The sequence below is a fragment of the Salvelinus fontinalis genome, chromosome 12 (genome assembly GCF_029448725.1).
Source record: "Salvelinus fontinalis isolate EN_2023a chromosome 12, ASM2944872v1, whole genome shotgun sequence".
NCBI lineage: Eukaryota > Metazoa > Chordata > Actinopteri > Salmoniformes > Salmonidae > Salvelinus > Salvelinus fontinalis.
This window is the reverse complement of record NC_074676.1, coordinates 58,734,241-58,878,419: the sequence shown is the minus strand read 5'-3', so window position 1 is coordinate 58,878,419 and position 144,179 is coordinate 58,734,241. Positions and strand designations below refer to the sequence as shown.

Below are 144,179 nucleotides of genomic sequence, written 5' to 3'. Positions count from 1 at the left end.
TTAGTAGGGTTCCAGGTAGCTCTAGGTAGCTAACAGGCCTAGTAGGCCTAGTAGTGTGCCATCACAGCAGCAAGATGTGTGACCTGTTGTCACAAGAAAAGGGCAACCAGTGAAGAACAAACACCATTGTAAATACAACCCATATTTATGCCTATTTATTTTAACCTGTGTGCTTTAACCATTCGTACATTGCTACAACACTGTATATATATACATAATATGACATTTGTAATGTCTTTATTGTTTTGAAACGTCTGTATGTGTAATGTTTACTGTTAATTCGTTTTGTTTGTTTCACTTTTGTGTATTGTCTACCTCACTTGCTTTGGCAATGTTAACACATGTTTCCCATGCCAATAAAGCCCCTTGAATTGAATTGAATTGAAATAATGATATTGATTAGAGTTGTGACCTGTAACTACTCATGGTTATATAATGATGTTCATTAGAGTTGTGACCTGTTAAATGAGATACTTCACAGGCTGTAACTACTCATGGTTACATCATGATGTTCATTAGAGTTGTGACCTGTTAAATGGGATACTTCACAGGCTGTAACTACTCATGGTTATATAATGATGCTCATTAGAGTTGTGACCTGTTAAATGAGATACTTCACAGGCTGTAACTACTCATGGTTACATCATGATGTTCATTAGAGTTGTGACCTGTTAAATGGGATACTTCACAGGCTGTAACTACTCATGGTTACATCATGATGTTCATTAGAGTTGTGACCTGTTAAATGGGATACTTCACGATCACAGGCTGTAACTAATCATGGTTATATAATGATGTTCATTAGAGTTGTGACCTGTTAAATGGGATACTTCACGATCACAGGCTGTAACTACTCATGGTTATATAATGATGTTCATTAGAGTTGTGACCTGTTAAATGAGATACTTCACAGGCTGTAACTAATCAGTGCAAATATGGATCATGGTTCTGTAAACATAATCTCTTGGAATATTTACATTTACATTTCACATTTAAGTCATTTAGCAGACGCTCTTATCCAGAGCGACTTACAAATTGGTGCATTCACCTTATGACATCCAGTGGAACAGCCACTTTACAATAGTGCATCTAGATCTTTTAAGGGGGGGGGGGGGGGGGGGGGGCAGAAGGATTGCTTTATCCTAGGTATTCCTTGAAGAGGTGGGGTTTCAGGTGTCTCCGGAAGGTGGTGATTGACTCCGCTGTCCTGGCGTCGTGAGGGAGTTTGTTCCACCATTGGGGTGCCAGAGCAGCGAACAGTTTTGACTGGGCTGAGCGGGAACTGTACTTCCTCAGTGGTAGGGAGGCGAGCAGGCCAGAGGTGGATGAACGCAGTGCCCTTGTTTGGGTGTAGGGCCTGATCAGAGCCTGAAGGTACTGAGGTGCCGTTCCCCTCACAGCTCCGTAGGCAAGCACCATGGTCTTGTAGCGGATGCGAGCTTCAACTGGAAGCCAGTGGAGAGAGCGGAGGAGCGGGGTGACGTGAGAGAACTTGGGAAGGTTGAACACCAGCCGGGCTGCGGCGTTCTGGATGAGTTGTAGGGGTTTAATGGCACAGGCAGGGAGCCCAGCCAACAGCGAGTTGCAGTAATCCAGACGGGAGATGACAAGTGCCTGGATTAGGACCTGCGCCGCTTCCTGTGTGAGGCAGGGTCGTACTCTGCGGATGTTGTAGAGCATGAACCTACAGGAACGGGCCACCGCCTTGATGTTGGTGGAGAACGACAGGGTGTTGTCCAGGATCACGCCAAGGTTCTTAGCGCTCTGGGAGGAGGACACAATGGAGTTGTCAACCGTGATGGCGAGATCATGGAACGGACAGTCCTTCCCCGGGAGGAAGAGCAGCTCCGTCTTGCCGAGGTTCAGCTTGAGGTGGTGATCCGTCATCCACACTGATATGTCTGCCAGACATGCAGAGATGCGATTCGCCACCTGGTCATCAGAAGGGGGAAAGGAGAAGATTAATTGTGTGTCGTCTGCATAGCAATGATAGGAGAGACCATGTGAGGTTATGACAGAGCCAAGTGACTTGGTGTATAGCGAGAATAGGAGAGGGCCTAGAACAGAGCCCTGGGGGACACCAGTGGTGAGAGCGCGTGGTGAGGAGACAGATTCTCGCCACGCCACCTGGTAGGAGCGACCTGTCAGGTAGGACGCAATCCAAGCGTGGGCCGCGCCGGAGATGCCCAACTCGGAGAGGGTGGAGAGGAGGATCTGATGGTTCACAGTATCGAAGGCAGCCGATAGGTCTAGAAGGATGAGAGCAGAGGAGAGAGAGTTAGCTTTAGCAGTGCGGAGCGCCTCCGTGATACAGAGAAGAGCAGTCTCAGTTGAGTGACTAGTCTTGAAACCTGACTGATTTGGATCAAGAAGGTCATTCTGAGAGAGATAGCAGGAGAGCTGGCCAAGGACGGCACGTTCAAGAGTTTTGGAGAGAAAAGAAAGAAGGGATACTGGTCTGTAGTTGTTGACATCGGAGGGATCGAGTGTAGGTTTTTTCAGAAGGGGTGCAACTCTCGCTCTCTTGAAGACGGAAGGGACGTAGCCAGCGGTCAAGGATGAGTTGATGAGCGAGGTGAGGTAAGGTAGAAGGTCTCCGGAAATGGTCTGGAGGAGAGAGGAGGGGATAGGGTCAAGCGGGCAGGTTGTTGGGCGGCCGGCCGTCACAAGACGCGAGATTTCATCTGGAGAGAGAGGGGAGAAAGAGGTCAAAGCACAGGGTTGGGCAGTGTGAGCAGAACCAGCGGTGTCGTTTGACTTAGCAAACGAGGATCGGATGTCGTCGACCTTCTTTTCAAAATGGTTGACGAAGTCGTCTGCAGAGAGGGAGGAGGGGGGGGGGAGGGGGAGGAGGATTCAGGAGGGAGGAGAAGGTGGCAAAGAGCTTCCTAGGGTTAGAGGCAGATGCTTGGAATTTAGAGTGGTAGAAAGTGGCTTTAGCAGCAGAGACAGAAGAGGAAAATGTAGAGAGAAGGGAGTGAAAGGATGCCAGGTCCGCAGGGAGGCGAGTTTTCCTCCATTTCCGCTCGGCTGCCCGGAGCCCTGTTCTGTGAGCTCGCAATGAGTCGTCGAGCCACGGAGCGGGAGGGGAGGACCGAGCCGGCCTGGAGGATAGGGGACATAGAGAGTCAAAGGATGCAGAAAGGGAGGAGAGGAGGGTTGAGGAGGCAGAATCAGGAGATAGGTTGGAGAAGGTTTGGGCAGAGGGAAGAGATGATAGGATGGAAGAGGAGAGAGTAGCGGGGGAGAGAGAGCGGAGGTTGGGACGGCGCGATACCATCCGAGTAGGGGCAGTGTGGGAAGTGTTGGATGAGAGCGAGAGGGAAAAGGATACAAGGTAGTGGTCGGAGACTTGGAGGGGAGTTGCAATGAGGTTAGTGGAAGAACAGCATCTAGTAAAGATGAGGTCAAGCGTATTGCCAGCCTTGTGAGTAGGGGGGGAAGGTGAGAGGGTGAGGTCAAAAGAGGAGAGGAGTGGGAAGAAGGAGGCAGAGAGGAATGAGTCAAAGGTAGACATGGGGAGGTTAAAGTCACCCAGAACTGTGAGAGGTGAGCCGTCCTCAGGAAAGGAGCTTATCAAGGCATCAAGCTCATTGATGAACTCTCCAAGGGAACCTGGAGGGCGATAAATGATAAGGATGTTAAGCTTGAAAGGGCTGGTAACTGTGACAGCATGGAATTCAAAGGAGGCGATAGACAGATGGGTAAGGGGAGAAAGAGAGAATGACCACTTGGGAGAGATGAGGATCCCGGTGCCACCACCCCGCTGACCAGAAGGTCTCGGGGTGTGCGAGAACACATGGGCAGACGAAGAGAGAGCAGTAGGAGTAGCAGTGTTATCTGTGGTGAGCCATGTTTCCGTCAGTGCCAGGAAGTCGAGGGACTGGAGGGACGCATAGGCTGAGATGAGCTCTGCCTTGTTGGCCGCAGATCGGCAGTTCCAGAGGCCACCGGAGACCTGGAACTCCACGTGGGTCGTGCGGGCTGGGACCACCAGGTTAGGGTGGGCGCGGCCACGCGGTGTGAAGCGTTTGTATGGTCTGTGCAGAGAGGAGAGAACAGGGATAGACAGACACATGGTTGACAGGCTACAGAAGAGGCTACGCTAATGCAATGGAGATTAGAATGACAAGTGGGCTACACGTCTCGAATGTTCAGAAAGTTAAGCTTACGTTGCAAAAAATAAAAATAAAATACAAGATCTTATTGACTAAAATGATATAGTACTGCTGGCTGGTGAAGTAGCCTGGCTAGCAGTGGCTACGTTGTTGAAAGTGAAGCTGGCTAGGTAACCTCGACAATTTCACTAAATTTCTCTAAACTACACAATTATCATGGATACAAGGACAGCAAAGACAACTAGCTAACACTACGCTAATCAAGTCGTCCCGTTGTAGTGTAAGTTTCTACAGTGCTGCTATTCGGTAGAAGTTGGCTAGCTAGCAGTGTTGGCTAGGTAGGAGGACGGCAGCGCGGCAGGCGAAAAATAGCTGGCTAGCTAACCGATAATTACTCAAAGCTACACAATTATCTTAGATAAAAAGATAGCAAAGAAAACTATGTAGCTAGCTAACACTAACACAATATAAATGGTTGTGACGCTTAATAGCCATATTTTGTTACCGTTAGCATTCTCATTAAGACTTAACATTTAAAGGTAGACTCAGTGATATGACAGACGCAGAAAGTAAACAGTAGGTCAATTTCCGCAACAACTAAGAACATTGAAGTGCGAAGTTCAACTTCTCCTCTGTTTTGGTGCCCTGGCTACCACATTGTGAAAAGCGTGAAGAACAAGCGCCGATACTGTGTGTGACTGTGTGAGAGCGAAGTGTTACATCTCTCTCATCTCAGTATCTCCGGTCTACCTTTAAACTGTTGTCGTGTGATAAAACTGTAATTACTTTTAGGCAACATTCTATTAGAGTGTTGTAGTTTTTTGGTTCTTCATCAAATATTTGTCAGCCATCAAATACTTCTTATTTTTGTTTTCAAATAACTTGCATATTTAAAAACAAAAATTCTTTAAATATTTAAATATTCGTTTTTTTCTGAGAGGTATTCTCTATTTAAACTATATTCCCTATATAAACTATATTCTCCATAGAAAGTATATTCTCAATATAAACTCTATATAAACAAAGCATCTTGGAAAAGGTCTTAAGAATCCTGTTAAAACAACAACAAAAACTTCCATCTCAGAGTAGCTTTCAGGATGATGTTAGACACTGCCCAGACAAACTCTGAGCCAGACAAACTCTGAGCCAGACAAACTCTGAGCCAGACAAACTCTGAGCCAGACAAACTCTGAGCCAGACAAACTCTGAGCCAGACAAACTCTGAGCCAGACAAACTCCGAGCCAGACAAACTCCGAGCCAGACAAACTCCGAGCCAGACAAACTCCGAGCCAGACAAACTCCGAGCCAGACAAACTCCGAGCCAGACAAACTCCGAGCCAGACAAACTCCGAGCCAGACAAACTCCGAGCCAGACAAACTCCGAGCCAGACAAACTCCGAGCCAGACAAACTCCGAGCCAGACAAACTCCGAGCCAGACAAACTCCGAGCCAGACAAACTCCGAGCCAGACAAACTCCGAGCCAGACAAATTCCGAGCCAGACAAACTCCGAGCCAGACAAACTCCGAGCCAGACAAACTCCGAGCCAGACAAACTCCGAGCCAGATAAACTCTGAGCCAGGATTAAAATCAACTCATTAAGGTTATCTCAGCTGCTAATCACGACAGTTTCAGGTATCGCAAAGGAAAGATAGTGTTGTCATTGACAATGTTGCAAATGATGGAGAATAACCAATCACAATGAGGCATCGCCAGCTTTGAACTCTACAGGCCGATTCAGACGAATCACGGTGAATGTGACAGGACATCTTAAAGCTGCAATGGTAAAACGTTTGATACAATTTCCACCTGATCACATGATCACTTAGCGTTTAATTATCGTTTGATACAATTTCCACCTGATCACATGATCACTTAGCGTTTAATTATCGTTTGATACAATTTCCACCTGATCACATGATCACTTAGCGTTTAATTCTCGTTTGATACAATTTCCACCTGATCACATGATCACTTAGCGTTTAATTATCGTTTGATACAATTTCCACATGATCACTTAGTTTAATTATCGCCTAATATGTTGGCATTCATAACCATTTCTGATGGTGGTTCAAAACCATAATTTTATACAATATTACGGTTTCATCAACACACTCGTAACTCCCATGTAACAACTATATTGTCACGTGTGTTTCCCTCTCTGGCCTCTAGGTCACCAGGCTGCTCGTTATGGCGCACACCTGTCACCATCGTTACGCGCACCTGTGCGTCATCAGACTCACCTGGACTGCATCACTTCCCTGATTACCTTCCCTATATAAACTCAGCAAAAAAAAAGAAACGTCCCTTTTTCAGGACCCTGTCTTTCAAAGATATTTCGTAAAAATCCAAATAACTTCACAGATCTTCATTGTAAAGGGTTTAAACACTGTTTCCCATGCTTGTTCAATGAATCATAAACAATTAATGAACATGCACCTGTGGAACGGTCGTTAAGACACTAACAGCTTTACAGACGGTAGGCAATTAAGGTCACAGTTATGAAAACTTAGGACACTAAAGAGGCCTTTCTACTGACTGTGAAAAACACCAAAAGAAAGATGCCCAGGGTCCCTGCTCACCTGCGTGAACGTGCCTTAGGCATGCTGCAAGGAGGCATGAGGGCTGCAGATGTGGCCAGGGCAATACATTGCAATGTCCGTACTGTGAGATGCCTAAGACAGTGCTACAGGGAGACAGGACGGACAGCTGATCATCCTCGCAGTGGCAGACCACGTGTAACAACACCTGCACAGGATCGGTACATCTGAACATCACACCTGCGGGACAGGTACAGAATGGCAACAACAACTGCCTGAGTTACACCAGGAACGCACAATCCCCCCATCAGTGCTCAGACTGTCTGCAATAGGCTGGGAGAGGCTGGACTGAGGGCTTGTAGACCTGTTGTAAGGCAGGTCCTCACCAGACATCACCGGCAACAACGTCGCCTATGGGCACAAACCCACCGTCGCTGGGCCAGACAGGACTGGCAAAAAGTGCTCTTCACTGACGAGTCACGGTTTTGTCTCACCAGGGGTGATGGTCGGATTCGCGTTTATCGTCAAACGCCCTCCTGTGGTGAGTTACTGTATTGATACGTGCGATATTGTTTTTCAACAGGAACCGTTACAAAATAGCTGGAGTGCATCATTAATCCCTCTCTAAGAACATTTCTTATGGATAACAAAGGTTCTACAGCTGCACCATCGAGAGCATCCTGACTGGAGATAACATAGGTTCTACAGCTGCACCATCGAGAGCATCCTGACTGAAGATGACATAGTTGGTCAGAAGGACGATCAGAATTATCAGTGTGATCAGTGACCCTGCAGGACACCTGGTGATTCTCTGTCCAAAAGGCAGGAAGAACTGCTTGTGTGTGTGTGTGTGTGTGTGTGTGTGTGTGTGTGTGTGTGTGTGTGTGTGTGTGTGTGTGTGTGTGTGTGTGTGTGTGTGTGTGTGTGTGTGTGTGTGTGTGTGTGTGTGTGTGTTTTACATACCTTCACCATGCCTGAAGCCAATTTGCGTGGTTACCTGGGAAAGGCTGAGCTTGTTCTGTTTTAGTCCATTGCTTTTCAACCACAGCTGAGGATATCATGGTTTCCACTTCCTCATCCATATTTCCAGACCATTACACAACCGCTGGGCTATGCAATGACCCTGCTTTTATGGACAGAGGAAGGGGAGAGAGAGAGATGACAGGGGAGAAAAAGAAAGGAGGGGGAGCGAGAGAGATGACAGGGGAGGAAAATAAAGGAGGGAGAGAGAACAGTTGAAGTCAGAAGTTTACATACACCTTAGCCAAATACATTGAAGCTCAGTTTTTCACAATTCCTGACATTTAATCTTAGTAAAAATTCCCTGTCTTAGGTCAGTTAAGATCACTACTTTTTTTAAGAATGGGAAATGTCAGAATAATAGTTGAAAGAATTGGGCGGCAGGGTAGCCTAGTGGTTAGAGCGTTGGACTAGTAACCGGAAGGTTGCAAGTTCAAATCTCCAAGCTGACAAGGTACAAATCTGTCGTTCTGCCCCTGAACAGGCAGTTAACCCACTGTTCCTAGGCCGTCATTGAAAATAAGAATTTGTTCTTAACTGACTTGCCTAGTTAAATAAAGGTAAAAAAAAAAAAAAAAAAATCTATAATTTCAGCTTTTATTTCTTTCATCACATTCCCAGTGGGTCAGAAGTTTACATACACTCAATTAGTATTTGGTAGCATTGCCTTTAAATTGTTTAACTTGGGTCAAACGTTCCAGGTAGCCTTCCACAAGCTTCCCACAATAAGTTGGGTGAAATTTGGCCCATTCCTCCTGACAGACCTGGTGTAACTGAGGCAGGTTTGTAGGCCTCCTTGCTCGCACACACTTTTTCAGTTCTGCCCACACATTTTCTATAGAATTGAGGTCAGGGCTTTGTGATGGCCACTCCAATACCTTGACTTTGTTGTCCTTAAGCCATTTTGCCACAACTTTGGAAGTATGCTTCGGGTCATTGTCCATTTGGAAGACCCATTTGCGACCAAGCTTTAACTTCCTGACTGATGTCTTGAGAGGTTGCTTCAATATATTCACAGAAATTTCCTCCTCACATATAAAACGTTACAGTATATTCTCTAATCCCCCTTTCCCCTTCTCTCTCTATATATAACGTTACAGTATATTCTCTAATCCCCCTTTCCCCTTCTCTCTCTCTCTATATAACGTTACAGTATATTCTCTAATCCCCCTTCTCTCTCTATATATAACGTTACAGTATATTCTCTAATCCCCTCTCCCCTTCTCTCTATATATAACGTTACAGTATATTCTCTAATCCCCCTCTCCCCCTTCTCTCTATATATATAACGTTACAGTATATTCTCTAATCCCCCTCTCCCCCTTCTCTCTGTCACGTTCCTGACCTATTTATGTTAGTTGTTATGTGTGTTAGTTGGTCAGGACGTGAGGTTGGGTGGGCATTCTATGTTTTCTGTTTCTGTGTTGGTTTTGGGTTACCTGGTATGGCTCTTAATTAGAGGCAGGTGTTTGGCGTTCCTCTAATTAAGAGTCATATTTAGGTAGGCGTTGTCACAGTGTTCGTTGTGGGTGATTGTCTCCTGTGTCAGTATGTATGTTCGTGCCACACGGGACTGTAGCGTTTGTTTGTTTCGTTTCGTTTCGATGTCGTCTGTTTCCTGTACGTAAGTTTATGTTTAGTTATGTAAGTTTATGTTCAGGTTTCGTCAACGTCGTTTTCTTGTTTTGTAGTTTTGAAAGTGTTTTGTTTCGTTTCGTGTTGCCATCGTATTTATAATAAAGATGGCTTATTTCCCAAATGCTGCGTTTTGGTCTGAAGATCCTTCTCTCCTCACCTCATCCGAGGATGAGGAGAGCGACAGCCGTTACAGAATCACCCACCACGCTAAGACCAAGCGGCAAGGGAAAACTAAACGGAGTAAGGGACAGGAGAAGAAGGAGCAATGGACATGGGACGATGTTTTGGACGGAAAGGGTTGCTACACTTGGGAGGAGATCCTGGCTGGGAGGGATCGCCTCCCATGGGAACAGGTGGAGGCACTGAGGAGAGCAGAGGCTACCGGGGAGAGGAACCGGAGCTATGAGGGAACGCGTCTGGCACGGAAGCCAAAAAAGCCCGTAAGTAATTCCCAAAAATTTCTTGGGGGGGGCTAGGAGGTAGTGGGCCAAGGGCAGGTAGGAGACCTGCGCCCACTTCCCAGGCTTACCGTGGAGAGCGGGAGTACGGGCAGGCGCCGTGTTACGCAGTAGAGCGCACGGTGTCTCCTGTACGAGTGCATAGCCCAGTGCGGGTTATTCCACCTCCCCGCACTGGGAGGGCTAGATTGGGTATTGAGCCAGGTGTCATGAGGCCGGCTCAACGCGTCTGGTCTCCAGTGCGTCTCCTCGGGCCGGCATACATGGCACCTGCCTTACGCATGGTTTCTCCGGTTCGCCTACATAGCCCGGTGCGGGTTATTCCACCTCCCCGCACTGGTCGGGCAACCGGGAGTATTCAACCAGGTAAGGTTGGGCAGGCTCAATGCTCAAGAGTGCCAGTACGCCTCCACGGTCCGGTATTTCCGGCACCACCTCCCCGCCCCAGCCTAGTACCTACAGTGTATACACTACGCACTAGGCTACCAGTGCGTATCCTGAGCCCTGTTCCTCCTCCACGCACTCTCCCTGTAGTGCGTGTATCTAGCCCGGTGCCTCCAGTTCCGGCCCCACGCACTAAGCTACCAGTGCGTCTCCAGAGCCCTGTACAAACTGTATCTTCTCCCCCTACTAATCCTGATGTGCTTGTCCTCAGCCCGGCGTCACCAGTGCCGGTACCACGCATCAGTTATAGAGTGGGCTTTGAGAATACAGTGTGCCCTGTCCCTGCTCCCCGCACTAGCCCTGAGATGCATGTCCCCAGCCCGGTGCCACCAGTCCCGGCACCACGCACCAGGCCTACAGTGCGCCTCAGCCGGCAGGAGTCTGCCGTCTGCACAGCGATGACTGAACTGCCCGTATGCCAAGCGCCATCTGAGCCATCCGTCTCCCCAGCGCCATCTGAGCCATCCGTCTCCCCAGCGCCATCTGAGCCACCCGTCTGCCTTGAGCCTGCAAAGCCGCCCGTCTGCCATGAGCCTGCAAAGCCGCCCGTCTGCCATGAGCCCACTGAGCCGTCCGCCAGACAGGAGCCGATAGAGCCGCCAGCCAGACAGGAGCCGCTAGAGCCGTCCGTCAGACAGGATCTGCCAGAGCCGCCAACCAGACAGGATCTGCCAGAGCCGCCAACCAGACAGGATCTGCCAGAGCCGCCAACCAGACAGGAGCAGCCAGATCAGTCAGCCAGCCATGAGCAGCCAGATCCGTCAGCCAGCCATGAGCAGCCAGATCCGTCAGCTAGCCATGAGCAGCCAGATCCGTCAGCTAGCCATGAGCAGCCAGATCCGTCAGCTAGCCATGAGCAGCCAGATCCGTCAGCTAGCCATGAGCAGCCAGATCCGTCAGCTAGCCATGAGCAGCCAGATCCGTCAGCTAGCCATGAGCAGCCAGATCCGTCAGCTAGCCATGAGCAGCCAGATCCGTCAGCCAGCCATGAGCAGTCAGAGCCGTCAGCCTGCCATGAGCGTCGAGAGCCGTCAGCCTGCCATGAGCGTCGAGAGCCGTCAGCCAGCCATGAGCGTCGAGATTCGTCAGTCAGCCATGAGCTGCCCTTCAGCCTGAAAAGGCTAGATACCCAGAACTGCCCATCAGTCCAGAGCTGTCTCTCTGTCCGGAGCTGCCTTTCAGTCCGGAGTTGCCCCTCTATCCTGATCTCCCTCTCTATCTTCATCTACCTCTATATTCTTATCTATCCCTCTGTCTTGATTTATCTCTCTGTCCCGGTGTTGTCCTTATTAGGTATGTTATTAAGAGGATTTTGTGGGGGAAAAAAGAGGGTGGACATTTTTGGAGGGAGGAAGCTAGGATGGATTATGGTGGGGTGGGAACCGCGCCCGGAGCCTGAGCCACCACCGTGGTTAGATGCCCACCCAGACCCTCCCCTAGACTTTGTGCTGGTGCGTCCGGAGTTCGCACCTTGTGGGGGGGGTAATGTCACGTTCCTGACCTATTTATGTTAGTTGTTATGTGTGTTAGTTGGTCAGGACGTGAGGTTGGGTGGGCATTCTATGTTTTCTGTTTCTGTGTTGGTTTTGGGTTACCTGGTATGGCTCTTAATTAGAGGCAGGTGTTTGGCGTTCCTCTAATTAAGAGTCATATTTAGGTAGGCGTTGTCACAGTGTTCGTTGTGGGTGATTGTCTCCTGTGTCAGTATGTATGTTCGTGCCACACGGGACTGTAGCGTTTGTTTGTTTCGTTTCGTTTCGATGTCGTCTGTTTCCTGTACGTAAGTTTATGTTTAGTTATGTAAGTTTATGTTCAGGTTTCGTCAACGTCGTTTTCTTGTTTTGTAGTTTTGAAAGTGTTTTGTTTCGTTTCGTGTTGCCATCGTATTCATAATAAAGATGGCTTATTTCCCAAATGCTGCGTTTTGGTCTGAAGATCCTTCTCTCCTCACCTCATCCGAGGATGAGGAGAGCGACAGCCGTTACACTCTCTCTCTATATAACGTTACAGTATATTCTCTAATCCCCCTCTCCCCCTTCTCTCTCTATATAACGTTACAGTATATTCTCTAATCCCCCTTCTCTCTCTCTCTATATATAACGTTACAGTATATTCTCTAATCCCCCTTCTCTCTCTCTCTATATATAACGTTACAGTATATTCTCTAATCCCCCTTCTCTCTCTCTCTATATATAACGTTACAGTATATTCTCTAATCCCACTTCTCTCTCTCTCTATATATAACGTTACAGTATATTCTCTAATCCCCCTTCTCTCTCTCTCTATATATAACGTTACAGTATATTCTCTAATCCCCCTTCTCTCTCTCTCTATATATAACGTTACAGTATATTCTCTAATCCCCCTTCTCTCTCTCTCTATATATAACGTTACAGTATATTCTCTAATCCCCCTCTCCCCCTTCTCTCTCTCTATATATAACGTTACAGTATATTCTCTAATCCCCCTCTCCCCTTCTCTCTCTCTCTATATATAACGTTACAGTATATTCTCTAATCCCCCTTCTCTCTCTCTCTATATATAACGTTACAGTATATTCTCTAATCCCCCTCTCCCCTTCTCTCTCTATATATAACGTTACAGTATATTCTCTAATCCCCCTCTCCCCTTCTCTCTCTATATATATAACGTTACAGTATATTCTCTAATCCCCCTCTCCCCCTTCTCTCTCTCTCTATATAACGTTACAGTATATTCTCTAATCCCCCTCTCCCCTTCTCTCTCTCTATATATAACGTTACAGTATATTCTCTAATCCCCCTCTCCCCTTCTCTCTCTCTATATATAACGTTACAGTATATTCTCTAATCCCCCTTCTCTCTCTATATATAACGTTACAGTATATTCTCTAATCCCCCTCTCCCCTTCTCTCTCTCTATATATAACGTTACAGTATATTCTCTAATCCCCTCTCCCCCTTCTCTCTCTATATATAACGTTACAGTATATTCTCTAATCCCCCTCTCCCCCTTCTCTCTCTCTATATATAACGTTACAGTATATTCTCTAATCCCCCTTTCCCCTTCTCTCTCTATATATAACGTTACAGTATATTCTCTAATCCCCCTCTCCCCCTTCTCTCTCTCTATATATAACGTTACAGTATATTCTCTAATCCCCCTCTCCCCCTTTTCTCTCTATATATAACGTTACAGTATATTCTCTAATCCCCCTTTCCCCTTCTCTCTCTATATATAACGTTACAGTATATTCTCTAATCCCCCTCTCCCCTTCTCTCTCTATATATAACGTTACAGTATATTCTCTAATCCCCCTCTCCCCCTTTTCTCTCTATATATAACGTTACAGTATATTCTCTAATCCCCCTTTCCCCTTCTCTCTCTATATATAACGTTACAGTATATTCTCTAATCCCCCTCTCCCCCTTCTCTCTCTCTATATATAACGTTACAGTATATTCTCTAATCCCCCTTTCCCCTTCTCTCTCTATATATAACGTTACAGTATATTCTCTAATCCCCCTCTGCCCCTTCTCTCTCTCTATATATAACGTTACAGTATATTCTCTAATCCCCCTCTCCCCCTTTTCTCTCTATATATAACGTTACAGTATATTCTCTAATCCCCCTTTCCCCTTCTCTCTCTATATATAACGTTACAGTATATTCTCTAATCCCCCTCTCCCCCTTCTCTCTCTCTATATATAACGTTACAGTATATTCTCTAATCCCCCTTTCCCCTTCTCTCTCTATATATAACGTTACAGTATATTCTCTAATCCCCCTCTCCCCCTTCTCTCTCTCTATATATAACGTTACAGTATATTCTCTAATCCCCCTCTCCCCCTTCTCTCTCTATATATAACGTTACAGTATATTCTCTAATCCCCCTCTCCCCCTTCTCTCTCTCTCTCTATATAACGTTACAGTATATTCTCTAATCCCCCTCTCCCCCTTCTCTCTCTATATATAACGTTACAGTATATTCTCTAATCCCCTCTCCCCCTTCTCTCTATATATATAACGTTACAGTATATTCTCTAATCCCCCTCTCCCCTTCTCTCTCTATATAAAACGTTACAGTATATTCTCTAATCCCCCTCTCCCCCTTCTGTCTCTATATATAACGTTACAGTATATTCTCTAATCCCCCTCTCCCCCTTCTGTCTCTATATATAACGTTACAGTATATTCTCTAATCCCCCTCTCCCCCTTCTGTCTCTATATATAACGTTACAGTATATTCTCTAATCCCCCTCTCCCCCTTCTGTCTCTATATAACGTTACAGTATATTCTCTAATCCCCCTCTCCCCCTTCTCTCTCTCTCTCTATATAACGTTACAGTATATTCTCTAATCCCCCTCTCCCCCTTCTCTCTCTATATAAAACGTTACAGTATATTCTCTAATCCCCCTCTCCCCTTCTCTCTCTCTATATATAACGTTACAGTATATTCTCTAATCCCCCTCTCCCCCTTCTCTCTCTCTATATATAACGTTACAGTATATTCTCTAATCCCCCTTCTCTCTCTATATATAACGTTACAGTATATTCTCTAATCCCCCTCTCCCCCTTCTCTCTCTCTATATATAACGTTACAGTATATTCTCTAATCCCCCTCTCCCCCTTCTCTCTGTATATATAACGTTACAGTATATTCTCTAATCCCCCTCTCCCCTTCTCTCTCTCTATATATAACGTTACAGTATATTCTCTAATCCCCCTCTCCCCTTCTCTCTCTATATATAACGTTACAGTATATTCTCTAATCCCCCTCTCCCCCTTCTCTCTCTATATATAACGTTACAGTATATTCTCTAATCCCCTCTCCCCCTTCTCTCTATATATATAACGTTACAGTATATTCTCTAATCCCCCTCTCCCCTTCTCTCTCTATATAAAACGTTACAGTATATTCTCTAATCCCCCTCTCCCCCTTCTGTCTCTATATATAACGTTACAGTATATTCTCTAATCCCCCTCTCCCCCTTCTCTCTCTCTATATATAACGTTACAGTATATTCTCTAATCCCCCTCTCCCCCTTCTCTCTCTCTATATATAACGTTACAGTATATTCTCTAATCCCCTCTCCCCCTTCTCTCTATATATATAACGTTACAGTATATTCTCTAATCCCCCTCTCCCCTTCTCTCTCTATATAAAACGTTACAGTATATTCTCTAATCCCCCTCTCCCCCTTCTGTCTCTATATATAACGTTACAGTATATTCTCTAATCCCCCTCTCCCCCTTCTCTCTCTCTATATATAACGTTACAGTATATTCTCTAATCCCCTCTCCCCCTTCTCTCTCTCTATATATAACGTTACAGTATATTCTCTAATCCCCTCTCCCCCTTCTCTCTCTATATATAACGTTACAGTATATTCTCTAATCCCCTCTCCCCCTTCTCTCTCTCTATATATAACGTTACAGTATATTCTCTAATCCCCTCTCCCCCTTCTCTCTCTATATATAACGTTACAGTATATTCTCTAATCCCCCTCTCCCCCTTCTCTCTCTCTATATATAACGTTACAGTATATTCTCTAATCCCCCTCTCCCCCTCTCTCTCTCTCTCTATATAACGTTACAGTATATTCTCTAATCCCCCTCTCCCCCTTCTCTCTCTATATATAACGTTACAGTATATTCTCTAATCCCCTCTCCCCCTTCTCTCTATATATATAACGTTACAGTATATTCTCTAATCCCCCTCTCCCCTTCTCTCTCTATATAAAACGTTACAGTATATTCTCTAATCCCCCTCTCCCCCTTCTGTCTCTATATATAACGTTACAGTATATTCTCTAATCCCCCTCTCCCCCTTCTGTCTCTATATATAACGTTACAGTATATTCTCTAATCCCCCTCTCCCCCTTCTGTCTCTATATATAACGTTACAGTATATTCTCTAATCCCCCTCTCCCCCTTCTGTCTCTATATAACGTTACAGTATATTCTCTAATCCCCCTCTCCCCCTTCTCTCTCTCTCTCTATATAACGTTACAGTATATTCTCTAATCCCCCTCTCCCCCTTCTCTCTCTATATAAAACGTTACAGTATATTCTCTAATCCCCCTCTCCCCTTCTCTCTCTATATATAACGTTACAGTATATTCTCTAATCCCCCTCTAATCCCGCTCTCCCCCTTCTCTCTCTATATATATAACGTTACAGTATATTCTCTAATCCCCCTCTCCCCTTCTCTCTCTAAATAACGTTACAGTATATTCTCTAATCCCCCTCTCCCCCTTCTCTCTCTATATATAACGTTACAGTATATTCTCTAATCCCCCTCTCCCCCTTCTCTCTCTCTCTCTATATAACGTTACAGTATATTCTCTAATCCCCCTCTCCCCCTTCTCTCTCTATATAAATAACGTTACAGTATATTCTCTAATCCCCCTTCTCTCTCTCTATATAACGTTACAGTATATTCTCTAATCCCCCTCTCCCCCTTCTCTCTCTCTATATATAACGTTACAGTATATTCTCTAATCCCCCTTCTCTCTCTCTCTATATAACGTTACAGTATATTCTCTAATCCCCCTCTCCCCCTTCTCTCTCTCTATATAACGTTACAGTATATTCTCTAATCCCCCTTCTCTCTCTCTATAAAACGTTACAGTATATTCTCTAATCCCCCTCTCCCCCTTCTCTCTCTCTATATATAACGTTACAGTATATTCTCTAATCCCCCTCTCCCCCTTCTCTCTCTCTATATATAACGTTACAGTATATTCTCTAATCCCCCTCTAATCCCCCTCTCCCCCTTCTCTCTCTCTATATATAACGTTACAGTATATTCTCTAATCCCCCTTCTCTCTATATAAATAACGTTACAGTATATTCTCTAATCCCCCTCTCCCCTTCTCTCTCTCTATATATAACGTTACAGTATATTCTCTAATCCCCCTCTAATCCCCCTCTCCCCCTTCTCTCTCTCTATATATAACGTTACAGTATATTCTCTAATCCCCCTTCTCTCTATATAAATAACGTTACAGTATATTCTCTAATCCCCCTCTCCCCTTCTCTCTCTCTATATATAACGTTACAGTATATTCTCTAATCCCCCTCTCCCCTTCTCTCTCTCTATATACAACGTTACAGTATATTCTCTAATCCCCCTCTCCCCCTCCTCTCTCTCTCTATATATAACGTTACAGTATATTCTCTAATCCCCCTCTCCTCCTTCTCTCTCTCTATATATAACGTTACAGTATATTCTCTAATCCCCCTCTCCTCCTTCTCTGTCTCTATATATAACGTTACAGTATATTCTCTAATCCCCCTCTCCCCCTTCTCTCTCTCTATATATAACGTTACAGTATATTCTCTAATCCCCCTCTCCCCCTTCTCTCTCTCTATATATAACGTTACAGTATATTCTCTAATCCCCCTCTCCCCCTCCTCTCTCTCTCTATATATAACGTTACAGTATATTCTCTAATCCCCCTCTCCTCCTTCTCTCTCTCTATATATAACGTTACAGTATATTCTCTAATCCCCCTCTCCCCCTTCTCTCTCTCTATATATAACGTTACAGTATATTCTCTAATCCCCCTCTCCCCTTCTCTCTCTAAATAACGTTACAGTATATTCTCTAATCCCCCTCTCCCCCTTCTCTCTCTATATATAACGTTACAGTATATTCTCTAATCCCCCTCTCCCCCTTCTCTCTCTCTATATATAACGTTACAGTATATTCTCTAATCCCCCTCTCCCCCTTCTCTCTCTCTATATATAACGTTACAGTATATTCTCTAATCCCCCTCTCCCCCTTCTCTCTCTCTATATATAACGTTACAGTATATTCTCTAATCCCCCTCTCCCCCTTCTCTCTCTCTCTCTATATAACGTTACAGTATATTCTCTAATCCCCCTCTCCCCCTTCTCTCTCTATATAATAACGTTACAGTATATTCTCTAATCCCCCTTCTCTCTCTCTATATAACGTTACAGTATATTCTCTAATCCCCCTCTCCCCCTTCTCTCTCTCTATATATAACGTTACAGTATATTCTCTAATCCCCCTTCTCTCTCTCTCTATATAACGTTACAGTATATTCTCTAATCCCCCTCTCCCCCTTCTCTCTCTCTATATAACGTTACAGTATATTCTCTAATCCCCCTTCTCTCTCTCTATAAAACGTTACAGTATATTCTCTAATCCCCCTCTCCCCCTTCTCTCTCTCTATATATAACGTTACAGTATATTCTCTAATCCCCCTCTCCCCTTCTCTCTCTCTATATATAACGTTACAGTATATTCTCTAATCCCCCTCTAATCCCCCTCTCCCCCTTCTCTCTCTCTATATATAACGTTACAGTATATTCTCTAATCCCCCTTCTCTCTATATAAATAACGTTACAGTATATTCTCTAATCCCCCTCTCCCCTTCTCTCTCTCTATATATAACGTTACAGTATATTCTCTAATCCCCCTCTCCCCTTCTCTCTCTCTATATATAACGTTACAGTATATTCTCTAATCCCCCTCTCCCCCTCCTCTCTCTCTCTATATATAACGTTACAGTATATTCTCTAATCCCCCTCTCCTCCTTCTCTCTCTCTATATATAACGTTACAGTATATTCTCTAATCCCCCTCTCCCCCTTCTCTCTCTCTATATATAACGTTACAGTATATTCTCTAATCCCCCTCTCCCCCTTCTCTCTCTCTATATATAACGTTACAGTATATTCTCTAATCCCCCTCTCCCCCTCCTCTCTCTCTCTATATATAACGTTACAGTATATTCTCTAATCCCCCTCTCCTCCTTCTCTCTCTCTATATATAACGTTACAGTATATTCTCTAATCCCCCTCTCCCCCTTCTGTCTCTATATATAACGTTACAGTATATTCTCTAATCCCCCTCTCCCCCTTCTGTCTCTATATATAACGTTACAGTATATTCTCTAATCCCCCTCTCCCCCTTCTGTCTCTATATAACGTTACAGTATATTCTCTAATCCCCCTCTCCCCCTTCTCTCTCTCTCTCTATATAACGTTACAGTATATTCTATAATCCCCCTCTCCCCCTTCTCTCTCTATATATAACGTTACAGTATATTCTCTAATCCCCCTCTAATCCCCCTCTCCCCCTTCTCTCTCTATATATATAACGTTACAGTATATTCTCTAATCCCCCTCTAATTCCCCTCTCCCCCTTCTCTCTCTATATAAATAACGTTACAGTATATTCTCTAATCCCCCTTCTCTCTCTCTATATAACGTTACAGTATATTCTCTAATCCCCCTTCTCTCTCTCTCTATATAACGTTACAGTATATTCTCTAATCCCCCTCTCCCCCTTCTCTCTCTCTATATAACGTTACAGTATATTCTCTAATCCCCCTTCTCTCTCTCTATATATAACGTTACAGTATATTCTCTAATCCCCTCTCCCCCTTCTCTCTCTCTATATATAACGTTACAGTATATTCTCTAATCCCCCTTCTCTCTCTCTCTATATAACGTTACAGTATATTCTCTAATCCCCCTCTCCCCCTTCTCTCTCTCTATATAACCTTACAGTATATTCTCTAATCCCCCTTCTCTCTCTCTATAAAACGTTACAGTATATTCTCTAATCCCCCTCTCCCCTTCTCTCTCTATATATATAACGTTACAGTATATTCTCTAATCCCCCTCTCCCCTTCTCTCTCTCTATATATAACATTACAGTATATTCTCTAATCCCCCTCTCCCCTTCTCTCTCTCTATATATAACGTTACAGTATATTCTCTAATCCCCCTCTAATCCCCCTCTCCCCCTTCTCTCTCTCTATATATAACGTTACAGTATATTCTCTAATCCCCCCTTCTCTCTATATAAATAACGTTACAGTATATTCTCTAATCCCCCTCTCCCCTTCTCTCTCTCTATATATAACGTTACAGTATATTCTCTAATCCCCCTCTAATCCCCCTCTCCCCCTTCTCTCTCTCTATATATAACGTTACAGTATATTCTCTAATCCCCCTTCTCTCTATATAAATAACGTTACAGTATATTCTCTAATCCCCCTCTCCCCTTCTCTCTCTCTATATATAACGTTACAGTATATTCTCTAATCCCCCTCTCCCCTTCTCTCTCTCTATATATAACGTTACAGTATATTCTCTAATCCCCCTCTCCCCCTCCTCTCTCTCTCTATATATAACGTTACAGTATATTCTCTAATCCCCCTCTCCTCCTTCTCTCTCTCTATATATAACGTTACAGTATATTCTCTAATCCCCCTCTCCTCCTTCTCTGTCTCTATATATAACGTTACAGTATATTCTCTAATCCCCCTCTCCCCCTTTTCTCTCTCTATATATGACGTTACAGTATATTCTCTAATCCCCCTCTCCCCCTCCTCTCTCTCTCTATATATAACGTTACAGTATATTCTCTAATCCCCCTCTCCTCCTTCTCTCTCTCTATATATAACGTTACAGTATATTCTCTAATCCCCCTCTCCTCCTTCTCTCTCTCTATATATAACGTTACAGTATATTCTCTAATCCCCCTCTCCCCTTCTCTCTCTATATATAACGTTACAGTATATTCTCTAATCCCCCTCTCCCCCTTCTCTCTCTCTATATAACGTTACAGTATATTCTCTAATCCCCCTCTCCCCTTCTCTCTATATATATAACGTTACAGTATATTCTCTAATCCCCCTCTCCCCTTCTCTCTCTCTATATATAACGTTACAGTATATTCTCTAATCCCCCTCTACCCCTTCTCTCTATATATATATAACGTTACAGTATATTCTCTAATCCCCCTCTCCCCTTCTCTCTATATATATATAACGTTACAGTATATTCTCTAATCCCCCTCTCCCCCTTCTCTCTCTCTATATAACGTTACAGTATATTCTCTAATCCCCCTCTCCCCCTTCTCTCTCTCTATATAACGTTACAGTATATTCTCTAATCCCCCTCTCCCCTTCTCTCTCTATATATAACGTTACAGTATATTCTCTAATCCCCCTCTCCCCTTCTCTCTCTCTATATATAACGTTACAGTATATTCTCTAATCCCCCTCTACTCCTTCTCTCTCTCTATATAACGTTACAGTATATTCTCTAATCCCCCTCTCCCCCTTCTCTCTCTCTATATATAACGTTACAGTATATTCTCTAATCCCCCTCTCCCCTTCTCTCTCTATATATAACGTTACAGTATATTCTCTAATCCCCCTCTCCCCTTCTCTCTCTCTATATAAAACGTTACAGTATATTCTCTAATCCCCCTCTCCCCCTTCTCTCTCTCTCTCTATATATAACGTTACAGTATATTCTCTAATTCCCCTTCTCTCTCTATATAACGTTACAGTATATTCTCTAATCCCCCTCTACCCTTCTCTCTATATATAAAACGTTACAGTATATTCTCTAATCCCCCTCTCCCCCTTCTCTCTCTCTATATATAACGTTACAATATATTCTCTAATCCCCCTCTCCCCTTCTCTCTCTATAAATAACGTTACAGTATATTCTCTAATCCCCCTCTCCCCCTCCTCTCTCTTTCTATATATAACGTTACAGTATATTCTCTAATCCCCCTTCTCTCTCTATATATAACGTTACAGTATATTCTCTAATCCCCCTCTCCCCCTCCTCTCTCTCTATATATAACGTTACAGTATATTCTCTAATCCCCCTCTCCCCCTTCTCTCTCTCTATATATAACGTTACAGTATATTCTCTAATCCCCCTCTCCCCCTCCTCTCTCTCTATATATAACGTTACAGTATATTCTCTAATCCCCCTCTCCCCCTTCTCTCTCTCTATATAACGTTACAGTATATTCTCTAATCCCCCTCTCCCCCTTCTCTCTCTCTATATAACGTTACAGTATATTCTCTAATCCCCCTCTCCCCTTCTCTCTCTATATATAACGTTACAGTATATTCTCTAATCCCCCTCTCCCCTTCTCTCTCTCTATATATAACGTTACAGTATATTCTCTAATCCCCCTCTACTCCTTCTCTCTCTCTATATAACGTTACAGTATATTCTCTAATCCCCCTCTCCCCCTTCTCTCTCTCTATATATAACGTTACAGTATATTCTCTAATCCCCCTCTCCCCTTCTCTCTCTATATATAACGTTACAGTATATTCTCTAATCCCCCTCTCCCCTTCTCTCTCTCTATATAAAACGTTACAGTATATTCTCTAATCCCCCTCTCCCCCTTCTCTCTCTCTCTCTATATATAACGTTACAGTATATTCTCTAATTCCCCTTCTCTCTCTATATAACGTTACAGTATATTCTCTAATCCCCCTCTCCCCTTCTCTCTATATATAAAACGTTACAGTATATTCTCTAATCCCCCTCTCCCCCTTCTCTCTCTCTATATATAACGTTACAATATATTCTCTAATCCCCCTCTCCCCTTCTCTCTCTATAAATAACGTTACAGTATATTCTCTAATCCCCCTCTCCCCCTCCTCTCTCTTTCTATATATAACGTTACAGTATATTCTCTAATCCCCCTTCTCTCTCTATATATAACGTTACAGTATATTCTCTAATCCCCCTCTCCCCCTCCTCTCTCTCTATATATAACGTTACAGTATATTCTCTAATCCCCCTCTCCCCCTTCTCTCTCTCTATATATAACGTTACAGTATATTCTCTAATCCCCCTCTCCCCCTCCTCTCTCTCTATATATAACGTTACAGTATATTCTCTAATCCCCCTCTCCCCCTTCTCTCTCTCTATATATAACGTTACAGTATATTCTCTAATCCCCCTCTCCCCTTCTCTCTCTCTATATATAACGTTACAGTATATTCTCTAATCCCCCTCTCCCCTTCTCTCTCTCTATATATAACGTTACAGTATATTCTCTAATCCCCCTCTCCCCTTCTCTCTCTCTCTATATAACGTTACAGTATATTCTCTAATCCCCCTCTCCCCCTTCTCTCTCTCTATATAACGTTACAGTATATTCTCTAATCCCCCTTTCCCCTTCTCTCTCTCTCTATATATAACGTTACAGTATATTCTCTAATCCCCCTCTCCCCCTTGTCTCTCTCTATATAAATAACGTTACAGTATATTCTCTAATCCCCCTCTCCCCCTTCTCTCTCTCTATATAACGTTACAGTATATTCTCTAATCCCCCTCTCCCCTTCTCTCTATATATAAAGCGTTACAGTATATTCTCTAATCCCCCTCTCCCCCTTCTCTCTCTCTCTCTCTATATAACGTTACAGTATATTCTCTAATTCCCCTTCTCTCTCTATATAACGTTACAGTATATTCTCTAATCCCCCTCTCCCCTTCTCTCTATATATAAAACGTTACAGTATATTCTCTAATCCCCCTCTCCCCCTTCTCTCTCTCTATAAATAACGTTACAGTATATTCTCTAATCCCCCTCTCCCCTTCTCTCTCTATATATATAACGTTACAGTATATTCTCTAATCCCCCTTCTCTCTCTATATATAACGTTACAGTATATTCTCTAATCCCCCTTCTCTCTATATATATAACGTTACAGTATATTCTCTAATCCCCCTCTCCCCTTCTCTCTCTATATATAACGTTACAGTATATTCTCTAATCCCCCTCCCCCCCTTCTCTCTCTATATAACGTTACAGTATATTCTCTAATCCCCCTCTCCCCTTCTCTCTCTCTATATATAACGTTACAGTATATTCTCTAATCCCCCTCTCCCCCTCCTCTCTCTCTATATATAACGTTACAGTATATTCTCTAATCCCCCTCTCCCCCTTCTCTCTCTCTATATATAACGTTACAGTATATTCTCTAATCCCCCTCTCCCCCTCCTCTCTCTCTATATATAACGTTACAGTATATTCTCTAATCCCCCTCTCCCCCTTCTCTCTCTCTATATATAACGTTACAGTATATTCTCTAATCCCCCTCTCCCCTTCTCTCTCTCTATATATAACGTTACAGTATATTCTCTAATCCCCCTCTCCCCTTCTCTCTCTCTATATATAACGTTACAGTATATTCTCTAATCCCCCTCTCCCCTTCTCTCTCTCTCTATATAACGTTACAGTATATTCTCTAATCCCCCTCTCCCCCTTCTCTCTCTCTATATAACGTTACAGTATATTCTCTAATCCCCCTTTCCCCTTCTCTCTCTCTCTATATATAACGTTACAGTATATTCTCTAATCCCCCTCTCCCCTTCTCTCTATATATAATGTTACAGTATATTCTCTAATCCCCCTCTCCCCCTTCTCTCTCTCTATATAAATAACGTTACAGTATATTCTCTAATCCCCCTCCATTCTCTCTCCCTCCTTTCTTTTTCTCCTCTGTTGTCTCTCTCTCCCCCTCCTTTATTTTTCTCCCCTGTCATCTCTCTCTCTCCCCTTCCTCTGTCCATAAAAACAGGGTCATTGCATAGCCCAGCGGTTGTGTAATGGTCTGGAAATATGGATGAGGAAGTGGAAACCATGATATCCTCAGCTGTGGTTGAAAAGCAATGGACTAAAACAGAACAAGCTCAGCCTTTCCCAGGTAACCACGCAAATTGGCTTCAGGCATGGTGAAGGTATGTAAAACACACACACACACATAGACACACACGTGAGCAAACACGCATACTGTATGCACACACACACACCAACACATAAGCAGTTCTTCCTGCCTTTTGGACAGAGAATCACCAGATGTCCTGCAGTGTCACTGATCACACTGATAATTCTGATCGTCCTTCTGACCAACTATGTCATCTCCAGTCAGGATGCTCTCGATGGTGCAGCTGTAGAACCTATGTTATCTCCAGTCAGGATGCTCTCGATGGTGCAGCTGTAGAACCTTTGGAGGATCTGAGGACCCATGCCAAAACTTTTCAGTCTCCTGAGGGTGAATAGGTGTTGTCGTGCCCTCTTCACGACTGTCTTGGTGTGTTTGGACCATGATAGTTCGTTGGTGATGTGGACACCAAGGAACTTGAAACTCTCGACCCGCTCCACTACAGGCCCGTCGATGTTAATGGGGGCCTGTTCGGCTCTCTTTTTCCTGTAGTCCACGATCAGCTCCTTTGTCTTGCTCACATTGAGGGAGAGGCTGTTGTCCTGGCACCACATGGCCAGGTCTCTGACCTCCTCCCTATAGGCTGGCTCATCATTTTCAGTAATCAGGCCTATCACTGTTGTGTCGTCGGCAAACTTAATGATGGTGTCGGAGTCGTGTTTGGCCATGCAGTCATGAGTGAACAGGGAATACAGGAGGGGACTGAGCACGCACCCCTGAGGGGCCCCAGTGTTGAGAATCAGCGTGGCAGATGTGTTGTTACCTATCCTTATCAACTGGGAACGGCCCGTCAGGAAGTCCAGGATCCAGTTGCAGAGGGAGGTGTTCAGTCCCAGGGTCCTTAGCTTAGTGATGAGCTTTGTGGGTACTATGGTGTTGAACGCTGAGCTGTAGTCAATGAACAGCATTCTCACATAGGTGTTAATTTTGTCCAGGTGGGAAAGGGCAGTGTGGAGTGCGATTGAGATTGCATCATCTGTGGATCTGTTGGGGCGGTATGCAAATTGGAGTGGGTCTAGGGTTTCCGGGATGATGGTGTTGATGTGAGCCATGACCAGCCTTTCAAAGCACTTCATGGCTACTGACATGAGTGCTACTGGGCAGTAATCATTTAGGCAGGTTACCTTATTGTTCTTGGGCACAGGGATTATGGTGGTCTGTTTGAAACATTTAGGTATTACAGACTCGGTCAGGTTGAGGTTGAAAATTTCAGTGAAGACACTTGGTCCACGCATCCTTTGAGTACACGTACTGGTAATCTGTCTGGCCCCGCGGCTTTGTGAATGTTGACCTATTTGAAGGCTTTGCTCCCATCGGCTATGGAGAACGTGATCACACAGTTGTCTGGAACAGCTGGTTCTCTCATGCATGCTTCAGTGTTGCTTGCCTCGAAGCGAGCATGAAAGCCATTTAGCTCGTCTGGCAGACTTGCGTCACTGGGAAGCTCGCGACTGGGTTTCCCATTGTAGTACATATGACGTGTAAAGGCAGTCATTGTTGTTCTCCCCCTTAGACGAGGAGGAGCATGGATAGGACCAAGATGCGGATTGAGGGAAATAAGCCATCTTTTAATGACAACAGCAAACAAGACACTACAAAACTACAAAACAACAAATGTGACTAACCTTCAACCGTCCTGTGAAGACACAGGAACAAACACCCACAAAACCCCAGTGAAACCCTGGCTGCCTTAGTATGACTCTCAATTAGAGACAAACGATACACACCTGTCTCTAATTGAGAATCACACCAGGCCGAACACAAAACCCAACCTAGAAATACAAAACATAGACTGCCCACCCAAAACACACGCCCTGACCATAAACACATACCAAAACAACATAAAACAGGTCAGGACCGTTACAGAACCCCCCCCTCAAGGTGCGAACGCCGGGCGCACCAGCACAAAGTCCAGGGGAGGGTCTGGGTGGGCAGTTGACCACGGTGGTGGCTCAGGCTCTGGACGCTGTCCCCACACCACCATAGTCACTCCCCGCTTCTGTCTTCCCCTCCCAATGACCACCCTAAAACTAACATCCCCTAAATGAGCGGCCAGCACCGGGAGAAGGGGCAGGACCGGGACAAGGGGCAGCACCGGGACAAGGGGCAGCACCGGGACAAGGGGCAGCACCGGGACAAGGGGCAGCACCGGGACAAGGGGCAGCACCGGGACAAGGGGCAGCACCGGGACAAGGGGCAGCACCGGGACAAGGGGCAGCACCGGGACAAGGGGCAGCACCGGGACAAGGGGCGGCAGGTCCTGGCTGAGGGACTCCGGCAGGTCCTGGCTGAGGGACTCCGGCTGGTCCTGGCTGAGGGACTCAGGCAGGTCCTGGTTTAGGGACTCCGGCAGGTCCTGGCTGGACGGCTCTGGCAGGTCCTGGCTGGACGGCTCTGGCAGGTCCTGGCTGGACGGCTCTGGCAGGTCCTGGCTGGACGGCTCTGGCAGGTCCTGGCTGGACGGCTCTGGCAGGTCCTGGCTGGACGGCTCTGGCAGGTCCTGGCTGGACGGCTCTGGCAGGTCATGGCAGGACGGCTCTGGCAGGTCATGGCAGGACGGCTTTGGCTGGTCATGGCAGGACGGCCCTGGCTGGTCATGGCAGGACGGCTCTGGCGCTAGGCAGACGGCAGACTCTGGCCGGCTGAGACGCACTATAGGCCTGGTGCGTGGTACCGGAACTGGAGGTACCGGGCTGAGGGCACGCACCTCAGGGCGAGTGCGGGGAACAGGAACTGGGCACACTGGACTCTCGTGGCGCACTCTAGGCCTGGTGCGTGGTACCGGAACTGGAGGTACCGGGCTGGAGACACGCACCATAGGGAGAGTGCGTGGAAGAGGAACAGGGCTCTGGAGATGCACTGGAAGCCTGGTGCGTGGTGTAGGCACTGGTGGTACTGAGCTGGGGTGGGAAGGTGGCGCCGGATATACCGGACTGTGAAGGAGGACACGTGCTCTTGAGCACCGAGCCTCCCCAACCTTACCAGGTTGAATGGTCCCTGTAACCCTGCCAGTGCGGCGAGGTGGAATAGCCCGCACTGGCCTCTGCAGGTGAACCGGGGACACCACCTGTAAGGCTGGTGCCATGTACGCCGGCCCGAGGAGACGTACTGGAGACCAGATACGTTGGGCCGGCTTCATGGCACTCGGCTCGATGCCCAACCTAGCCCTCCCAGTGCGGCAAGGTGGAATAGCCCGCACTGGGCTAAGCACGCGTACTGGGGACACCGTGCGCTTTATCGCATAACACGGTGTCTGACCAGTACGACGCCCTCTTACTCCACGGCAAGCCCGGGGAGTTGGCTCAGGTATCCAACCCGGCTTCGCCACACTCCCCTTTAGCCCCCCCCCAAGAAATTTTTGGGTGAGCCTCTCGGGCTTCCGGCCTCTCCTATGTGCTGCCTCCTCATACCAGCGCTCCTGGGCTGTGGCTGCCTTCCTCTCCTCCCGAGAGCGGCGATTCTCTCCAACCCTTCCCCAGGGTCCCTTTCCGTCCATGATCTCCCAAGACCATTCCTCCTGTGTCCAGTGCTTTAGTTCCTTTTCTCTCTCCTCAATCCGCTTGGTCCTGTTATGGTGGGTGTTTCTGTAAAGGCAGTCATTGTTGTTCTCCCCCTTAGACGAGGAGGAGCATGGATAGGACCAAGATGCGGATTGAGGGAAATAAGCCATCTTTTAATGACAACAGCAAACAAGACACTACAAAACTACAAAACAACAAATGTGACTAACCTTCAACCGTCCTGTGAAGACACAGGAACAAACACCCACAAAACCCCAGTGAAACCCTGGCTGCCTTAGTATGACTCTCAATTAGAGACAAACGATACACACCTGTCTCTAATTGAGAATCACACCAGGCCGAACACAAAACCCAACCTAGAAATACAAAACATAGACTGCCCACCCAAAACACACGCCCTGACCATAAACACATACCAAAACAACATAAAACAGGTCAGGACCGTTACATGACGAGCGTCAGAGCCGGTGTAGTAGGATTCCATCTTAGTCCTGTATTGATGCTTTGCCTGTTTGATGGTTTGAGGGCATAGCGGAATTTCTTATAAGCGTCCGGATTAGTGTGTCCCTCCTTGAAAGCGGCAGCTCTAGCCTTTAGCTCGATGTGGATGTTGCCTGTAATCCATGGGTTCTGGTTGGGGTATGTACGTACGGTCACTGTGGGGACGACGTCGTTGATGCACTTATTGATGAAGCCGGTGACCGGCATGCCAGTGAATGTACTCCTCAATGCCATTGGATGAATCCCGGAAAATATTCCAGTTTGTTCTAGCAAAACAGTCCTGTAGCTTAGCATCTGCTTCATCTGACCACTTCCGTATTGAGCGAGTCACTTTGTACGTGTCTCTGTGTGTGGAGTAAAGGTGGTCTAGAGTTTTTTTCCCCTCTGGTTGCACATTTAACATGCTGGTAGAAATGAGGTTAAATGGATTTAAGTTTGCCTGCATTAAAGTCCCCGTCCACTAGGAGTGCTGCCTCTGGATGAGTAGTTTGTTTGCTTATGGCCATATAGAGTTGGTTGAATGCGGTCTTCGTCCCAGTATCGGTTTGTGGTGGTAAATAAATGGCTACGAATAATATAGATGAGAACTCTCTTGGTAGATAGTGTGGTCTACAGCTTATCATGAGGTACTCTACCTCAGGTAAACAATACCTCAAGACTTCTTTAATGTTATCGCGCACCAGCAGTTATTGACAAATAGACACACACCCCCGCGTCTCGTCTTACCAGACGTAGCTGCTCTGTCCTGCCGATGCACCGATAAGCCAGCCAGCTCTATATTATCCGTGTCGTCGTTCGGCCACGTCTCGGTGAAACATAAGATAATACAGTTTTTAATGCCCCGTTAGTAGGCTAGTCTTGAATCGTAGATCGTCCAGTTTGATTACCAATGATTGCACGTTGGCCAATAATACGGAGGGAAGTGGTGGTTTACCTATTTAGCTTATTTGTTGTTGTATGTGTCGAACTGCTTTGCTTTATCTTGGCCAGGTCGCAATTGTAAATGAGAACGTGTTCTCAACTAGCCTACCTGGTTAAATAAAGGTGAAATAAAATAAATAAAATTTTTAGACATCTTGGTTGTAACAACATCCTCCTCCAACAGATCACATTACCAGAGATCTCTGGTACCTTTGGAGACAGGACCCATGTTATACATTGAAACTGACGTCACTGGTCATTAACCAATCACATCCCACTTTTAGGATTGTATCAAATCACCAATAGAGGGAGTTCCCTTTTTAATCAATTTTCCCATTCACTGTGTTGTTGGTGGTCATACAATGTATCATAATGGTAGTTGTAGAGTTTATTGTCCAAATGTATAAGGTTGTAAGACAATGAAGGACAGGACAACTTCGGAACTTCTACACTGAAGCAGTGTAGCCGTGTTCCTAACTCTGAACCAGTCTGAACCAGTCTGAACCAGTCTGAACCAGTCTGAGTTGTCCTCAGGTGTTCCTAACTCTGAACCAGTCTGAACCAGTCTGAACCAGTCTGAACCGGTCTGAGTTGTCCTCAGGTGTTCCTAACTCTGAACCAGTCTGAACCAGTCTGAACCAGTCCGAGTTGTCCTCAGGTGTTCCTAACTCTGAACCAGTCTGAACCAGTCTGAACCAGTCTGAGTTGTCCTCAGGTGTTCCTAACTCTGAACCAGTCTGAACCAGTCTGAACCGGTCTGAGTTGTCCTCAGGTGTTCCTAACGCTGAACCAGTCTGAGATGTCCTCAGGTGTTCCTAACTCTGAACCAGTCTGAACCAGTCTGAGTTGTCCTCAGGTGTTCCTAACTCTGAACCAGTCTGAGATGTCCTCAGGTGTTCCTAACGCTGAACCAGTCCGAGTTGTCCTCAGGTGTTCCTAACTCTGAACCAGTCTGAACCAGTCCGAGTTGTCCTCAGGTGTTCCTAACGCTGAACCAGTCCGAGTTGTCCTCAGGTGTTCCTAACTCTGAACCAGTCTGAACCAGTCCGAGTTGCCAGTGTTGTAGTGGAGGGTAAACACTAAGGGCCAGTGGTGCAGGCCTCCCGGGTGGCGCAGTGTTATACGGCTGCGCCACCAGAGTCTCTGGGTTCGCGCCCAGGCTGGGCTGGGTTCTCGCCCAGGCTCTGTCGCAGCCGGCCGCAACCGGGAGGTCCGTGGGGCGACGCACAATTGGCATAGCGTCGTCCGGGTTAGGGAGGGTTTGGCCAGTAGGGATATCCTTGTCTCAGTATGTAAAAATGTAATAAAATGTATGCACTCTACTGTAAGTTGCTCTGGATAAGAGCGTCTGCTAAATGACTAAAATCTAAAATCTAAAGTTGGTTTTGTAGCATAAACTGGGAATGTGATATTTTTGACTGATATTATGATTGTCTTTTTGTTTCATATCTGCAAAGTAATTAAAACGCTGTCAGTTCCACTTGAAACTTTAGGTCAGCGGTTACTTTGTGTGCTAAACGTGAAATGTGTTTTTTGTATTCTTATGATTGGGACGTACTGGCGTATTATTTCAACTCTTAACCTGATGATGATAGGGGACGCTGTTTACACTCTGGGGGAAAATCGTTCCCAATTTAAACAGCCTCGTACTCAATTCTTGCTCGTACAATATGCATATTGTTATTACTGTTGGATAGAAAACACTCTCTAGTTTCTTGGTAGTCCAAAACATATTGCTATCAGGTTGTAAATCACAGCTGGTCTGCTACTTTGTTTTCTGCCTCCATTTCATCCCTCTCGCTCTGCCTCTTTCTCTTCCTCTCACAGCTGGCGTGCTACTGTGTTTTCTGCCTCCATTCGGGGTTTCTGCCTCCATTTCTGCCTCCATTCATGCACTGTTTCAGTTTCTATGACTCAATATACTAGACAAAAATGGACGAATGTAACGTTAACTAAGGCTGGGAACGTCAATACAATCAAACTAGCAATGATCACAGTCAGTCATAACGTGGCTTATAGGCGTATCTATTTATGTAGCAAGCTAAAAACACGGACCCTAACGTTAGCTAGCTAGCTGCTAGGAGGATGTCTTGTCATTGGAGGAGAGGGTGAGAGACTGACTTTTCCCTCGTATCGTTTTCCAGTGGCTGTACACAGCTGGAGATATAGGTGTCATTTGGTCAGCTAGGAAGAACTTAAACGACAACCAGTTAGCCAGAGGGAATTTGCAAATGCAAAAGGTATGCTATCCACTCCGAGAGCGCTGTCGGCTGAGTGTGCCAGAGTGCAGAACAACTGATGAATTTATAAAACGCCCAACACCCACTGTGTCAGAAAACATAGATTTCAAAAAAGTAATAGTTAGTCAAGAACTCTCTAGATAACATGTAACCAGCCTAACCAGCTCCGCTAACGGCTAGTAAAATGGTCAGAGTGAGGTGTTGTCTCATTTGTGTCTGGAAGTAGCTAGCTAGCTAGCTAGCCAACTTTAGCCGGTTAGCTTGGGTGCTTGGTTGGGACAAGCATGCATTGGCAGGCAAGCGGCAGAAGGAAGAGGAGGCTACAATTCCCCATTGTTTATCAGTGCAATTTTGACTGCCAACTTGCTGGAAAAGTTTGAGAGGGTTTATCTAGGTCACCTTGCTCTGGCTAGCATTAGTTGTTGATCTTGTTGTTGTTGATGTGTATAACTGAGGGAGAGAGAGAGCCTTCCTTTTCATGGTTGTTGATGTGTATAACTGAGGGAGAGAGAGACTACCTTTTCATGGTTGTTGATGTGTATAACTGAGGGAGAGAGAGACTACCTTTTCATGGTTGTTGATGTGTATAACTGAGGGAGAGAGAGACTACCTTTTCATGGTTGTTGATGTGTATAACTGAGGGAGAGAGAGTCTACCTTTTCATGGTTGTTGATGTGTATAACTGAGGGAGAGAGAGCCTACCTTTTCATGGTTGTTGATGTGTATAACTGAGGGAGAGAGAGACTACCTTTTCATGGTTGTTGATGTGTATAACTGAGAGAGAGAGAGAGCCTTCCTTTTCATGGTTGTTGATGTGTATAACTGAGGGAGAGAGAGACTACCTTTTCATGGTTGTTGATGTGTATAACTGAGGGAGAGAGAGTCTACCTTTTCATGGTTGTTGATGTGTATAACTGAGGGAGAGAGAGCCTACCTTTTCATGGTTGTTGATGTGTATAACTGAGGGAGAGAGAGACTACCTTTTCATGGTTGTTGATGTGTATAACTGAGGGAGAGAGAGCCTACCTTTTCATGGTTGTTGATGTGTATAACTGAGGGAGAGAGAGCCTACCTTTTCATGGTTGTTGATGTGTATAACTGAGGGAGAGAGAGACTACCTTTTCATGGCTGTTGATGTGTATAACTGAGGGAGAGAGAGCCTACCTTTTCATGGTTGTTGATGTGTATAACTGAGGGAGAGAGAGCCTACCTTTTCATGGTTGTTGATGTGTATAACTGAGAGAGAGAGAGAGAGACTACCTTTTCATGGTTGTTGATGTGTATAACTGAGGGAGAGAGAGACTACCTTTTCATGGTTGTTGATGTGTATAACTGAGGGAGAGAGAGACTACCTTTTCATGGTTGTTGATGTGTATAACTGAGGGAGAGAGAGCCTACCTTTTCATGGTTGTTGATGTGTATAACTGAGAGAGAGAGAGAGACTACCTTTTCATGGTTGTTGATGTGTATAACTGAGAGAGAGAGAGAGAGAGAGACTACCTTTTCATGGTTGGACTGTAAAGTTCTCAAATGTAAGAGGACTCCCAAGGTGTTTACATATTTGTAGAAATCCATTCAGTGTATTTTGTGGCTTTAGGCGAATGAGTTCTAATGATTTAAAGTCGCGTTGTTGCTACTTCCTGTAAACACACAGTCCAGTTCATAGTGAATGATGACAGGCCCTACTGCCTGTAAACACACAGTCCAGTTCATAGTGAATGATGACAGGCCCTACTGCCTGTAAACACACAGTCCAGTTCATAGTGAATGATGACAGGCCCTACTGCCTGTAAACACACAGTCCAGTTCATAGTGAATGATGACAGGCCCTACTGCCTGTAAACACACAGTCCAGTTCATAGTGAATGATGACAGGCCCTACTGTCTGTAAACACACAGTCCAGTTCATAGTGAATGATGGCAGGCCCGTGTGGCAAATGTCTTGTTTGTATAAAGGTCTACTGTATCTCTGATTGGCCATAGCGCATCTGTCTGTGTAGACTCGGGTCCTGGACAAGACAAATGGTTTTATTCAGGTTTATTTACTGCAGTGTCTAATAACTGTCCAAACGCACAGCCGCTTTCTCACTGTATATTGCGATAGAATTTATTATAGGTAATTTTCAAACATTTTCAGAATTTAAGAAAATGTGAAAATGACCGTATATAAGTGTTCAACTGCCATATTTTTCTTTTTTTTTAAGTGTCATTCTTCCTGGGGTGTAAATGAACAGATTTTAATAAGATTTCATACTGCTAAATTGCTGTCTGTTCCCCTTCAAACGAAACAATGTTTCACACACAAGTTATTTTCAAAGAGATGGTTAACAGCAGCACTGCAGTAAAAAAACACAGTTCCATTCACCAGATGATGCTCATTTGAAACTTAACTTCTTGTTGAAAGTTATTCTTGAAAAGGGAGAAGTTAACAAATTAGCAACAACATCCTCTTTGATAACACCTGCTGCAAACCAGCCGGTCCCACCCATTTAAGTCAAAATGTGATTGGTTGATTCCACTGTCACTCCAAAATGTTGCCCTAATTCAGTTGAATGGCAGATGCCTTTATCTAGCTTCTGATGGCCTAGCCAATGGCTGACTTAGCTAGCTCGGTTTATCTGCCCAGAGACCAGCAAAGAAAAATCCTGATTGGATCTTTTTTCCCCCTCTTCAGTGTTAACCCTTTCCTTTCCAACAAAAACCGAAGAGATTAAATTAGAACATAATTGAAAAGAATTGTTCATTATCATTATTATAATATTATTATGATAATTATTGTATAAATCCTTCGCCCTTCTCTGAAGGTGTAGAAGGCCCAGTGTCTCTATTTTCGCCCAGAATGCATTATTTCACTATTCGTAATATCTAAAGAACCCAGATATTATTCTGAAATATGAACCCAGAAATACTGGACATTTAGAACTCTTATTATGGTGCTGATTTGACAAAATTACAATCATGAATTGGACTCGCGGTCTCGGACCCCTTGTCCCCCATCTGGTCTTGGTCTTGACTCGGTCTCACTTTAAGTGATCTCTAACACAACACTGTTCACCATAGTGCCCTCAAAGCTCATCACTAAGCTAAGGACCCTGGGACTAAACACCTTCCTCTGCAACTGGATCCTGGACTTCCTGATGGGCTGTCCCCAGGTGGTGAGGGTAGGAAGCAACACATCTGCCACGCTGATCCTCAACACTGGGGCCCCTCAGGGTGGTACTCAGTCCCCTCCTGTACTCCCTGTTCACCCACGACTGCGTGGCCAAGCACGACTCCAACACCATCATTAAGTTTGCCGACGACACAACAGTGGTAGGCCTGATCACCGACAATGATGAGCCAGCCTATAGGGAGGAGGTCAGAGACCTGACAACGATGAGACAGCCTATAGGGAGGAGGTCAGAGACCTGACAACGATGAGACAGCCTATAGGGAGGAGGTCAGAGACCTGACAACGATGAGACAGCCTATAGGGAGGAGGTCAGAGACCTGACAACGATGAGACAGCCTATAGGGAGGAGGTCAGAGACCTGACAACGATAAGACAGCCTATAGGGAGGAGGTCAGAGACCTGACAACGATAAGACAGCCTATAGGGAGGAGGTCAGAGACCTGACAGTGTGGTGCCAGGATAACAACCTCTCCCTCAACGTGATCAAGACAAAGGTGATGATCGTGGACTACAGGAAAAGGAGGGCTGAACACGCCCCCATTCTCATCGACGGGGCTTTAGTGGAGCAGGTTGAGAGTTTCAAATTCCTTGGTGTCCACATCACCAACAAACTATCATGGTCCAAAGGCACTACAGAGGGTAGTGTGTACAGCCCAGTACATCACTGGGGCCAAGCGTTCTGCCATCCAGGACCTCTATACCAGGCGGTGTCAGAGGAAGGCCCTAAAAATTGTCAAAGACTCCAGCCACCCTAGTCATAGACAATTTTCTCTGCTACCGCAAGTGGTACCGGAGTGCCAAGTCTAGGTCCAAAAGGCAGCTTATTCTAACAGCTTCTATCCCCCAGGCCATAAGACTGCTGAACAGTTAATCAAATAGCCACCCGGACTATTTGCATTGACCCCCCCCCCCCCCCCCCTTTTTTTTTTTACGCTGCTGCAACTCGCTGTTTATTATCTATGCAAAGTCACTTTACCCCTACCTACATAGTGCCCTCAAAGCTCATCACTAAGTTAAGGACCTTAGGACTAAACACCCCCCCCCTCTGCAAATGGATCCTGGACTTCCTGGACATCCCCCTATTCACATCGACGGAACAGTAGTGGAGAAGGTTGAAAGTTTTAAGTTCCTCGGCGTACACATCACGGAAAAACTGAAATGGTTCACCCACACAGACAGTGTGGTGAAGAAGGTGCAAGAGCGCCTCTTCAACCTCAGGAGGTTGAAGAAATTTGGTTTGTCACCTAAAACCCTCACAAACTTTTACAGATGCACAATTGAATGTGCAACAGTTTAACTTTAATCCGTCCCCTCGCCCCGACCCGGGCGCGAACCAGGGACCCTCTGCCCACACAGACAGTGTCACCCACATCGTTACCCATCGCTCCACAAAAGCCGTGGCTCTTGCAGAGCAAGGGGAACCACTACTTCAAGGTCTCAGAGCAAGTGACGTCACCGATTGAAAGGCTATTAGCGCGCACCACCGCTAACTAGCTAGCCATTTCACATCCGTTACAAATGCATCCTGTCGGGCTGTATCACCGCCTGGAAAACTACCTGCCCTCCAGGACACCTACACCACCCGATGTCACAGGAAGGACATAAAGATCATCAAGGACAACAACCACCCGAGCCACTGTCTGTTCACCCCGCTATCACCCAGAAGGCGAGGTCAGTACAGGTGCATCAAAGCTGGGACCGAGAGACTGAAAAACAGCTTCTATCTCAAGGCCATCAGACTGTTAAACAGCCATCACTAACACAGAGGCGGCTGCCTACATACAGACTCAAAATCATTGGCCACTTTAATAAATGGATCACTAGTCACTTTAATAATGCCACTTTAATACTGTTTACATATCTTACATTTCTCATCCCATACAGTGGGGCAAAAAAGTATTTAGTCAGCCACCAATTGTGCAAGTTCTCCCACTTAAAAAGATGAGAGAGGCCTGTAATTTTCATCATAGGTACACTTCAACTATGACAGACAAAATGAGAAACAAAAATCCAGAAAATCACATTGTAGGATTTTTTATGAATTTATTTGCAAATTATGGTGAAAAATAAGTAATTGGTCAATAACAAAAGTTTATCTCAATACTTTGTTATATACCCTTTGTTGGCAATGATGTTATGTTGTCGTCTTAGGTCTCTGTTTATGTGGTGTTGTGGTGTCTCTCTTGTCATGTGTGTTTTCTCCTATATTTTTAATACAATAAAAAAAAAAATCCCAGCCCCCATCCCCGCACAAGTCCTTTTTGCATTCTGGTATGCCGTCATTGTAAATAAGAATTTGTTGACTTGCCTAGTTAAATAAAGTAAAAAAAAATAATTATGTTTTGAAATGCGGGCTTTTATTATGAAGGTTTTCTCATTACCATAGGACAGTGACGTCATCGTTAGTGTTGCTAGTAGTCGAGAAGTTGTTGCATGAAGACAGCTAACTCAGCTCTCAAAATAAACATTAACGGCGGAGAGATGAAACAAATGAATTCATTGCAACGTGTTCTGATGCATAAATAATGAATGCAACGATTTCATTTCTCTAGTTTAGTATCATAACATCAAGGAACGTGTCTTTAGATATCCCTTGCTGGAGGTCTTGTCTCGTTGCTAACGCGTAGCTAGCTCGCTACCACTGTTTCCACCGAATTACATTTCAACGTTACGGCCAGCTAGTAAGCTGGCTAGCTAATTGAAAAGATTTAGCTATCACTATCCGACGATACAGCATCAAGTATCCAGCTATCAATATATGTAGTTTCGTCGATGGTGAATGTACAGCACAGTGAATGTTTTTAGCTTGCTAACTAGCTAACGCTAGCCAAATTAGCCACAACGATGTCACAGGCGCACTGGACCAAATTCGAAAAGGAGACCGAGGAAGAGGTGAAGAACCTGGTCAAACAGATCACTGGCATTCAAGATGAAGAAGAGCAGAACTTTCAACTGGCACTGAAATTTACCTGGTCCAATTTCAGGTAAGGATGCCACATTTGAATTATGATTACACAGCTTTGAAAAGGCGATAAAGTCAAAGACTGACCGTTATGATGTTCATCGTGGGTTTGTCTCTGTGTTGGCAGGTTTCACCGTTTCCTAGATGCCAATAGTCATAAAGTTCAACGCAGTGTGAATGGGTGAGTTGGCAAACAGGTTATATGATTTGTGTATGTAGAAGTAACGTTACCTGTTCATTGTGAGTATGATGAAATACCACTGTTTCAGGATCTATGAGAAACTGATGGTACATTCAGACCTGAGTAAAGCAGAGAGCTGGGTCAGACTGACAGAAGAGTTCCTCAACTCACCTCTACCGAACACAGATGGAACTAAGGTATGGTTGGACAAGAAACATACTTCAACCAGACTGTATAATTACAAGTGGGGGGGCAGGAAACTTACAAGTGGGGGGGCAGGAAGCAGAGCGTTACGCCAGTAACTGAAAGGTCAATGTAAATAGTCCGGGTGGTCATTTGATAAGTTTAGTTGTTCAGCAGTTGTATGGCACGGGGGTAGAAGCTGTTCAGGAGCATTTTGGTCCTAGACTTGGCGCTCCTGTACCACTTGCCGTGCGGTAGTAGAGAGAACAGTCTGTGACAATTTTTGGGGCCTTCCTCTGACACCGCCTGGTATAGAGGTCCTGGGTGTCAGGAATCTTGGCCCCAGTTGATGTACTGGGCCGTTCTCACTACCCTCTGTAGCGCCTTACGGTCAGATGCCGAGCAGTTGCCATACCAGGCGGTGCTGCAACCGGTCAGGATGCTCTCGATGGTGCAGCTGTAGAACTTTTTGAGGATCTGAGGACCCATGCCAAATCTTTTCAGCCTCTTGAGGGGGAATAGGTGTTGTCGTGCCCTCTTCACGACTGTCTTAGTGTGTTTGGAACATGATAGTTTGTTTGTGGTGTAATAATGTCAGTGAAGACAGCGGTTGGTCCGCGCACACTTTGAGTACACGTCCTGGTAATCCGTCTGGCCCCGCAGCTTTGTGAATGTTGACCTGTTTAAAGGTCTTGCTCACATCGGCTACGGCGAGCGTGATCACACAGTCGTCTGGAACAGCTGATGCTCTCATGCGTGCTTCAGTGTTGCTTGCCTCAAAGCGAGCATAAAAGGCATTTAGCTCGTCTGGCAGGCTCGCATATCATCAACATAATGCACACAGCCTGTATCATAAAATGAACCTGTACTCTTAGTTTGCAGTGCAGTGAATGACCCCTACCTTGAGTCCCCTCTATGTTTTTGTTACAGACTGACGTTCATCACAGTCTCCTGGACCTTCTCCTGCACCTCTCAGACTCTCCCCTTAACTCCAACTACAGCGAGACACCCAGACTGAAGGAGACGAGTGAGTACATAACACATTCATTCCTCTGACGGTTCTCTTACGCCTGATGTGTTCTCGGTCTGGACTACATGATCCCCCCCTGTGTCTGTGTAGAGAAAGAAGACGACTTTGACTGGTGTGGATATTTACAGGAAGGAGAGCTAGACACAGGCCCTTATCCAGACACCCCAGTGAGTAAAACCCTTCTTCTGTTTATTTTCCATTTCAAACATGTTCCGTGATGTTTACCCCTTCATTATATCATTACCAGAATCTACTGTACTGTTTTGAAGCCGTGGTGCCGTCCCCATTGACCAGAGCCATCTCTCTCCAAGCCCTCTCTCTCTCCAAGCCCTCTCTCTCTCCAAGCCCTCTCTCTCTCCAAGCCCTCTCTCTCTCCAAGCCCTCTCTCTCTCCAAGCCCTCTCTCTCCAAGCCCTCTCTCTCTCCAAGCCCTCTCTCTCCAAGCCCTCTCTCTCCAAGCCCTCTCTCTCCAAGCCCTCTCTCTCCAAGCCCTCTCTCTCCCTATCTCTCCAAGCCCTCTCTCTCCAAGCCCTCTCTCTCCAAGCCCTCTCTCTCCAAGCCCTCTCTCTCCAAGCCCTCTCTCTCCCTCTCTCCAAGCCCCCTCTCTCCCTCTCTCTCCAAGCCCTCTCTCTCCCTCTCTCTCCAAGCCCTCTCCCTCCCTCTCTCTCCAAGCCCTCTCTCTCCCTCTCTCCAAGCCCTCTCTCTCCCTCTCTCTCCAAGCCCTCTCTCTCCCTCTCTCAAGCCCTCTCTCTCCCTCTCTCTCCAAGCCCTCTCTCTCCCTCTCTCCAAGCCCTCTCTCTCCAAGCCCTCTCTCTCCAAGCCCTCTCTCTCCAAGCCCTCTCTCTCCCTCTCTCTCCAAGCCCTCTCTCTCCCTCTTTCTCCAAGCCCTCTCTCTCCCTCTCTCTCCAAGCCCTCTCTCTCCAAGCCCTCTCTCTCCAAGCCCTCTCTCTCCAAGCCCTCTCTCTCCCTCTCTCTCCAAGCCCTCTCTCTCCCTCTTTCTCCAAGCCCTCTCTCTCCCTCTCTCTCCAAGCCCTCTCTCTCCCTCTCTCTCCAGCGGCTTGGAAGAGAGACGGCTTGGAGAGAGAGGGTCCAAGCCAGCCAGACCATCTAACGTTATCTCTGTTAAGGCAGTACCAGCCAGACCATCTAACGTTATCTCTGTTAAGGCAGTACCAGCCAGACCATCTAACGTTATCTCTGTTACGGCAGTACCAGCCAGACCATCTAACGTTATCTCTGTTAAGGCAGTACCAGCCAGACCATCTAACGTTATCTCTGTTACGGCAGTACCAGCCAGACCATCTAACGTTATCTCTGTTAAGGCAGTACCAGCCAGACCATCTAACGTTATCTCTGTTAAGGCAGTACCAGCCAGACCATCTAACGTTATCTCTGTTAAGGCAGTACCAGCCAGACCATCTAACGTTATCTCTGTTACAGCAGTACCAGCCAGCCAGACCATCTAACGTCATCTCTGTTCTCCCCGTCTTATTTGGCTAGCCTGCCTAAGTATGCTTCAGAGCTGTCTGACCAAATCATTTCACTAGTTCTTCAAAGTAGATGAGGCTTTACTTCCACGAACTGTCTCTATCCCTCGTCCTTGTGTACATTCCTCTCTCATGCAGTCTGTGTGTATCTACCTCTCTACCGTAGGAACGGTCTGTTAAACATCTCTCTACCGTAGGTCTGTTAAACATCTCTCTACCGTAGGTCTGTTAAACATCTCTCTACCGTAGGTCTGTTAAACATCTCTCTACCGTAGGAGCGGTCTGTTAAACATCTCTCTACCGTAGGTCTGTTAAACATCTCTCTACCGTAGGAGCGGTCTGTTAAACATCTCTCTACCGTAGGTCTGTTAAACATCTCTCTACCGTAGGTCTGTTAAACATCTCTCTACCGTAGGTCTGTTAAACATCTCTCTACCGTAGGTCTGTTAAACATCTCTCTACCGTAGGTCTGTTAAACATCTCTCTACCGTAGGTCTGTTAAACATCTCTCTACCGTAGGTCTGTTAAACATCTCTCTACCGTAGGTCTGTTAAACATCTCTCTACCGTAGGTCTGTTAAACATCTCTCTACCGTAGGTCTGTTAAACATCTCTCTACCGTAGGTCTGTTAAACATCTCTCTACCGTAGGTCTGTTAAACATCTCTCTACCGTAGGTCTGTTAAACATCTCTCTACCGTAGGTCTGTTAAACATCTCTCTACCGTAGGTCTGTTAAACATCTCTCTACCGTAGGTCTGTTAAACATCTCTCTACCGTAGGTCTGTTAAACATCTCTACCGTAGGTCTGTTAAACATCTCTCTACCGTAGGTCTGTTAAACATCTCTACCGTAGGAGAGGTCTGTTAAACATCTCTACCGTAGGAGAGGTCTGTTAAACATCTCTACCGTAGGAGCGGTCTGTTAAACATCTCTCTACCGTAGGAGCGGTCTGTTAAACATCTCTACCGTAGGTCTGTTAAACATCTCTCTACCGTAGGAGCGGTCTGTTAAACATCTCTCTACCGTAGGAGCGGTCTGTTAAACATCTCTCTACCGTAGGAGCGGTCTGTTAAACATCTCTCTACCGTAGGAGTGGTCTGAGGAGGAGAGCGAGGACGAGGACAGTCAGCAGCCGCTCAGCAGAGAGGATTCTGGGATACAGGTGGACCGTACCCCCCAGGAGGACCAGGAGAAGACAGTCCCTGTTACCTGGACAGGTACAGATCATATACTCTCAATAGCTGAAGTCCAAATGGCACCCGATTCCCTGTATCGTGCACCCATAGGGCTCTGGTCAAATGTAGTGCACTATGTAGGGAATTAGGGTGTCATTGGGAACTCAAGACGTAAAATATTTCAAACAAAAAATTCCTCAAAGACATTTCTTGATGGAAAATATACATTTCTGTGATTACAGTGGGTTTATTGTTTTGTGGGTTTTTTGTCTTGTGATTACAGTGGGTTTATTGTGATTACAGTGGGTTTATTGTGATAACAGTGGGTTTATTGTCTTGTGATTACAGTGGGTTTATTGTCTTGTGATTACAGTGGGTTTATTGTCTTGTGGGTTTATTGTGATTACAGTGGGTTTATTGTCTTGTGATTACAGTGGGTTTATTGTCTTGTGATTACAGTGGGTTTATTGTCTTGTGATTACAGTGGGTTTATTGTCTTGTGGGTTTATTGTGATTACAGTGGGTTTATTGTCTTGTGATTACAGTGGGTTTATTGTCTTGTGATTACAGTGGGTTTATTGTCTTGTGATTACAGTGGGTTTATTGTCTTGTGATTACAGTGGGTTTATTGTCTTGTGATTACAGTGGGTTTATTGTCTTGTGATTACAGTGGGTTTATTGTGGTTACAGTGGGTTTATTGTGATTACAGTGGGTTTATTGTGATTACAGTGGGTTTATTGTGATTACAGTGGGTTTATTGTGGTTACAGTGGGTTTATTGTCTTGTGGTTACAGTGGGTTTATTGTGATTACAGTGGGTTTATTGTGGTTACAGTGGGTTTATTGTCTTGTGATTACAGTGGGTTTATTGTCTTGTGATTACAGTGGGTTTATTGTGATTACAGTGGGTTTATTGTCTTGTGATTACAGTTGGTTTATTGTCTTGTGATTACAGTGGGTTTATTGTCTTGTGATTACAGTGGGTTTATTGTCTTGTGATTACAGTGGGTTTATTGTCTTGTGATTACAGTGGGTTTATTGTGATTACAGTGGGTTTATTGTGATTACAGTGGGTTTATTGTGGTTACAGTGGGTTTATTGTGGTTACAGTGGGTTTATTGTGGTTACAGTGGGTTTATTGTGGTTACAGTGGGTTTATTGTCTTGTGGGTTTATTGTGGTTACAGTGGGTTTATTGTCTTGTGGGTTTATTGTCTTGTGGGTTTATTGTGATTACAGTGGGTTTATTGTCTTGTGATTACAGTGGGTTTATTGTCTTGTGATTACAGCGGGTTTATTGTGATTACAGTGGGTTTATTGTGGTTACAGTGGGTTTATTGTGGTTACAGTGGGTTTATTGTGGTTACAGTGGGTTTATTGTGGTTACAGTGGGTTTATTGTGGTTACAGTGGGTTTATTGTCTTGTGGGTTTATTGTGATTACAGTGGGTTTATTGTGATAACAGTGGGTTTATTGTCTTGTGATTACAGTGGGTTTATTGTCTTGTGATTACAGTGGGTTTATTGTGATTACAGTGGGTTTATTGTCTTGTGATTACAGTGGGTTTATTGTCTTGTGATTACAGTGGGTTTATTGTCTTGTGATTACAGTGGGTTTATTGTGATTACAGTGGGTTTATTGTGATTACAGTGGGTTTATTGTGATTACAGTGGGTTTATTGTCTTGTGGGTTTATTGTGGTTACAGTGGGTTTATTGTCTTGTGATTACAGTGGGTTTATTGTGATTACAGTGGGTTTATTGTCTTGTGATTACAGTGGGTTTATTGTGATTACAGTGGGTTTATTGTCTTGTGGGTTTATTGTGATTACAGTGGGTTTATTGTCTTGTGGGTTTATTGTGGTTACAGTGGGTTTATTGTGGTTACAGTGGGTTTATTGTGATTACAGTGGGTTTATTGTCTTGTGGTTACAGTGGGTTTATTGTCTTGTGATTACAGTGGGTTTATTGTCTTGTGGTTACAGTGGGTTTATTGTGGTTACAGTGGGTTTATTGTGGTTACAGTGGGTTTATTGTGGTTACAGTGGGTTTATTGTCTTGTGGTTACAGTGGGTTTATTGTGATTACAGTGGGTTTATTGTCTTGTGATTACAGTGGGTTTATTGTCTTGTGATTGCAGTGGGTTTATTGTCTTGTGATTACAGTGGGTTTATTGTGATTACAGTGGGTTTATTGTGGTTACAGTGGGTTTATTGTGATTGCAGTGGGTTTATTGTGGTTACAGTGGGTTTATTGTGATTACAGTGGGTTTATTGTCTTGTGGTTACAGTGGGTTTATTGTGATTACAGTGGGTTTATTGTGATTACAGTGGGTTTATTGTCTTGTGATTACAGTGGGTTTATTGTGATTACAGTGGGTTTATTGTGGTTACAGTGGGTTTATTGTCTTGTGATTACAGTGGGTTTATTGTGATTACAGTGGGTTTATTGTGATTACAGTGGGTTTATTGTGATTACAGTGGGTTTATTGTCTTGTGATTACAGTGGGTTTATTGTGATTACAGTGGGTTTATTGTGGTTACAGTGGGTTTATTGTCTTGTGGGTTTATTGTGATTACAGTGGGTTTATTGTGATTACAGTGGGTTTATTGTGGTTACAGTGGGTTTATTGTGGGTTTATTGTGGGTTTATTGTGGTTACAGTGGGTTTATTGTGATTACAGTGGGTTTATTGTGATTACAGTGGGTTTATTGTGATTACAGTGGGTTTATTGTCTTGTGATTACAGTGGGTTTATTGTGATTACAGTGGGTTTATTGTGGTTACAGTGGGTTTATTGTCTTGTGGGTTTATTGTGATTACAGTGGGTTTATTGTGATCACAGTGGGTTTATTGTGGTTACAGTGGGTTTATTGTGGGTTTATTGTGGGTTTATTGTGGTTACAGTGGGTTTATTGTGGTTACAGTGGGTTTATTGTGGTTACAGTGGGTTTATTGTCTTGTGATTACAGTGGGTTTATTGTGATTACAGTGGGTTTATTGTGGTTACAGTGGGTTTATTGTCTTGTGATTGCAGTGGGTTTATTGTGGTTACAGTGGGTTTATTGTCTTGTGATTACAGTGGGTTTATTGTCTTGTGGTTACAGTGGGTTTATTGTGGTTACAGTGGGTTTATTGTGGTTACAGTGGGTTTATTGTGGTTACAGTGGGTTTATTGTGGTTACAGTGGGTTTATTGTGGTTACAGTGGGTTTATTGTCTTGTGATTACAGTGGGTTTATTGTCTTGTGGTTACAGTGGGTTTATTGTGGTTACAGTGGGTTTATTGTGATTACAGTGGGTTTATTGTGGTTACAGTGGGTTTATTGTCTTGTGGTTACAGTGGGTTTATTGTGGTTACAGTGGGTTTATTGTGGTTACAGTGGGTTTATTGTGGTTACAGTGGGTTTATTGTCCTGTGGTTACAGTGGGTTTATTGTGGTTACAGTGGGTTTATTGTGATTACAGTGGGTTTATTGTGATTACAGTGGGTTTATTGTGGTTACAGTGGGTTTATTGTCTTGTGGTTACAGTGGGTTTATTGTGGTTACAGTGGGTTTATTGTGGTTACAGTGGGTTTATTGTCTTGTGGTTACAGTGGGTTTATTGTGGTTACAGTGGGTTTATTGTGGTTACAGTGGGTTTATTGTGGTTACAGTGGGTTTATTGTCTTGTGGTTACAGTGGGTTTATTGTGGTTACAGTGGGTTTATTGTCTTGTGGTTACAGTGGGTTTATTGTGGTTACAGTGGGTTTATTGTGGTTACAGTGGGTTTATTGTGGTTACAGTGGGTTTATTGTGGTTACAGTGGGTTTATTGTCTTGTGGTTACAGTGGGTTTATTGTGATTACAGTGGGTTTATTGTCTTGTGGTTACAGTGGGTTTATTGTGGTTACAGTGGGTTTATTGTGGTTACAGTGGGTTTATTGTCTTGTGGTTACAGTGGGTTTATTGTGGTTACAGTGGGTTTATTGTGGTTACAGTGGGTTTATTGTCTTGTGATTACAGTGGGTTTATTGTCTTGTGATTACAGTGGGTTTATTGTGGTTACAGTGGGTTTATTGTGATTACAGTGGGTTTATTGTGATTACAGTGGGTTTATTGTCTTGTGGTTACAGTGGGTTTATTGTGGTTACAGTGGGTTTATTGTGATTACAGTGGGTTTATTGTCTTGTGATTACAGTGGGTTTATTGTGGTTACAGTGGGTTTATTGTGGTTACAGTGGGTTTATTGTCTTGTGGGTTTATTGTGATTACAGTGGGTTTATTGTGGGTTTATTGTGGTTACAGCGGGTTCGTTGTCTTGTGATTACAGTGGGTTTATTGTCTTGTGATTACAGTGGGTTTATTGTCTTGTGATTACAGTGGGTTTATTGTGGTTACAGCGGGTTCGTTGTCTTGTGATTACAGTGGGTTTATTGTCTTGTGATTACAGTGGGTTTATTGTGGTTACAGTGGGTTTATTGTCTTGTGGTTACAGTGGGTTTATTGTGATTACAGTGGGTTTATTGTCTTGTGATTACAGTGGGTTTATTGTGGTTACAGTGGGTTTATTGTGGTTACAGTGGGTTTATTGTCTTGTGATTACAGTGGGTTTATTGTCTTGTGGTTACAGTGGGTTTATTGTGGTTACAGTGGGTTTATTGTGGTTACAGTGGGTTTATTGTGGTTACAGCGGGTTCGTTGTCTTGTGATTACAGTGGGTTTATTGTCTTGTGGTTACAGTGGGTTTATTGTCTTGTGATTACAGTGGGTTTATTGTGGTTACAGTGGGTTTATTGTCTTGTGGTTACAGTGGGTTTATTGTGGTTACAGTGGGTTTATTGTCTTGTGATTACAGTGGGTTTATTGTCTTGTGATTACAGTGGGTTTATTGTGGTTACAGCGGGTTCGTTGTCTTGTGATTACAGTGGGTTTATTGTCTTGTGGTTACAGTGGGTTTATTGTCTTGTGATTACAGTGGGTTTATTGTGGTTACAGTGGGTTTATTGTCTTGTGGTTACAGTGGGTTTATTGTGGTTACAGTGGGTTTATTGTCTTGTGATTACAGTGGGTTTATTGTCTTGTGATTACAGTGGGTTTATTGTGGTTACAGCGGGTTCGTTGTCTTGTGATTACAGTGGGTGAGCCTGATGCCAGGTCCTGGTTAGAGCAACATGTGGTTACGCCGTACTGGCAGGGCCACACTCCCCGCTTCCCTCACAGTCTCCATCTACACTCCAACCTGCTCAACATCTGGTATGACCCCTGAACCCAGAATGCAACCTGGGTTAAGTCCCAAATAGAACACTATTCCCTAATATAGTACACTACTTTTGACCTGGCCCAGAGGGCTCTGGGCAGACATGGTTATCTGTGCATGCTGTGTTGATGTTTGAAGAGATTATAATTGAAAGCCTTTTTGCGTTTTGTTTTTCTCCACAGGGACCAACACGTGTACAACACTGACCCGTTGTATCTGCCTGAAGAGAAAGCTTTTGTCACCGAGACCCAAGTGATCCGGGAGACACTGTGGTAAGATGGGACGGTTCTCTTGGTAGCGACTGTCGACATTTCTGTGTTGGGCAGGTTGTGTAATTCCACTGAGACCTTTTTGTTGTCCTCGTGGTCCTATTTCCATGCTGATGCTAGCAGGGATGACTCAGTCTTTACCACGGTAACCTTCTTAGACAATGAGTTGTGGACTTCTCCTCCTTCAGCCTTTATACTGGATAGTATCTTTTCCTTCTGGACTTTATGAGCGGGAAAAAACACATGGTCTGGTGATTGGTCTATATAGTGGGGTCTGGTGATTGGTCTATTGGTCTATATAGTGGGGTCTGGTGATTGGTCTATATAGTGGGGTCTGGTGATTGGTCTATATAGTGGGGTCTGGTGATTGGTCTATTGGTCTATATAGTGGGGTCTGGTGATTGGTCTATATAGTGGGGTCTGGTGATTGGTCTATATAGTGGGGTCTGGTGATTGGTCTATATAGTGGGGTCTGGTGATTGGTCTATATAGTGGGGTCTGGTGATTGGTCTATATAGTGGGGTCTGGTGATTGGTCTATATAGTGGGGTCTGGTGATTGGTCTATATAGTGGGGTCTGGTGATTGGTCTATATAGTGGGGTCTGGTGATTGGTCTATTGGTCTATATAGTGGGGTCTGGTGATTGGTCTATATAGTGGGGTCTGGTGATTGGTCTATATAGTGGGGTCTGGTGATTGGTCTATATAGTGGGGTCTGGTGATATTGGTCTATATAGTGGGGTCTGGTGATATTGGTCTATATAGTGGGGTCTGGTGATATTGGTCTATATAGTGGGGTCTGGTGATTGGTCTATATAGTGGGGTCTGGTGATTGGTCTATTGGTCTATATAGTGGGGTCTGGTGATTGGTCTATATAGTGGGGTCTGGTGATTGGTCTATATAGTGGGGTCTGGTGATTGGTCTATATAGTGGGGTCTGGTGATTGGTCTATATAGTGGGGTCTGGTGATTGGTCTATATAGTGGGGTCTGGTGATTGGTCTATATAGTGGGGTCTGGTGATTGGTCTATATAGTGGGGTCTGGTGATTGGTCTATTGGTCTATATAGTGGGGTCTGGTGATTGGTCTATATAGTGGGGTCTGGTGATTGGTCTATTGGTCTATATAGTGGGGTCTGGTGATTGGTCTATATAGTGGGGTCTGGTGATTGGTCTATATAGTGGGGTCTGGTGATTGGTCTATATAGTGGGGTCTGGTGATTGGTCTATTGGTCTATATAGTGGGGTCTGGTGATTGGTCTATATAGTGGGGTCTGGTGATTGGTCTATATAGTGGGGTCTGGTGATTGGTCTATATAGTGGGGTCTGGTGATTGGTCTATATAGTGGGGTCTGGTGATTGGTCTATATAGTGGGGTCTGGTGATTGGTCTATATAGTGGGGTCTGGTGATTGGTCTATATAGTGGGGTCTGGTGATTGGTCTATATAGTGGGGTCTGGTGATTGGTCTATATAGTGGGGTCTGGTGATTGGTCTATATAGTGGGGTCTGGTGATTGGTCTATATAGTGGGGTCTGGTGATTGGTCTATATAGTGGGGTCTGGTGATTGGTCTATATAGTGGGGTCTGGTGATTGGTCTATATAGTGGGGTCTGGTGATTGGTCTATATAGTGGGGTCTGGTGATTGGTCTATATAGTGGGGTCTGGTGATTGGTCTATATAGTGGGGTCTGGTGATTGGTCTATATAGTGGGGTCTGGTGATTGGTCTATATAGTGGGGTCTGGTGATTGGTCTATTGGTCTATATAGTGGGGTCTGGTGATTGGTCTATATAGTGGGGTCTGGTGATTGGTCTATATAGTGGGGTCTGGTGATTGGTCTATATAGTGGGGTCTGGTGATTGGTCTATATAGTGGGGTCTGGTGATTGGTCTATATAGTGGGGTCTGGTGATATTGGTCTATATAGTGGGGTCTGGTGATTGGTCTATATAGTGGGGTCTGGTGATATTGGTCTATATAGTGGGGTCTGGTGATTGGTCTATATAGTGGGGTCTGGTGATTGGTCTATATAGTGGGGTCTGGTGATTGGTCTATATAGTGGGGTCTGGTGATTGGTCTATATAGTGGGGTCTGGTGATTGGTCTATTGGTCTATATAGTGGGGTCTGGTGATTGGTCTATATAGTGGGGTCTGGTGATTGGTCTATATAGTGGGGTCTGGTGATTGGTCTATATAGTGGGGTCTGGTGATTGGTCTATATAGTGGGGTCTGGTGATTGGTCTATATAGTGGGGTCTGGTGATTGGTCTATATAGTGGGGTCTGGTGATTGGTCTATATAGTGGGGTCTGGTGATTGGTCTATATAGTGGGGTCTGGTGATTGGTCTATATAGTGGGGTCTGGTGATTGGTCTATATAGTGGGGTCTGGTGATTGGTCTATATAGTGGGGTCTGGTGATTGGTCTATATAGTGGGGTCTGGTGATTGGTCTATATAGTGGGGTCTGGTGATTGGTCTATATAGTGGGGTCTGGTGATTGGTCTATATAGTGGGGTCTGGTGATTGGTCTATATAGTGGGGTCTGGTGATTGGTCTATATAGTGGGGTCTGGTGATTGGTCTATATAGTGGGGTCTGGTGATTGGTCTATATAGTGGGGTCTGGTGATTGGTCTATATAGTGGGGTCTGGTGATTGGTCTATATAGTGGGGTCTGGTGATTGGTCTATATAGTGGGGTCTGGTGATTGGTCTATATAGTGGGGTCTGGTGATTGGTCTATATAGTGGGGTCTGGTGATTGGTCTATATAGTGGGGTCTGGTGATTGGTCTATATAGTGGGGTCTGGTGTTGGGTCTATATAGTGGGGTCTGGTGATTGGTCTATATAGTGGGGTCTGGTGATTGGTCTATATAGTGGGGTCTGGTGATTGGTCTATATAGTGGGGTCTGGTGATTGGTCTATATAGTGGGGTCTGGTGATTGGTCTATTGGTCTATATAGTGGGGTCTGGTGATTGGTCTATATAGTGGGGTCTGGTGATTGGTCTATATAGTGGGGTCTGGTGATTGGTCTATATAGTGGGGTCTGGTGATTGGTCTATATAGTGGGGTCTGGTGATTGGTCTATATAGTGGGGTCTGGTGATTGGTCTATATAGTGGGGTCTGGTGATTGGTCTATATAGTGGGGTCTATATAGTGGGGTCTGGTGATTGGTCTATTGGTCTATATAGTGGGGTCTGGTGATTGGTCTATATAGTGGGGTCTGGTGATTGGTCTATATAGTGGGGTCTGGTGATTGGTCTATATAGTGGGGTCTGGTGATTGGTCTATTGGTCTATATAGTGGGGTCTGGTGATTGGTCTATTGGTCTATATAGTGGGGTCTGGTGATTGGTCTATATAGTGGGGTCTGGTGATTGGTCTATATAGTGGGGTCTGGTGATTGGTCTATTGGTCTATATAGTGGGGTCTGGTGATTGGTCTATATAGTGGGGTCTGGTGATTGGTCTATATAGTGGGGTCTGGTGATTGGTCTATTGGTCTATATAGTGGGGTCTGGTGATTGGTCTATATAGTGGGGTCTGGTGATTGGTCTATATAGTGGGGTCTGGTGATTGGTCTATATAGTTTGGTCTGGTGATTGGTCTATATAGTGGGGTCTGGTGATTGGTCTATATAGTGGGGTCTGGTGATTGCTCTATATAGTGGGGTCTGGTGGTTGGTCTATTTAGTGGGGTCTGGTGATTGGTCTATATAGTGGGGTCTGGTGATTGGTCTATATAGTGGGGTCTGGTGATTGGTCTATTGGTCTATATAGTGGGGTCTGGTGAATGGTCTATATAGTGGGGTCTGGTGATTGGTCTATATAGTGGGGTCTATATAGTGGGGTCTGGTGATTGGTCTATGTAGTGGGGTCTATATATTGGGGTCTGGTGATTGGTCTATATAGTGGGGTCTATATAGTGGGGTCTGGTGATTTTTCTATATAGTGGGGTCTGGTGATTGGTCTATATAGTGGGGTCTGGTGATTGGTCTATATAGTGGGGTCTGGTGATTGGTCTATATAGTCGGTCTGGTGATTGGTCTATATAGTGGGGTCTGGTGATTGGTCTATATAGTGGGGTCTGGTGATTGGTCTATATAGTGGGGTCTGGTGATTGGTCTATATAGTGGGGTCTGGTGATTGGTCTATTGGTCTATATAGTGGGGTCTGGTGATTGGTCTATTTGTCTATATAGTGGGGTCTGGTGATTGGTCTATATAGTGGGGTCTGGTGATTGGTCTATATAGTGGGGTCTGGTGATTGGTCTATATAGTGGGGTCTGGTGATTGGTCTATATAGTGGGGTCTGGTGATTGGTCTATATAGTGGGGTCTGGTGATTGGTCTATATAGTGGGGTCTGGTGATTGGTCTATTTAGTGGGGTCTGGTGATTGGTCTATATAGTGGGGTCTGGTGATTGGTCAATATAGTGGGGTCTGGTGATTGGTCTATATAGTGGGGTCTGGTGATTGGTCTATATAGTGGGGTCTGGTGATTGGTCTATATAGTGGGGTCTGGTGATTGGTCTATATAGTGGGGTCTGGTGATTGGTCTATATAGTGGGGTCTGGTGATTGGTCTATATAGTGGGGTCTGGTGATTGGTCTATATAGTGGGGTCTGGTGATTGGTCTATTGGTCTATATAGTGGGGTCTGGTGATTGGTCTATATAGTGGGGTCTGGTGATTGGTCTATATAGTGGGGTCTGGTGATTGGTCTATTGGTCTATATAGTGGGGTCTGGTGATTGGTCTATATAGTGGGGTCTGGTGATTGGTCTATATAGTGGGGTCTGGTGATTGGTCTATATAGTGGGGTCTGGTGATTGGTCTATATAGTGAAGTCTGGTAATTGGTCTATATAGTGGGGTCTGGTGATTGGTCTATATAGTGGGGTCTGGTGATTGGTCTATTGGTCTATATAGTGGGGTCTGGTGATTGGTCTATTGGTCTATATAGTGGGGTCTGGTGATTGGTCTATATAGTGGGGTCTGGTGATTGGTCTATATAGTGGGGTCTGGTGATTGGTCTATTGGTCTATATAGTGGGGTCTGGTGATTGGTCTATTGGTCTATATAGTGGGGTGTGGTGATTGGTCTATATAGTGGGGTCTGGTGATTGGTCTATTGGTCTATATAGTGGGGTCTGGTGATTGGTCTATATAGTGGGGTCTGGTGATTGGTCTATATAGTGGGGTCTGGTGATTGGTCTATATAGTGGGGTCTGGTGATTGGTCTATATAGTGGGGTCTGGTGATTGGTCTATATAGTGGGGTCTGGTGATTGGTCTATTGGTCTATATAGTGGGGTCTGGTGATTGGTCTATTGGTCTATATAGTGGGGTCTGGTGAATGGTCTATATAGTGGGGTCTGGTGATTGGTCTATATAGTGGGGTCTATATAGTGGGGTCTGGTGATTGGTCTATGTAGTGGGGTCTATATAGTGGGGTCTGGTGATTGGTCTATATAGTGGGGTCTGGTGATTGGTCTATATAGTGGGGTCTGGTGATTGGTCTATATAGTGGGGTCTGGTGATTGGTCTATATAGTCGGTCTGGTGATTGGTCTATATAGTCGGGTCTGGTGATTGGTCTATATAGTGGGGTCTGGTGATTGGTCTATATAGTGGGGTCTGGTGATTGGTCTATATAGTGGGGTCTGGTGATTGGTCTATATAGTGGGGTCTGGTGATTGGTCTATATAGTGGGGTCTGGTGATTGGTCTATTGGTCTATATAGTGGGGTCTGGTGATTGGTCTATTGGTCTATATAGTGGGGTCTGGTGATTGGTCTATATAGTGGGGTCTGGTGATTGGTCTATATAGTGGGGTCTGGTGATTGGTCTATTGGTCTATATAGTGGGGTCTGGTGATTGGTCTATATAGTGGGGTCTGGTGATTGGTCTATATAGTGGGGTCTGGTGATTGGTCTATATAGTGGGGTCTGGTGATTGGTCTATATAGTGGAGTCTGGTGATTGGTCTATATAGTGGGGTCTGGTGATTGGTCTATATAGTGGGGTCTGGTGATTGGTCTATTGGTCTATATAGTGGGGTCTGGTGATTGGTCTATTGGTCTATATAGTGGGGTCTGGTGATTGGTCTATATAGTGGGGTCTGGTGATTGGTCTATATAGTGGGGTCTGGTGATTGGTCTATTGGTCTATATAGTGGGGTCTGGTGAATGGTCTATATAGTGGGGTCTGGTGATTGGTCTATATAGTGGGGTCTATATAGTGGGGTCTGGTGATTGGTCTATGTAGTGGGGTCTATATAGTGGGGTCTGGTGATTGGTCTATATAGTGGGGTCTATATAGTGGGGTCTGGTGATTTTTCTATATAGTCGGTCTGGTGATTGGTCTATATAGTCGGGTCTGGTGATTGGTCTATATAGTGGGGTCTGGTGATTGGTCTATATAGTGGGGTCTGGTGATTGGTCTATATAGTGGGGTCTGGTGATTGGTCTATATAGTGGGGTCTGGTGATTGGTCTATTGGTCTATATAGTGGGGTCTGGTGATTGGTCTATTGGTCTATATAGTGGGGTCTGGTGATTGGTCTATATAGTGGGGTCTGGTGATTGGTCTATATAGTGGGGTCTGGTGATTGGTCTATTGGTCTATATAGTGGGGTCTGGTGATTGGTCTATATAGTGGGGTCTGGTGATTGGTCTATATAGTGGGGTCTGGTGATTGGTCTATATAGTGGGGTCTGGTGATTGGTCTATATAGTGGGGTCTGGTGATTGGTCTATATAGTGGGGTCTGGTGATTGGTCTATATAGTGGGGTCTGGTGATTGGTCTATTGGTCTATATAGTGGGGTCTGGTGATTGGTCTATTGGTCTATATAGTGGGGTCTGGTGATTGGTCTATATAGTGGGGTCTGGTGATTGGTCTATATAGTGGGGTCTGGTGATTGGTCTATTGGTCTATATAGTGGGGTCTGGTGAATGGTCTATATAGTGGGGTCTGGTGATTGGTCTATATAGTGGGGTCTATATAGTGGGGTCTGGTGATTGGTCTATGTAGTGGGGTCTATATAGTGGGGTCTGGTGATTGGTCTATATAGTGGGGTCTATATAGTGGGGTCTGGTGATTTTTCTATATAGTCGGTCTGGTGATTGGTCTATATATTCGGGTCTGGTGATTGGTCTATATAGTGGGGTCTGGTGATTGGTCTATATAGTGGGGTCTGGTGATTGGTCTATATAGTGGGGTCTGGTGATTGGTCTATATAGTGGGGTCTGGTGATTGGTCTATATAGTGGGGTCTGGTGATTGGTCTATTGGTCTATATAGTGGGGTCTGGTGATTGGTCTATATAGTGGGGTCTGGTGATTGGTCTATATAGTGGGGTCTGGTGATTGGTCTATATAGTGGGGTCTGGTGATTGGTCTATATAGTGGGGTCTGGTGATTGGTCTATTGGTCTATATAGTGGGGTCTGGTGATTGGTCTATTGGTCTATATAGTGGGGTCTGGTGATTGGTCTATATAGTGGGGTCTGGTGATTGGTCTATATAGTGGGGTCTGGTGATTGGTCTATATAGTGGGGTCTGGTGATTGGTCTATTGGTCTATATAGTGGGGTGTGGTGATTGGTCTATATAGTGGGGTCTGGTGATTGGTCTATTGGTCTATATAGTGGGGTCTGGTGATTGGTCTATATAGTGGGGTCTGGTGATTGGTCTATATAGTGGGGTCTGGTGATTGGTCTATATAGTGGGGTCTGGTGATTGGTCTATATAGTGGGGTCTGGTGATTGGTCTATATAGTGGGGTCTGGTGATTGGTCTATATAGTGGGGTCTGGTGATTGGTCTATATAGTGGGGTCTGGTGATTGGTCTATATAGTGGGGTCTGGTGATTGGTCTATTGGTCTATATAGTGGGGTCTGGTGAATGGTCTATATAGTGGGGTCTGGTGATTGGTCTATATAGTGGGGTCTATATAGTGGGGTCTGGTGATTGGTCTATGTAGTGGGGTCTATATAGTGGGGTCTGGTGATTGGTCTATATAGTGGGGTCTATATAGTGGGGTCTGGTGATTTTTCTATATAGTCGGGTCTGGTGATTGGTCTATATAGTGGGGTCTGGTGATTGGTCTATATAGTGGGGTCTGGTGATTGGTCTATATAGTGGGGTCTGGTGATTGGTCTATATAGTGGGGTCTGGTGATTGGTCTATATAGTGGGGTCTGGTGATTGGTCTATTGGTCTATATAGTGGGGTCTGGTGATTGGTCTATTGGTCTATATAGTGGGGTCTGGTGATTGGTCTATATAGTGGGGTCTGGTGATTGGTCTATATAGTGGGGTCTGGTGATTGGTCTATTGGTCTATATAGTGGGGTCTGGTGATTGGTCTATTGGTCTATATAGTGGGGTCTGGTGATTGGTCTATATAGTGGGGTCTGGTGATTGGTCTATATAGTGGGGTCTGGTGATTGGTCTATATAGTGGGGTCTGGTGATTGGTCTATATAGTGGGGTCTGGTGATTGGTCTATATAGTGGGGTCTGGTGATTGGTCTATTGGTCTATATAGTGGGGTCTGGTGATTGGTCTATTGGTCTATATAGTGGGGTCTGGTGATTGGTCTATATAGTGGGGTCTGGTGATTGGTCTATATAGTGGGGTCTGGTGATTGGTCTATTGGTCTATATAGTGGGGTCTGGTGATTGGTCTATTGGTCTATATAGTGGGGTCTGGTGATTGGTCTATTGGTCTATATAGTGGGGTCTGGTGATTGGTCTATATAGTGGGGTCTGGTGATTGGTCTATTGGTCTATATAGTGGGGTCTGGTGATTGGTCTATATAGTGGGGTCTGGTGATTGGTCTATATAGTGGGGTCTGGTGATTGGTCTATATAGTGGGGTCTGGTGATTGGTCTATATAGTGGGGTCTGGTGATTGGTCTATATAGTGGGGTCTGGTGTATTGGTCTATATAGTGGGGTCTGGTGATTGGTCTATTGGTCTATATAGTGGGGTCTGGTGAATGGTCTATATAGTGGGGTCTGGTGATTGGTCTATATAGTGGGGTCTATATAGTGGGGTCTGGTGATTGGTCTATGTAGTGGGGTCTATATAGTGGGGTCTGGTGATTGGTCTATATAGTGGGGTCTATATAGTGGGGTCTGGTGATTTTTCTATATAGTGGGGTCTGGTGATTGGTCTATATAGTGGGGTCTGGTGATTGGTCTATATAGTGGGGTCTGGTGATTGGTCTATATAGTCGGGTCTGGTGATTGGTCTATATAGTGGGGTCTGGTGATTGGTCTATATAGTGGGGTCTGGTGATTGGTCTATATAGTGGGGTCTGGTGATTGGTCTATATAGTGGGGTCTGGTGATTGGTCTATATAGTGGGGTCTGGTGATTGGTCTATTGGTCTATATAGTGGGGTCTGGTGATTGGTCTATTGGTCTATATAGTGGGGTCTGGTGATTGGTCTATATAGTGGGGTCTGGTGATTGGTCTATATAGTGGGGTCTGGTGATTGGTCTATTGGTCTATATAGTGGGGTCTGGTGATTGGTCTATATAGTGGGGTCTGGTGATTGGTCTATATAGTGGGGTCTGGTGATTGGTCTATATAGTGGGGTCTGGTGATTGGTCTATATAGTGGAGTCTGGTGATTGGTCTATATAGTGGGGTCTGGTGATTGGTCTATATATTGGGGTCTGGTGATTGGTCTATTGGTCTATATAGTGGGGTCTTGTGATTGGTCTATTGGTCTATATAGTGGGGTCTGGTGATTGGTCTATATAGTGGGGTCTGGTGATTGGTCTATATAGTGGGGTCTGGTGATTGGTCTATTGGTCTATATAGTGGGGTCTGGTGATTGGTCTATTGGTCTATATAGTGGGGTGTGGTGATTGGTCTATATAGTGGGGTCTGGTGATTGGTCTATTGGTCTATATAGTGGGGTCTGGTGATTGGTCTATATAGTGGGGTCTGGTGATTGGTCTATATAGTGGGGTCTGGTGATTGGTCTATATAGTGGGGTCTGGTGATTGGTCTATATAGTGGGGTCTGGTGATTGGTCTATATAGTGGGGTCTGGTGATTGGTCTATTGGTCTATATAGTGGGGTCTGGTGATTGGTCTATTGGTCTATATAGTGGGGTCTGGTGAATGGTCTATATAGTGGGGTCTGGTGATTGGTCTATATAGTGGGGTCTATATAGCGGGGTCTGGTGATTGGTCTATATAGTGGGGTCTGGTGATTGGTCTATATAGTGGGGTCTATATAGTGGGGTCTGGTGATTGGTCTATATAGTGGGGTCTGGTGATTGGTCTATATAGTGGGGTCTGGTGATTGGTCTATATAGTGGGGTCTGGTGATTGGTCTATATAGTGGGGTCTGGTGATTGGTCTATATAGTGGGGTCTATATAGTGGGGTCTGGTGATTGGTCTATATAGTGGGGTCTATATAGTGGGGTCTGGTGATTGGTCTATATAGTGGGGTCTATATAGTGGGGTCTGGTGATTGGTCTATATAGTGGGGTCTGGTGATTGGTCTATATAGTGGGGTCTGGTGATTGGTCTATATAGTGGGGTCTGGTGATTGGTCTATATAGTGGGGTCTGGTGATTGGTCTATATAGTGGGGTCTGGTGATTGGTCTATATAGTGGGGTCTGGTGATTGGTCTATATAGTGGGGTCTGGTGATTGGTCTATATAGTGGGGTCTGGTGATTGGTCTATATAGTGGGGTCTGGTGATTGGTCTATTGGTCTATATAGTGGGGTCTGGTGATTGGTCTATTGGTCTATATAGTGGGGTCTGGTGATTGGTCTATATAGTGGGGTCTGGTGATTGGTCTATATAGTGGGGTCTGGTGATTGGTCTATATAGTGGGGTCTGGTGATTGGTCTATTGGTCTATATAGTGGGGTCTGGTGATTGGTCTATTGGTCTATATAGTGGGGTCTGGTGATTGGTCTATATAGTGGGGTCTGGTGATTTGTCTATTGGTCTATATAGTGGGGTCTGGTGATTGGTCTATATAGTGGGGTCTGGTGATTGGTCTATATAGTGGGGTCTGGTGATTGGTCTATTGGTCTATATAGTGGGGTCTGGTGATTGGTCTATATAGTGGCGTCTATATAGTGGGGTCTGGTGATTGGTCTATATAGTGGGGTCTATATAGTGGGGTCTGGTGATTGGTCTATATAGTGGGGTCTGGTGATTGGTCTATATAGTGGGGTCTGGTGATTGGTCTATATAGTGGGGTCTGGTGATTGGTCTATATAGTGGGGTCTGGTGATTGGTCTATATAGTGGGGTCTGGTGATTGGTCTATATAGTGGGGTCTGGTGATTGGTCTATATAGTGGGGTCTGGTGATTGGTCTATATAGTGGGGTCTGGTGATTGGTCTATATAGTGGGGTCTGGTGATTGGTCTATATAGTGGGGTCTGGTGATTGGTCTATATAGTGGGGTCTGGTGATTGGTCTATATAGTGGGGTCTGGTGATTGGTCTATATAGTGGGGTCTGGTGATTGGTCTATATAGTGGGGTCTATATAGTGGGGTCTGGTGATTGGTCTATATAGTGGGGTCTGGTGATTGGTCTATTGGTCTATATAGTGGGGTCTGGTGATTGGTCTATATAGTGGGGTCTGGTGATTGGTCTATATAGTGGGGTCTGGTGATTGGTCTATTGGTCTATATAGTGGGGTCTGGTGATGGTCTATTGGTCTATATAGTGGGGTCTGGTGATTGGTCTATATAGTGGGGTCTGGTGATTGGTCTATATAGTGGGGTCTGGTGATTGGTCTATTGGTCTATATAGTGGGGTCTGGTGATTGGTCTATATAGTGGGGTCTGGTGATTGGTCTATTGGTCTATATAGTGGGGTCTGGTGATTGGTCTATATAGTGGGGTCTGGTGATTGGTCTATATAGTGGGGTCTGGTGATTGGTCTATATAGTGGGGTCTGGTGATTGGTCTATATAGTGGGGTCTGGTGATTGGTCTATATAGTGGGGTCTGGTGATTGGTCTATATAGTGGGGTCTATATAGTGGGGTCTGGTGATTGGTCTATTGGTCTATATAGTGGGGTCTGGTGATTGGTCTATTGGTCTATATAGTGGGGTCTGGTGATTGGTCTATATAGTGGGGTCTATATAGTGGGGTCTGGTGAATGGTCTATTGGTCTATATAGTGGGGTCTGGTGATTGGTCTATATAGTGGGGTCTGGTGAATGGTCTATTGGTCTATATAGTGGGGTCTGGTGATTGGTCTATTGGTCTATATAGTGGGGTCTGGTGATTGGTCTATTGGTCTATATAGTGGGGTCTGGTGATTGGTCTATATAGTGGGGTCTGGTGATTGGTCTATATAGTGGGGTCTGGTGATTGGTCTATATAGTGGGGTCTGGTGATATTGGTCTATATAGTGGGGTCTGGTGATATTGGTCTATATAGTGGCGTCTATATAGTGGGGTCTGGTGATTGGTCTATATAGTGGGGTCTATATAGTGGGGTCTGGTGATTGGTCTATTGGTCTATATAGTGGGGTCTGGTGATTGGTCTATTGGTCTATATAGTGGGGTCTGGTGATTGGTCTATATAGTGGGGTCTGGTGATTGGTCTATATAGTGGGGTCTATATAGTGGGGTCTGGTGATTGGTCTATGTAGTGGGGTCTATATAGTGGGGTCTGGTGATTGGTCTATATAGTGGGGTCTATATAGTGGGGTCTGGTGATTGGTCTATATAGTGGGGTCTGGTGATTGGTCTATATAGTGGGGTCTGGTGATTGGTCTATATAGTGGGGTCTGGTGATTGGTCTATATAGTGGGGTCTGGTGATTGGTCTATATAGTGGGGTCTGGTGATTGGTCTATATAGTGGGGTCTGGTGATTGGTCTATATAGTGGGGTCTGGTGATTGGTCTATATAGTGGGGTCTGGTGATTGGTCTATATAGTGGGGTCTGGTGATTGGTCTATTGGTCTATATAGTGGGGTCTGGTGATTGGTCTATTGGTCTATATAGTGGGGTCTGGTGATTGGTCTATATAGTGGGGTCTGGTGATTGGTCTATATAGTGGGGTCTGGTGATTGGTCTATTGGTCTATATAGTGGGGTCTGGTGATTGGTCTATATAGTGGGGTCTGGTGATTGGTCTATATAGTGGGGTCTGGTGATTGGTCTATATAGTGGGGTCTGGTGATTGGTCTATATAGTGGGGTCTGGTGATTGGTCTATATAGTGGGGTCTGGTGATTGGTCTATATAGTGGGGTCTGGTGATTGGTCTATTGGTCTATATAGTGGGGTCTGTGATTGGTCTATTGGTCTATATAGTGGGGTCTGGTGATTGGTCTATATAGTGGGGTCTGGTGATTGGTCTATATAGTGGGGTCTGGTGATTGGTCTATTGGTCTATATAGTGGGGTCTGGTGATTGGTCTATTGGTCTATATAGTGGGGTCTGGTGATTGGTCTATATAGTGGGGTCTGGTGATTGGTCTATTGGTCTATATAGTGGGGTCTGGTGATTGGTCTATATAGTGGGGTCTGGTGATTGGTCTATATAGTGGGGTCTGGTGATTGGTCTATATAGTGGGGTCTGGTGATTGGTCTATATAGTGGGGTCTGGTGATTGGTCTATTGGTCTATATAGTGGGGTCTGGTGATTGGTCTATTGGTCTATATAGTGGGGTCTGGTGATTGGTCTATATAGTGGGGTCTGGTGAATGGTCTATATAGTGGGGTCTGGTGATTGGTCTATATAGTGGGGTCTGGTGATTGGTCTATTGGTCTATATAGTGGGGTCTGGTGATTGGTCTATATAGTGGCGTCTATATAGTGGGGTCTGGTGATTGGTCTATATAGTGGGGTCTATATAGTGGGGTCTGGTGATTGGTCTATATAGTGGGGTCTGGTGATTGGTCTATATAGTGGGGTCTGGTGATTGGTCTATATAGTGGGGTCTGGTGATTGGTCTATATAGTGGGGTCTGGTGATTGGTCTATATAGTGGGGTCTGGTGATTGGTCTATATAGTGGGGTCTGGTGATTGGTCTATATAGTGGGGTCTGGTGATTGGTCTATATAGTGGGGTCTGGTGATTGGTCTATATAGTGGGGTCTGGTGATTGGTCTATATAGTGGGGTCTGGTGATTGGTCTATATAGTGGGGTCTGGTGATTGGTCTATATAGTGGGGTCTGGTGATTGGTCTATATAGTGGGGTCTGGTGATTGGTCTATATAGTGGGGTCTATATAGTGGGGTCTGGTGATTGGTCTATATAGTGGGGTCTGGTGATTGGTCTATTGGTCTATATAGTGGGGTCTGGTGATTGGTCTATATAGTGGGGTCTGGTGATTGGTCTATATAGTGGGGTCTGGTGATTGGTCTATTGGTCTATATAGTGGGGTCTGGTGATGGTCTATTGGTCTATATAGTGGGGTCTGGTGATTGGTCTATATAGTGGGGTCTGGTGATTGGTCTATATAGTGGGGTCTGGTGATTGGTCTATTGGTCTATATAGTGGGGTCTGGTGATTGGTCTATATAGTGGGGTCTGGTGATTGGTCTATTGGTCTATATAGTGGGGTCTGGTGATTGGTCTATATAGTGGGGTCTGGTGATTGGTCTATATAGTGGGGTCTGGTGATTGGTCTATATAGTGGGGTCTGGTGATTGGTCTATTGGTCTATATAGTGGGGTCTGGTGATTGGTCTATATAGTGGGGTCTGGTGATTGGTCTATATAGTGGGGTCTGGTGATTGGTCTATATAGTGGGGTCTGGTGATTGGTCTATATAGTGGGGTCTGGTGATTGGTCTATATAGTGGGGTCTGGTGATTGGTCTATATAGTGGGGTCTGGTGATTGGTCTATATAGTGGGGTCTGGTGATTGGTCTATTGGTCTATATAGTGGGGTCTGGTGATTGGTCTATTGGTCTATATAGTGGGGTCTGGTGATTGGTCTATATAGTGGGGTCTATATAGTGGGGTCTGGTGATGGTCTATTGGTCTATATAGTGGGGTCTGGTGATTGGTCTATATAGTGGGGTCTGGTGAATGGTCTATCGGTCTATATAGTGGGGTCTGGTGATTGGTCTATTGGTCTATATAGTGGGGTCTGGTGATTGGTCTATTGGTCTATATAGTGGGGTCTGGTGATTGGTCTATATAGTGGGGTCTGGTGATTGGTCTATATAGTGGGGTCTGGTGATTGGTCTATATAGTGGGGTCTGGTGATATTGGTCTATATAGTGGGGTCTGGTGATATTGGTCTATATAGTGGGGTCTGGTGATTGGTCTATATAGTGGGGTCTGGTGATTGGTCTATATAGTGGGGTCTGGTGATTGGTCTATATAGTGGGGTCTGGTGATTGGTCTATATAGTGGGGTCTGGTGATTGGTCTATATAGTGGGGTCTGGTGATTGGTCTATATAGTGGGGTCTGGTGATTGGTCTATATAGTGGGGTCTGGTGATTGGTCTATATAGTGGGGTCTGGTGATTGGTCTATATAGTGGGGTCTGGTGATTGGTCTATTGGTCTATATAGTGGGGTCTGGTGATTGGTCTATATAGTGGGGTCTGGTGATTGGTCTATATAGTGGGGTCTGGTGATTGGTCTATATAGTGGGGTCTGGTGATTGGTCTATTGGTCTATATAGTGGGGTCTGGTGATTGGTCTATATAGTGGGGTCTGGTGATTGGTCTATTGGTCTATATAGTGGGGTCTGGTGATTGGTCTATTGGTCTATATAGTGGGGTCTGGTGATTGGTCTATTGGTCTATATAGTGGGGTCTGGTGATTGGTCTATATAGTGGGGTCTGGTGATTGGTCTATATAGTGGGGTCTGGTGATTGGTCTATATAGTGGGGTCTGGTATTGGTCTATTGGTCTATATAGTGGGGTCTGGTGATTGGTCTATATAGTGGGGTCTGGTGATTGGTCTATATAGTGGGGTCTGGGATTGGTCTATTGGTCTATATAGTGGGGTCTGGTGATTGGTCTATATAGTGGGGTCTGGTGATTGGTCTATATAGTGGGGTCTGGTGATTGGTCTATATAGTGGGGTCTGGTGATTGGTCTATATAGTGGGGTCTGGTGATTGGTCTATATAGTGGGGTCTGGTGATTGGTCTATTGGTCTATATAGTGGGGTCTGGTGATTGGTCTATTGGTCTATATAGTGGGGTCTGGTGATTGGTCTATATAGTGGGGTCTGGTGATTGGTCTATATAGTGGGGTCTGGTGATTGGTCTATATAGTGGGGTCTGGTGATTGGTCTATATAGTGGGGTCTGGTGATTGGTCTATATAGTGGGGTCTGGTGATTGGTCTATATAGTGGGGTCTGGTGATTGGTCTATATAGTGGGGTCTGGTGATTGGTCTATATAGTGGGGTCTGGTGATTGGTCTATATAGTGGGGTCTGGTGATTGGTCTATATAGTGGGGTCTGGTGATTGGTCTATATAGTGGGGTCTGGTGATTGGTCTATATAGTGGGGTCTGGTGATTGGTCTATATAGTGGGGTCTGGTGATTGGTCTATATAGTGGGGTCTGGTGATTGGTCTATATAGTGGGGTCTGGTGATTGGTCTATATAGTGGGGTCTGGTGATTGGTCTATATAGTGGGGTCTGGTGATTGGTCTATATAGTGGGGTCTGGTGATTGGTCTATATAGTGGGGTCTGGTGATTGGTCTATATAGTGGGGTCTGGGATTGGTCTATTGGTCTATATAGTGGGGTCTGGTGATTGGTCTATATAGTGGGGTCTGGTGATTGGTCTATATAGTGGGGTCTGGTGATTGGTCTATATAGTGGGGTCTGGTGATTGGTCTATATAGTGGGGTCTGGTGATTGGTCTATATAGTGGGGTCTGGTGATTGGTCTATTGGTCTATATAGTGGGGTCTGGTGATTGGTCTATATAGTGGGGTCTGGTGATTGGTCTATATAGTGGGGTCTGGTGATTGGTCTATATAGTGGGGTCTGGTGATTGGTCTATATAGTGGGGTCTGGTGATTGGTCTATATAGTGGGGTCTGGTGATTGGTCTATTGGTCTATATAGTGGGGTCTGGTGATTGGTCTATTGGTCTATATAGTGGGGTCTGGTGATTGGTCTATATAGTGGGGTCTGGTGATTGGTCTATTGGTCTATATAGTGGGGTCTGGTGATTGGTCTATATAGTGGGGTCTGGTGATTGGTCTATATAGTGGGGTCTGGTGATTGGTCTATATAGTGGGGTCTGGTGATTGGTCTATATAGTGGGGTCTGGTGATTGGTCTATATAGTGGGGTCTGGTGATTGGTCTATATAGTGGGGTCTGGTGATTGGTCTATTGGTCTATATAGTGGGGTCTGGTGATTGGTCTATATAGTGGGGTCTGGTGATTGGTCTATATAGTGGGGTCTGGTGATTGGTCTATATAGTGGGGTCTGGTGATTGGTCTATTGGTCTATATAGTGGGGTCTGGTGATTGGTCTATATAGTGGCGTCTATATAGTGGGGTCTGGTGATTGGTCTATATAGTGGGGTCTATATAGTGGGGTCTGGTGATTGGTCTATATAGTGGGGTCTGGTGATTGGTCTATATAGTGGGGTCTGGTATTGGTCTATTGGTCTATATAGTGGGGTCTGGTGATTGGTCTATATAGTGGGGTCTGGTGATTGGTCTATATAGTGGGGTCTGGTGATTGGTCTATTGGTCTATATAGTGGGGTCTGGTGATTGGTCTATATAGTGGGGTCTGGTGATTGGTCTATATAGTGGGGTCTGGTGATTGGTCTATATAGTGGGGTCTGGTGATTGGTCTATATAGTGGGGTCTGGTGATTGGTCTATTGGTCTATATAGTGGGGTCTGGTGATTGGTCTATATAGTGGGGTCTGGTGATTGGTCTATATAGTGGGGTCTGGGATTGGTCTATTGGTCTATATAGTGGGGTCTGGTGATTGGTCTATATAGTGGGGTCTGGTGATTGGTCTATATAGTGGGGTCTGGTGATTGGTCTATATAGTGGGGTCTGGTGATTGGTCTATATAGTGGGGTCTGGTGATTGGTCTATATAGTGGGGTCTGGTGATGGTCTATTGGTCTATATAGTGGGGTCTGGTGATTGGTCTATATAGTGGGGTCTGGTGATTGGTCTATATAGTGGGGTCTGGTGATTGGTCTATATAGTGGGGTCTGGTGATTGGTCTATATAGTGGGGTCTGGTGATTGGTCTATATAGTGGGGTCTGGTGATTGGTCTATATAGTGGGGTCTGGTGATTGGTCTATATAGTGGGGTCTGGTGATTGGTCTATATAGTGGGGTCTGGTGATTGGTCTATATAGTGGGGTCTGGTGATTGGTCTATATAGTGGGGTCTGGTGATTGGTCTATATAGTGGGGTCTGGTGATTGGTCTATATAGTGGGGTCTGGTGATTGGTCTATATAGTGGGGTCTGGTGATTGGTCTATTGGTCTATATAGTGGGGTCTGGTGATTGGTCTATTGGTCTATATAGTGGGGTCTGGTGATTGGTCTATATAGTGGGGTCTGGTGATTGGTCTATATAGTGGGGTCTGGTGATTGGTCTATATAGTGGGGTCTGGTGATTGGTCTATTGGTCTATATAGTGGGGTCTGGTGATTGGTCTATATAGTGGCGTCTATATAGTGGGGTCTGGTGATTGGTCTATATAGTGGGGTCTATATAGTGGGGTCTGGTGATTGGTCTATATAGTGGGGTCTGGTGATTGGTCTATATAGTGGGGTCTGGTGATTGGTCTATATAGTGGGGTCTGGTGATTGGTCTATATAGTGGGGTCTGGTGATTGGTCTATATAGTGGGGTCTGGTGATTGGTCTATATAGTGGGGTCTGGTGATTGGTCTATATAGTGGGGTCTGGTGATTGGTCTATATAGTGGGGTCTGGTGATTGGTCTATATAGTGGGGTCTGGTGATTGGTCTATATAGTGGGGTCTGGTGATTGGTCTATATAGTGGGGTCTGGTGATTGGTCTATATAGTGGGGTCTATATAGTGGGGTCTGGTGATTGGTCTATATAGTGGGGTCTGGTGATTGGTCTATTGGTCTATATAGTGGGGTCTGGTGATTGGTCTATATAGTGGGGTCTGGTGATTGGTCTATATAGTGGGGTCTGGTGATTGGTCTATATAGTGGGGTCTGGTGATTGGTCTATATAGTGGGGTCTGGTGATTGGTCTATATAGTGGGGTCTGGTGATTGGTCTATATAGTGGGGTCTATATAGTGGGGTCTGGTGATTGGTCTATATAGTGGGGTCTGGTGATTGGTCTATTGGTCTATATAGTGGGGTCTGGTGATTGGTCTATATAGTGGGGTCTGGTGATTGGTCTATATAGTGGGGTCTGGTGATTGGTCTATTGGTCTATATAGTGGGGTCTGGTGATGGTCTATTGGTCTATATAGTGGGGTCTGGTGATTGGTCTATATAGTGGGGTCTGGTGATTGGTCTATATAGTGGGGTCTGGTGATTGGTCTATTGGTCTATATAGTGGGGTCTGGTGATTGGTCTATATAGTGGGGTCTGGTGATTGGTCTATTGGTCTATATAGTGGGGTCTGGTGATTGGTCTATATAGTGGGGTCTGGTGATTGGTCTATATAGTGGGGTCTGGTGATTGGTCTATATAGTGGGGTCTGGTGATTGGTCTATATAGTGGGGTCTGGTGATTGGTCTATATAGTGGGGTCTGGTGATTGGTCTATATAGTGGGGTCTGGTGATTGGTCTATATAGTGGGGTCTGGTGATTGGTCTATTGGTCTATATAGTGGGGTCTGGTGATTGGTCTATATAGTGGGGTCTGGTGATTGGTCTATATAGTGGGGTCTGGTGATTGGTCTATATAGTGGGGTCTGGTGATTGGTCTATATAGTGGGGTCTGGTGATTGGTCTATATAGTGGGGTCTGGTGATTGGTCTATTGGTCTATATAGTGGGGTCTGGTAATTGGTCTATTGGTCTATATAGTGGGGTCTGGTGATTGGTCTATATAGTGGGGTCTGGTGATTGGTCTATATAGTGGGGTCTGGTGATTGGTCTATATAGTGGGGTCTGGTGATTGGTCTATATAGTGGGGTCTGGTGATTGGTCTATATAGTGGGGTCTGGTGATTGGTCTATATAGTGGGGTCTGGTGATTGGTCTATATAGTGGGGTCTGGTGATTGGTCTATATAGTGGGGTCTGGTGATTGGTCTATATAGTGGGGTCTGGTGATTGGTCTATATAGTGGGGTCTGGTGATTGGTCTATATAGTGGGGTCTGGTGATTGGTCTATATAGTGGGGTCTGGTGATTGGTCTATATAGTGGGGTCTGGTGATTGGTCTATATAGTGGGGTCTGGTGATTGGTCTATATAGTGGGGTCTGGTGATTGGTCTATATAGTGGGGTCTGGTGATTGGTCTATATAGTGGGGTCTGGTGATTGGTCTATATAGTGGGGTCTGGTGATTGGTCTATATAGTGGGGTCTGGTGATTGGTCTATATAGTGGGGTCTGGGATTGGTCTATTGGTCTATATAGTGGGGTCTGGTGATTGGTCTATATAGTGGGGTCTGGTGATTGGTCTATATAGTGGGGTCTGGTGATTGGTCTATATAGTGGGGTCTGGTGATTGGTCTATATAGTGGGGTCTGGTGATTGGTCTATATAGTGGGGTCTGGTGATTGGTCTATTGGTCTATATAGTGGGGTCTGGTGATTGGTCTATATAGTGGGGTCTGGTGATTGGTCTATATAGTGGGGTCTGGTGATTGGTCTATATAGTGGGGTCTGGTGATTGGTCTATATAGTGGGGTCTGGTGATTGGTCTATTGGTCTATATAGTGGGGTCTGGTGATTGGTCTATATAGTGGGGTCTGGTGATTGGTCTATATAGTGGGGTCTGGTGATTGGTCTATATAGTGGGGTCTGGTGATTGGTCTATATAGTGGGGTCTGGTGATTGGTCTATATAGTGGGGTCTGGTGATTGGTCTATATAGTGGGGTCTGGTGATTGGTCTATATAGTGGGGTCTGGTGATTGGTCTATATAGTGGGGTCTGGTGATTGGTCTATTGGTCTATATAGTGGGGTCTGGTGATTGGTCTATTGGTCTATATAGTGGGGTCTGGTGATTGGTCTATATAGTGGGGTCTGGTGATTGGTCTATATAGTGGGGTCTGGTGATTGGTCTATATAGTGGGGTCTGGTGATTGGTCTATTGGTCTATATAGTGGGGTCTGGTGATTGGTCTATATAGTGGCGTCTATATAGTGGGGTCTGGTGATTGGTCTATATAGTGGGGTCTATATAGTGGGGTCTGGTGATTGGTCTATATAGTGGGGTCTGGTGATTGGTCTATATAGTGGGGTCTGGTGATTGGTCTATATAGTGGGGTCTGGTGATTGGTCTATATAGTGGGGTCTGGTGATTGGTCTATATAGTGGGGTCTGGTGATTGGTCTATATAGTGGGGTCTGGTGATTGGTCTATATAGTGGGGTCTGGTGATTGGTCTATATAGTGGGGTCTGGTGATTGGTCTATATAGTGGGGTCTGGTGATTGGTCTATATAGTGGGGTCTGGTGAATGGTCTATATAGTGGGGTCTGGTGATTGGTCTATATAGTGGGGTCTATATAGTGGGGTCTGGTGATTGGTCTATATAGTGGGGTCTGGTGATTGGTCTATTGGTCTATATAGTGGGGTCTGGTGATTGGTCTATATAGTGGGGTCTGGTGATTGGTCTATATAGTGGGGTCTGGTGATTGGTCTATATAGTGGGGTCTGGTGATTGGTCTATATAGTGGGGTCTGGTGATTGGTCTATATAGTGGGGTCTGGTGATTGGTCTATATAGTGGGGTCTATATAGTGGGGTCTGGTGATTGGTCTATATAGTGGGGTCTGGTGATTGGTCTATTGGTCTATATAGTGGGGTCTGGTGATTGGTCTATATAGTGGGGTCTGGTGATTGGTCTATATAGTGGGGTCTGGTGATTGGTCTATTGGTCTATATAGTGGGGTCTGGTGAATGGTCTATTGGTCTATATAGTGGGGTCTGGTGATTGGTCTATATAGTGGGGTCTGGTGATTGGTCTATATAGTGGGGTCTGGTGATTGGTCTATTGGTCTATATAGTGGGGTCTGGTGATTGGTCTATATAGTGGGGTCTGGTGATTGGTCTATTGGTCTATATAGTGGGGTCTGGTGATTGGTCTATATAGTGGGGTCTGGTGATTGGTCTATATAGTGGGGTCTGGTGATTGGTCTATATAGTGGGGTCTGGTGATTGGTCTATTGGTCTATATAGTGGGGTCTGGTGATTGGTCTATATAGTGGGGTCTGGTGATTGGTCTATATAGTGGGGTCTGGTGATTGGTCTATATAGTGGGGTCTGGTGATTGGTCTATATAGTGGGGTCTGGTGATTGGTCTATATAGTGGGGTCTGGTGATTGGTCTATATAGTGGGGTCTGGTGATTGGTCTATATAGTGGGGTCTGGTGATTGGTCTATTGGTCTATATAGTGGGGTCTGGTGATTGGTCTATTGGTCTATATAGTGGGGTCTGGTGATTGGTCTATATAGTGGGGTCTATATAGTGGGGTCTGGTGATGGTCTATTGGTCTATATAGTGGGGTCTGGTGATTGGTCTATATAGTGGGGTCTGGTGAATGGTCTATCGGTCTATATAGTGGGGTCTGGTGATTGGTCTATTGGTCTATATAGTGGGGTCTGGTGATTGGTCTATTGGTCTATATAGTGGGGTCTGGTGATTGGTCTATATAGTGGGGTCTGGTGATTGGTCTATATAGTGGGGTCTGGTGATTGGTCTATATAGTGGGGTCTGGTGATTGGTCTATATAGTGGGGTCTGGTGATTGGTCTATATAGTGGGGTCTGGTGATTGGTCTATATAGTGGGGTCTGGTGATTGGTCTATATAGTGGGGTCTGGTGATTGGTCTATATAGTGGGGTCTGGTGATTGGTCTATATAGTGGGGTCTGGTGATTGGTCTATATAGTGGGGTCTGGTGATTGGTCTATATAGTGGGGTCTGGTGATTGGTCTATATAGTGGGGTCTGGTGATTGGTCTATATAGTGGGGTCTGGTGATTGGTCTATATAGTGGGGTCTGGTGATTGGTCTATTGGTCTATATAGTGGGGTCTGGTGATTGGTCTATATAGTGGGGTCTGGTGATTGGTCTATATAGTGGGGTCTGGTGATTGGTCTATATAGTGGGGTCTGGTGATTGGTCTATATAGTGGGGTCTGGTGATTGGTCTATATAGTGGGGTCTGGTGATTGGTCTATATAGTGGGGTCTGGTGATTGGTCTATATAGTGGGGTCTGGTGATTGGTCTATATAGTGGGGTCTGGTGATTGGTCTATATAGTGGGGTCTGGTGATTGGTCTATATAGTGGGGTCTGGTGATTGGTCTATATAGTGGGGTCTGGTGATTGGTCTATATAGTGGGGTCTGGTGATTGGTCTATATAGTGGGGTCTGGTGATTGGTCTATATAGTGGGGTCTGGTGATTGGTCTATATAGTGGGGTCTGGTGATTGGTCTATATAGTGGGGTCTGGTGATTGGTCTATATAGTGGGGTCTGGTGATTGGTCTATATAGTGGGGTCTGGTGATTGGTCTATATAGTGGGGTCTGGTGATTGGTCTATTGGTCTATATAGTGGGGTCTGGTGATTGGTCTATATAGTGGGGTCTGGTGATTGGTCTATATAGTGGGGTCTGGTGATTGGTCTATATAGTGGGGTCTGGTGATTGGTCTATATAGTGGGGTCTGGTGATTGGTCTATATAGTGGGGTCTGGTGATTGGTCTATATAGTGGGGTCTGGTGATTGGTCTATTGGTCTATATAGTGGGGTCTGGTGATTGGTCTATATAGTGGGGTCTGGTGATTGGTCTATATAGTGGGGTCTGGTGATTGGTCTATATAGTGGGGTCTGGTGATTGGTCTATATAGTGGGGTCTGGTGATTGGTCTATATAGTGGGGTCTGGTGATTGGTCTATATAGTGGGGTCTGGTGATGGTCTATTGGTCTATATAGTGGGGTCTGGTGATTGGTCTATATAGTGGGGTCTGGTGATTGGTCTATATAGTGGGGTCTGGTGATTGGTCTATATAGTGGGGTCTGGTGATTGGTCTATATAGTGGGGTCTGGTGATTGGTCTATTGGTCTATATAGTGGGGTCTGGTGATTGGTCTATTGGTCTATATAGTGGGGTCTGGTGATTGGTCTATATAGTGGGGTCTGGTGATTGGTCTATTGGTCTATATAGTGGGGTCTGGTGATTGGTCTATATAGTGGGGTCTGGTGATTGGTCTATATAGTGGGGTCTGGTGATTGGTCTATATAGTGGGGTCTGGTGATTGGTCTATATAGTGGGGTCTGGTGATTGGTCTATATAGTGGGGTCTGGTGATTGGTCTATTGGTCTATATAGTGGGGTCTGGTGATTGGTCTATATAGTGGGGTCTGGTGATTGGTCTATATAGTGGGGTCTGGTGATTGGTCTATATAGTGGGGTCTGGTGATTGGTCTATTGGTCTATATAGTGGGGTCTGGTGATTGGTCTATATAGTGGCGTCTATATAGTGGGGTCTGGTGATTGGTCTATATAGTGGGGTCTATATAGTGGGGTCTGGTGATTGGTCTATATAGTGGGGTCTGGTGATTGGTCTATATAGTGGGGTCTGGTGATTGGTCTATATAGTGGGGTCTGGTGATTGGTCTATATAGTGGGGTCTGGTGATTGGTCTATATAGTGGGGTCTGGTGATTGGTCTATATAGTGGGGTCTGGTGATTGGTCTATATAGTGGGGTCTGGTGATTGGTCTATATAGTGGGGTCTGGTGATTGGTCTATATAGTGGGGTCTGGTGATTGGTCTATATAGTGGGGTCTGGTGAATGGTCTATATAGTGGGGTCTGGTGATTGGTCTATATAGTGGGGTCTGGTGATTGGTCTATATAGTGGGGTCTGGTGATTGGTCTATATAGTGGGGTCTATATAGTGGGGTCTGGTGATTGGTCTATATAGTGGGGTCTGGTGATTGGTCTATTGGTCTATATAGTGGGGTCTGGTGATTGGTCTATATAGTGGGGTCTGGTGATTGGTCTATATAGTGGGGTCTGGTGATTGGTCTATTGGTCTATATAGTGGGGTCTGGTGAATGGTCTATTGGTCTATATAGTGGGGTCTGGTGATTGGTCTATATAGTGGGGTCTGGTGATTGGTCTATATAGTGGGGTCTGGTGATTGGTCTATTGGTCTATATAGTGGGGTCTGGTGATTGGTCTATATAGTGGGGTCTGGTGATTGGTCTATTGGTCTATATAGTGGGGTCTGGTGATTGGTCTATATAGTGGGGTCTGGTGATTGGTCTATATAGTGGGGTCTGGTGATTGGTCTATATAGTGGGGTCTGGTGAATGGTCTATATAGTGGGGTCTGGTGATTGGTCTATTGGTCTATATAGTGGGGTCTGGTGATTGGTCTATATAGTGGGGACTGGTGATTGGTCTATATAGTGGGGTCTGGTGATTGGTCTATATAGTGGGGTCTGGTGATTGGTCTATATAGTGGGGTCTGGTGATTGGTCTATATAGTGAGGTCTGGTGATTGGTCTATATAGTGGGGTCTGGTGATTGGTCTATATAGTGGGGTCTGGTGATTGGTCTATTGGTCTATATAGTGGGGTCTGGTGATTGGTCTATTGGTCTATATAGTGGGGTCTGGTGATTGGTCTATATAGTGGGGTCTATATAGTGGGGTCTGGTGAATGGTCTATTGGTCTATATAGTGGGGTCTGGTGATTGGTCTATATAGTGGGGTCTGGTGAATGGTCTATCGGTCTATATAGTGGGGTCTGGTGATTGGTCTATTGGTCTATATAGTGGGGTCTGGGGATTGGTCTATTGGTCTATATAGTGGGGTCTGGTGATATTGGTCTATATAGTGGGGTCTGGTGATATTGGTCTATATAGTGGGGTCTGGTGAATGGTCTATATAGTGGGGTCTGGTGATTGGTCTATATAGTGGGGTCTGGTGATTGGTCTATATAGTGGGGTCTGGTGATTGGTCTATATAGTAGGGTCTGGTGATTGGTCTATATAGTGGGGTCTGGTGATTGGTCTATATAGTGGGGTCTGGTGATTGGTCTATATAGTGGGGTCTGGTGATTGGTCTATATAGTGGGGTCTGGTGATTGGTCTATATAGTGGGGTCTGGTGATTGGTCTATTGGTCTATATAGTGGGGTCTGGTGATTGGTCTATATAGTGGGGTCTGGTGATTGGTCTATATAGTGGGGTCTGGTGATTGGTCTATATAGTGGGGTCTGGTGATTGGTCTATATAGTGGGGTCTGGTGATTGGTCTATATAGTGGGGTCTGGTGATTGGTCTATATAGTGGGGTCTGGTGATTGGTCTATTGGTCTATATAGTGGGGTCTGGTGATTGGTCTATATAGTGGGGTCTGGTGATTGGTCTATATAGTGGGGTCTGGTGATTGGTCTATATAGTGGGGTCTGGTGATTGGTCTATATAGTGGGGTCTGGTGATTGGTCTATATAGTGGGGTCTGGTGATTGGTCTATATAGTGGGGTCTGGTGATTGGTCTATATAGTGGGGTCTGGTGATTGGTCTATATAGTGGGGTCTGGTGATTGGTCTATTGGTCTATATAGTGGGGTCTGGTGATTGGTCTATTGGTCTATATAGTGGGGTCTGGTGAATGGTCTATATAGTGGGGTCTGGTGATTGGTCTATATAGTGGGGTCTGGTGATTGGTCTATATAGTGGGGTCTGGTAATTGGTCTATTGGTCTATATAGTGGGGTCTGGTGATTGGTCTATATAGTGGGGTCTGGTGATTGGTCTATATAGTGGGGTCTGGCGATTGGTCTATTGGTCTATATAGTGGGGTCTGGTGAATGGTCTATATAGTGGGGTCTGGTGATTGGTCTATATAGTGGGGTCTGGTGATTGGTCTATATAGTGGGGTCTGGTGATTGGTCTATATAGTGGGGTCTGGTGATTGGTCTATATAGTGGGGTCTGGTAATTGGTCTATTGGTCTATATAGTGGGGTCTGGTGATTGGTCTATATAGTGGGGTCTGGTGATTGGTCTATATAGTGGGGTCTGGCGATTGGTCTATCGGTCTATATAGTGGGGTCTGGTGATTGGTCTATATAGTGGGGTCTGGTGATTGGTCTATATAGTGGGGTCTGGTGATTGGTCTATATAGTGGGGTCTGGTGATTGGTCTATATAGTGGGGTCTGGTGAATGGTCTATTGGTCTATATAGTGGGGTCTGTTGATTGGTCTATATAGTGGGGTCTGGTGATTGGTCTATTGGTCTATATAGTGGGGTCTGGTGATTGGTCTATATAGTGGGGTCTGGTGATTGGTCTATATAGTGGGGTCTGGTGATTGGTCTATTGGTCTATATAGTGGGGTCTGGTGATTGGTCTATTGGTCTATAAAGTGGGGTCTGGTGATTGGTCTATATAGTGGGGTCTGGTGAATGGTCTATATAGTGGGGTCTGGTGATTGGTCTATATAGTGGGGTCTGGTGATTGGTCTATATAGTGGGGTCTGGTGATTGGTCTATTGGTCTATATAGTGGGGTCTGGTGAATGGTCTATATAGTGGGGGAAAATCCCTGGTCCCTAATGGTGGCAAAGTCAGGGGTGTTAGTGGGCGTGGCCAATGCCACCATTTTAAATTCAACACTAATTTCCTGCACTTCTACACATTTTGCCCTGGGGCGAAGAGAACATTTGACCGTTTCTTTTTACAAGGAGCCTTGTGCTGCTAAGTTTAAAAATAAAATGACTTTCAACTGTAGTAAAAAGTGAGCGATGTCTGCTGATAGATCGCCTGTACAGCACTTTGAGATATTAGTTGATGTACGAAGGGCTATATAAAATAAACTTGTTTGATTCTATAGTGCTACTGAAGCACAAAATTAGTTTGATAGCAGAAATTACATTCAGAAGCTTTTTAAGATCTGTGTTTACTAAACTCGGCAAGATATTTGTTATGCGTTTCCTTTATTTCCTGCTTGAATTAACGCAGAATGTGTTAACACGACCCCTTATGTTTAAGTTGCTAAGTAAGTGGCTGAATGAATCAAGTGATGGGGCATCATCTCGTGTTAGCTTTCTGCCATGTTTGAGAAGTCCCTTTGGAGCAGGTGTCTGTACAATACTATATAAATATATAAATAGCCAGGAAAGACAAGGACCGTCACACTGCAGTGGACTGGCAGGTAAAATTATACTTCTATGCCTGTGTGCGTCTAAAAATTCATCGTTCAGCACTTCAATCGCAGTTCGTACACCATCTATTTTTAGTCACAAATGCGTGTAGCCCCGGCTCCAGAACTTTAGCTTCTACTTAAGTATATATTTTTTAAAACCTCACGCTTTTGGGCTGGATCTATCAATGTGTAGTTCATACATGCGGAATTACGGTTTTACCTCAATTAGCCACGAAATACTCAGTTTGAAAGTGACTGTTTTGTGTAAGCTGTGCAGTACCGCTTTCCCCTCGTACGCCAGCCCCCTAGCAATGCGAGTTCCAGCCAATGAGCTTCAGCTCCTCGCCATTTGAGTGACAGTAGGCAAGATGCACGCGCAGCAGAGAAAGAGGGAGCCAATGACGTGCTGCACAGATATGATGTCGTACTCCCGGTGTGGCTCTCGAGCGCTACGTTCAGAGCTACTGGGTAAAAACGATGCAAGTCTTCCGGAAAGTCTCTTTTTAGGGCTGTAATTGATCCATGATTGTTTGTCCCCAGGGCTGTAATTGATCCATGATTGTTTGTCCCCAGGCTGCTCTCTGGGGTGAAGAAACACTTTATATTCCAGCATCAGGATGGGAAAGTGGTGGTCAGGAATGATGTGGTGGTCACTCACCTGACGAACGTAAGACTACAGTCTAATCATATTAACAATCTGGAACAAATTGGTCTCTAACATTGGAGTTCTCTGTCTAACCCCATCTCTCTCTCCTCTCTCTCCTCTCCTCTCCTCTCCTCTCCTCTCCTCTCCTCTCCTCTCCTCTCCTCTCCTCTCCTCTCCTCTCCTCTCCTCTCCTCTCCTCTCCTCTCCTCTCCTCTCCTCTCCTCTCCTCTCCTATCCTCTCTCTCTCTCTCTCCTCTCTTTTTATCCTCTCTCTCCTCTCTCTCCTCTCTCTCCTCTCTCTCTCCTCTCTCTCTCTCTTCTCTCCTCTCTCTCCTCTCCTCTCTTTTTCTCCTCTCTCTTTTTCTCCTCTCTCTCGGTCTCTGTCCCTGCTAGAACTGCCTACGGTCGGTGTTGGAGCACATAGCAGTCTATGGCCAGGCAGTGTTCCGGCTGCAGAGTTTTATAGACGAGGTAACGGGTCACAACACGGAGCCCTGCCCTCCAGGCTCCTACTCCTCTAAGCAGAGGACCGAGCCTCCCTTCAGGACGTACCAGGCTTTCGTCTGGGCTCTCTACAAATACTTCACCTCCTTCAAACAGGAGCTCACCACCATAGAGAGAGACCTCATAGACAAAGGCAGGTTTACCTTTCGTCGTTATACGTTCATTAGTTTATCCTGTGGCTTTTATCTGATGTATACTGTTATTAGAGTTGCAAAGTTCTGCTAACTGCCATGTCGTAGTCGGTGACACTGTTATAACCTGTTCTAACCTCTAGATGAGACGGTGACCCTGTTCTAACCTCTAGATGAGACGGTGACCCTGTTATAACGTCTAGATGAGACGGTGACCCTGTTATAACGTCTAGATGAGACGGTGACCCTGTTCTAACCTCTAGATGAGACGGTGACCCTGTTATAACGTCTAGATGAGACGGTGACCCTGTTATAACGTCTAGATGAGACGGTGACCCTGTTATAACCTCTAGATGAGACGGTGACCCTGTTATAACCTCTAGATGAGACGGTGACCCTGTTATAACCTGTTATAACCTCTAGATGAGACGGTGACCCTGTTATAACCTCTAGATGAGACTGTGACCCTGTTATAACCTGTTATAACCTCTAGATGAGACGGCGACCCTGTTATAACCTCTAGATGAGACGGTGACCCTGTTATAACGTCTAGATGAGACGGTGACCCTGTTATAACCTCTAGATGAGACGGTGACCCTGTTATAACCTCTAGATGAGACGGTGACCCTGTTATAACCTGTTATAACCTCTAGATGAGACGGTGACCCTGTTATAACCTCTAGATGAGACTGTGACCCTGTTATAACCTGTTATAACCTCTAGATGAGACGGCGACCCTGTTATAACCTCTAGATGAGACGGTGACCCTGTTATAACCTCTAGATGAGACGGTGACCCTGTTATAACCTCTAGATGAGACGGTGACCCTGTTATAACGTCTAGATGAGACGGTGACCCTGTTATAACCTGTTCTAACCTCTGTAGATGAGACGGTGACCCTGTTATAACCTCTGTAGATGAGACGGTGACCCTGTTATAACCTCTAGATGAGACGGTGACCCTGTTATAACGTCTAGATGAGACGGTGACCCTGTTATAACCTGTTCTAACCTCTGTAGATGAGACGGTGACCCTGTTATAACCTCTAGATGAGACGGTGACCCTGTTATAACCTCTAGATGAGACGGTGACCCTGTTATAACGTATAGATGAGACGGTGACCCTGTTATAACATCTAGATGAGACGGTGACCCTGTTATAACCTCTAGATGAGACGGTGACCCTGTTATAACCTCTAGATGAGACGGTGACCCTGTTATAACCTCTAGATGAGACGGTGACCCTGTTATAACCTCTGTAGATGAGACGGTGACCCTGTTATAACCTGTTCTAACCTCTAGATGAGATGGTGACCCTGTTATAACCTGTTATAACCTCTAGATGAGATGGTGACCCTGTTATAACCTGTTATAACCTCTAGATGAGATGGTGACCCTGTTATAACCTGTTATAACCTCTAGATGAGATGGTGACCCTGTTATAACCTGTTATAACCTCTAGATGAGACGGTGACCCTGTTATAACCTGTTCTAACCTCTAGATGAGATGGTGACCCTGTTATAACCTGTTATAACCTCTAGATGAGACGGTGACCCTGTTATAACCTGTTCTAACCTCTAGATGAGACGGTGACCCTGTTATAACCTGTTATAACCTCTAGATGAGATGGTGACCCTGTTATAACCTCTAGATGAGACGGTGACCCTGTTATAACCTCTAGATGAGACGGTGACCCTGTTATAACCTGTTATAACCTCTAGATGAGACGGTGACCCTGTTATAACCTCTAGATGAGACGGTGACCCTGTTATAACCTCTAGATGAGACGGTGACCCTGTTATAACCTGTTATAACCTCTAGATGAGATGGTGACCCTGTTATAACCTCTGTAGATGAGACGGTGACCCTGTTATAACCTCTAGATGAGACGGTGACACTGTTATAACCTCTGTAGATGAGACGGTGACCCTGTTATAACGTCTAGATGAGACGGTGACCCTGTTATAACCTCTGTAGATGAGACGGTGACCCTGTTATAACCTCTAGATGAGACGGTGACCCTGTTATAACCTGTTCTAACCTCTGTAGATGAGACGGTGACCCTGTTATAACCTGTTGTAACCTCTAGATGAGACGGTGACCCTGTTATAACCTGTTATAACCTCTAATTGAGACGGTGACCCTGTTATAACCTCTGTAGATGAGACGGTGACCCTGTTATAACCTGTTATAACCTCTAGATGAGACGGTGACCCTGTTATAACCTGTTATAACCTCTAAATGAGACGGTGACCCTGTTATAACCTCTGTAGATGTCGTAGTCGGTGACCCTGTTATAACCTGTTATAACCTCTAGATGAGACCGTGACCCTGGCGGGGGTGCTGGACAGACTGAGCCCTCACCTGGCCCAGATCAAGGTGCTCCACAAGGTGTTCTGTACGGGTGTGGCAGAGGTCCCCCCTGAGACCCCTAACGTGGTGCGGGCCTCACACCTGCTCAACACACTCTACAAGGCTATCATAGAGTACGACAGCGTGGGAGAGGCATCCCAACAGGCCGTGAGTGTTTGTGTTTACATCTGTGACCGTGTCTGTGACCGTGTCTGTGACCGTGTCTGTGACCGTAATCGTGTCTGTGACCGTGTCTGTGACCGTGTCTGTGACCGTGTCTGTGACCGTGACTGTGACCGTGTCTGTGACCGTGACTGTGACCGTGACTGTGACCGTGACTGTGACCGTGACTGTGACCGTGACTGTGACCGTGACTGTGACCGTGACTGTGACCGTGACTGTGACCGTGACTGTGAACGTGACTGTGACTGTGACTGTGACCGTGACTGTGACTGTGACTGTGACCGTGACTGTGACCGTGACCGTGACCGTGACTGTGACCGTGACCGTGACCGTGACTGTGACCGTGACCGTGACCGTGACCGTGACCGTGACTGTGACCGTGTCTGTGACCGTGTCTGTGACCGTGTCTGTGACCGTGTCTGTGACCGTGTCTGTGACCGTGACCGTGACCGTGACCGTGGCCGTGACCGTGTCCGTAACCGTGTCCGTGACCGTGTCCGTGACCGTGACCGTGACCGTGGCCGTGACCGTGACTGTGACCGTGACTGTGACCGTGACCGTGTCTGTGACCGTGTCTGTGACCGTGTCTGTGACCGTGTCTGTGACCGTGTCTGTGACCGTGTCTGTGACCGTGTCCGTGTCTGTGACCGTGACCGTGACCGTGACTGTGACCGTGACCGTGACTGTGACCGTGACTGTGTCCGTAACCGTGTCCGTGACCGTGTCTGTGACCGTGTCCGTGACCGTGTCTGTGACCGTGTCCGTGACCGTGTCTGTGACCGTGTCTGTGACCGTGTCTGTGACCGTGACTGTGACCGTGACTCTGACCGTGACTGTGACCGTGACCGTGACCGTGACCGTGACCGTGTCTGTGACCGTGTCTGTGACCGTGTCTGTGACCGTGTCTGTGACCGTGTCTGTGACCGTGTCCGTGTCTGTGACCGTGACCGTGTCTGTGTCTGTGACCGTGTCTGTGACCGTGTCTGTGACCGTGTCTGTGACCGTGTCTGTGACCGTGTCTGTGACCGTGTCTGTGACCGTGACTGTGACCGTGACTGTGACCGTGACTGTGACCGTGACTGTGACCGTGACTGTGACCGTGACCGTGACCGTGACCGTGACTGTGACTGTGACCGTGACCGTGACCGTGACCGTGACCGTGACCGTGACCGTGACTGTGACCGTGACTGTGACCGTGACTGTGACCGTGACCGTGTCTGTGACCGTGTCTGTGACCGTGTCTGTGACCGTGTCTGTGACCGTGTCTGTGACCGTGTCTGTGACCGTGTCTGTGACCGTGACTGTGACCGTGATTGTGACCGTGACCGTGTCCGTGACCGTGTCCGTGACCGTGTCCGTGACCGTGTCCGTGACCGTGTCCGTGACCGTGTCCGTGACCGTGACCGTGGCCGTGTCCGTGACCGTGTCCGTGACCGTGGCCGTGACCGTGACCGTGACCGTGTCCGTGTCCGTGACCGTGTCCGTGACCGTGTCCGTGACCGTGTCCGTGACCGTGACCGTGACCGTGACCGTGACCGTGTCTGTGACCGTGTCTGTGACCGCGTCTGTGAGTGTGTTTTGTTTGGTGCATAGCTTTGAGTGAGAGTTAATGGACTCCGAACAGCCAGGTGTAACTGTCTAACGACCCTGACCTCTGACCTAGGTGGCTCTGTTATTCTCTCTGTGGACAGAGACAGTCAGACCGTACCTGGAGATAGTGGATGAATGGATCGTTCATGGTCACCTGTTTGACCCCGCTAAAGAGTTCATTATTCAGAGGTATGGAACAAGCAACATGTCATGAACGTACGTATCTTTCCAAGATGGCGTAGCAGTAACGTGGGCCGTTGATGAAGCCTAGCGTCTCGTCATGTCATGAACGTACGTAGGCACTCCTCAGGGTACGTGGGCCGTTGATGAAGCCTAGCGTCTCGTCATGAACGTACGTAGGCACCCCTCAGGGTACGTGGGCCGTTGATGAAGCCTAGCGTCTCGTCATGAACGTACGTAGGCACCCCTCAGGGTACGTGGGCCGTTGATGAAGCCTAGCGTCTCGTCATGAACGTACGTAGGCACCCCTCAGGGTACGTGGGCCGTTGATGAAGCCTAGCGTCTCGTCATGAACGTACGTAGGCACCCCTCAGGGTACGTGGGCCGTTGATGAAGCCTAGCGTCTCGTCATGTCATGAACGTACGTAGGCACCCCTCAGGGTACGTGGGCCGTTGATGAAGCCTAGCGTCTCGTCATGAATGTACGTAGGCACCCCTCAGGGTACGTGGGCCGTTGATGAAGCCTAGCGTCTCGTCATGAACGTACGTAGGCACCCCTCAGGGTACGTGGGCCGTTGATGAAGCCTAGCGTCTCGTCATGAACGTACGTAGGCACTCCTCAGGGTACGTGGGCCGTTGATGAAGCCTAGCGTCTCGTCATGAACGTACGTAGGCACCCCTCAGGGTACGTGGGCCGTTGATGAAGCCTAGCGTCTCGTCATGAACGTACGTAGGCACCCCTCAGGGTACGTGGGCCGTTGATGAAGCCTCTCTTTACATGACAGTGTCGGGTGTCATCTGCCAACTAGAACTAAACATGTTTTCCAAATGGCACCCTATTCCCTACATAGTGCACTACTTTAGACCAGAGACCATAGGGAATAGTGCACTACTTTAGACCAGAGCCCATAGGGAATAGTGCACCACTTTAGACCAGAGCCCATAGGGAATAGTGCACTACTTTAGACCAGAGCCCATAGGGAATCGTGCACTACTTTAGACCAGAGCCCATAGGGAGTAGTGCACTACTTTAGACCAGAGCCCATAGGGAATAGTGCACTACTTTAGACCACAGCCCATAGGGAATAGGGCACTACTTTAGACCAGAGCCCATAGGGAATAGGGCACTACTTTAGACCAGAGCCCATAGGGAATAGGGCACTACTTTAGACCACAGCCCATAGGGAATAGGGCACTACTGTAGACCAGAGCCCATAGGGAATAGTGCACTACAGGGAATAGGGTGCTATTTTAGAGACTTATTATATGTTTGTTGATCCTTGAAAAAAAATATAAAAATAGACCTATTTTAACACTGAAAAGGCTTTTTCAAAATGAAAATATCCATGTGACATTGCTACATACAAGGATGTCATGCCAAATTCAAAATCTGAATTGAATTTAACAACCAAGTTTTCAATGTGGTTTTAATGATATGATTTTTATATGGAACTCACATAGTGTAATGTACAGTATGCATTAAGGTGTCTGTAATATAATTTAACATGGTATAAATTAATGTAGACATTAAGAAAGTGGGGGAGAGCCAAGATGGAGGCGTGTTGGCTTCTACACAGCGCCTCCTATATTAGTCATCTAGTGTGTATATATACATCTTTGGTCCTGACCCCTACCTTGTCTGTATCTCCCAACCCAGGAACAAGGACGTACCAGTGAATCACAGAGACTTCTGGTACGCCACCTACACCTTGTACAGTATCTCAGAGACGGTGGAGAGCGAGGAGAAGCTGAGTGACGCGGCCAGCGGGAGCAGCGGAGGGGAGCAGGGATCTCGGTCTCAGCTCACCATGGTCTCCTTCCTCAAGCCGGTCCTCAAACAGATCATCATGGCTGGGAAGAGCATGCAACTCCTCAAGAACCTGGACTGTAAAGAGGCTGAGCAGACCGATGGCTCCACTAGAGGTCAGTGTTGGTCTGTAGTTCATCTGTAGCTGGTCTGTAGTTCATCTGTAGCTCGTCTGTTGCTCGTCTGTAATTCATCTGTAGCTGGTCTGTAGTTCATCTGTAGCTGGTCTGTTGCTGGTCTGTAATTCATCTGTAGCTGTTCTGTTGCTGGTCTGTAGTTCACCTTTAGCTGGTCTGTAGCTGGTCTGTAGTTCATCTTTAGCTGGTCTGTAGTTCATCTGTAGCTGGTCTGTTGCTGGTCTGTAGTTCACCTTTAGCTGGTCTGTAGTTCATCTGTAGCTGTTCTGTTGCTGGTCTGTAGTTCATCTTTAGCTGGTCTGTTGTTGGTCTGTAGTTCATCTTTAGCTGGTCTGTTGCTGGTCTGTAGTTCATCTTTAGCTGGTCTGTTGCTGGTTGTAGTTCATCTTTAGCTGGTCCGTTGCTGGTCTGTAGTTCATCTTTAGCTGGTCTGTTGCTGGTCTGTAGTTCATCTTTAGCTGTTCTGTTGCTGGTTGTAGTTCATCTTTAGCTGGTCTGTTGCTGGTCTGTAGTTCACCTTTAGCTGGTCTGTTGCTGGTCTGTAGTTCATCTTTAGCTGGTCTGTTGCTGGTCTGTAGTTCACCTTTAGCTGGTCTGTTGCTGGTCTGTAGTTCACCTTTAGCTGGTCTGTTGCTGGTCTGTAGTTCACCTTTAGCTGGTCTGTTGCTGGTCTGTAATTAGTCACCAGGCTAGTGTTTCTAGTGCAGAGTGTGGTACAGAGAGATGTGTTTGAGATGGGAGACAGGGGAGTTTGAGTACTGCTTATGCCGGGTTATTTGCTCAACTACCGAGAGCAAACGGTTTGTGTTTTTCAGAATATACATTATTATGGAACCGTAAGATTGTGTTCCTATCTCATCCCTGAGCCTTGAGCTATAATCAAGCGAAGTATGGCCATATGGTACAAAACACCTGCTTACTGCTTGGGTTCCTAATGTTCTCTGTGTGTTTTAGATGCTTACTGCTTGGATTCCTAATATTCTCTGTATGTTGTAGATGCTTACTGCTTGGGTTCCTAATGTTCTCTATATGTTGTAGATGCTTACTGCTTGGGTTCCTAATGTTCTCTATATGTTGTAGATGCTTACTGCTTGGATTCCTAATGTTCTCTATGTGTTTTAGATGCTTACTGCTTGGATTCCTAATGTTCTCTATATGTTGTAGATGCAGAAAGGAAGAGCTTGTACACTCTTTTCCTGGAGTCTGTTCAGTCCCGCCTCCGTTGCCGGGACGACTCCCCCGCGGATACGGTCACCGAGCAACAGGCCACAAAGCAGAGCCTGATCAAGATGCAGTCGATTGTAGCTCAGCATCTACAGATGGACGACATACATGACCCTCTACTGGCCATCAACTTCGCCAGGTGAGTGGAAGAGAGTACACTAGGACCGAGGCGGAGCGGGGTAGGGACCGAGGCGGAGTGGGGTAGGGACAAAAATATCCAAGATGGTGTAGCAGTGGGGATGTCTGTTTTGATTGGCTTGTCCCGTCCCTTGTATAAATCGTTTTTCTTTTTTTTCTCATTTTCCATCTACGGACTGAACATACTCTCCTGCAACCCGCCTCACCCAATGTGGTATGAATCTGCTATTTTTACACTTTTGAACCGGAACCCCCTTCAGAAGCTAGCCAGCTAACTAGCTACTAGCTAGTAGTTAGCCTGGAGCTGGCTTCGAACTAGGCCCATCTCCCGGCTAGCCGAAGAGATTCCATCAAGCAACCCCTGGGCTTCAATTACCTCTTTTGCCAATTGGCCTGGACCCTTTGCTGCCGACACGGAGCCCCGCCGATCCATCAAGATTGGTCTGCTGACGTAACCGTCTGAGGGGGTTTCAACAGACTCTCCTGTTGCGACATCCTCCTGAGGCCCATCTGCTAGCCCCTGCCTGCTAGTTGTCTGAATCGCCGTGCCTCCAGCTCACCTAGGTACTCACTGGACCCTATGACCACTCGGCTACACATGCCTCTCCCTAAAGTCAATATGCCTTGTCTATTTCTGTTTTGGTTAGTGATTTTTGTCTTATTTCACTGTAGAGCCTCCAGCCCTGCTCAATATGCCTTAGCTAGCCCTTTTGTTCCACCCCCCACACATGAGGTGACCTCAACTGGCTTAAATGGTGCCTCTAGAGGCAAAACCTCTCATCGTCACTCAATGGTTTACCTCCACTGTATTCACATCCTACCATACCCTTGGTCTGTACATTATACCTTGAATCTATTCTTCCGCGCCCAGAAACCTGCTCCTTTACTCTCTGTTCCGAACGCACTAGACGACCAGTTCTTTTAGCCTTTAGCCGTACCCTTATCCTACTCCTCCTCTGTTCCTCTGGTGATGTAGAGCTTAACCCAGGTCCTGCAGCCCCCAGCATCACTCCCATTCCCCAGGCGCTCTCATTTGTTGACTTCTGTAACCGTAAAAGCATTGCTTTCATGCATGTTAACATTAGAAGCCTTCTCCCTAAGTTTGTTTTATTCACTGCTTTAGCACACTCTGCCGACCCGCATGTTCTAGCCGTGTCTGAATCCTGGCTTAGGAAGGCCACCAAAAATCCTGAAATATCCATCGCTAACTATAACGTCTTCCGACAAGATAGAACTGCCAAAGGGGGCGGAGTTGCAAAAGGGGGCGGAGTTGCAATCTACTGCAGAGAGAGCCTGCAGAGTTCTGTATTACTATCCAGGTCTGTGCCCAAACAATTCGAGCTTCTACTTTTAAAAATCCATCTTTCCAGAAACAAGTCTCTCGCCTTTGCCGCTTGTTATAGACCCCCTTCAGCCCCCAGCTGTGCCCTGGACACCATATGTGAATTGATTGCCCCCCCCCCCCCCCCCCCCATCTACCTTCAGAGCTCATACTGTTAGGTGACCTAAACTGGGAGATGCTTAACACCCCGGCTGTCCTACAATCTAAGCTTGATGCCCTCAATCTGACACAAATCATCAAGGAACCTACCAGGTACAACCCTAAATCCGTAACCATGGGCACCCTCTTAGATAATATCCTGGAAGGATATTGACCTCATCCCGTCAGTAGAGGATGCCTGGCTGCTCTTCAAAAGTGCGTTCCTCTCCATCTTCAATAAGCATGCCCCTTTCAAAAAAACGTAGAACTAAGAACAGATATAGTCCTTGGTTCACCCCAGACTTGACTGCCCTTGACCAGCACAAAAACATCCTGTGGCATACTGCATTAGCATCTAATAGCCCCCGCGATATGCAACTTTTCAGGGAAGTCAGGAACCAATATACTCAGTCAGTTAGGAAAGCAAAGGCTAGCTTTTTCAAACAGAAATTTGCATCCTGTAGCACTAATTCCAAAAAGTTTTGGGACACTATGAAGTCCATGGAGAATAAGAGCACCTCCTCCCAACTGCCCACTGCACTGAAGCTAGGAAACACTGTCACCACTGATAAATCCATGATAATTGAGAATTTCAATAAGCATTTTTCCACGGCTGGCCATGCTTTCCACCTGGCTACCCCGGTCAACATTTCAACACCCCCTGCAGCAACTTGCCCATCCCCCCGTCCCCTGCTTCTCCTCCCCTGCTTCTCCTCCCCTGCTTCTCCTCCCCTGCTTCTCCTCCCCTGCTTCTCCAAATCCAGACAGCTGATATTCTGAAAGAACTGCAAATTCTGGATCCCTACAAATCAGTTGGGCTAGACAATCTGGACCCTCTCTTTCTAAAAGTATCCGCCGAAGTTGTTGCAACCCCTATTAGTAGCCTGTTCAACCTCTCTTTCGTATCATCTGAGATCCCTAAAGATTGGTAAGCTGCCGCGGTCATCCCTCTCTTCAAAGGGGGAGACACTCTAGACCCAAACTTTTATAGACCTATATCCATCCTGTCCTGCCTTTCTTCAATCTTTAAAAGCCACGTTAATAAACAGTTCACTGACTATTTCGAATCCCACCGTACCTTCTCCACTATGCAATCCGGTTTCCGAGCTGGTCACGGGTGCACCTCAGCCACGCTCAAGGTCCTAAACGATATCATAACCACCATCGATAAAAGACAGTACTGTGCAGCCGTCTTCATCGACCTGGCCAAGGCTTTCGACTCTGTCAATCACCATATTCTTATCGGCAGACTCAATAGCCTTGGCTTCTCAAATGACTGCCTCGCCTGGTTCACCAACTACTTCTCAGATAGAGTTCAGTGTGTCAAATCGGAGGGCCTGTTATCCAGACCTCTGGCAGTCTCTATGGGGGAGCCACAGGGTTCAATTCTTGGGACGACTCTTTTCCCCGTATATATCAATGATGTCGCTCTTGCTGCTGGTGAGTCTCTGATCCACCTCTATGCAGACGACACCATTCTGTATACATCTGGCCCTTCTTTGGACACTGTGCTAACAAACCTCCAAACGAGCTTCAACGCCATACAACTCTCCTTCCGTGGCCTCCAACTGCTTTTAAATGCTAGTAAAACTAAATGCATGCTCTTCAAACGATCGCTACCTGCACCTGCTTGCCCGACTAGCATCACTACTCTGGACGATTCTGACTTAGAATATGTGGACAACTACAAATACCTAGGTGTCTGGTTAGACTGTAAACTCTCCTTCCAGACTCACATCAAGCATCTCCAATCCAAAATTAAATCTAGAATCGGCTTCCTATTTCGCAACAAAGCATCCTTCACTCATGCTACTAAACCTTAGCCTCGTAAAACTGACTGTCATTTACAGAATAGCCTCCAACAGTCTACTCAGCAAACTGGATGCAGTCTATCACAGTGCCATCCGTTTTGTCACCAAAGCCCCATATATTACCCACCACTGCGACCTGTATGCTCTCGTTGGCTGGCCCTCGCTACATATTCGTCGTCAAATTCACTGGCTTCAGGTCATCTAAGTCTTTGCTAGGTAAAGCCCCGCCTTATCTCAGCTCACTGCTCACCATAGCAGCACCCACCCGTAGCACGCGCTCCAGCAGGTATATCTCACTGGTCATCCCCAAAGCCAACACCTCTTTCAGCCGCCTTTCCTTCCAGTTCTCTGCTGCCAATGACTGGAACGAATTGCACATCACTGAAGCTGGAGACTCATATCTCCCTCACTAACTCTAAGCATCAGCTATCTGAGCAGCTTACCGATCGCTGCAGCTGTACATAGCCCATCTGTAAATAGCACACCCAGCTACCTCATCCCCATATTGTTTTTATTTACTTTTCTGCTCTTTTGCACCCCAGTATCTCTACTTGCATATCATCATCTGTACATATATCACTCCAGTGTTAATGCTAAATTGTAATTATTTCACCTCTAGGGCCTATTTATTGCCTTCCTCCCTACTCTTCTACATTTATTATTATTTATTTAGTATATAGATCTTTCTATTTTTCTTTTCTTTTATTGTTATTGACTGTTCGTTTGTTTGTGTAACTCTGTGTTGTTGTTTGTGGTGCACTGCTTTGCTTTATCTTGGCCAGGTCGCAGTTGTAAATGAGAACTTGTTCTCAACTGGCCTACCTGGTTAAATAAAGATGAAATATAAAATAAATAAATAAAAGTTGTTCCAAAGACCAATTAGTGGAAAAACTATCATTGAATTAGAATATCTTGATAATGTAAAGTTTTATCTTGTTTGGTGGCTCCAGAAAGAGAACCCCAGCTCTGGTAACTCCTACTCCCCAACCTCCCCTCCAGGCTGTACCTGGAGCAGAGTGACTTCCACGAGAGGTTCTCGGGCGGTGACGTGATCGTGGACCGTTCGTCTGAGTCGGTGACGTGTCAGACATTTGAGCTGACGCTGCGCTCCTGCCTCTACCCGCACATCCAGAAGAGGTACATCGAATGCTGTGGCAACCTCATGACCACCCTGAAGAAGGACTACAGGTAAAGTTGATACGTCTGTCATTACTCTGTCTCATGTCTCTAGTCCTCCAGGTGTCTGTCAGTCATTACTCTGTCTCATGTCTCTAGTCCTCCAGGTGTCTGTCAGTCATTACTCTGTCTCATGTCTCTAGTCCTCCAGGTGTCTGTCAGTCATTACTCTGTCTCATGTCTCTAGTCCTCCAGGTGTCTGTCAGTCATTACTCTGTCTCATGTCTCTAGTCCTCCAGGTGTCTGTCAGTCATTACTCTGTCTCATGTCTCTAGTCCTCCAGGTGTCTGTCAGTCATTACTCTGTCTCATGTCTCTAGTCCTCCAGGTGTCTGTCAGTCATTACTCTGTCTCATGTCTCTAGTCCTCCAGGTGTCTGTCAGTCATTACTCTGTCTCATGTCTCTAGTCCTCCAGGTGTCTGTCAGTCATTACTCTGTCTCATGTCTCTAGTCCTCCAGGTGTCCGTCAGTCATTACTCTGTCTCATGTCTCTAGTCCTCCAGGTGTCCGTCAGTCATTACTCTGTCTCATGTCTCTAGTCCTCCAGGTGTCTGTCAGTCATTACTCTGTCTCATGTCTCTAGTCCTCCAGGTGTCTGTCAGTCATTACTCTGTCTCATGTCTCTAGTCCTCCAGGTGTCTGTCAGTCATTACTCTGTCTCATGTCTCTAGTCCTCCAGGTGTCTGTCAGTCATTACTCTGTCTCATGTCTCTAGTCCTCCAGGTGTCTGTCAGTCATTACTCTGTCTCATGTCTCTAGTCCTCCAGGTGTCTGTCAGTCATTACTCTGTCTCATGTCTCTAGTCCTCCAGGTGTCTGTCAGTCATTACTCTGTCTCATGTCTCTAGTCCTCCAGGTGTCTGTCAGTCATTACTCTGTCTCATGTCTCTAGTCCTCCTATCTACTGTCCTGTGGGTTTTCAGTCCAACCCTAATTTAACACACCTGATTCTACTAATTACCTGCTCAACAAGTCCTTAACTAGCTAAATTAGGGTTGGACTGAAAACCCACAGGACAGTAGATCTCCAGGAAGAGGGTTGGACTGATAACCTACAGGACAGTAGATCTCCAGGAAGAGGGTTGGACTGAAAACCTACAGGACAGTAGATCTCCAGGAAGAGGGTTGGACTGATAACCTACAGGACAGTAGATCTCCAGGAAGAGGGTTGGACTGATAACCTACAGGACAGTAGATCTCCAGGAAGAGGGTTGGACTGATAACCTACAGGACAGTAGATCTCCAGGAAGAGGGTTGGACTGATAACCTACAGGACAGTAGATCTCCAGGAAGAGGGTTGGACTGATAACCTACAGGACAGTAGATCTCCAGGAAGAGGGTTGGACTGAAAACCTACAGGACAGTAGATCTCCAGGAAGAGGGTTGGACTGATAACCTACAGGACAGTAGATCTCCAGGAAGAGGGTTGGACTGATAACCTACAGGACAGTAGATCTCCAGGAAGAGGGTTGGACTGATAACCTACAGGACAGTAGATCTCCAGGAAGAGGGTTGGACTGATAACCTACAGGACAGTAGATCTCCAGGAAGAGGGTTGGGCTGAAAACCTACAGGACAGTAGATCTCCAGGAAGAGGGTTGGACTGAAGAGTAGATCTCCAGGAAGAGGGTTGGACTGATAACCTACAGGACTGTAGATCTCCAGGAAGAGGTTTGGACTGAAAACCTACAGGACAGTAGATCTCCAGGAAGAGGGTTGGTCTGAAAACCTACAGGACAGTAGATCTCCAGGAAGAGGGTTGGACTGAAAACCTACAGGACAGTAGATCTCCAGGAAGAGGGTTGGACTGATAACCTACAGGACAGTAGATCACCAGGAAGAGGGTTGGACTGATAACCTACAGGACAGTAGATCCCCAGGAAGAGGGTTGGACTGATAACCTACAGGACAGTAGATCTCCAGGAAGAGGGTTGGACTGATAACCTACAGGACAGTAGATCTCCAGGAAGAGGGTTGGACTGAAAACCTACAGGACAGTAGATCACCAGGAAGAGGGTTGGACGGCCCTGCCCTATATAGTGCACCACAGCCCCATTGGCCTTGGTCAAAAGTAGTGCACTATATAGGGAGTATTGTATCATTTGGGACTCATGAATTGTCCCAGTACTGTAGGTCTGACTAGCACAGGTGTCCCTGGGCCCTCCCCCAGGCCCTGTACTAACCCTGACCTTTAACCCCCAGACTGCTGGGACCTCCACTATGACTTCTACAGCTGTTATAGGCCCTGTACTAACCCTGACCTTTAACCCCCAGACTACTGGGACCTCCAGTATGACGTCTACAGCTGTTATAGGCCCTCTACTAACCCTGACCTTTAACCCCCAGACTGCTGGGAGCTCCAGTATGACTTCTAGGCCCTGTACTAACCCTGACCTTTAACCCCCAGACTGCTGGGGACCTCCAGTATGACTTCTAGGCCCTGTACTAACCCTGACCTTTAACCCCCAGACTGCTGGGGACCTCCAGTATGACTTCTAGGCCCTGTACCAACCCTGACCTTTAACCCCCAGACTGCTGGGGACCTCCAGTAAGACTTCTACAGCTGTTATAGGCCCTGTACTAACCCTGACCTTTAACCCCCAGACTGCTGGGAGCTCCAGTATGACTTCTACAGCTGTTATAGGCCCTGTACTAACCCTGACCTTTAACCCCCAGACTGCTGGGACCTCCAGTATGACTTCTAGGCCCTGTTCTAACCCTGACCTTTAACCCCCAGACTGCTGGGACCTCCAGTATGACTTCTACAGCTGTTATAGGCCCTGTACTAACCCTGACCTTTAACCCCCAGACTGCTGGAGTACCTCCAGGCCATGAGGAACTACTTCCTGTTGGAGGCAGGGGACACCATGTATGACTTCTATACAGCCATCTTTGATAAGGTCCTGGAGAAGGAGAGCTGGCAGCAGCTGGCGTTCCTCAACGTTCAACTGCAGGAAGCTGTGGGACAGCGGTGCCCAGAGGACAGTAGCAGGTACTACACCACCCCACGCTGGGCTCTCATTGGTTACACCCCAACACTGACTGGACTGTCATTGGTTACACCCCACACTGGGCTCTCATTGGTTACACCCCAACACTGACTGGGCTGTCATTGGTTACACCCCACACTGACTGGGCTGTCATTGGTTACACCCCACGCTGGGCTCTCATTGGTTACACCCCACACTGGGCTCTCATTGGTTACACCCCACACTGGGCTCTCATTGGTTACACCCCACACTGGGCTCTCATTGGTTACACCCCACACTGGGCTCTCATTGGTTACACCCCACACTGGGCTCTCATTGGTTACACCCCACACTGGGCTCTCATTGGTTACACCCCACACTGACTGGGCTCTCATTGGTTACACCCCACACTGACTGGGCTCTCATTGGTTACACCCCACACTGACTGGGCTCTCATTGGTTACACCCCACACTGACTGGGCTCTCATTGGTTACACCCCACACTGACTGGGCCCTCATTGGTTACACCCCACACTGACTGGGCTGTCATTGGTTACACCCCACACTGACTGGGCTCTCATTGGTTACACCCCACACTGACTGGGCTGTCATTGGTTACACCCCAACACTGACTGGGCTGTCATTGGTTACACCCCACACTGACTGGGCTGTCATTGGTTACACCCCACACTGACTGGGCTGTCATTGGTTACACCCCACACTGACTGGGCTCTCATTGGTTACACCCCACACTGACTGGGCTCTCATTGGTTACACCCCACACTGACTGGGCTGTCATTGGTTACACCCCACACTGACTGGGCTGTCATTGGTTACACCCCACACTGACTGGGCTGTCATTGGTTACACCCCACACTGACTGGGCTGTCATTGGTTAGGGTTTGCTATGGTTTTGAGAGATTTCATTGAGTTGATAGGCTAACTAATGACACAGGATGTACATGGTAGGCTAATAGTTGTGATGTTTTTTCCATTTTGATGGGATTGAATTTATTGTCACAATAAAGTAAATGAAATATGTATGTTTTCCAGGTTGTCCATCTTCCTGGAGACGATAGACCCAGTCAGAAAGAAACAGCCTATTAATAATCTGGATGGTTTGACCCTCAGTTACAAGGTGAGTCTCCTACCAACCTTATCCACATTACTGATAACATGTTGGCTGGATTTAAGGTCCCGAAGCTTCTTCGCAATGTGCGGATCATGTTCTGTGTTTCTTTACCTCTACTTTACACACACGTTTCTGCGGTGTCCTTCACGTTTCTGTGGTGTCCTTCCCTTCACGTTTCTGTGGTGTCCTTCGCGTTTCTGTGGTGTCCTTCCCTTCACGTTTCTGTGGTGTCCTTCGCGTTTCTGTGGTGTCCTTCGCGTTTCTGCGGTGTCCTTCACGTTTCTGTGGTGTCCTTCACGTTTCTGTGGTGTCCTTCCCGTTTCTGCGGTGTCCTTCGCGTTTCTGTGGTGTCCTTCCCTTCGCGTTTCTGCGGTGTCCTTCTCTTCACGTTTCTGCGGTGTCCTTCACGTTTCTGCGGTGTCCTTCACGTTTCTGCGGTGGGTTTCGCGTTTCTGTGGTGTCCTTCACGTTTCTGTGGTGTCCTTCACGTTTCTGCGGTGTCCTTCACGTTTCTGTGGTGTCCTTCACGTTTCTGCGGTGTCCTTCGCGTTTCTGCGGTGTCCTTCACGTTTCTGCGGTGTCCTTCACGTTTCTGCGGTGTCCTTCACGTTTCTGTGGTGTCCTTCACGTTTCTGTGGTGTCCTTCACGTTTCTGCGGTGTCCTTCACGTTTCTGCGGTGTCCTTCACGTTTCTGCGGTGTCCTTCACGTTTCTGTGGTGTCCTTCACGTTTCTGTGGTGTCCTTCACGTTTCTGTGGTGTCCTTCCCGTTTCTGCGGTGTCCTTCACGTTTCTGTGGTGTCCTTCACGTTTCTGCGGTGTCCTTCACGTTTCTGCGGTCTCCTTCCCTTCACGTTTCTGCGGTCTCCTTCCCTTCACGTTTCTGCGGTCTCCTTCCCTTCACGTTTCTGCGGTCTCCTTCCCTTCACGTTTCTGCGGTCTCCTTCCCTTCACGTTTCTCACTGTCATTCGGGAAAGTTTTACAGTTTAAAATGTATTTTCCCAATTTTTTTTGTTGGGGTATTTTCTTTAAACTGCATTGTTGGTTAACCTCTCTAGGGTATGTGGGACGGTAACGTCTCACCTCGTCAACAGCCAGTGAAACTGCAGGGCGCCAAATTCAAAACAACAGAAATCCCATAATTTAAATTCCTCAAACATACAAGTATTTCACGCCATTTTAAAGATACACTTGCCTAGTATCTCGCGCTGTGGAGTTTCGGCTACACGATAACGTAACGTTATACAATGCTATTATATTGGGTTCTGTTATGTAGAACACGATCGTTATGTGATCTGACTTGGTTAAAAGGAGCACCGTTCATTGGCCAGAGCAGCCTGTTCTCCACGAGTAGAGCAGAGACGGTGTACAGAAGCTTCTGGATCTTTAGTCCGGGGTGAAAGGTCAGGGGAAAGATGACTCAGCAGCCACACTATACTCTGCAGTGTACTTCCCCAAACAGCACCCTATTCCCTATATAGTGCACTACTCAGCAGCCACACTATACTTTTACTCCGCAGTCGATGAAATGTGACTAGGTTACCTCCCCAAACGGCACCCTATTCCCTGTATAGTGCACTACTCATGGGCCCTGGTCCAAATCCCTATTTTCAAGTTAATTTGACCATTTGTAGGTATCAGAAAACCGAGGAATATGGGACTTAGTGCACTCAACAGAGTGCCATTTGGGATTAATTCTATATTTCTCCTGTGTGTTGTCCTGAAGGTGCCCTGGCCTGTTGACATCGTGGTCAGCTCAGAGTGCCATTAATTCTATATTTCTCCTGTGTGTTGTCCTGAAGGTGCCCTGGCCTGTTGACATCGTGGTCAGCTCAGAGTGTCAGAGGATCTACAACCAGGTGTTCCTGCTGTTGCTGCAGATCAAATGGGCCAAATACAGTCTGGACACGCTGGCATTCAGTGGTAGGTCTAGTATGACTCTGTCTCTGTCTCTCTGTCTCTCTGTCTCTGTCTCTCTGTCTCTGTCTCTGTCTCTCTCTCTCTGTCTCTGTCTCTCTGTCTCTGTCTCTCTGTCTCTGTCTCTCTGTCTCTCTCTCTCTCTCTGTCTCTCTCTCTGTCTCTCTCTCTGTCTCTCTCTGACTCTCTGTCTCTCTCTGTCTCTCTCTGTCTCTCTCTCTCTGCCTCTCTCTGTCTCTCTCTCTGTCTCTCTCTGTCTCTCTCTGACTCTCTCTGTCTCTCTCTGTCTCTCTCTCTCTGCCTCTCTCTCTTCTCTCTCTCCCCCCTCTCGCTCTTCTCTCTCTCTCTCTTCTCTCTCTCTCTTCTCTCTCCCCCCTCTCTTCTCAATCCCCCCCGCTGTCTCGCTCTCCCCCTCTGTCTCTCTCCTTGTCTTTCTCTCACTTCGAATCTCAATTCTATAAACTTTATTGACATGGACACAAGGAGGAAACATATAACAACACATAATGATTTGGAATAGTGAATTGGGTTAGGGGTTAGGGGTTAAGGGGTCAGGGTTAGGGTTTAGGGGTGAGGGTTTAGGTTTAGGGGTTGGGGTCTGGGTTAGGGTGAATTGGGTTAGGGTTGGGTTAGGGGTTGGGGTTAGGTTAGGGTTAGGGGTTGGGGTTAGGGTGAATTGAGTTAGGGTTAGGGTTGGGGTTAGGGTTGGGTTAGGGGTTGGGTTAGGGGTTGGGGTTAGGGGTCAGGGTCAGGGGGGGTTAGGGTCAGGGTTAGGGGTTGGGTTAGGGGGTTAGGGGTTAGGGGTTAGGGTGAATTGATGCCCGTTCAAAAACAGGACCCTTCTTGACTAGAACATCTTCTGTTTTAAAGATGACCTTAGAAAAGTTTACCTACCTGGGAATTGAAAATTACAAAACTGTACTGTTCCGTATTTAAAGCTAATTTCCCCCCTCAGATAAATTCAAAGCTAACATACAGTTCTGAAGACACTCCTCTACCGGGAAGAGTTAATGCCATCATGATGGTTTTCCTTCTCCAACAGATATCTATTCCAGAACGTTCCTATATTTCTGAACAAGTCCTTTTGTAAGCAACTGGACTCTATTAGAAAACCGTTAATTTGGACTAAAAATCACATGGTAACAAACAGTATGTGTGGAGGGGGTGCAGGTTTTCTGGGATGCTGGTGTTGACGTGAACCATGACCTTTCAAAGCATTTCATGGCTACAGACGTTAGTGCTACGGGGCGATGGTCATTACGGCAGGTTACCTTGGCGTTCTTGGGCACATGGACTATGGTGGTCTGCCTGAAACATGTTGGTATTACAGACTCGGACAGGGAGAGGTTGAAAATGTCAGTGAAGACACTTTCCAGCTTGTCAGCGCGTGCTCTGAGTACCCGTCCTGGTAATCCATCTGCTTCACAATAAAATACATTTCAAATATATAACAACAAAGGTCAAATACGAAGATTCTCTCTCTCTCTAAACACGAGGGATTTCTGAGCGTCATGACCGCACCACCGGTGGTAATGATGGATCGTTTCCTCCTATAGATTTAACAGTAGCAGCTAAGCGGTTGGAAGGGACACCAGAGGAGGTGAAGCCTAAAGAGCCAATCAATCAGCAGATCCACAGGATGTTTCTGCTCAGGGTCAAACTGATGCACTTCGTCAACAGCCTTCACAACTACATTGTGACGAGGGTAAGAGGTCTGAGACATAGTGAACATGACGAGGGTAAGAGGTTGTCTGAGACACAGTGAACATGACTAGGGTAAGAGGTTGTCTGAGACATAGTGAACATGACGAGGGTAAGAGGTTGTCTGAGACAGTGAACATGACGAGGGTAAGAGGTTGTCTGAGACAGTGAACATGACGAGGGTAAGAGGTTGTCTGAGACATAGTGAACATGACGAGGGTAAGAGGTTGTCTGAGACCATAGTGAACATGACGAGGGTAAGAGGTTGTCTGAGACACAGTGAACATGGCGAGGGTAAGAGGTTGTCTGAGACCATAGTGAACATGACGAGGGTAAGAGGTTGTCTGAGACACAGTGAACATGACGAGGGTAAGAGGTTGTCTGAGACACAGTGAACATGACTAGGGTAAGAGGTTGTCTGAGACACAGTGAACATGACTAGGGTAAGAGGTTGTCTGAGACACAGTGAACATGACGAGGGTAAGAGGTCTGAGACACAGTGAACATGACGAGGGTAAGAGGTCTGAGACAGTGAACATGACTAGGGTAAGAGGTTGTCTGAGACACAGTGAACATGACGAGGGTAAGAGGTTGTCTGAGACATAGTGAACATGACTAGGGTAAGAGGTTGTCTGACACAGTGAACATGACGAGGGTAAGAGGTTGTCTGAGACAGTGAACATGACTAGGGTAAGAGGTTGTCTGAGACAGTGAACATGACGAGGGTAAGAGGTCTGAGACACAGTGAACATGACGAGGGTAAGAGGTTGTCTGAGACACAGTAAACATGACGAGGGTAAGAGGTTGTCTGAGACACAGTGAACATGACGAGGGTAAGAGGTCTGAGACAGTGAACATGACTAGGGTAAGAGGTTGTCTGAGACACAGTGAACATGACGAGGGTAAGAGGTTGTCTGAGACAGTGAACATGACGAGGGTAAGAGGTTGTCTGAGACACAGTGAACATGACGAGGGTAAGAGGTCTGAGACACAGTGAACATGACGAGGGTAAGAGGTTGTCTGAGACAGTGAACATGACGAGGGTAAGAGGTTGTCTGAGACAGTGAACATGACGAGGGTAAGAGGTTGTCTGAGACAGTGAACATGACGAGGGTAAGAGGTTGTCTGAGACAGTGAACATGACGAGGGTAAGAGGTTGTCTGAGACATAGTGAACATGACGAGGGTAAGAGGTTGTCTGAGACACAGTGAACATGACGAGGGTAAGAGGTTGTCTGAGACATAGTGAACATGACGAGGGTAAGAGGTTGTCTGAGACATAGTGAACATGACGAGGGTAAGAGGTTGTCTGAGACATAGTGAACATGACGAGGGTAAGAGGTTGTCTGAGACAGTGAACATGACGAGGGTAAGAGGTTGTCTGAGACATAGTGAACATGACGAGGGTAAGAGGTTGTCTGAGACACAGTGAACATGACGAGGGTAAGAGGTTGTCTGAGACATAGTGAACATGACGAGGGTAAGAGGTTGTCTGAGACAGTGAACATGACGAGGGTAAGAGGTTGTCTGAGACATAGTGAACATGACGAGGGTAAGAGGTTGTCTGAGACAGTGAACATGACGAGGGTAAGAGGTTGTCTGAGACAGTGAACATGACGAGGGTAAGAGGTTGTCTGAGACAGTGAACATGACGAGGGTAAGAGGTTGTCTGAGACATAGTGAACATGACGAGGGTAAGAGGTTGTCTGAGACATAGTGAACATGACGAGGGTAAGAGGTTGTCTGAGACATAGTGAACATGACGAGGGTAAGAGGTTGTCTGAGACACAGTGAACATGACGAGGGTAAGAGGTTGTCTGAGACAGTGAACATGACGAGGGTAAGAGGTTGTCTGAGACATAGTGAACATGACTAGGGTAAGAGGTTGTCTGAGACAGTGAACGTGACGAGGGTAAGAGGTTGTCTGAGACATAGTGAACATGACGAGGGTAAGAGGTTGTCTGAGACAGTGAACATGACTAGGGTAAGAGGTCTGAGACACAGTGAACATGACTAGGGTAAGAGGTTGTCTGAGACACAGTGAACATGACGAGGGTAAGAGGTTGTCTGAGACATAGTGAACATGACGAGGGTAAGAGGTTGTCTGAGACATAGTGAACATGACTAGGGTAAGAGGTTGTCTGAGACAGTGAACATGACGAGGGTAAGAGGTTGTCTGAGACAGTGAACATGACGAGGGTAAGAGGTTGTCTGAGACAGTGAACATGACGAGGGTAAGAGGTTGTCTGAGACACAGTGAACATGACGAGGGTAAGAGGTCTGAGACACAGTGAACATGACGAGGGTAAGAGGTTGTCTGAGACAGTGAACATGACGAGGGTAAGAGGTTGTCTGAGACATAGTGAACATGACGAGGGTAAGAGGTTGTCTGAGACCATAGTGAACATGACGAGGGTAAGAGGTTGTCTGAGACACAGTGAACATGACGAGGGTAAGAGGTTGTCTGAGACCATAGTGAACATGACGAGGGTAAGAGGTTGTCTGAGACACAGTGAACATGACGAGGGTAAGAGGTTGTCTGAGACACAGTGAACATGACTAGGGTAAGAGGTTGTCTGAGACACAGTGAACATGACGAGGGTAAGAGGTTGTCTGAGACACAGTGAACATGACTAGGGTAAGAGGTTGTCTGAGACACAGTGAACATGACTAGGGTAAGAGGTTGTCTGAGACACAGTGAACATGACGAGGGTAAGAGGTCTGAGACACAGTGAACATGACGAGGGTAAGAGGTCTGAGACAGTGAACATGACTAGGGTAAGAGGTTGTCTGAGACACAGTGAACATGACGAGGGTAAGAGGTTGTCTGAGACATAGTGAACATGACTAGGGTAAGAGGTTGTCTGACACAGTGAACATGACGAGGGTAAGAGGTTGTCTGAGACAGTGAACATGACTAGGGTAAGAGGTTGTCTGAGACAGTGAACATGACGAGGGTAAGAGGTCTGAGACACAGTGAACATGACGAGGGTAAGAGGTTGTCTGAGACACAGTAAACATGACGAGGGTAAGAGGTTGTCTGAGACACAGTGAACATGACTAGGGTAAGAGGTTGTCTGAGACACAGTGAACATGACGAGGGTAAGAGGTCTGAGACACAGTGAACATGACGAGGGTAAGAGGTCTGAGACAGTGAACATGACTAGGGTAAGAGGTTGTCTGAGACACAGTGAACATGACGAGGGTAAGAGGTTGTCTGAGACAGTGAACATGACGAGGGTAAGAGGTTGTCTGAGACAGTGAACATGACGAGGGTAAGAGGTCTGAGACACAGTGAACATGACGAGGGTAAGAGGTTGTCTGAGACAGTGAACATGACGAGGGTAAGAGGTTGTCTGAGACAGTGAACATGACGAGGGTAAGAGGTTGTCTGAGACAGTGAACATGACGAGGGTAAGAGGTTGTCTGAGACAGTGAACATGACGAGGGTAAGAGGTTGTCTGAGACATAGTGAACATGACTAGGGTAAGAGGTTGTCTGAGACAGTGAACATGACGAGGGTAAGAGGTTGTCTGAGACATAGTGAACATGACGAGGGTAAGAGGTTGTCTGAGACAGTGAACATGACGAGGGTAAGAGGTTGTCTGAGACATAGTGAACATGACGAGGGTAAGAGGTTGTCTGAGACAGTGAACATGACGAGGGTAAGAGGTTGTCTGAGACAGTGAACATGACGAGGGTAAGAGGTTGTCTGAGACAGTGAACATGACGAGGGTAAGAGGTTGTCTGAGACATAGTGAACATGACGAGGGTAAGAGGTTGTCTGAGACATAGTGAACATGACGAGGGTAAGAGGTTGTCTGAGACAGTGAACATGACGAGGGTAAGAGGTTGTCTGAGACATAGTGAACATGACTAGGGTAAGAGGTTGTCTGAGACAGTGAACATGACGAGGGTAAGAGGTTGTCTGAGACAGTGAACATGACGAGGGTAAGAGGTTGTCTGAGACATAGTGAACATGACGAGGGTAAGAGGTTGTCTGAGACAGTGAACATGACTAGGGTAAGAGGTCTGAGACACAGTGAACATGACTAGGGTAAGAGGTTGTCTGAGACACAGTGAACATGACGAGGGTAAGAGGTTGTCTGAGACACAGTGAACATGACGAGGGTAAGAGGTTGTCTGAGACAGTGAACATGACTAGGGTAAGAGGTCTGAGACAGTGAACATGACTAGGGTAAGAGGTTGTCTGAGACATAGTGAACATGACTAGGGTAAGAGGTTGTCTGAGACATAGTGAACATGACGAGGGTAAGAGGTTGTCTGAGACATAGTGAAGACTAGTTGTAGTGCTAGTCTAGTTGTAGTGCTAGTCTAGTTGTAGTGCTAGTCTAGTTGTAGTGCTAGTCTAGTTGTAGTGCTAGGCTAGGTGTAGTGCTAGGCTAGGTGTAGTGCTAGGCTAGGTGTAGTGCTAGTCTAGTTGTAGTGCTAGGCTAGGTGTAGTGCTAGGCTAGGTGTAGTGCTAGGCTAGGTGTAGTGCTAGGCTAGGTGTAGTGCTAGGCTAGGTGTAGTGCTAGGCTAGGTGTAGTGCTAGGCTAGGTGTAGTGCTAGGCTAGGTGTAGTGCTAGGCTAGGTGTAGTGCTAGGCTAGACTTTCTGGTCAATATCTAAACGTTCCATATCCCTGTCTGGTTAGATTCTCCACAGCACTGGTCTGGAGTTTCAGCACCAGGTCCAGGAGGCTAAAGACCTGGACCAGCTCATTAAGATCCACTACAGATACCTGTCTACTATCCACGACCGCTGTCTGTTACGGGAGAAGGTAAGATGGATACCTGTCTCATAGATACTGATCCACTATAGACACTATATTACCCAAAGTATGTGGACACCTGCTTGTCGAACATCTCATTCCAAAATCATGGGCATTAATATGGAGTTGGTCCCCCCTTTGCTGCTATAACAGCCTCCACTCTTCTGGGAAGGCTTTCCACTAGATGTTGGAACATTGCTGCGGGGACTTGCTTCTATTCAGCCACGAGCATAAGTGAGGTCGGGCACTGATGTTGGGCGATTAGGCCTGGCTCGCAGTCGGCGTTCCAATTCATCCCAAAGGTGTTCTTCCACACTGATCTCGACAAACCATTTCTGTAGGGACCTGGCTTTGTCATGCTGAAACAGGAAAGGTCCTTCCCCAAACTGTTGCCACCAAAGTTAGAAGCACAGAATTGTCTAGAATGTCATTGTATGCTGTAGCGTTACGATTTCCCTTAACTGGAATTAGTTGACCTGGCTCGAACCATGAAAAACATCCCCAGACCATTATTCCTCCTCCACCAAACTTTACAGTTGGCCCTATGCATTGGGGCAGGTAGCGTTCTCCTGGCTTCCGTCAATGGTGCCTGCCAGATGGTGAAGCGTGATTCATCACTCCAGAGAACACGTTTCCACTGCTCCAGAGTCCAATGGCGGTGAGCTTTACACCACTCCAGCCAACGCTTGGCATTGTGCGCATAGTGATCTTAGGCTTCTGTGCGGCTGCTCGGCCACGAAAACCCATTTCATAAAGCTCCCGACGAACAGTTATTGTGCTGACGTTGCTTCCAGAGGCAGTTTGGAACTCGGTAGGGAGTGTTGCGACCGAGGACAGACTATTTTTAAGTGCTACACACTTCACGGTCCTGTTCTGTGAGCTTGTGTGGCCTACCACTTCACGGTCCTGTTCTGTGAGCTTGTGTGGCCTACCACTTCAGCGGTCCCGTTCTGTGAGCTTGTGTGGCCTACCACTTCACGGTCCTGTTCTGAGAGCTTGTGTGGCCTACCACTTCACGGTCCTGTTCTGTGAGCTTGTGTGGCCTACCACTTCACGGTCCTGTTCTGTGAGCTTGTGTGGCCTACCACTTCACGGTCCTGTTCTGTGAGCTTGTGTGGCCTACCACTTCACGGTCCTTCTGTGAGAGCTTGTGTGGCCTACCACTTCACGGTCCTGTTCTGTGAGCTTGTGTGGCCTACCACTTCACGGTCCCGTTCTGAGAGCTTGTGTGGCCTACCACTTCACTGTCCTGTTCTGAGAGCGTGTGTGGCCTACCACTTCACGGTCCTGTTCTGTGAGCTTGTGTGGCCTACCACTTCACGGTCCCGTTCTGAGAGCTTGTGTGGCCTACCACTTCACTGTCCTGTTCTGAGAGCGTGTGCGGCCTACCACTTCACGGTCCTGTTCTGTGAGCTTGTGTGGCCTACCACTTCACGGTCCCGTTCTGTGAGCTTGTGTGGCCTACCACTTCAGCGGTCCTGTTCTGTGAGCTTGTGTGGCCTACCACTTCACGGTCCCGTTCTGTGAGCTTGTGTGGCCTACCACTTCACGGTCCCGTTCTGTGAGCTTGTGTGGCCTACCACTTCACGGTCCTGTTCTGTGAGCTTGTGTAGCCTACCACTTCACGGTCCTGTTCTGAGAGCTTGTGTGGCCTACCACTTCAGCGGTCCCGTTCTGTGAGCTTGTGTGGTCTACCACTTCACGGTCCCGGTCTGTGAGCTTGTGTGGCCTACCACTTCACGGTCCTGTTCTGTGAGCTTGTGTGGCCTACCACTTCACGGCCCCGTTCTGAGAGCGTGTGCGGCCTACCACTTCACGGTCCTGTTCTGTGAGCTTGTGTGGCCTACCACTTCACGGTCCCGTTCTGTGAGCTTGTGTGGCCTACCACTTCAGCGGTCCTGTTCTGTGAGCTTGTGTGGCCTACCACTTCACGGTCCCGTTCTGTGAGCTTGTGTGGCCTACCACTTCACGGTCCCGTTCTGTGAGCTTGTGTGGCCTACCACTTCACGGTCCTGTTCTGTGAGCTTGTGTGGCCTACCACTTCACTGTCCTGTTCTGAGAGCTTGTGTGGCCTACCACTTCAGCGGTCCTGTTCTGAGAGCTTGTGTAGCCTACCACTTCACGGTCCTGTTCTGAGAGCTTGTGTGGCCTACCACTTCAGCGGTCCCGTTCTGTGAGCTTGTGTGGCCTACCACTTCACGGTCCTGTTCTGAGAGCTTGTGTGGCCTACCACTTCAGCGGTCCCGTTCTGTGAGCGTGTGTGGCCTACCACTTCACGGTCCTTCTGTGAGAGCTTGTGTGGCCTACCACTTCACGGTCCTGTTCTGTGAGCTTGTGTGGCCTACCACTTCACGGTCCCGTTCTGAGAGCTTGTGTGGCCTACCACTTCACTGTCCTGTTCTGAGAGCGTGTGTGGCCTACCACTTCACGGTCCTGTTCTGTGAGCTTGTGTGGCCTACCACTTCACGGTCCCGTTCTGAGAGCTTGTGTGGCCTACCACTTCACTGTCCTGTTCTGAGAGCGTGTGCGGCCTACCACTTCACGGTCCTGTTCTGTGAGCTTGTGTGGCCTACCACTTCACGGTCCCGTTCTGTGAGCTTGTGTGGCCTACCACTTCAGCGGTCCTGTTCTGTGAGCTTGTGTGGCCTACCACTTCACGGTCCCGTTCTGTGAGCTTGTGTGGCCTACCACTTCACGGTCCCGTTCTGTGAGCTTGTGTGGCCTACCACTTCACGGTCCTGTTCTGTGAGCTTGTGTAGCCTACCACTTCACGGTCCTGTTCTGAGAGCTTGTGTGGCCTACCACTTCAGCGGTCCCGTTCTGTGAGCTTGTGTGGTCTACCACTTCACGGTCCCGGTCTGTGAGCTTGTGTGGCCTACCACTTCACGGTCCTGTTCTGTGAGCTTGTGTGGCCTACCACTTCACGGTCCCGTTCTGAGAGCGTGTGCGGCCTACCACTTCACGGTCCTGTTCTGAGAGCTTGTGTGGCCTACCACTTCAGCGGTCCCGTTCTGTGAGCTTGTGTGGTCTACCACTTCACGGTCCCGGTCTGTGAGCTTGTGTGGCCTACCACTTCACGGTCCTGTTCTGTGAGCTTGTGTGGCCTACCACTTCAGCGGTCCCGTTCTGTGAGCTTGTGTAGCCTACCACTTCACGGTCCTGTTCTGAGAACTTGTGTGGCCTACCACTTCAGCGGTCCCGTTCTGTGAGCTTGTGTGGTCTACCACTTCACGGTCCCGGTCTGTGAGCTTGTGTGGCCTACCACTTCACGGTCCTGTTCTGTGAGCTTGTGTGGCCTACCACTTCACGGTCCCGTTCTGTGAGCTTGTGTGGCCTACCACTTCACGGTCCCGGTCTGTGAGCTTGTGTGGCCTACCACTTCACGGTCCCGTTCTGTGAGCTTGTGTGGCCTACCACTTCACGGTCCCGTTCTGTGAGCTTGTGTGGCCTACCACTTCACGGTCCCGGTCTGTGAGCTTGTGTGGCCTACCACTTCACGGTCCCGTTCTGTGAGCTTGTGTGGCCTACCACTTCACGGTCCCGTTCTGTGAGCTTGTGTGGCCTACCACTTCACGGTCCCGTTCTGTGAGCTTGTGTGGCCTACCACTTCACGGTCCCGTTCTGTGAGCTTGTGTGGCCTACCACTTCACGGTCCCGTTCTGTGAGCTTGTGTGGCCTACCACTTCACAGTCCTGTTCTGTGAGCTTGTGTGGCCTACCACTTCAGCGGTCCCGTTCTGTGAGCTTGTGTGGCCTACCACTTCACTGTCCCGGTCTGTGAGCTTGTGTGGCCTACCACTTCACGGTCCCGGTCTGTGAGCTTGTGTGGCCTACCACTTCACGGTCCTGTTCTGTGAGCTTGTGTGGCCTACCACTTCACGGTCCTGTTCTGTGAGCTTGTGTGGCCTACCACTTCACTGTCCCGGTCTGTGAGCTTGTGTGGCCTACCACTTCACGGTCCTGTTCTGAGAGCTTGTGTGGCCTACCACTTCAGCGGTCCCGTTCTGTGAGCTTGTGTGGTCTACCACTTCACGGTCCCGGTCTGTGAGCTTGTGTGGCCTACCACTTCACGGTCCTGTTCTGTGAGCTTGTGTGGCCTACCACTTCACGGTCCCGTTCTGTGAGCTTGTGTGGCCTACCACTTCACGGTCCCGGTCTGTGAGCTTGTGTGGCCTACCACTTCACGGTCCCGTTCTGTGAGCTTGTGTGGCCTACCACTTCACGGTCCCGTTCTGTGAGCTTGTGTGGCCTACCACTTCACGGTCCCGGTCTGTGAGCTTGTGTGGCCTACCACTTCACGGTCCCGTTCTGTGAGCTTGTGTGGCCTACCACTTCACGGTCCCGTTCTGTGAGCTTGTGTGGCCTACCACTTCACGGTCCCGTTCTGTGAGCTTGTGTGGCCTACCACTTCACGGTCCCGTTCTGTGAGCTTGTGTGGCCTACCACTTCACGGTCCTGTTCTGTGAGCTTGTGTGGCCTACCACTTCAGCGGTCCCGTTCTGTGAGCTTGTGTGGCCTACCACTTCACTGTCCCGGTCTGTGAGCTTGTGTGGCCTACCACTTCACGGTCCCGGTCTGTGAGCTTGTGTGGCCTACCACTTCACGGTCCTGTTCTGTGAGCTTGTGTGGCCTACCACTTCACGGTCCTGTTCTGTGAGCTTGTGTGGCCTACCACTTCACTGTCCCGGTCTGTGAGCTTGTGTGGCCTACCACTTTGCAGCTTAGCCGTTGATGCTTCTTAACGTTTCCATTTCACAATAACTGCACTTACTGTTGACCTGGGCAGCTCCTAGCAGGGCAGAAATGTAACATGTTGGAAAAGTGGCATCCTATAACGGTGCTGCCCATGTTGAAGGTCACTGAGCTCTTATAGTGTACATGTACAACACCTAGTGGAAATCCTTCCCAGAAGAGTGGAGGCTGTTATAGCAGCAATGTTCCAACATCTAGTGGAAATCCTTCCCAGAAGAGTGGAGGCTGTTATAGCAGCAATGTTCCAACATCTAGTGGAAAGCCTTCCCAGAAGAGTGGAGGCTGTTATAGCAGCAATGTTCCAACATCTAGTGGAAAGCCTTCCCAGAAGAGTGGAGGCTGTTATAGCAGCAATGTTCCAACATCTAGTGGAAAGCCTTCCCAGAAGAGTGGAGGCTGTTATAGCAGCAATGTTCCAACATCTAGTGGAAAGCCTTCACAGAAGAGTGGAGGCTGTTATAGCAGCAATGTTCCAACATCTAGTGGAAAGCCTTCCCAGAAGAGTGGAGGCTGTTATAGCAGCAATGTTCCAACATCTAGTGGAAAGCCTTCACAGAAGAGTGGAGGCTGTTATAGCAGCAATGTTCCAACATCTAGTGGAAAGCCTTCCCAGAAGAGTGGAGGCTGTTATAGCAGCAATGTTCCAACATCTAGTGGAAATCCTTCCCAGAAGAGTGGAGGCTGTTATAGCAGCAAAGGGGAACCAACTCAATTAATGCCCATAATATTGGAATGATATGTTTGTACAATACCTGGTGGTCCATCTCCTGAGGGAAGACGATGCAGTCCTCCTCTCCCCATGGAGAAATGGTCCATCTCCTGAGGGAAGGCGACGCAGTCCTCCTCTCCCCATGGAGAAATGGTCCATCTCCTGAGGGAAGGCGATGCAGTCCTCCTCTCCCCATGGAGAAATGGTCCATCTCCTGAGGGAAGGCGATGCAGTCCTCCTCTCCCCATGGAGAAATGGTCCATCTCCTGAGGGAAGGTGATGCAGTCCTCCTCTCCCCATGGAGAAATGGTCCATCTCCTGAGGGAAGGCGACGCAGTCCTCCTCTCCCCATGGAGAAATGGTCCATCTCCTGAGGGAAGGCGACGCGGTCCTCCTCTCCCCATGGAGAAATGGTCCATCTCCTGAGGGAAGGCGATGCAGTCCTCCTCTCCCCATGGAGAAATGGTCCATCTCCTGAGGGAAGGTGATGCAGTCCTCCTCTCCCCATGGAGAAATGGTCCATCTCCTGAGGGAAGGTGATGCAGTCCTCCTCTCCCCATGGAGAAATGGTCCATCTCCTGAGGGAAGGTGATGCAGTCCTGCTGGAGAAAACACAGAAACCCCTGCAGAGATCAACACTGGAACGCATCACAATATTGAATGTTTTCATAATGTAACTGGGGTTTGTTTCGTCTCCAGGTGAGCTTTGTGAAGGAGGCGATCATGAAGGTTCTCAATCTGGTCCTCATCTTCTCAGACCGCTGGCAGGTGGGCTTTGGAGCGTGGAAGTGAGTGGTGTCATTTTATTAGAGAAATCATCAATTACGATTTACAATCAATCTCATGTGTTTCTGTTAAGTAGAGATTATAACTGTCTTGAAAGGACCACTGACTTTCTCATGGTCTTTTCTTTTTTCATTTTACAATGAATGTTATTCTGCTAAGTAGCGTAAGAATCGTCCCTGTATTCACCTTATGATGCCTGGAAACAATGGCGAGTCCAATTTGTTGTGATTTGTTTTCCTCCTTCCGGCGATTGGAACAGCTGGTGATGCTGTTAAATTAATATCTTCAAGGAATACCTAGGATAGGATAAAGCAATCCTTCTGACCCCCCCCCCCCCCCCCTTAAAAGATTTAGATGCACTATTGTAAAGTGGTTGTTCCACTGGATATCATTAGGTGAATGCAACAATTTGTAAGTCGCTCTGGTTAAGAGCGTCTGCTAAATGACTTAAATGTAAATGTAATATATTAAACTATTAAATAACCTAAACAGAATTTTAAAGATATGGTTATCCTCTGGTCAGGATATTTGTTCCGTTTAAATTTATATTGCATTTTTTTTTTTAACTATTAAATAACCTTCACAGAATTTAAGATATAGCAATCCTCTCGTGAGGAAAATTATTTAAAAAAATGTAAATATTTGTTTTCGTGTAGTGTATACTCACTCGATTGGCACAAAACTGTAAAAATGTCTAAGATTTGACTGAGTTACAGTTCAAATAAGGAAATCAATCTATGGGTTTCACATGACTGGGAATACAGATATGCATCAGATACCTTTAAAACAGGTAGGGGTGTGGATCAGAAAACCGGTCCGTGTACATAAAGATCTGCCGTTCTGTACCATCACTCATTCATATATCTTTATGTACATATTCTTTATCCCTTTGTGATCAAATCAAATTCTATTTGTCACATGCGCCGAATACAACACCTGTCGACCTCACAGTGAAACGCTTACTTACAAGCCCTTAACCAACAATGCGGTTTTAAGAAAATACCTAAAAAAAACAAAAGTAAGAGATAAGAATAACAAATAATTAAAGTGCAGCAGTAAATAACAATAGCGGGGCAATATACAGGGTATTACGGTACAGAGTCAATGTGGAGGCTATATACAGGGTGTTACGGTACAGAGTCAATGTGGAGGCTATATACAGAGGGTACCGGTACAGAGTCAATGTGGAGACTATATACAGGGTATTACGGTACAGAGTCAATGTGGAGGCTATATACAGAGGGTACCGGTACAGAGTCAATGTGGAGACTATATACAGGGTATTACGGTACAGAGTCAATGTGGAGGCTATATACAAGGGGTTAACGGTACAGAGTCAATGTGGAGGCTATATACAGGGGATACCGGTACAGAGTCAATGTGGAGGCTATATACAAGGTATTACGGTACAGAGTCAATGTGGAGGCTATATACAAGGTATTACGGTACAGAGTCAATGTGGAGGCTATATACAGGGTATTACGGTACAGAGTCAATGTGGAGGCTATATACAGGGTGTTACGGTACAGAGTCAATGTGGAGGCTATATACAAGGGGTTAACGGTACAGAGTCAATGTGGAGGCTATATACAAGGGGTTAACGGTACAGAGTCAGTGTGGAGGCTATATACAGGGTATTACGGTACAGAGTCAATGTGGAGGCTATATACAAGGGGTTAACGGTACAGAGTCAATGTGGAGGCTATATACAGGGTATTACGGTACAGAGTCAATGTGGAGGCTATATACAGGGGGTACCGGTACAGAGTCAATGTGGAGGCTATATACAGGGGGTACCGGTACAGAGTCAATGTGGAGGCTATATACAGGAGGTACCGGTACAGAGTCAATGTGGAGGCTATATACAGGGTGTTACGGTACAGAGTCAATGTGGAGGCTATATACAGGGTGTTATGGTACTGAGTCAATGTGGAGGCTATATACAGGGTATTACGGTACAGAGTCAATGTGGAGGCTATATACAAGGGGTTAACGGTACAGAGTCAATGTGGAGGCTATATACAGGGTGTTACGGTACTGAGTCAATGTGGAGGCTATATACAGGGTGTTACGGTACAGAGTCAATGTGGAGGCTATATACAGGGTATTACGGTACAGAGTCAATGTGGAGGCTATATACAGAGGGTACCGGTACAGAGTCAATGTGGAGACTATATACAGGGTATTACGGTACAGAGTCAATGTGGAGGCTATATACAGAGGGTACCGGTACAGAGTCAATGTGGAGACTATATACAGGGTATTACGGTACAGAGTCAATGTGGAGGCTATATACAAGGGGTTAACGGTACAGAGTCAATGTGGAGGCTATATACAGGGGATACCGGTACAGAGTCAATGTGGAGGCTATATACAAGGTATTACGGTACAGAGTCAATGTGGAGGCTATATACAGGGTATTACGGTACAGAGTCAATGTGGAGGCTATATACAGGGTGTTACGGTACAGAGTCAATGTGGAGGCTATATACAAGGGGTTAACGGTACAGAGTCAATGTGGAGGCTATATACAAGGGGTTAACGGTACAGAGTCAGTGTGGAGGCTATATACAGGGTATTACGGTACAGAGTCAATGTGGAGGCTATATACAAGGGGTTAACGGTACAGAGTCAATGTGGAGGCTATATACAGGGTATTACGGTACAGAGTCAATGTGGAGGCTATATACAGGGGGTACTGGTACAGAGTCAATGTGGAGGCAATATACAAGGGGTTAACGGTACAGAGTCAATGTGGAGGCTATATACAGGGTGTTAACGGTACAGAGTCAATGTGGAGGCTATATACAGGGGGTACCGGTACAGAGTCAATGTGGAGGCTATATACAGGAGGTACCGGTACAGAGTCAATGTGGAGGCTATATACAGGGTGTTACGGTACAGAGTCAATGTGGAGGCTATATACAGGGTGTTACGGTACTGAGTCAATGTGGAGGCTATATACAGGGTATTACGGTACAGAGTCAATGTGGAGGCTATATACAAGGGGTTAACGGTACAGAGTCAATGTGGAGGCTATATACAGGGTGTTACGGTACTGAGTCAATGTGGAGGCTATATACAGGGTATTACGGTACAGAGTCAATGTGGAGGCTATATACAGGGTGTTACGGTACAGAGTCAATGTGGAGGTTATATACAAGGGGTTAACGGTACAGAGTCAATGTGGAGGCTATATACAGGGTGTTACGGTACAGAGTCAATGTGGAGGCTATATACAGGGGGTACCGGTACAGAGTCAATGTGGAGGCTATATACAGGGGGTACCGGTACAGAGTCAATGTGGAGGCTATATACAGGGGGTACCGGTACAGAGTCAATGTGGAGGCTATATACAGGGGGTACCTGTACAGAGTCAATGTGGAGGCTATATACAGGGGGTACTGGTACAGAGTCAATGTGGAGGCTATATACAGAGGGTTAACGGTACAGAGTCAATGTGGAGACTATATACAGGGTGTTACGGTACAGAGTCAATGTGCAGGCTATATACAGGGGGTACCGGTACAGAGTCAATGTGGAGGCTATATACAGGGGGTACCGGTACAGAGTCAATGTGGAGGCTATATACAGGGGGTACCGGTACAGAGTCAATGTGGAGGCTATATACAGGGTGTTACGGTACAGAGTCAATGTGGAGGCTATATACAGGGGTTACCGGTACAGAGTCAATGTGGAGGCTATATACAGGGTGTTACGGTACAGAGTCAATGTGGAGGCTATATACAGGGGGTACCGGTACAGAGTCAATGTGGAGGCTATATACAGGGGGTACCAGTACAGAGTCAATGTGGAGGCTATATACAGGGGGTACCAGTACAGAGTCAATGTGGAGGCTATATACAGGGGTTACCTGTACAGAGTCAATGTGGAGGCTATATACAGGGTGTTAAGGTACAGAGTCAATGTGGAGGCTATATACAGGGGGTACCAGTACAGAGTCAATGTGGAGGCTATATACAGGGGGTACCGGTACAGAGTCAATGTGGAGGCTATATACAGGGGTTAACGGTACAGAGTCAATGTGGAGGCTATATACAGGGGGTACCGGTACAGAGTCAATGTGGAGGCTATATACAGGGTGTACTGGTACAGAGTCAATGTGGAGACTATATACAGGGTGTTACGGTACAGAGACAATGTGGAGGCTATATACAGGGGTTACCTGTACAGAGTCAATGTGGAGGCTATATACAGGGGTTACCTGTACAGAGTCAATGTGGAGGCTATATACAGGGGGTACTGGTACAGAGTCAATGTGGAGGTTATATACAGGGGGTACTGGTACATAGTCAATGTGGAGGCTATATACAGGGGGTACCGGTACAGAGTCAATGTGGAGGCTATATACAGGGGTTAACGGTACAGAGTCAATGTGGAGGCTATATACAGGGGGTACCGGTACAGAGTCAATGTGGAGACTATATACAGGGGGTACCGGGACAGAGTCAATGTGGAGGCTATATACAGGGTGTTACGGTACAGAGTCAATGTGGAGGCTATATACAGGGGGTACCGGTACAGAGTCAATGTGGAGACTATATACAGGGGGTACTGGTACAGAGTCAATGTGGAGGATATATACAGGGTATTACGGTACAGGGTCAATGTGGAGGCTATATACAGGGGTTACCTGTACAGAGTCAATGTGGAGGCTATATACAGGGGGTACTGGTACAGAGTCAATGTGGAGGATATATACAGGGGGTACTGGTACAGAGTCAATGTGGAGGCTATATACAGGAGGTACCGGTACAGAGTCAATGTGGAGACTATATACAGGGGGTACTGGTACAGAGTCAATGTGGAGGTTATATACAGGGGGTACTGGTACATAGTCAATGTGGAGGCTATATACAGGGGGTACCGGTACAGAGTCAATGTGGAGGCTATATACAGGGGGTACCGGTACAGAGTCAATGTGGAGACTATATACAGGGGGTACCGGGACAGAGTCAATGTGGAGGCTATATACAGGGTGTTACGGTACAGAGTCAATGTGGAGGCTATATACAGGGGGTACCGGTACAGAGTCAATGTGGAGACTATATACAGGGGGTACTGGTACAGAGTCAATGTGGAGGATATATACAGGGTATTACGGTACAGGGTCAATGTGGAGGCTATATACAGGGGTTACCTGTACAGAGTCAATGTGGAGGCTATATACAGGGGGTACTGGTACAGAGTCAATGTGGAGGATATATACAGGGGGTACTGGTACAGAGTCAATGTGGAGGCTATATACAGGAGGTACCGGTACAGAGTCAATGTGGAGACTATATACAGGGGGTACTGGTACAGAGTCAATGTGGAGACTATATACAGGGGGTACTGGTACAGAGTCAATGTGGAGGCTATATACAGGGGGTACCGGTACAGAGTCAATGTGGAGACTATATACAGGGGGTACCGGTACAGAGTCAATGTGGAGGCTATATACAGGGGTTACCTGTACAGAGTCAATGTGGAGGCTATATACAGGGGTTACCTGTACAGAGTCAATGTGGAGGATATATACAGGGGTTACCTGTACAGAGTCAATGTGGAGGCTATATACAGGGGGTACCGGTACAGAGTCAATGTGGAGGATATATACAGGGGTTACCTGTACAGAGTCAATGTGGAGACTATATACAGGGGGTACTGGTACAGAGTCAATGTGGAGACTATATACAGGGGTTACCTGTACAGAGTCAATGTGGAGGCTATATACAGGGGTTACCTGTACAGAGTCAATGTGGAGGCTATATACAGGGTGTACCGGTACAGAGTCAATGTGGAGGCTATATACAGGGTGTTACGGTACAGAGTCAATGTGGAGGCTATATACAGGGGGTACCGGTACAGAGTCAATGTGGAGGCTATATACAGGGGGTACCGGTACAGAGTCAATGTGGAGGCTATATACAGGGTGTTACGGTACAGAGTCAATGTGGAGGCTATATACAGGGTATTACGGTACAGAGTCAATGAGGAGGCTATATACAGGGGGTACCGGTACAGAGTCAATGTGGATGCTATATACAGGGTGTTACGGTACAGAGTCAATGTGGAGGCTATATACAGGGGGTACCGGTACAGAGTCAATGTGGAGGCTATATACAGGGGGTACCGGTACAGAGTAAATGTGGAGGCTATATACAGGGGGTACTGGTACAGAGTCAATGTGGAGGCTATATACAGGGGGGTACCGGTACAGAGTCAATGTGGAGGCTATATACAGGGGGTACCGGTACAGAGTCAATGTGGAGGCTATATACAGGGGGTACTGGTACAGAGTCAATGTGGAGGCTATATACAGGGGGTACCGGTACAGAGTCAATGTGGAGGCTATATACAGGGTATTACGGTACAGAGTCAATGTGGAGGCTATATACAGGTACCGGTACAGAGTCAATGTGGAGGCTATATACAGGGTGTTACGGTACAGAGTCAATGTGGAGGCTATATACAGGGGGTACTGGTACAGAGTCAATGTGGAGACTATATACAGGGGGTACCGGGACAGAGTCAATGTGGAGGCTATATACAGGGTGTTACGGTACAGAGTCAATGTGGAGGCTATATACAGGGTGTTACGGTACAGAGTCAATGTGGAGGTTATATACAAGGGGTTAACGGTACAGAGTCAATGTGGAGGCTATATACAGGGTGTTACGGTACAGAGTCAATGTGGAGGCTATATACAGGGGGTACCGGTACAGAGTCAATGTGGAGGCTATATACAGGGGGTACCGGTACAGAGTCAATGTGGAGGCTATATACAGGGGGTACTGGTACAGAGTCAATGTGGAGGCTATATACAGAGGGTTAACGGTACAGAGTCAATGTGGAGACTATATACAGGGTGTTACGGTACAGAGTCAATGTGGAGGCTATATACAGGGGGTACCGGTACAGAGTCAATGTGGAGGCTATATACAGGGGGTACCGGTACAGAGTCAATGTGGAGGCTATATACAGGGGGTACCGGTACAGAGTCAATGTGGAGGCTATATACAGGGTGTTACGGTACAGAGTCAATGTGGAGGCTATATACAGGGGTTACCGGTACAGAGTCAATGTGGAGGCTATATACAGGGTGTTACGGTACAGAGTCAATGTGGAGGCTATATACAGGGGGTACCGGTACAGAGTCAATGTGGAGGCTATATACAGGGGGTACCAGTACAGAGTCAATGTGGAGGCTATATACAGGGGGTACCAGTACAGAGTCAATGTGGAGGCTATATACAGGGGTTACCTGTACAGAGTCAATGTGGAGGCTATATACAGGGTGTTAAGGTACAGAGTCAATGTGGAGGCTATATACAGGGGGTACCAGTACAGAGTCAATGTGGAGGCTATATACAGGGGGTACCAGTACAGAGTCAATGTGGAGGCTATATACAGGGGTTACCTGTACAGAGTCAATGTGGAGGCTATATACAGGGTGTTAAGGTACAGAGTCAATGTGGAGGCTATATACAGGGGGTACCAGTACAGAGTCAATGTGGAGGCTATATACAGGGGGTACCGGTACAGAGTCAATGTGGAGGCTATATACAGGGGTTAACGGTACAGAGTCAATGTGGAGGCTATATACAGGGGGTACCGGTACAGAGTCAATGTGGAGGCTATATACAGGGTGTACTGGTACAGAGTCAATGTGGAGACTATATACAGGGTGTTACGGTACAGAGACAATGTGGAGGCTATATACAGGGGTTACCTGTACAGAGTCAATGTGGAGGCTATATACAGGGGTTACCTGTACAGAGTCAATGTGGAGGCTATATACAGGGGGTACTGGTACAGAGTCAATGTGGAGGTTATATACAGGGGGTACTGGTACATAGTCAATGTGGAGGCTATATACAGGGGGTACCGGTACAGAGTCAATGTGGAGGCTATATACAGGGGTTAACGGTACAGAGTCAATGTGGAGGCTATATACAGGGGGTACCGGTACAGAGTCAATGTGGAGACTATATACAGGGGGTACCGGGACAGAGTCAATGTGGAGGCTATATACAGGGTGTTACGGTACAGAGTCAATGTGGAGGCTATATACAGGGGGTACCGGTACAGAGTCAATGTGGAGACTATATACAGGGGGTACTGGTACAGAGTCAATGTGGAGGATATATACAGGGTATTACGGTACAGGGTCAATGTGGAGGCTATATACAGGGGTTACCTGTACAGAGTCAATGTGGAGGCTATATACAGGGGGTACTGGTACAGAGTCAATGTGGAGGATATATACAGGGGGTACTGGTACAGAGTCAATGTGGAGGCTATATACAGGAGGTACCGGTACAGAGTCAATGTGGAGACTATATACAGGGGGTACTGGTACAGAGTCAATGTGGAGGTTATATACAGGGGGTACTGGTACATAGTCAATGTGGAGGCTATATACAGGGGGTACCGGTACAGAGTCAATGTGGAGGCTATATACAGGGGGTACCGGTACAGAGTCAATGTGGAGACTATATACAGGGGGTACCGGGACAGAGTCAATGTGGAGGCTATATACAGGGTGTTACGGTACAGAGTCAATGTGGAGGCTATATACAGGGGGTACCGGTACAGAGTCAATGTGGAGACTATATACAGGGGGTACTGGTACAGAGTCAATGTGGAGGATATATACAGGGTATTACGGTACAGGGTCAATGTGGAGGCTATATACAGGGGTTACCTGTACAGAGTCAATGTGGAGGCTATATACAGGGGGTACTGGTACAGAGTCAATGTGGAGGATATATACAGGGGGTACTGGTACAGAGTCAATGTGGAGGCTATATACAGGAGGTACCGGTACAGAGTCAATGTGGAGACTATATACAGGGGGTACTGGTACAGAGTCAATGTGGAGACTATATACAGGGGGTACTGGTACAGAGTCAATGTGGAGGCTATATACAGGGGGTACCGGTACAGAGTCAATGTGGAGACTATATACAGGGGGTACTGGTACAGAGTCAATGTGGAGGCTATATACAGGGGTTACCTGTACAGAGTCAATGTGGAGGCTATATACAGGGGTTACCTGTACAGAGTCAATGTGGAGGATATATACAGGGGTTACCTGTACAGAGTCAATGTGGAGGCTATATACAGGGGGTACCGGTACAGAGTCAATGTGGAGGATATATACAGGGGTTACCTGTACAGAGTCAATGTGGAGACTATATACAGGGGGTACTGGTACAGAGTCAATGTGGAGACTATATACAGGGGGTACTGGTACAGAGTCAATGTGGAGACTATATACAGGGGGTACCGGTACAGAGTCAATGTGGAGACTATATACAGGGGGTACTGGTACAGAGTCAATGTGGAGACTATATACAGGGGGTACCGGTACAGAGTCAATGTGGAGACTATATACAGGGGGTACTGGTACAGAGTCAATGTGGAGGCTATATACAGGGGTTACCTGTACAGAGTCAATGTGGAGGCTATATACAGGGGTTACCTGTACAGAGTCAATGTGGAGGATATATACAGGGGTTACCTGTACAGAGTCAATGTGGAGGCTATATACAGGGGGTACCGGTACAGAGTCAATGTGGAGGCTATATACAGGGGTTACCTGTACAGAGTCAATGTGGAGGCTATATACAGGGGTTACCTGTACAGAGTCAATGTGGAGGCTATATACAGGGTGTACCGGTACAGAGTCAATGTGGAGGCTATATACAGGGTGTTACGGTACAGAGTCAATGTGGAGGCTATATACAGGGGGTACCGGTACAGAGTCAATGTGGAGGCTATATACAGGGGGTACCGGTACAGAGTCAATGTGGAGGCTATATACAGGGTGTTACGGTACAGAGTCAATGTGGAGGCTATATACAGGGTATTACGGTACAGAGTCAATGAGGAGGCTATATACAGGGGGTACCGGTACAGAGTCAATGTGGATGCTATATACAGGGTGTTACGGTACAGAGTCAATGTGGAGGCTATATACAGGGGGTACCGGTACAGAGTCAATGTGGAGGCTATATACAGGGGGTACCGGTACAGAGTAAATGTGGAGGCTATATACAGGGGGTACTGGTACAGAGTCAATGTGGAGGCTATATACAGGGGGGTACCGGTACAGAGTCAATGTGGAGGCTATATACAGGGGGTACCGGTACAGAGTCAATGTGGAGGCTATATACAGGGGGTACTGGTACAGAGTCAATGTGGAGGCTATATACAGGGGGTACCGGTACAGAGTCAATGTGGAGGCTATATACAGGGTATTACGGTACAGAGTCAATGTGGAGGCTATATACAGGTACCGGTACAGAGTCAATGTGGAGGCTATATACAGGGTGTTACGGTACAGAGTCAATGTGGAGGCTATATACAGGGGGTACTGGTACAGAGTCAATGTGGAGACTATATACAGGGGGTACCGGGACAGAGTCAATGTGGAGGCTATATACAGGGTGTTACGGTACAGAGTCAATGTGGAGGCTATATACAGGGGGTACCGGTACAGAGTCAATGTGGAGACTATATACAGGGGGTACTGGTACAGAGTCAATGTGGAGGATATATACAGGGTATTACGGTACAGGGTCAATGTGGAGGCTATATACAGGGGTTACCTGTACAGAGTCAATGTGGAGGCTATATACAGGGGGTACTGGTACAGAGTCAATGTGGAGGCTATATACAGGGGGTACCGGTACAGAGTCAATGTGGAGGATATATACAGGGGTTACCTGTACAGAGTCAATGTGGAGGCTATATACAGGGGGTACCGGTACAGAGTCAATGTGGAGGATATATACAGGGGTTACCTGTACAGAGTCAATGTGGAGACTATATACAGGGGGTACTGGTACAGAGTCAATGTGGAGACTATATACAGGGGGTACTGGTACAGAGTCAATGTGGAGACTATATACAGGGGGTACCGGTACAGAGTCAATGTGGAGACTATATACAGGGGGTACTGGTACAGAGTCAATGTGGAGACTATATACAGGGGGTACCGGTACAGAGTCAATGTGGAGACTATATACAGGGGGTACTGGTACAGAGTCAATGTGGAGGCTATATACAGGGGTTACCTGTACAGAGTCAATGTGGAGGCTATATACAGGGGTTACCTGTACAGAGTCAATGTGGAGGATATATACAGGGGTTACCTGTACAGAGTCAATGTGGAGGCTATATACAGGGGGTACCGGTACAGAGTCAATGTGGAGGCTATATACAGGGGTTACCTGTACAGAGTCAATGTGGAGGCTATATACAGGGGTTACCTGTACAGAGTCAATGTGGAGGCTATATACAGGGTGTACCGGTACAGAGTCAATGTGGAGGCTATATACAGGGTGTTACGGTACAGAGTCAATGTGGAGGCTATATACAGGGGGTACCGGTACAGAGTCAATGTGGAGGCTATATACAGGGGGTACCGGTACAGAGTCAATGTGGAGGCTATATACAGGGTGTTACGGTACAGAGTCAATGTGGAGGCTATATACAGGGTATTACGGTACAGAGTCAATGAGGAGGCTATATACAGGGGGTACCGGTACAGAGTCAATGTGGATGCTATATACAGGGTGTTACGGTACAGAGTCAATGTGGAGGCTATATACAGGGGGTACCGGTACAGAGTCAATGTGGAGGCTATATACAGGGGGTACCGGTACAGAGTAAATGTGGAGGCTATATACAGGGGGTACTGGTACAGAGTCAATGTGGAGGCTATATACAGGGGGGTACCGGTACAGAGTCAATGTGGAGGCTATATACAGGGGGTACCGGTACAGAGTCAATGTGGAGGCTATATACAGGGGGTACTGGTACAGAGTCAATGTGGAGGCTATATACAGGGGGTACCGGTACAGAGTCAATGTGGAGGCTATATACAGGGTATTACGGTACAGAGTCAATGTGGAGGCTATATACAGGTACCGGTACAGAGTCAATGTGGAGGCTATATACAGGGTGTTACGGTACAGAGTCAATGTGGAGGCTATATACAGGGGGTACTGGTACAGAGTCAATGTGGAGACTATATACAGGGGGTACCGGGACAGAGTCAATGTGGAGGCTATATACAGGGGGTTACGGTACAGAGTCAATGTGGAGGCTATATACAGGGGGTACCGGTACAGAGTCAATGTGGAGACTATATACAGGGGGTACTGGTACAGAGTCAATGTGGAGACTATATACAGGGGGTACCGGTACAGAGTCAATGTGGAGACTATATACAGGGGGTTACGGTACAGAGTCAATGTGGAGGCTATATACAGGGGTACCGGGACAGAGTCAATGTGGAGGCTATATACAGGGGGTACCGGTACAGAGTCAATGTGGAGGCTATATACAGAGGGTTAACGGTACAGAGTCAATGTGGAGGCTATATAGAGGGGGGTACCGGTACAGAGTCAATGTGGAGGCTATATACAGGGGTTACCTGTACAGAGTCAATGTGGAGGATATATACAGGGGTTACCTGTACAGAGTCAATGTGGAGGCTATATACAGGGGGTACCGGTACAGAGTCAATGTGGAGGCTATATACAGGGGTTACCTGTACAGAGTCAATGTGGAGGCTATATACAGGGGTTACCTGTACAGAGTCAATTAGGAGGCTATATACAGGGGGTACCGGTACAGAGTCAATGTGGATGCTATATACAGGGTGTTACGGTACAGAGTCAATGTGGAGGCTATATACAGGGGGTACCGGTACAGAGTCAATGTGGAGGCTATATACAGGGGGTACCGGTACAGAGTAAATGTGGAGGCTATATACAGGGGGTACCGGTACAGAGTCAATGTGGAGGCTATATACAGGGGGGTACCGGTACAGAGTCAATGTGGAGGCTATATACAGGGGTTACCTGTACAGAGTCAATGTGGAGGCTATATACAGGGTGTACCGGTACAGAGTCAATGTGGAGGCTATATACAGGGTGTTACGGTACAGAGTCAATGTGGAGGCTATATACAGGGGGTACCGGTACAGAGTCAATGTGGAGGCTATATACAGGGGGTACCGGTACAGAGTCAATGTGGAGGCTATATACAGGGTGTTACGGTACAGAGTCAATGTGGAGGCTATATACAGGGTATTACGGTACAGAGTCAATGAGGAGGCTATATACAGGGGGTACCGGTACAGAGTCAATGTGGATGCTATATACAGGGTGTTACGGTACAGAGTCAATGTGGAGGCTATATACAGGGGGTACCGGTACAGAGTCAATGTGGAGGCTATATACAGGGGGTACCGGTACAGAGTAAATGTGGAGGCTATATACAGGGGGTACTGGTACAGAGTCAATGTGGAGGCTATATACAGGGGGGTACCGGTACAGAGTCAATGTGGAGGCTATATACAGGGGGTACCGGTACAGAGTCAATGTGGAGGCTATATACAGGGGGTACTGGTACAGAGTCAATGTGGAGGCTATATACAGGGGGTACCGGTACAGAGTCAATGTGGAGGCTATATACAGGGTATTACGGTACAGAGTCAATGTGGAGGCTATATACAGGTACCGGTACAGAGTCAATGTGGAGGCTATATACAGGGTGTTACGGTACAGAGTCAATGTGGAGGCTATATACAGGGGGTACTGGTACAGAGTCAATGTGGAGACTATATACAGGGGGTACCGGGACAGAGTCAATGTGGAGGCTATATACAGGGGGTTACGGTACAGAGTCAATGTGGAGGCTATATACAGGGGGTACCGGTACAGAGTCAATGTGGAGACTATATACAGGGGGTACTGGTACAGAGTCAATGTGGAGACTATATACAGGGGGTACCGGTACAGAGTCAATGTGGAGACTATATACAGGGGGTTACGGTACAGAGTCAATGTGGAGGCTATATACAGGGGTACCGGGACAGAGTCAATGTGGAGGCTATATACAGGGGGTACCGGTACAGAGTCAATGTGGAGGCTATATACAGAGGGTTAACGGTACAGAGTCAATGTGGAGGCTATATAGAGGGGGGTACCGGTACAGAGTCAATGTGGAGGCTATATACAGGGGTTACCTGTACAGAGTCAATGTGGAGGATATATACAGGGGTTACCTGTACAGAGTCAATGTGGAGGCTATATACAGGGGGTACCGGTACAGAGTCAATGTGGAGGCTATATACAGGGGTTACCTGTACAGAGTCAATGTGGAGGCTATATACAGGGGTTACCTGTACAGAGTCAATTAGGAGGCTATATACAGGGGGTACCGGTACAGAGTCAATGTGGATGCTATATACAGGGTGTTACGGTACAGAGTCAATGTGGAGGCTATATACAGGGGGTACCGGTACAGAGTCAATGTGGAGGCTATATACAGGGGGTACCGGTACAGAGTCAATGTGGAGGCTATATACAGGGGGGTACCGGTACAGAGTCAATGTGGAGGCTATATACAGGTACCGGTACAGAGTCAATGTGGAGGCTATATACAGGGTGTTACGGTACAGAGTCAATGTGGAGGCTATATACAGGGGGTACTGGTACAGAGTCAATGTGGAGGCTATATACAGGGGTTACCTGTACAGAGTCAATGTGGAGGCTATATACAGGGTGTACCGGTACAGAGTCAATGTGGAGGCTATATACAGGGTGTTACGGTACAGAGTCAATGTGGAGGCTATATACAGGGGGTACCGGTAGAGAGTCAATGTGGAGGCTATATACAGGGGGTACCGGTACAGAGTCAATGTGGAGGCTATATACAGGGTGTTACGGTACAGAGTCAATGTGGAGGCTATATACAGGGTATTACGGTACAGAGTCAATTAGGAGGCTATATACAGGGGGTACCGGTACAGAGTCAATGTGGATGCTATATACAGGGTGTTACGGTACAGAGTCAATGTGGAGGCTATATACAGGGGGTACCGGTACAGAGTCAATGTGGAGGCTATATACAGGGGGTACCGGTACAGAGTAAATGTGGAGGCTATATACAGGGGGTACCGGTACAGAGTCAATGTGGAGGCTATATACAGGGGGGTACCGGTACAGAGTCAATGTGGAGGCTATATACAGGTACCGGTACAGAGTCAATGTGGAGGCTATATACAGGGTGTTACGGTACAGAGTCAATGTGGAGGCTATATACAGGGGGTACTGGTACAGAGTCAATGTGGAGACTATATACAGGGGGTACCGGGACAGAGTCAATGTGGAGGCTATATACAGGGTGTTACGGTACAGGGTCAATGTGGAGGCTATATACAGGGGTTACCTGTACAGAGTCAATGTGGAGGCTATATACAGGGGGTACTGGTACAGAGTCAATGTGGAGGATATATACAGGGGGTACTGGTACAGAGTCAATGTGGAGGCTATATACAGGAGGTACCGGTACAGAGTCAATGTGGAGACTATATACAGGGGGTACTGGTACAGAGTCAATGTGGAGACTATATACAGGGGGTACTGGTACAGAGTCAATGTGGAGGCTATATACAGGGGGTACCGGTACAGAGTCAATGTGGAGACTATATACAGGGGGTACTGGTACAGAGTCAATGTGGAGGCTATATACAGGGGTTACCTGTACAGAGTCAATGTGGAGGCTATATACAGGGGTTACCTGTACAGAGTCAATGTGGAGGATATATACAGGGGTTACCTGTACAGAGTCAATGTGGAGGCTATATACAGGGGGTACCGGTACAGAGTCAATGTGGAGGATATATACAGGGGTTACCTGTACAGAGTCAATGTGGAGACTATATACAGGGGGTACTGGTACAGAGTCAATGTGGAGACTATATACAGGGGGTACTGGTACAGAGTCAATGTGGAGGCTATATACAGGGGGTACTGGTACAGAGTCAATGTGGAGGCTATATACAGGGGGTACTGGTACAGAGTCAATGTGGAGACTATATACAGGGGGTACCGGTACAGAGTCAATGTGGAGACTATATACAGGGGGTACTGGTACAGAGTCAATGTGGAGGCTATATACAGGGGTTACCTGTACAGAGTCAATGTGGAGGCTATATACAGGGGTTACCTGTACAGAGTCAATGTGGAGGATATATACAGGGTGTACCGGTACAGAGTCAATGTGGAGGCTATATACAGGGGGGTACCGGTACAGAGTCAATGTGGAGGCTATATACAGGTACCGGTACAGAGTCAATGTGGAGGCTATATACAGGGTGTTACGGTACAGAGTCAATGTGGAGGCTATATACAGGGGGTACCGGGACAGAGTCAATGTGGAGGCTATATACAGGGTGTTACGGTACAGGGTCAATGTGGAGGCTATATACAGGGGTTACCTGTACAGAGTCAATGTGGAGGCTATATACAGGGGGTACTGGTACAGAGTCAATGTGGAGGATATATACAGGGGGTACTGGTACAGAGTCAATGTGGAGGCTATATACAGGAGGTACCGGTACAGAGTCAATGTGGAGACTATATACAGGGGGTACTGGTACAGAGTCAATGTGGAGACTATATACAGGGGGTACTGGTACAGAGTCAATGTGGAGGCTATATACAGGGGGTACCGGTACAGAGTCAATGTGGAGACTATATACAGGGGGTACTGGTACAGAGTCAATGTGGAGGCTATATACAGGGGTTACCTGTACAGAGTCAATGTGGAGGCTATATACAGGGGTTACCTGTACAGAGTCAATGTGGAGGATATATACAGGGGTTACCTGTACAGAGTCAATGTGGAGGCTATATACAGGGGGTACCGGTACAGAGTCAATGTGGAGGATATATACAGGGGTTACCTGTACAGAGTCAATGTGGAGACTATATACAGGGGGTACTGGTACAGAGTCAATGTGGAGACTATATACAGGGGGTACTGGTACAGAGTCAATGTGGAGGCTATATACAGGGGGTACTGGTACAGAGTCAATGTGGAGGCTATATACAGGGGGTACTGGTACAGAGTCAATGTGGAGACTATATACAGGGGGTACCGGTACAGAGTCAATGTGGAGACTATATACAGGGGGTACCGGTACAGAGTCAATGTGGAGGCTATATACAGGGGTTACCTGTACAGAGTCAATGTGGAGGCTATATACAGGGGTTACCTGTACAGAGTCAATGTGGAGGCTATATACAGGGTGTACCGGTACAGAGTCAATGTGGAGGCTATATACAGGGTGTTACGGTACAGAGTCAATGTGGAGGCTATATACAGGGGGTACCGGTACAGAGTCAATGTGGAGGCTATATACAGGGGGTACCGGTACAGAGTCAATGTGGAGGCTATATACAGGGTGTTACGGTACAGAGTCAATGTGGAGGCTATATACAGGGTGTACCGGTACAGAGTCAATGTGGAGGCTATATACAGGGGTTACCTGTACAGAGTCAATGTGGAGGCTATATACAGGGTGTACCGGTACAGAGTCAATGTGGAGGCTATATACAGGGGGGTACCGGTACAGAGTCAATGTGGAGGCTATATACAGGTACCGGTACAGAGTCAATGTGGAGGCTATATACAGGGTGTTACGGTACAGAGTCAATGTGGAGGCTATATACAGGGGGTACTGGTACAGAGTCAATGTGGAGACTATATACAGGGGGTACCGGGACAGAGTCAATGTGGAGGCTATATACAGGGTGTTACGGTACAGGGTCAATGTGGAGGCTATATACAGGGGTTACCTGTACAGAGTCAATGTGGAGGCTATATACAGGGGGTACTGGTACAGAGTCAATGTGGAGGATATATACAGGGGTTACCTGTACAGAGTCAATGTGGAGGCTATATACAGGGGGTACCGGTACAGAGTCAATGTGGAGGATATATACAGGGGTTACCTGTACAGAGTCAATGTGGAGACTATATACAGGGGGTACTGGTACAGAGTCAATGTGGAGACTATATACAGGGGGTACTGGTACAGAGTCAATGTGGAGGCTATATACAGGGGGTGCTGGTACAGAGTCAATGTGGAGGCTATATACAGGGGGTACTGGTACAGAGTCAATGTGGAGACTATATACAGGGGGTACCGGTACAGAGTCAATGTGGAGACTATATACAGGGGGTACTGGTACAGAGTCAATGTGGAGGCTATATACAGGGGTTACCTGTACAGAGTCAATGTGGAGGCTATATACAGGGGTTACCTGTACAGAGTCAATGTGGAGGATATATACAGGGGTTACCTGTACAGAGTCAATGTGGAGGCTATATACAGGGGGTACCGGTACAGAGTCAATGTGGAGGCTATATACAGGGGTTACCTGTACAGAGTCAATGTGGAGGCTATATACAGGGGTTACCTGTACAGAGTCAATGTGGAGGCTATATACAGGGTGTACCGGTACAGAGTCAATGTGGAGGCTATATACAGGGTGTTACGGTACAGAGTCAATGTGGAGGCTATATACAGGGGGTACCGGTACAGAGTCAATGTGGAGGCTATATACAGGGGGTACCGGTACAGAGTCAATGTGGAGGCTATATACAGGGTGTTACGGTACAGAGTCAATGTGGAGGCTATATACAGGGTGTACCGGTACAGAGTCAATGAGGAGGCTATATACAGGGGGTACCGGTACAGAGTAAATGTGGAGGCTATATACAGGGGGTACCGGTACAGAGTCAATGTGGAGGCTATATACAGGGGGTACCGGTACAGAGTCAATGTGGAGGCTATATACAGGGTGTTACGGTACAGAGTCAATGTGGAGGCTATATACAGGGGGTACCGGTACAGAGTCAATGTGGAGGCTATATACAGGGGGTACCGGTACAGAGTAAATGTGGAGGCTATATACAGGGGGTACTGGTACAGAGTCAATGTGGAGGCTATATACAGGGGGGTACCGGTACAGAGTCAATGTGGAGGCTATATACAGGGGGGTACCGGTACAGAGTCAATGTGGAGGCTATATACAGGGGGTACTGGTACAGAGTCAATGTGGAGGCTATATACAGGGGGTACCGGTACAGAGTCAATGTGGAGGCTATATACAGGGTATTACGGTACAGAGTCAATGTGGAGGCTATATACAGGTACCGGTACAGAGTCAATGTGGAGGCTATATACAGGGTGTTACGGTACAGAGTCAATGTGGAGGCTATATACAGGGGGTACTGGTACAGAGTCAATGTGGAGGCTATATACAGGGGGTACCGGTACAGAGTCAATGTGGAGGCTATATACAGGGGGTACTGGTACAGAGTCAATGTGGAGGCTATATACAGGGGGTACTGGTACAGAGTCAATGTGGAGGCTATATACAGGGTGTTACGGTACAGAGTCAATGTGGAGGCTATATACAGGGTGTTACGGTACAGAGTCAATGTGGAGGCTATATACAGGGGGTACTGGTACAGAGTCAATGTGGAGGCTATATATAGGGGGTACCGGTACAGAGTCAATGTGGAGGCTATATACAGGGTATTAAGGTACAGAGTCAATGTGGAGGCTATATACAGGGGGTACCGGTACAGAGTCAATGTGGAGGCTATATACAGGGTGTTACGGTACAGAGTCAATGTGGAGGCTATATACAGGGGGTACCGGTACAGAGTCAATGTGGAGGCTATATACAGGGGGTACTGGTACAGAGTCAATGTGGAGGCTATATACAGGGGGTACTGGTACAGAGTCAATGTGGAGGCTATATACAGGGGGTACCGGTACAGAGTCAATGTGGAGACTATATACAGGGTGTTACGGTACAGAGTCAATGTGGAGGCTATATACAGGGGGTACCGGTACAGAGTCAATGTGGAGGCTATATACAGGGGGTACCGGTACAGAGTCAATGTGGAGGCTATATACAGGGGGTACTGGTACAGAGTCAATGTGCAGGGGCACCGGTGTCGAGGTAATATGTACATGTAGGTAGCGTTAAAGTGATTATGCATAGATAACAGAGTATCAGCAGCTTAGAAGAGGAGGGGGGGGTGGGAAATTCAGAAAGTCTGGGTAGCCATTTGATTAGATGTTCAGGAGTCTTATGGCTTGGGGGTAGAAGCTGTTTAGAAGCCTCTTGGACCTAGACTTGGCGCTCCGGTACCGCTTGCCGTGCGGTAGCAGAGAGAACAGTCTATGACTAGGTTGGCTGGAGTCTTTAACAATTTTAGGGCCTTCCTCTGACACCGCCTGGTATAGAGGTCCTGGATGGCAGGAAGCTTGGCCCCAGTGATGTACTGGGCCGTACGCACTACCCTCTGTAGAGCCTTACGGTCGGATGCTGAGTAGTTGACAAACCAGGCAGTGATGCAACCGGTCAGGATGCTCTCGATGGTTGCAGCTGTACAATTTTGAGGATCTGTGGACCCATGCCAAATCTTTCCAGTCTCCTGAGGGGGGAATAGGTGTTGTCGTGCCCTCTTCACAACTGTCTTGGTGTGTTTGGACCATGATAGTTTGTTGGTGATGTGGACACCAAGGAACTTGAAACTCTCGACCCGCTCCACTACAGCCCCGTCGATGTTAATGGGGGCCTGTTCAGCCCTCCTTTTCCTGTAGTCCACGATCAGCTCCTTTGTCTTGATCACATTGAGTGAGAGGTTGTTGTCCTGGCACCACATTGCCAGGTCTCTGACCTCCTCCCTATAGGCTGTCTCATCGTTGTCAGGTCTCTGACCTCCTCCCTATAGGCTGTCTCATCGTTGTCAGGTCTCTGACCTCCTCCCTGTAGGCTGTCTCATCGTTGTCAGGTCTCTGACCTCCTCCCTATAGGCTGTCTCATCGTTGTCAGGCTGTCTCATCGTTGTCAGGTCTCTGACCTCCTCCCTATAGGCTGTCTCATCGTTGTCAGGTCTCTGACCTCCTCCCTATAGGCTGTCTCATCGTTGTCAGGTCTCTGACCTCCTCCCTATAGGCTGTCTCATCGTTGCCAGGTCTCTGACCTCCTCCCTATAGGCTGTCTCATCTTTGTCAGGTCTCTGACCTCCTCCCTATAGGCTGTCTCATCGTTGTCAGGTCTCTGACCTCCTCCCTATAGGCTGTCTCATCGTTGTCAGGTCTCTGACCTCCTCCCTATAGGCTGTCTCATCGTTGTCAGGTCTCTGACCTCCTCCCTATAGGCTGTCTCATCGTTGTCAGGTCTCTGACCTCCTCCCTATAGGCTGTCTCATCGTTGTCAGGTCTCTGATCTCCTCCCTATAGGCTGTCTCATCGTTGTCAGGTCTCTGACCTCCTCCCTAAAGGCTGTCTCATCGTTGCCAGGTCTCTGACCTCCTCCCTATAGGCTGTCTCATCGTTGTCAGGTCTCTGACCTCCTCCCTATAGGCTGTCTCATCGTTGTCAGGTCTCTGACCTCCTCCCTATAGGCTGTCTCATCGTTGTCAGGTCTCTGACCTTCTCCCTATAGACTGTCTCATCGTTGTCAGGTCTCTGACCTCCTCCCTATAGGCTGTCTCATCGTTGTCAGGTCTCTGACCTCCTCCCTATAGGCTGTCTCATCGTTGTCAGGTCTCTGACCTCCTCCCTATTGGCTGTCTCATCGTTGTCTCTGACCTCCTCCCTATAGGCTGTCTCATCGTTGTCAGGTCTCTCCTCCCTATAGGCTGTCTCATCGTTGTCAGGCTGTCTCATCGTTGTCAGGTCTCTGACCTCCTCCCTATAGGCTGTCTCATCGTTGTCAGGTCTCTGACCTCCTCCCTATAGGCTGTCTCATCGTTGTCAGGTCTCTGATCTCCTCCCTATAGGCTGTCTCATCGTTGTCAGGTCTCTGACCTCCTCCCTATAGGCTGTCTCATCGTTGTCAGGTCTCTCCTCCCTATAGGCTGTCTCATCGTTGTCAGGTCTCTGACCTCCTCCCTATAGGCTGTCTCATCGTTGTCAGGTCACTGACCTCCTCCCTATAGGCTGTCTCATCGTTGTCAGTTCTCTCCTCCCTATAGGCTGTCTCATCGTTGTCAGGTCTCTGACCTCCTCCCTATAGGCTGTCTCATCGTTGTCAGGCTGTCTCATCGTTGTCAGGTCACTGACCTCCTCCCTATAGGCTGTCTCATCGTTGTCAGGTCTCTGACCTCCTCCCTATAGGCTGTCTCATCGTTGTCAGGTCTCTGCCCTCCTCCCTATAGGCTGTCTCATCGTTGTCAGGTCTCTGACCTCCTCCCTATAGGCTGTCTCATCGTTGTCAGGTCTCTGACCTCCTCCCTATTGGCTGTCTCATCGTTATCAGGTCTCTGACCGCCTCCCTAAAGGCTGTCTCATCATTGTCGGTGAGCAGGCCTGTTGACACTGTTGTGTCGTCTGCAAACTTAATGATGGTGTTGGAGTCGTGCTTGGCCATGCAGTCGTGGGTGAACAGGGAGTACAGGAGGGGACTGAGTACCACCCCTGAGGGGCCCCAGTGTTGAGGATCAATGAATTGCAAAAATCACTGAAGCTGGAGTCTTATATCTCCCTCACTAACTTTAAGCATCAGCTGTCAGAGCAGCTTACCGATCACTGCACCTGTACACATCTGTAAACAGCCCATCCAACTACCTCATCCCCATATTGTTATTTATCTTCTTGCTCCTTTGCACACCAGTATCTCTACTTGCACATTCATCTTCTGCACATCTATCACTCCAGAATTAATGTTAAATTGTAATTACTTCACCACTTTGACCTATGTATTGCCTTATCTCCCTTATGTTACCTCATTTGCACACACTGTACATAGATTTTTCTATTGTGTTATTGACTGTACGTTCGTTTATGTGTAACTCTGTGTTGTTGTTTGTGTCAAACTGCTTTGCTTTATCTTGGCCAGGTCGCAGTTGTAAATGAGAACTTGTTCTCAACTAGCCTACCTGGTTAAATAAAGGTGAAATTAATAAATAAAAGTCTACACCTGTTGTATTCGGCGCATGTGACAAATAACATTTGATTTGATTTGACATTGAAAATGGTGTTCCTCTGTCGTTTCCAGGATCGAATCCATTGATAAGATGGAATCTGATTTCAAGAACTGTCACATGTTCCTGGTGACTATACTTAACAAAGCTGTCTGCCGGGGGTCATTTCCACACTGTAAGTTACACACGGATCTGTTCAATTAGGATTGTTGTGTGAAAGGGTGTCTGCTGTTGAGGGGTGTCTGCTGTTGAGGGGTGTCTGCTGTTGAGGGGTGGTGTCTGCTGTTGAGGGGTGGTGTCTGCTGTTGAGGGGTGGTGTCTGCTGTTGAGGGGTGGTGTCTGCTGTTGAGGGGTGGTGTCTGCTGTTGAGGGGTGTCTGCTGTTGAGGGGTGGTGTCTGCTGTTGAGGGGTGGTGTCTGCTGTTGAGGGGTGGTGTCTGCTGTTGAGGGGTGTCTGCTGTTGAGGGGTGTCTGCTGTTGAGGGGTGTCTGCTGTTGAGGGGTGTCTGCTGTTGAGGGGTGTCTGCTGTTGAGGGGTGTCTGCTGTTGAGGGGTGTCTGCTGTTGAGGGGTGTCTGCTGTTGAGGGGTGTCTGCTGTTGAGGGGTGTCTGCTGTTGAAGGGTGGTGTCTGCTGTTGAAGGGTGGTGTCTGCTGTTGAAGGGTGGTGTCTGCTGTTGAGGGGTGTCTGCTGTTGAAGGGTGGTGTCTGCTGGTGAGGGGTGGTGTCTGCTGTTGAGGGGTGGTGTCTGCTGTTGAGGGGTGGTGTCTGCTGTTGAGGGGTGGTGTCTGCTGTTGAGGGGTGGTGTCTGCTGTTGAGGGGTGGTGTCTGCTGTTGAGGGGTGGTGTCTGCTGTTGAGGGGTGGTGTCTGCTGTTGAGGGGTGGTGTCTGCTGTTGAGGGGTGGTGTCTGCTGTTGAGGGGTGGTGTCTGCTGTTGAGGGGTGGTGTCTGCTGTTGAGGGTGGTGTCTGCTGTTGAAGGGTGGTGTCTGCTGTTGAAGGGTGGTGTCTGCTGTTGAGGGGTGGTGTCTGCTGTTGAGGGGTGGTGTCTGCTGTTGAGGGGTGGTGTCTGCTGTTGAGGGGTGGTGTCTGCTGTTGAGGGGTGGTGTCTGCTGTTGAGGGGTGGTGTCTGCTGTTGAGGGGTGGTGTCTGCTGTTGAGGGGTGGTGTCTGCTGTTGAGGGGTGGTGTCTGCTGTTGAGGGGTGGTGTCTGCTGTTGAGGGGTGGTGTCTGCTGTTGAGGGGTGGTGTCTGCTGTTGAGGGGTGGTGTCTGCTTTTGAGGGGTGTCTGCTGTTGAGGGGTGTCTGCTGTTGAGGGGTGGTGTCTGCTGTTGAGGGGTGGTGTCTGCTGTTGAGGGGTGGTGTCTGCTGTTGAGAGGTGGTGTCTGCTGTTAAGAGGTGGTGTCTGCTTTGAAGGGTGTCCTGACAGTCTTTTCTCTGTTCTCTCTTATAGTGGAGTCCCTTGCCCTGTCTCTGATGGCTGGCTTTGAGCAGTGTTGAGAGAAGAACATCTCTTTCTGCCGGCCCACCCGACCTTCTGACCCCCCCCCCCGACCCACGACCCTGCGCCCACCTGACCCCCAGACCCCTCAACCCCCAGACCACCTGACCCCCAGACCCCTCAACCCCCAGACTCAACCCCCAGACCACCCCTCAAGACTCTACAACACTGGCTACGTCCCAATGGGAACCCTTTAAGGTGCACTACTTTTGGCCCTCTAGGGACTAGAGTGGCATTTGGGACACTGTAGTTGTTGTTGTTGACATCATAGGAGCCAGAAGTGATGGACAAGCGATCTGTTTCTCCACCGGGGAAAGACATCATTCACCCGTCTCCTAAGTCATGGATGCTCCTCATCAATACCCTCAAGACAGAAGTATTACAAATGTGCTTGTAAATGTTGTTGATTTTGAAGCTGTTTTATGGCGTTGTCATTCATCCGTAGGCTTCCTGCTGTTAGTGTTTTACCAACTATGGATTTACATTTGTTGGATTTTTGATTTCCGGTGAGATTATTTTTGAATTGTTTGCATTTGTACATTTAGTTAATTTTAGCAATTGGAACAACTGTCAATCCAGAATATCATAATAATGTTTAATATCTCAGATGTATTTCTCCCTGGTGTTTAGTTTAGTTCATTGAAATGTATGGGTTAATAAGAAACATAAGAACTAAATATTAAAACAAACCTGGTCACATTATTACACATTATTATATTACAGTGGAAACTATTCAGACACTTTATCCATTTAAAAAAAAACTTTACAGCCTTATTCTAAAATGAATAATTTGTTTGAGGAAATCTACATAATGACATCACAGTAACAGGTCTAGAAATACCTTATTTACATAAATATTGAGACTCTAAATTGATCTCAGGTGCATCCTGTTTCCATTGATCATCCTTGAGATGTTTCTACAACTTGATTGGAGTCCACCTGAGGTAAATTAAAATGATTGGACATTATTTAGAAAGGTACACACCTGTTTATATAAAGGTCCCACAGTTGACAGTGAATGTCAGAGCAAAAACCAAGCCATGAGGTCGAAGCAATTGTCCGTAAAGCTCTGAGACAGGATTGTGTCGAGGCACAGATCTGGGGAAGGGTACCAAAACATTTCTGCAGCATTGAAGGTCCCCAAGAACACAGTGGCCTCCATCATTCTTAAATGGAAGAAGTTTGGAACCACCAAGACTCTTCCTAGAGCTGGCCTCCCGGCCAAACAGCAATCGGGGGAGAAGGGCCTTGGTCAAGGAGGTGACCAAGAACCCGATGGTCATTCTGACAGAGCTCCAGAGTTCCTTTGTGGAGATGGGAGAACCTTCCTGAAGGACAATCATTTCTGCAGCACTCAAACAATCATGCCTTTATGGTAAAGTGGCCAGAAGGAAGCCACTCCTCAGTAAAATGCACATGACAGCCCACTTGCAGTTTGCCAAAAGGCACCTAAAGGACTCCCATAACATGAGAAACAAGATTCTCTGGTCTGATGAAACGAAGATTGAACTCGTTGGCCTGAATGCCAAGCGTCACGTCTGGAGGAAACCTGGCACCATCCCTACGGTGAAGCACGGTGGTGGCAGCATCATGCAGTGGGGATGTTTTTCAGCTGCAGGGACTGGGAGACTAGTCAGGATCGAGGGAAAGATGAACGGAGCAAAGTACAGAGAGATCCTTGATGAAAACCTGCTCCAGAGCGCTCAGGACCTCAGACTGGAGCGAAGGTTCACCTTCCAACAGGACAATGACCCTAAGCACACAGCCAAGACAATGCAGGAGTGGCTTCGGGACAAGTCTCAATGTCCTTGAGTGGCCCAGCCAGAGGCTCGGACTTGAACCAGATTGAACATCTCTGGAGAGACCTGAAAATAGCTGTGCAGCAACGCTCCCCATCCAACCTGACAGAGCTTGAGAGGATCTGCAGAGAAGAATGGGAGAAACTCCCCAAATACAGGTGGGCCAAGCTTGTAGCTTCATACCCAAGAAGACTAGAGGCTGTAATCGCTGCCAAAGGTGCTTCAACAAAGTACTGAGTAAAAGGTTTGAATACTTATGTAAATGTGATATTTAAGTTTATTAACATTTGAAAACATTTCTAAAATCTTGTTTTTGCTTTGTCATGGGGTATTGTATGTAGGTTGATGGGGGGGGGGGGGGGGGACAATTGAATCACTTTTAGAATAAGTCTGTAATGTATACTTATGTAGCATTCATTGAGGAGTGTGTTTACAGCCCTTGTAAGTCGTTTCCGGCCATCCCCAGTGGATGAAGTCAAAGATAGTCTGTTATATTGACAACACATTCGAGTGACCGCTCTTAACAATGACACTTACATGTCCTCAAAGATGGAAGGCAGAAGAGATGAGGTGGGACCATTCTAGCCAATGAGAGGGCAGATACGCATATAACAGGCCTAAGAGGCAATAGAGACCCAAGACTCATCTTTGTGTGTCAGTAAGTATACAATAGAGACCCAAGACTCATCTTTGTGTGTCATTAAGTATACAATAGAGACCCAATACTCATCTTTGCGTGTCATTAAGTATACAATAGAGACCCAATACTCATCTTTGCGTGTCATTAAGTATACAATAGAGACCCAATACTCATCTTTGTGTGTCATTAAGTATACAATAGAGACCCAATACTCATCTTTGCGTGTCATTAAGTATACAATAGAGACCCAATACTCATCTTTGCGTGTCATTAAGTATACAATAGAGACCCAATACTCATCTTTGCGTGTCATTAAGTATGTGACAGCATAGGCAGCGCCGTTCAGGCCATCTCCATTTTAAAATAGTATATTTTCTTCAGCTCTTAAGAATCCCCACCCAGTTGACAACTTTAAAATGGTGCAAGCCCTCAGTGGCAATGTCCTAAAACTGGTAAAAATGCATGAGTCCTCTAATCTTTATGACAAGCACAACTAATATGAAGTTGTTTTGGGGTAAATTGCTTTAATGCCACATGCGTCCACATACACTACCAGTCAAAAGTTGTAGAACACCTAATTTCCAGGGTTATTCTTTCGTTTTTTACTATTTTCTACATTGTAGAATAATAGTGAAGACAACACTATGAAATAACACATATGGAATCATGTAGGAACCAAAAAAAGTGTTAAACAAAACTAAATAGATTTTAGATTCTTGAAATAGCCACCCTTGGCCTTGATGACAGCTTTGCACATTCTTGGCATTCTCTCAACCAGCTTCAAATCAGATGTTATTGGTCACATGGTTAGCAGATGTTATTGGTCACATGGTTAGCAGATGTTATTGGTCACATGGTTAGCAGATGTTATTGGTCACATGGTTAGCAGATGTTATTGGTCACATGGTTAGCAGATGTTATTGGTCACATGGTTAGCAGATGTTATTGGTCACATGGTTAGCAGATGTTATTGGTCACATGGTTAGCAGATGATATTGGTCACATGGTTAGCAGATGTTATTGGTCACGTACACATGGTTAGCAGATGTTATTGGTCACGTACACATGGTTAGCAGATGTTAATGGTCACATGGTTAGCAGATGTTATTGGTCACGTACACATGGTTAGCAGATGTTATTGGTCACATGGTTAGCAGATGTTATTGGTCACATGGTTAGCAGATGTTATTGGTCACATACACGTGGTTTGCAGATGTTATTGGTCACATGGTTAGCAGATGTTATTGGTCACATACACGTGGTTAGCAGATGTTATTGGTCACATACACGTGGTTAGCAGATGTTATTGCGGGTGTAGCAAAATGCTTGTGATTCTAGCTCCAACAGTGCAGTAATATCTAACAGTATCACAACCCAAATATACGTAAATCTAAGTAAGGAATGGATTAAGAACATACAGTTGAAGTCAGAAGTTTACATACACCTTCGCCAAATACATTTAAACTCAGTTTTTTACAATTCCTGACATTTAATCCCAGTAAAAATTCCCTGTCTTAGGTCAGTTAGGATCACCACTTTATTTTAAGAATGTGAAATGTCAGAATAATAGTAGAGAGAATTATTTTTTTCAGCTTTTATTTATTTCATCACATTCCCAGTGGGTCAGAAGTTTACATACACTCAATTAGCATTTGGTAGCATTGCCTTTAAATTGTTTAACTTGGGTCAAACGTTTCGGGTAGCCTTCCACAAGCTTCCCACAATAAGTTGGGAGAATTTTGGCCCATTCCTCTTGACAGAGCTGGTGTAACTGAGTCAGGTTTGTAGGCCTCCTTGCTCGCACAAGATTTTTCAGTTCTGCCCAGAAATGTTCTATAGGATTGAGGTCAGGGCTTTGTGATGGCCACTCTAATACCTTGACTTTGTTGTCCTTAAGCCATTTTGCCACAACTTTGGAAGTATACTTGGGGTCATTGTCCATTTGGAAGACCCATTTGCAACCAAGCTTTAACTTCCTGACTGATGTCTTGAGATGTTTCAATATATCCACATAATTATTCTTCCTCATGATGCCATTTATTTTGTGAAGTGCACCTGTCCCTCATGCAGCAAAGCACCCCCACAACATGATGCTGCCACCCCCGTGCTTCACGGTTGGGATGGTGTTCTTCGGCTTGCTAGCCTCCCCATTTTTCCTCCAAACATATCTATGGACATTATGGCCAAACAGTTCTATTTTTATTTCATCAGACCAGAGGACATTTCTCCAAAAAGTACAATCTTTGTTTCCAAGTGCAGTTGCAAACTGTAGTCTGTCTTTTTTATGGCGGTTTTGGAGCAGTGGCTTCTTCCTTGCTGAGCGGCCTTTCAGGTTATGTCGATATACTCGTTTTACTGTGGATATAGATACTTTTGTACCCGTTTCCTCCAGCATCTTCACAAGGTCCTTTGCTGTTGTTTTGGGATTGATTTGCTCTTTTCGTAACAAAGTACGTTCATCTCTAGGAGACAGAACGGGTCTCCTTCCTGAGCGGTATGACGGCTACGATGTCCTATGGTGTTTATACTTGCGTACTACTGTTTGTACAGATGAACGTGGTACCTTCAGCCGTTTGGAAATTGCTCCCAATGAAGAACCAGATTTGTGGAGGTCTACCATTTTTTTCTGAGGTCTTGGCTGATTTCCCCGTGATGTCAAGCAGAGGCACTAAGTTTGAAGGTAGGCCTTGAAAAACATCCACAGGTAAACCTCCGATTGACTCAAACTATGTCAATTAGCCTATCAGAAGCTTCTAAAGCCATTACATAATTTTCTATAATTTTCCAAGCTGTTTAAAGGCACAGTCAACTTAGTGTATGTAGACTTCTGACCCATTGGAAATGTGATACAGTGAAATATAAGTTAAATTATCTGTCTGTAAACAATTGTTGGAAAAATGAGTAGATGTCCTAACCGACTTGCCGAAACTATAGTTTGTTATTACAGTCCAGCTAGATCTACTGTGTCTATTATATTATGACATAAAGGCTAGATCTATTATCTCTATTATATTATAACAGACCAGCTAGATCTACTGTCTCTATTATATTATGACAGACCAGCTAGATCTACTTTCTCTACTGTATTATGACAGACAAGCTAGATCTACCAGGTCTGTCATAATATAATAGAGACAGTAGATCTAGCTGGTCTGTCATAATATAGTAGAGACAGTAGATCTAGCTGGTCTGTCATAATATAAATTAGACAGTAGATCTAGCTGGTCTGTCATGATATAGTAGAAACAGTAGATCTAGCCGGTCTGTCATAATATAATAGAGACAGTTGATCTAGCTGGTCTGTCATAATATAAATTAGACAGTAGATCTAGCTGGTCTGTCATAATATAATAGAGACAGTAGATCTAGCTGATCTGTCATATAATAGAGACAGTAGATCTAGCTGGTCTGCCATAATATAATAGAGACAGTAGATCTAGCTGGTCTGTCATAATATAACAGAGACAGTAGATCGAGCTGGTCTGTCATAATATATTAGAGACGGTAGATCTAGCTGGTCTGTCATAATATAATAGAGACACTAGATCTATCTGGTCTGTCATAATATAATAGAGACAATAGATCTAGCTGGTCTGTCATGATATAATAGAGACAGTAGATCTAGCTGGTCTGTCATAATATATTAGAGACAGTAGATCTAGCTGGTCTGTCATAATATATTAGAGACAGTAGATCTAGCTGGTCTGTCACAATATAATAGAGACAGTAGATCTAGCTGGTCTGTCATAATATAATAGAGACATTAGATCTACCTGGTCTCCCATAATATAATAGAGACAGTAGTTCTAGCTGGTCTGTCATATAATAGAGACAGTAGTTCTAGCTGGTCTGTCATATATTAGAGACAATAGATCTAGCTGGTCTGTCATAATATAATAGAGACATTAGATCTACCTGGTCTCCCATAATATAATAGAGACACTAGGTCTAGCTGGTCTGTCATAATATAATAGAGACAATAGATCTAGCTGGTCTGTCATAATATATTAGAGACAGTAGATCTACCTGGTCTCCCATAATATAAATTAGACAGTAGATCTAGCTGGTCTCCCATAATATAATAGAGACCGTAGATCTAGCTGGTCTGTCATAATATAGTAGAGACATTAGATCTAGCTGGTCTGTCATAATATTATAGAGACAGTAGATCTAGCTGGTCTGTCATAATATAATAGAGACAGTAGATCTAGCTGGTCTGTCATAATATAAAAGAGACAGTAGATCGAGCTGGTCTGTCATAATATATTAGAGACGGTAGATCTAGCTGGTCTGTCATAATATAATAGAGACACTAGATCTAGCTGGTCTGTCATAATATATTAGAGACAGTAGATCTAGCTGGTCTGTCATAATATAATAGAGACAGTAGATCGTGCTGGTCTGTCATAATATAATAGAGACAGTAGATCGTGCTGGTCTGTCATTATATAATAGAGACAGTAGATCGAGCTGGTCTGTCATAATATATTAGAGACAGTAGATCTAGCTGGTCTGTCACAATATAATAGAGACAGTAGATCAGCTGGTCTGTCATAATATAATAGAGTCATTAGATCTACCTGGTCTCCCATAATATAATAGAGACAGTAGATCTAGCCGGTCTGTCATAAAATAATAGAGACAGTAGATCTAGCCGGTCTGTCATAATATAATAGAGACAGTAGATCTAGCTGGTCTGTCATAATATAAATTAGACATTAGATCTACCTGGTCTCCCATAATATAATAGAGACACTAGATCTAGCTGGTCTGTCATAATATAATAGAGACCGTAGATCTAGCTGGTCTGTCATGATATAATAGAGACAGTAGATCTAGCTGGTCTGTCATAATATATTAGAGACAGTAGATCTAGCTGGTCTGTCATAATATAATAGAGACAGTAGTTCTAGCTGGTCTGTCATAATATATTAGAGACAGTAGATCTAGCTGGTCTGTCATAATATAATAGAGACATTAGATCTAGCTGGTCTGTCATGATATAATAGAGACAGTAGATCTAGCTGGTCTGTCATAATATATTAGAGACAGTAGATCTAGCTGGTCTGTCATAATATAATAGAGACAGTAGTTCTAGCTGGTCTGTCATAATATATTAGAGACAGTAGATCTAGCTGGTCTGTCATAATATAATAGAGACAGTAGATCTAGCTGGTCTGTCATAATATAATAAAGACATTAGATCTACCTGGTCTCCCATAATATAATAGAGACAGTAGTTCTAGCTGGTCTGTCATATATTAGAGACAATAGATCTAGCTGGTCTGTCATAAAATAATAGAGACAGTAGATCTAGCTGGTCTGTCATAATATAATAGAGACAGTAGATCTAGCTGGTCTGTCATAATATAATAGAGACATTAGATCTACCTGGTCTCCCATAATATAATAGAGACACTAGGTCTAGCTGGTCTGTCATAATATAATAGAGACAATAGATCTAGCTGGTCTGTCATGATATAATAGAGACAGTAGATCTAGCTGGTCTGTCATAATATATTAGAGACAGTAGATCTAGCTGGTCTGTCATAATATAATAGAGACATTAGATCTACCTGGTCTCCCATAATATAAATTAGACAGTAGATCTAGCTGGTCTCCCATAATATAATAGAGACCGTAGATCTAGCTGGTCTGTCATAATATAGTAGAGACATTAGATCTAGCTGGTCTGTCATAATATTATAGAGACAGTAGATCTAGCTGGTCTGTCATAATATAATAGAGACAGTAGATCTACCTGGTCTCCCATAATATAATAGAGACAGTAGTTCTAGCTGGTCTCCCATAATATAATAGAGACAGTAGATCTAGCTGGTCTCCCATAATATAATAGAGACCGTAGATCTAGCTGGTCTGTCATAATATAGTAGAGACAGTAGATCTAGCTGGTCTGTCATAATATAATAGAGACAGTAGATCTAGCTGGTCTGTCATCATATAAATTAGACAGTAGATCTAGCTGGTCTGTCATAATATAATAGAGACATTAGATCTACCTGGTCTCCCATAATATAATAGAGACAGTAGTTCTAGCTGGTCTCCCATAATATAATAGAGACAGTAGATCTAGCTGGTCTCCCATAATATAATAGAGACCGTAGATCTAGCTGGTCTGTCATAATATAGTAGAGACAGTAGATCTAGCTGGTCTGTCATAATATAATAGAGACAGTAGATCTAGCTGATCTGTCATATAATAGAGACAGTAGATCTAGCTGGTCTGCCATAATATAATAGAGACAGTAGATCTAGCTGGTCTGTCATAATATAACAGAGACAGTAGATCGAGCTGGTCTGTCATAATATATTAGAGACGGTAGATCTAGCTGGTCTGTCATAATATAATAGAGACACTAGATCTAGCTGGTCTGTCATAATATAATAGAGACAATAGATCTAGCTGGTCTGTCATGATATAATAGAGACATTAGATCTAGCTGATCTGTCATATAATAGAGACAGTAGATCTAGCTGGTCTGTCATAATATATTAGAGACAGTAGATCTAGCTGGTCTGTCACAATATAATAGAGACAGTAGATCTAGCTGGTCTGTCATAATATAATATAGACATTAGATCTACCTGGTCTCCCATAATATAATAGAGACAGTAGTTCTAGCTGGTCTGTCATATATTAGAGACAATAGATCTAGCTGGTCTGTCATAAAATAATAGAGACAGTAGATCTAGCTGGTCTGTCATAATATAATAGAGACAGTAGATCTAGCTGGTCTGTCATAATATAATAGAGACAGTAGATCTAGCTGGTCTGTCATAATATAATAGAGACATTAGATCTACCTGGTCTCCCATAATATAATAGAGACACTAGGTCTAGCTGGTCTGTCATAATATAATAGAGACAATAGATCTAGCTGGTCTGTCATGATATAATAGAGACAGTAGATCTAGCTGGTCTGTCATAATATAAATTAGACAGTAGATCTAGCTGGTCTCCCATAATATAATAGAGACCGTAGATCTAGCTGGTCTGTCATAATATAGTAGAGACATTAGATCTAGCTGGTCTGTCATAATATAATAGAGACAGTAGATCTAGCTGGTCTGTCATAATATAATAGAGACAGTAGATCTAGCTGGTCTGTCATAATATAACAGAGACGGTAGATCGAGCTGGTCTGTCATAATATATTAGAGACGGTAGATCTAGCTGGTCTGTCATAATATAATAGAGACACTAGATCTAGCTGGTCTGTCATAATATATTAGAGACAGTAGATCTAGCTGGTCTGTCATAATATAATAGAGACAGTAGATCGTGCTGGTCTGTCATTATATAATAGAGACAGTAGATCGAGCTGGTCTGTCATAATATAATAGAGACAGTAGATCTAGCTGGTCTGTCATAATATAAGAGACAGTAGATCTAGCTGGTCTATCATAATATAAATTAGACAGTAGATCTAGCTGGTCTGTCATAATATAATAGAGACAGTAGATCTAGCTGGTCTGTCATAACATAGAGACACTAGAACTAGCTGGTCTGTCATAATATAATAGAGACAATATATCTAGCTGGTCTGTCATGATATAATAGAGACAGTAGATCTAGCTGATCTGTCATATAATAGAGACAGTAGATCTAGCTGGTCTGTCATGATATATTAGAGACAGTAGATCTAGCTGGTCTGTCACAATATAATAGAGACAGTAGATCTAGCTGGTCTGTCATAATATAATAGAGACAGTAGATCTAGCTGGTCTGTCATAATATATTAGAGACAGTAGATCTAGCTGGTCTGTCATAATATAATAGAGACAGTAGATCTAGCTGGTCTGTCATAATATAATAGAGACATTAGATCTACCTGGTCTCCCATAATATAATAGAGACAGTAGTTCTAGCTGGTCTGTCATAATATAAATTAGACAGTAGATCTAGCTGGTCTCCCATAATATAATAGAGACCGTAGATCTAGCTGGTCTGTCATAATATAGTAGAGACATTAGATCTAGCTGGTCTGTCATAATATAATAGAGACAGTAGATCTAGCTGGTCTGTCATAATATAATAGAGACAGTAGATCTAGCTGGTCTGTCATAATATAACAGAGACGGTAGATCGAGCTGGTCTGTCATAATATATTAGAGACGGTAGATCGAGCTGGTCTGTCATAATATATTAGAGACGGTAGATCTAGCTGGTCTGTCATAATATATTAGAGACAGTAGATCTAGCTGGTCTGTCATAATATAATAGAGACAGTAGATCGTGCTGGTCTGTCATTATATAATAGAGACAGTAGATCGAGCTGGTCTGTCATAATATAATAGAGACAGTAGATCTAGCTGGTCTGTCATAATATAAGAGACAGTAGATCTAGCTGGTCTGTCATATCATAGAGACACTAGAACTAGCTGGTCTGTCATAATATAATAGAGACAATATATCTAGCTGGTCTGTCATGATATAATAGAGACAGTAGATCTAGCTGATCTGTCATATAATAGAGACAGTAGATCGAGCTGGTCTGTCATAATATATTAGAGACAGTAGATCTAGCTGGTCTGTCACAATATAATAGAGACAGTAGATCAGCTGGTCTGTCATAATATAATAGAGACATTAGATCTACCTGGTCTCCCATAATATAATAGAGACAGTAGTTCTAGCTGGTCTGTCATATTAGAGACAGTAGATCTAGCCGGTCTGTCATAAAATAATAGAGACAGTAGATCTAGCCGGTCTGTCATAATATAATAGAGACAGTAGATCTAGCTGGTCTGTCATAATATAAATTAGACATTAGATCTACCTGGTCTCCCATAATATAATAGAGACACTAGATCTAGCTGGTCTGTCATAATATAATAGAGACCGTAGATCTAGCTGGTCTGTCATGATATAATAGAGACAGTAGATCTAGCTGGTCTGTCATAATATATTAGAGACAGTAGATCTAGCTGGTCTGTCATAATATAATAGAGACAGTAGTTCTAGCTGGTCTGTCATAATATATTAGAGACAGTAGATCTAGCTGGTCTGTCATAATATAATAAAGACAGTAGATCTAGCTGGTCTGTCATAATATAATAGAGACATTAGATCTAGCTGGTCTGTCATGATATAATAGAGACAGTAGATCTAGCTGGTCTGTCATAATATATTAGAGACAGTAGATCTAGCTGGTCTGTCATAATATAATAGAGACAGTAGTTCTAGCTGGTCTGTCATAATATATTAGAGACAGTAGATCTAGCTGGTCTGTCATAATATAATAGAGACAGTAGATCTAGCTGGTCTGTCATAATATAATAGAGACATTAGATCTACCTGGTCTCCCATAATATAATAGAGACAGTAGTTCTAGCTGGTCTGTCATATATTAGAGACAATAGATCTAGCTGGTCTGTCATAAAATAATAGAGACAGTAGATCTAGCTGGTCTGTCATAATATATTAGAGACAGTAGATCTAGCTGGTCTGTCATAATATAATAGAGA

General features: G+C 46.0%; 2 protein-coding genes across 9 annotated transcripts; both read left to right on the top strand.

Moving 5' to 3' along the window:
- The first annotated feature begins 37,476 nt into the window (after positions 1-37,476).
- tubgcp5 (tubulin, gamma complex associated protein 5) lies at positions 37,477-132,953 on the top strand. Of its 2 annotated transcripts, XM_055941215.1 has the most exons (23): positions 37,477-38,072; positions 38,178-38,231; positions 38,320-38,428; positions 39,345-39,441; positions 39,535-39,611; positions 42,021-42,147; positions 47,221-47,338; positions 47,525-47,614; positions 76,415-76,508; positions 76,881-77,124; positions 79,440-79,642; positions 81,321-81,436; positions 83,085-83,350; positions 84,536-84,734; positions 89,024-89,212; positions 92,008-92,190; positions 93,221-93,305; positions 95,102-95,222; positions 96,773-96,921; positions 101,573-101,698; positions 107,849-107,937; positions 130,834-130,934; positions 132,204-132,953. In XM_055941215.1, the coding sequence occupies exons 1-23, from the start codon at positions 37,933-37,935 to the stop codon at positions 132,248-132,250; spliced, it is 3,024 nt and encodes a 1,007-aa protein (XP_055797190.1). In that variant the 5' UTR covers positions 37,477-37,932; the 3' UTR covers positions 132,251-132,953. The 2 variants fall into 2 exon arrangements, with proteins under 2 accessions (XP_055797190.1, XP_055797191.1); XM_055941216.1 differs by lacking the exons at positions 95,102-95,222; positions 96,773-96,921; positions 101,573-101,698; ... (1 more) ...; positions 130,834-130,934; positions 132,204-132,953 and adding an exon at positions 95,026-95,094.
- LOC129867644 (uncharacterized) lies at positions 122,973-130,827 on the top strand. 7 transcript variants are annotated; one of them, XM_055941212.1, is made up of 3 exons: positions 122,973-129,457; positions 129,595-129,676; positions 129,713-130,797. In XM_055941212.1, exon 1 carries the CDS (start codon positions 122,973-122,975, stop codon positions 126,477-126,479), a length of 3,507 nt encoding a protein of 1,168 aa, XP_055797187.1. In that variant the 3' UTR covers positions 126,480-129,457; positions 129,595-129,676; positions 129,713-130,797. The 7 variants fall into 7 exon arrangements, with proteins under 7 accessions (XP_055797187.1, XP_055797183.1, XP_055797186.1 ...); XM_055941208.1 differs by having other exon boundaries at positions 129,513-129,676; positions 129,713-130,792; XM_055941211.1 differs by having other exon boundaries at positions 129,554-130,797.
- Positions 132,954-144,179: the final 11,226 nt, after the last annotated feature.

Coding starts and splice junctions, on each gene's coding strand:
- tubgcp5 (XM_055941215.1), top strand. CDS start 37,933: ATGTCACAGGCGCACTGGACCAAATTCGAAAAGGAGACCGAGGAAGAG. Junction 42,148..47,220: donor AGTCCCTGTTACCTGGACAG/GTACAGATCATA, acceptor TTGTGATTACAG/TGGGTGAGCCTGATGCCAGG. Junction 83,351..84,535: donor GACCGATGGCTCCACTAGAG/GTCAGTGTTGGT, acceptor TATATGTTGTAG/ATGCAGAAAGGAAGAGCTTG.
- LOC129867644 (XM_055941212.1), top strand. CDS start 122,973: ATGTGGAGGCTATATACAGGTACCGGTACAGAGTCAATGTGGAGGCTA.